The sequence below is a fragment of the Erythrolamprus reginae genome, chromosome 8 (assembly GCF_031021105.1).
Source record: "Erythrolamprus reginae isolate rEryReg1 chromosome 8, rEryReg1.hap1, whole genome shotgun sequence".
In the NCBI taxonomy this organism is placed as follows: domain Eukaryota; kingdom Metazoa; phylum Chordata; class Lepidosauria; order Squamata; family Dipsadidae; genus Erythrolamprus; species Erythrolamprus reginae.
The window spans coordinates 2,470,607-2,578,836 of record NC_091957.1 but is presented as its reverse complement, the minus strand read 5'-3'; the positions used below and the strand labels follow the sequence as shown (position 1 = coordinate 2,578,836).

Genomic DNA, 108,230 nt, shown 5'->3' with positions numbered 1-108,230 from the left:
GTCTCTCTAATCTCTATCCATCCATCTACACATCCATCCATCCATCCATCAGTTCATCCACTGTCTCTAATATCTATCTATCTGTGTACCTATGTGTCTATCTGCCTGCCTGTCTATCTAACTGTATATCTATATCTCTCTTTTTATTTCTTTCTAACCATCCACATATCATCCATCCATCCATCCATCCATTTCTCCCTCCCTCCCTCTCCCATCTAATCTGTCTGTCTGTCTGTCTACATACGGTATTTTCCATCTGTTTTATCATTTACCTTCTTACCTCTATTTCGGTCTATCTATTGTCTGTATCTACCTTATCTCTTTCTATCATTTACAATAGTAAGAATTAGTACAAACCAAAGAAAAAAAGGAAGAGAAAGGAGGAAGTCAAAGAAAAAGCTAAAAATGAAGAAAAGTAGAAAAGAAAAGGCATTAAAAAAAGATAGAAATAAGTGTTTCCCAATTTTCTCCCAAGCAATTATCAGTAGAGGGCATATTTTAACTTCTTCCTGTCTCTGGTTGAACCCGGATCCTCTCCTATAATCTATCCTGCTTAGTCAACCAAATCATAAATCACAAGTTCATTTCTTGCCCCCTCCTTTTTTTGCCCCCAAAAGTCTAAAGGGCTTTCCCAATCTTTGATAAAGGTGGATGAGCTGTCTCTGTAATCAGACCAATCCCTCTCGCAGTTTCAGTAAGTTTGGTATTGCCAAATCGTTCCATCTTTCTGAATAGATAATTTAGTGGCAGTTATCATAGATGTATATATATATAAACAGCCTTCACTGGTTGTGCTGGATTTTTTTTCTCAGAAGGCTGTTTTATAAATACAAAGCAGAATTCTTTGCAAAACAGGAAACACTCCGATTGTTTAAAGCGAGATATGTTTGGGGCGCTTGGTTAGAAAAGCTTTAAGTCGCCCCGGCCCGGTGCAAAAATTGTTGCAACCTCTTAACCTTCATGAATCCCTCCCTTATCTTTTTTAAAGATAGGAAGTGTTGAGTCAAAGGCCTTCTTCCTACATGTTGCTCAAAGACACACACGCAGGCACACACATAGAGCTGCTTCGTTGCTAGAGCAGGACGGAGTCCTGAAATATTCATAGGCGAGGCCGCCTAGCCATGCTGGAATATTTATTTTTTGAGCAACTCAGCCTCCAATCTTGCAACAAAAACCCCTCTCCACGTCCTTCGAGGCCTTGGATTGTCTTTGGGAAACAATTTGCATATGCACCGTACTTTTTTTGGCTTCTCCATCTTTCTGACCCTCTGCCAGTTTAGATTAGATTCACATAGAAACACAGAAGATTGATGGCAGAAGAAGACCTCATGGTCCATCTAGTCTACCCTTATACTATTTCCTGTATTTTATCTTATTTATTTATTTATTTGTTAGATTTGTATGCTGCCCCTCTCTGTAGACTCTTAGGATGGATCTATGTTTATCCCATTCAGTTACTGTGGATTTACCGACCACGTCTGCTGGAAGTTTGTTCCAAGCATCTACTACACTTTCAGTCAAATAATATTTTCTCACTGTTGCTTCTGATCTTTCCCCCAGCTAATCTCAGATTGTGTCCCCTTGTTCTTCTGTTCACTTTCCTATTAAAGACACTTCCCTCCTGAACCTTATCTTACCCTTTAACGTATTTAAATGTTTCAATCATGTCCCTCCCTTTCCCTTCTGTCCTCCAGACTCTACAGATGGAGTTCATGAAGTCTTTTCTGATAAGTTTTATGCTTAAGACCTTCCACCATTTTTGTAGCCCGTCTTTGGACCCGTTCAATTTGAACCATCTCTTTTTGTAGGTGAGGTCTCCAGAACTGGACATAGTATTATTCCAAATGGGGTCTCACTAGCACTCTATACAGCGGGATCACAATCTCCCTCTTCCTACTTGTTATATCTCTAGCTATGCAGCCAAGCATTCGACTTGCTTTCCCTATCGCCTGACTGCACTCACTACCTCTAAATCCTTCTCTTCTGAAGTTTTTGCTAACACAGAACTACTCTGATTGAGGATTCCTTTACCCCAAGTGCATTATTTTACATCTGGAAACATTAAACTGCACTTTCCATTGCTTTGACCATTTATCTATAAAAGCTAAATCATTTGCCATATTACAAATATGGCACATGGCATACAAATATTACAAATAGGCAAACCTAAAGATTTATAGGCAAGACAAGTACTTTATTTTCTACCTTCAGCACAACTGGAGCAACTCAACAATGATTCCAACCCTTTTAAAGAAAAAAAAAAGACTCAAATTGATGACAGCTCCATTACAGGTAGATTTGGTTTACCGAATGCCTTGTTAATGAACATACATTTCTATTATTTTACATTCACAAGAATGGAGTGCTCCCCATAGTGTTTTCAAAACCCTTTCCTCACCAAAATATTATCTATTTCTTCATCCTTGGGGTCCTAAAGGAGAAAATATGGAGACTTGGAAGATAACGGGGAGGCAGTTCGGCCTAGGGGTTAAGGCACCAGGGCAGAAACTAGGAGACGGGTGAATTCTAGTCTCGCTTTAGGCAGGAAAGCCAGCTGGATGAATTTGGGCCAATGCACCAGGAGATGGTGAGTTCTAGTCCCACTTTAGAATGGGAAACCAGCTGGGTGACTTTGGATTAATCACCAAGAGACAGGGAGTTCTAGTCGTGTGTTCAGCATGAAAGATGTCTGGGAGACTTTGGGTCAATCACCAGGAGATGGTGAGTTCTAGTCCCATTTTAGGCATGAAAAACAGCTAGGAGACTTTGGGTCAATCACCAGGTGATGGTGAGTTCTAGTCCCATCTTAAGCATAGGAGAAGGAAGGTGCCCGGAGTCGGCTAGGTCAGGCGCCTGGAGTTATTTGTAAAAAAAATTAAGGCGGATGCAAATAAATAAATAAAATAATAGTTTCTCCAAGGGTCTTGTCAGGCTGACAGAATCACAGAGGTATGTTTTAAAATCTTCCCTTCTGAAATGTTCTGGAGAAACCTAGATTCTCAGGCCTGATTTGTCCTGTCTGGAAGAATTGACATTCTGAGAAATTTATCTGCAGACTGGTGAGCTTCCTCCCATTTTAGTTTGGAGATGAATACATTTCCTGGTATACTACCCCTGAAAACGGAGGTTCGACAGATGTATCTCAATCAAAACCCCACTTTTCCTTGAACCAAATGAAATTTCGGCATCCCATGGCCGTGAACGGTATTTAAAACAATGTTTTCCCACCTGGTTTGGAAGTTTGCTTCTCTCTGGGCCTACTTGCTGACGAGACCTTGGGCTGAATTTATTTGCAAGCCACAGGATTGTGAGAGAGGAACGTGGGATAGTTCCAGAAACATCAAACTTGTGTTCCCCGAGAATTCGTTGAATTCTACCAGAATTGAAGTACCATATGAATTTTTGCTCGCTTCTGGCTTTGCCAGTGATCTCTGCTGCTAGAGTATTCTCAAGATTTTGGTTTGATTAGTACCGTACCCATTTCACAGATGAAGAACTGAGTCTGAAAATAATAATTTTCTTAACAAACAATTTCAAAAAGTTTGAAAACACACATGACAGCAGGCCTGGTGCTGTTGAACGATTGTCCGACCTGTAGTATGAATGACGGATGGTTGTATATTTGTTTATATCAGGTTTAAAATTTTGTATTCATTTTTCTAACATGTATTTTGGGGTGTTTTTAACTTTTGTGATTATTATATTGTTGTGGGCTGCCCTGAGTCCGTCAGAAAAGGGGTGGTTTATAAATTTGATAGACAGACAGACAGACAAATAATGCAGTGAAACACAGAAACATAGAATCCCAGCGGCCAGTTAGGTCCCACAGAGTGGGTCTTCTCCGGGTCCCGTCAACTAAACAATGCCGCTTGGCGGGACCCAGGGGAAGAGCCTTCTCTGTGGCGGCCCTGGCCCTCTGGAATCAACTCCCCCCAGAGATTAGAATTGCCCCCACCCTCCTTGCCTTTTGTAAGCTACTTAAAACCCACCTCTGCCATCAGGCATAGAGGAATTGAGATCCTCTTTTTCCCTAGGCCTTCACAATTTTATGCATGGTATGTCTGTATGTATGTTTGGTTTTTATATTAATGGGTTTTTTAATCGTTTTTAGTATTGGATTATTATTGTATACTGTTTTATTATTGCTGTTAGCCGCCCTGAGTCTCTGGAGAGGGGCGGCATACAAATCCAATAAATAATAATAATAATAATAATAGAAGACTGACGGCAGAAAAAGACCTCATGGTCCATCTAGTCTGCCCTTATATTATTTCCTGCATTTTATCTTAGGATGGATATATCAGTGGATATATCAGCAGTGAGGGGTTAAGATGAGGAAGATAAGGGAGTAAGAAAAATAGGAAACAGTGACAATTGTGGAATTTCACCATGTAGGATTAACTGCCTAGGAGAAACAGGAAAAACAAAATTATCAAATCTCATTTCATAGCGTGAATTGTGTAGCATAAATAGGAAAAACAAGAAATTTATAGAATTTCATCCTAGAGGATTGAGTAGGATAAATGGGGAAAAACAGTGACAATTGTGGAATTTCACCGTACGGGATTAACTGCCTAGGAGAATCAGGAAAAACAAAATTATCAAATCTCATTTCATAGCGTGAATTGTGTAGGATAAATAGGAAAAACAACAAGATTATAGAATTTCACCCAAGAGGATTGAGTGGGATGAAAAGGGGAAAACGTTGACAATTGTGGAATTTCACCATCTAGGATGAATTGAGTGGGATCGATAAGAAAACAAGGAGAATGACAGAATTTCTGGGGATGGTCCAGGGAATAAATTCTCAACCGACTTACCTAAGAGGAGGTTGAGGAGAACTTCCTGCCCAGCCAGGGTGCTGCTTTTGACCAAGCAGATAAGGGTGCCTCCGATCCAAGGGATACCATGCCCGGTGATGCCAATGAGGTTGACCATAGAGCGGGCATTGCCCCAGGACGCCGAGTTGCTGGCACAGACCCCTAAGCGCTTGGAGAAGGAGATGTCAATAGCCAGCAAGGAATTGTAGGCGATGCCTTTGAAAGTTGGGTTGAGTTGCATGCAATCTTCTTCCGGCAGCTGCTGCTGTTGAGATGGCCGTTGCTCCTTGGACCCCTCGCTCTGGGGTGGGGCAGGCCCCCCTTGGCTGTTCCCCCTCCGGGGGAGACTCCGAGATTCCTGGGCGCCTTTCAAAGGCTGGTTGAGGGAGAGGAATTCGGCCCGGTTCAAGGCATTGTTCCTATCCCGGGCCCTGGCTCGGCTGGAAACGGCTGGCATGGTGGCACGTTAGTCTCTCTAAAAGGGGTAGAGGGGGGGGAATTCAGCCCTGGAAGGGAAGCCCCCTCCCTCCCTCGCTTCTCTCTCTCTCCCACTTAAGCCCCTGGGGTAGCCTCGGCATCCCCCTCCTCAAAAGTCATGAGGTTGGGAAGCTGCCCAAAACTCTAAATATAGAGTCGTCCGCTGATAGGGGGGGGGAACCCTTCGATGGCCATAAACATTGGCTTTCCAAGCCCACCAAGCTTGGAAGAGGAGGAGAAGGAAGGAGGGAAGGAGGAGGGAGGAGTGGGGAATCATTGACAGCTAAATTAGCCACTCGGGCACCTGAGCAAAGCCTGGGCATCCAATGGGTGGAAGTCGAAGGAGGGCGGACGATCAAGCCAAAGGATTTTTTCAACTGTTTCTTCGCTGGGGTGATTACAAAGGATGCAAAGGCCCCTCGGCTCCCTTTGCAACTGCCCCACGGCCCTTGATGCCCTTTGGGGGCTCCAGGGGGCTGCGGATCCCATCCTCCCCAGCTGATGGGGGCTGGGATAATGGGTTCTGGAGTCGAGGGGGAGGGGGTTGGAGAGCAGCTGTCAGGGGGAGGCAGTGAGGGGATGCTTCTTCCCCCCCAGCTGCCAGCAAGCTGATGAAGGGCCAGAGAAGGGAAGAGAGGTTTTTGCAGCTATATTTCCTCCCCCCCTGCTTTGGTTTTTGGGTTTTTGGTTTGGAGTTATTCCCATTGCAGCTTTTAAATAAAATATGAATGGAAAAGGGGAGGGGTGTTGATGGGGGAGGGGAAATCTCATCTGCTGATTTTTCCTATCAAGCAGCAGTTTTGTCCATAAAGAAAGGGAAAGAGGGAGAAGGAAAGGAGTGGGGGAAGGAAGGAAGGAAAGAAGGAAAGAAAAAGAGAAGAGGGGAAGGGAGGGATGAAAGAAGGAAAAGAGGAAGGAAGGAACGGCAGAAAGAAGGAAGGAAGGAAGGAAAGGGGCAGGGAGGGAGGAAGGAAAAGAAGGAAGGAAGGAAAGAAGGAAGGAAAGAAGGAAAAAGAGAAGAGAGTGGGGAGAAATGAAAGAAGGAAAAGAGGAAGAAAGGAAAAGAAGGGAGGGTGGGAAAAGCGGAAAGACGGGAAGGAAGGAAGGAAGGGGGCAGGTAAAGAAGAGGGAAAGAGGGAAGGAAGGGAAAAGAGAAGTGGGGGAGAGGAATGGAAGAAGGAAAAGAGGAAGAAAGGAAAAGGAGGAAGAGAGAAGAAGGAAGGAAAAGCAGAAAGAAGGAAAGAATGGGGCAGGGAGGGAGGGAGGGAGGAAGGAAGGAAAAGAAGGAAGGAAGGAAAGAAGGAAGGAAGGAAAGAAGGAAAAAGAGAAGAGAGGGGGGAGAAATGAAAGAAGGAAAAGAGGAAGAAAGGAAAAGAAGGGAGGGTGGGAAAAGCGGAAAGACGGGAAGGAAGGAAGGAAGGAAGGAAGGGGCAGGTAAAGAAGAGGGAAAGAGGGAAGGAAGGGAAAAGAGAAGTGGGGGAGAGGAATGGAAGAAGGAAAAGAGGAAGAAAGGAAAAGGAGGAAGAGAGAAGAAGGAAGGAAAAGCAGAAAGAAGGAAAGAATGGGGCAGGGAGGGAGGAAGGAAGAAAGAAAGAAAGGAAATGACTCTGCCAAGCAGCCTTATGATTTCAAGGTGCAGATACGAACTGTTGACACATTTGGATTGTGTTCACACATCTAATTCACCAGCTCAGGTCAATGCTGAGTAACTGCACCTGCACAATTTATTCAAATCTGGCAAAAGCTTTTTCCCCCTCCTTCTGTTCTCTTTTTGAGTTTGCCCTGTGAAAACCGCTCTGCTGGATGGGTTTTGTGGTCAACCCAGGAGAAGAGCTATTTTGGTAGGCAGGTGGACCGTTGGGATGAATGCACCAAACGTTCCCCTCCCCAGATTTCATCCTGACCCTCAAGAGATCATCCGAGGGGCCAAGAGAATTCCAGGCTGATCCTCTGCACTCAAAACTGTTTGGATCTTTAAGTGTTGTGGGAGGCCATGAGTTCATAGAATGGAAGGGAAGGGAAGGGAAGAAGAGAAGAGAAGAGAAGAGAAGAGAATTTTGGAAGAGAAGAGAATATTGGAATCAATAGAATAAAATAGAATATTGGAATCAATAGAATAGAATGGAATGGAAAGGTCTCTACTTATGAACTTTTCCAGATAAGAACCGGTTGTTCAAGATTTTCCACTTACAAACCCAAGCCTCCGAAACTGTAACCAGAAAAGGCAGGGAGAAGCCTCCATGGGGCCTCTCTAGGAATCTCCTGGGAGGAAACAGGGTCAGAAAAGGCGGAGAGAATCCTCCGTGGGGCCTCTCTAGGAATCTCCTGGGAGGAAACAGGGCCTCCACCCTCCCCGTGGTTTCCCCAATCGCACGCCTTATTTGCTTTAACATTGATTCCTATGGGAAAAATTGCTTCTTCTTACAAACTTTTCTACTTAAGAACCTGGTCACGGAACGAATTAAGTTCGTAAGTAGAGGTACCACTGTATTGGATTGGAAAGAATAGAATAGAATAGAATAACAGAGTTGGACCTTGGTGGTCTTCTAGTCCAACTCCTGGCTTACTCTATTATAGCATTTTCATTGTTCTTTATTTTAGGTTTAAGATTTTCCCTGCTCCCCCCTCCCCCTCCAAGAGCACCTGCACCAAAGACAAATTCCTTGTGTGTCCAATCACACTTGGCCAATAAAGAAAGAATAAAGAATCAATCCTATCCATAAACAGGTAATTCTGCATGTTTGGAAACTCGTCAATGGCTCTGGAAGTTTTTCCCGCAATGAAGGTGTAACAGGCCTCTTCTAGCATGGCTTCCTCATTGTTGTTTCTACACAGAGCCGGCCCCATAAACCGGGTTTGTCTCGCCTGTCGCTCTTTCCAGTTCAGGTTTCCAAAGTGATGGAGACAAGCTGTCACGGCTGTGGCCTGGGTCTATTTTGATCCTGCAATACGATCTCTTGGCCCGAGTCTATTTTAGCACCTTGAACGAGTTCCTTTCAACGCCCCGAAACCAAGTTAGTCGGTAGAGTTGGAGGAATAAAGGCGGCGGGAGGGAGGAGGATTATAAGAAACCAGGTTTCAATTCCATATTTTGGATTAGAGCTGTAATCTCCAGGCTGTCGTATTACAAAAAAACCATAAAATAGAATAAAATCCTGTTGTGATTGGGAGAACAAACTATTTCAGAGATTGGCTGTAGAGGCTTAAATCATTTCCGACCCAGATCACAGAAAGATGTGACGCTCTCCTGTCCCCATAGACCGTTAGAAAAACCTGTAAAATGTTCTTCGGGAAACAGAGGGGAAAATCCAAGTATGGAATGGGGAAATCCTCTTGTGCTGTATTCTTCTTCCTGTTTTACAGTAACCTTTCTGCGGGCTTAGAGTGTATGTTGCTTAAAGTTCTATCCAGCTAAAACAGTTCTATCCAGACTGTTGTTAAAATAGATAGATGATAGATAGATAGATAGATAGGTAGATAGGTAGGTAAATAGGTAGGTAGGTAGGTAGGTAGACAGACAGAAAGACAGAAAGACAGACAGGTAAATGATAGGTAGATAATGATAAATAGACAGATAGATGATAGATAGGTAGGTAGGTAGGTAGACAGACAGGCAGACAGAAAGACAGGTAGATAGATGATAGGTAGATAGATAATGATAGATAGATAGATAGATAGATAGATAGATAGATGATAGGTAGATAGATAGATAGATAGATAGATAGATATAGATAGATATAGATAGATAGATAGATATAGAGATAGATAGATAGATAGATAGATAGATAGATAGATAGATAGATAGATAGATAGATAGATGATAGACACATGATAGATAGAAACATGGAGGATAGGTAGACAGAGAGAGAGTATAGATAAATAGTGATGATAGATATAGAACCAACGAGAGAAGCAATCCCCTCCATCTCTCCCTCCTTTCTCTCTTCCTCTTCCCCCTCTCTCCATCTCTCCCTCCTTTCTCTCTCTCTCTCTTTCTCTTCTTATCTCAACCACCACATTCCAGCCTGGCTCCTATGCTTCACACCAGTTTATCGCCAAGATCCAGAAGACCTTAAGCTACCATTCCAGGTCACTCTGAATCCTAGGTGGTGGTGGAGAGAAATAGCCTTTTAGCTCGCATTGCTTCCTGCCAACAGTCCATCAAGAGATGGAATTGGGCCAAGGTCAAGCAGGCCAACTCCTGGGGCACTAGGACCCAGCCTCAACTTGGGAGGCAAAAAGCAACTACACCAACACAAAATATAACAAGGTTTATTCTCCAAGGGTGATGGAGGGGAGGCGAAAGGGGGGATTAAAACTACAATACCCAGCATTCCTCAAACTTGAAAGGCGCTTTGAAAAGTGCTGCAGTTTGGAGATGGGGGGAGGGACGGACGGACGGGGGTGGTGGTGGTGGTGTTGGCAGCCCTTCTCTTCGGGACTCCGCGTCAGGGCACACAGCCCAGAGGGGGGCGCCGGGTTGGCGTTCAGGACGGACTGCACCTATCAAGTTGCCAAAGAGGATAGGACAACCTGCTCAATATGAGAGGCCCTGAAGTAGGAGACACACACACACACACAGACACACACACACAGAATGAATTAGATAATTGGAGAGAGAGAGGGAGGGACAGATAAATAATTGGAGAGAAAGAGAGAGAATTGGAGAGATAGAGAGAGGAGGGAGAGATAAATAATTGGAGAGAGAGAGAGAATTGGAGAGATAGAGAGAGAAGGAGGGAGAGATAAATTATTGGAGAGAGAGAGAGAATTGGAGAGTTAGAGAAGGAGGGAGAGATAAATAATTGGAGAGAGAGAATTGGAGAGATAGAGAGAGAAGGAGGGAGAGATAAATAATTGGAGAGAGAATGAATTAGAGAATTGGAGAGAGGGAGAACTGGAGAGAGAGAATGAATTAGATAATTGGAGAGGGAGGAGAGGGAGAGAGGGGGGAGGAAGAGTATGGGGGGTAGAGAGAGAGAATGAATTAGATAATTGGAGAGAGACAGAATTGGGGAGAAAGAGGGGGGAGAATTGGAGAGGGAGAATGAGTTAGAGTTGGAGGGGGAGAGATTAATGAATTAGATAATTTAGATAGATGATAGATAGATAGATGATAGATAGATAGATAGATAGATAGATAGATAGATAGATAGATAGATAGATAGATAGATAGAGACAAAAACAGAATAACAGAGTTGGAAGGGACCTTGAAGGAAGAATGGATGGATGGATGGATGATGGATATTTTTTCCCATTTCCAAAAGTTTGGTCGCCCGTGCAGCCCACGAAGACGGGAGCTCCAAACTCCTGCCCTTCACCCCCCCCCCCCCCCCACACACACCACTCGCCTCTTTGCCCGCTGCCCGCCTAGCGGAGGCGGGCAGGGAAAGCCGGCGAGGCGTTGCAAACAGGGGCGCAAAAGTGCCGGCCCGATCCCTTGTCTCCCGAAGAAAGAGAAGGCGAGGCGAAGGCCAACCGCGCGTCAGGATTGCGGCGCGCACCTGCCTAGCGCGCGGCTGGGAAGAACGGGGCGCCGCCGCCGCCGCCGCCACTACCTCCTTTGCGCGGAAGGCGGCTCCGGATCCAAGGCAGACGCGCGGGCTGCTCCTTGGGAAAAGAAGGGGCCGGTCCTTTCTCTCCCTTGGGGGGCGGGGAAGGTGGCCAAAAGGTGGGGGCAGCCCTGCAGACGACCTGCTCGTCCGGGCGCTTTCCTCCTCTCCAGCAGCCTTGAAAAACAGCGGGAGGTGGCGAGGTCGGTGCGCAAAAAAGCTTGCCAAAACGAGGCCGTTTGGAGATCCCAGGAGCTGGAGGAGGAGGAGGAGGAGGAGGCTGCTCGGGGCTGGATGAAGGGTAGCAGAGGGACGAGCCAGCCAAGCCAGGCAAACTGCCCGCCCCGCGCCGCCGAGGACCCTCTCCGCGCCCCGGCAAGAGGCGGCCGCAAGGCGAACGGGGAGCAGGAGACGCACCGGCGCGCGCGGGTCCTCGCTTCCTTGCGCCCGGCTTCCTTGCGCCGCCGCCGGGGGCTGGACAGACGCTGCAAGGCGGCAGCGGCGAGGCAGAGGCTGGAGGCAGCGAGGAAGAGGAGGCGAGGAAGAGCGCGCCGGCTGCGGCTTCCCAGCTGCGGCGTTGGCCGGCTGGGAAGGACGCGGAGACGCGCAGAGGGAGACGGAGGGCGAGGAAGAGGAGGCGCCAGCGGAGCCCTAGCACGGCTGCTGGCCCCGGGGCCGCCTCCCCCCCACCCCGGCGCCTCTTTCAGGTGGGGGCCCCTCCGCGGGGGTGGGGGGAGAACGTGGCGGGAGGCGATTGTGAGGTGCGCCGCGAGGTCACCAAAGGCGCGATTGATGCGCAAGCGGGCGGCGGCGCCGGGGACACACTAGGACGCCCAGCAGACGACGGTGGGGAGCCAGCGCAGGAGCCTCAGACCCGGGGGGTGGGTTGAAGAAAGAGAAAGAGACAGAAGGGCAGGAAAAAAAACCCACAACAACAACAAGCAAACCCAGAACCCGCCAGAGAAGGAGAGAGAAGGGGTCCCAAACGCGCGACGGCAACATCACACACACACAAAAAAAGCCCCCAACAACCCACGAGAGAAAAGTTGAAATCAAACTTTTTCCGGCTGGCCTTCCAAGCACCCCGACTTCGCTTTTGGAGGAGAACGCGTGGGAGATTAGGTGGGTAGATTTCAGTGAGCCTTTAAATGCCGTTTTTTGGGGTGGGGTGGGGGGGAATCGTCGGCTGGTGGGGTGAGGAAGCTGGATATTTTGGAATCTCTGGAAAGGTTGAAAAAAGACCGTGGTTACAATTACTGTATTCCTATCCAAAGGTGAGTAAAAGCTTGAGACCCTGACAAGATACCATCCTGGGTCAGGAGTGAGCTAAAGTCTGAATTAATGGCTCTTGAGAGGCTCTGAGAGGTCCTTTCACTTCCATTCTCTTATATGTTTTTTGCCCTGCCTACCATTTTGCGGATGTGACTAAAGAAATCTACAAACGGAAGGAAGGAAGGACAGATGTGTCTATTAACTTAAGAACTCTTTGGAGGCCTCAAGAATGTCTTGATTGGCCCCACTAAGGCAGCTTAAAACAGCCATTGTAACCTCCACTCTTAACAAATTATGACCTATCTTGAAAACTAGTATTGACAGATCTGGAGAGTTAAAACTGGACTTTGGATGGTAAGTTTTAGCAGCCTTTATTGATTGTGGCCCAAATTTCTCTCTCTCTCCCTCCCTCCCTCCCCCCCTTTCTTTCTTTCTTTCTTTCTCTCTCTCTCTCTCATCTTTCTGTCCCCTCTCTCTCTTTTGTCTACTATGTATCATTCATCATCAATCATCAATTCTATCTCTGTTTTCTCTATATATCCCCTAAAATTTAATTTATTATATCTATCTTATCCATCCACCCACCCATCCACCCACCTATTTATTTGTCTCTGTCTGTCTGTCTGTCTGTCTGTCTGTCTGTCTGTCTGTCTGTCTGTCTGTCTGTCTGTCTATCTATCTATCTATCTATCTATCTATCTATCTATCTATCTATCTATCTTATGCTTTTGCCACTCATCTCATGGTTCTGGCAAGTTTTAAGCCAGGAGTTAGGTACTGCATTCATTCATTCATTTATTTATTTATCCATTCATTCATTCATTCGCTCACTCACTCACTCATTTATTTATTTATTTATTTATTGGATTTGTATGCCACCCCTCTCCATGGACTCGATATATATACTGTATGCTGATATATATATTTCCTAATATCTCCACTTGGCGCTCATCTCTTATTTTCCATTATAGTTACAAAACAGTGAACCTCAATTATTTAATTTTCATTTAATTCATTTGCTAATATTTATTTATATTTAATAGTTATTACTCGTGGTGAGCTGCCTAGAGTCGCCACTTGGCCAGATGGGCAGCATATGAATTTCATAATAAATAAATCTACAAGGGCCAGAAATCTGTGACTATTTACTGAGCTGTTTTTGAATGCTGGTTTTTTTCCCCGTTTTAAGGGGGAAATGTTTTTCGGCAGCTGAAGAATGAGATAAATAAGAGACAATGGGTTACAATAAAAAGAGGGGGGGGAGGGAGAGATAATAGGTTAAATATACCAAAATTTACCAATTTGGGTGATGTTTTAAAAAAAATCCTTTTGACTGTTTCAAAAACAAACCCAGATAATGCTTTTTTTTTCTCGCTTTCTCGAAAGGGAAGTTATGAATGAATCTCCCCCAGGAAGCGAAAACTTGAAGTCGTCACAGAGAAGTTAGAACCCAGAGATGAAAGAGAGGTATTTATTCTTCGCCTTCATCTTGTTTTAAAAGATTAAAACCAGAAGAGAAAGAGAAAGAAAACCCCAAAGAAATATATCAAAAGAAATATAAGGCCGGTTGATTGCAACTCACCGATCAGGGAATCGAATCCAGCTGCAAACGGTCTTTACACACACACACACACCAAAAAAAACACCAACAACCACCAAGCAAAAGTGGATTATTGGACTCCCATCTTTCCCACTTTGGAGCAAAAGCCGTGGACTTGACTCCGTGGCATGGTACCCCCTAGGGGGGGAAAAGAATTTGATTTTATTCAGCCTGCCAGAAAGATTGGTTCAAGTCTTCTAATGAGAATGCGTGTTCTATCCTATGGATATCAGTTTTGAATTGACCGATGAAGAAGATTGTTGGTGCCTTCTGGCGATCGTGCTGGTACTTTGGGCCATGGGCTGTATCCAGAGCATCAGCTGCAAGGCAAAAGGCTTTCGGGAGAGCATCAACGTCCTGGAGATCAAGACCTCCATTGATCACGTCCCCACCAACATCGACGAGTCGTCCAGTGTGGTGTTGAGATACCGTACGCCGCATTTCCGCGCTTCGGCTCAGGTCCTGTTACCTCCGGTGCCCAAAAAGGAGACCTGGATTGTAGGCTGGATACAAGCCTGCAGTCACATGGAGTTTTACAACTACTACGGTGACCATGGCATGTAAGTGACTGTCTTTTTTGGGGGAGGAGAGATTGCAGTTGACAGGGTTGGTTGGACCAGGAATTTTTGGCAGGATAGAATTTTGGTTTTTATTTAAGGAGTAGTGCAGTGTTTCTCCACTTTAAGAATTCCTGAGCCAGCATGCTTTAAGAAGGGTGGACTTCAACTCCCAGAATATTCCAGCCAGCAAATTTAAGATGGGTGGACTTCGACCTCTGTAAAATTCCCCAGCCAGCATTCTTTAAGATGCATGGACTTCAACTCCCAGAATTCCCCAGCCAGCATTTATTTATTTATTTATTTATTTATTTGATTTGATTTGATTTGATTTGATTTGTATGCCGCCCCTCTCCGTAGACTCGGGGTGGTTCACAGCAATAATAAACAATATATAACAAATCTAATAATTTAAAAGAAACACTAAAAGCCCCATTATTAAAAGCAAACATACACACAAGCATACCATACATAATTGTATAGGCCCGGGGGAGATGTTTCAATTCCCCCATGCCTGATGGCAAAGGTGGGTTTTAAGGAGTTTACGAAAGGCGAGGAGGATGGGGGCAGTTCTAATCTCTGGGAGGAGCTGGTTCCAGAGGGTCGGGGGCCCCACAGAGAAGGCTCTTCCCCTGGGTCCTGCCAAACGGCATTGTTTAGTTGACGGGACCCGGGGAAGGCCAACTCTGTGGGACCTAATCGGTCGCTGGGATTCGTGCAGCAGAAGATGGTCCCGGAGATATTTTGGCCCGATGCCATGAAGGGCTTTATAGGTCATAACCAACACTTTGAATTGTGACCGGAAACTGATCGGCAACCAATGCAGACTGCGGAGTGTTGGTGTAACATGGGCATACCTAAGGAAGCCCATGACTGCTCTCGCAGCTGCATTCTGCACGATCTGAAGTTTCCGAACACTTTTCAAAGGTAGCCCCATGTAGAGAGCGTTACAGTAGTCGAACCTCGAGGTGATGAGGGCATGAGTGAGTTCCGGTCCAAATAGGGCCGCAACTGGTGCACCAGGCGAACCTGGGCAAACGCCCCCCTCGCCACAGCATGTTTAAATGCATGGACTTCAACTCCCAGAATTCCCCAGCCAGCATGTTTAAATGTATGGACTTCAACTCCCAGAATTCCCCAGCTAGCATGCTTTAAGAAGAATGGATTACAACTCCCAGAATTCTTTAGCATGCTTTACAGTCGGTGGACTTTAACTCCCAGAATTCCCTAAAGATGCATGGACTTCAATTCCCAGAATTCTCCAGGCTAAATGCTTTAAAATACATGGGCTTATCAGAATTCTCCAGCCAACACGTTAGGAATTTTTGGAGTGGAAGTTCACACAGACTAATAAAGCATGCCGGTTGGGGAATTCTAAGAGTTAAAGTTCACCCCCTCTTCAAGTTGGCCAGTTGTGCAGAAACACTGGCTTAGTGTATTGTGCAACCACACAAAATGTAGGTTTAGTGTATGGAAAAGTGTGTGTGTGTGTGTGAGAAGGAAGGGTGGCACGGAGTTTTGTGCACCATCAGCATAGTGTCGTGTTAACTTCCTCTTGGTTTAACACAAGAGACCACTGGAAGGCCGGACCAAGAAAGCAAGAATCACCCCTGCCAAGTCCGTTAAAACTCACAACTCTACAACAAAAGTCCAGATTCCCTCTTCCATTTCACCGCAAGGCTAACAGGAGTCAGGACAAAAATGATCAGAGGACAATTTGAGAATCCCAAAGTCTCCAGGCTTCAAGTTTGTAGACGCCCCCTTTGCTTCGACTTTTAAACCTTGGGCCTTCGTATCGAACGACCTGTCATCTTTATCTTTTCATAATTTTCATTAGCACAATTTATCGTGATCTTCCTTAAAATAAAAAGGGGGAAAGGTCAGGTTTTATTTAAAAAGAGAACTGAATTTGAAATCTTTTCCAATCCCCAAGCCAGGCTGTTGTGTTTTGTACAAAAAAAAATGCAGCCGCTTGATTTGACTCCCTAAATTCATTCTCACTTTTTGCAGCTTTAAGTTCCTTATTCTCCTCTGGCTGTCTCCATTTTTCTTTTAACTGAATCACCTAATATTTCTCTTTGTTAGACTGGACCTACTTAGCAATAACAATAGCACGTAGATTTATATACTGCCTTCTTTCTTTCTTTCTTTCTTTTCCTTCCTTCCTTCCTTCCTTTCTTTTTCTTTCTTCCTTCCTTCCTTCTTTCTTTCTCTTCCTTCTTTCTTTATTTCTTTTTCTTCCTTCCTTCCTTCTTTCTTTCTTTTTCTTCCTTCTTTCTTTCTTTCTTTTTTTCATTCAATTTTTTAATGCCACCCTTCTCCTTAGACACAGGACGGCTTACAACATTTATTTTTATTTATTTATTTGATTTTTATGCCGCCCTTCTCCTTAGACTCAGGGCGGCTTACAACATGTTAGCAATAGCAATTTTTAACAGAGCCAACCTATTGCCCCCACAATCTGGGTCCTCATTTTACCCACCCTGGAAGGATGGAAGGCTGAGCCAACCTTGAGCCGGTGGTGAGATTTGAACTGCTGACCTGCAGATCTAGCAGTCAACTTTAGTGGCCTGCAGTACTGCACTCTACCCACTGCGCCACCCCGGCTCATTATAAGCTTTTCAGTGCTTTACAGCCCTCTCTAAGTAGTTTGCAGAGTCAGTCTCTTGCCCCCCAACCATCCTGCGCCTCAATTGACCCACCCCGGAAGGAAGAAGGCTGCATCAACCTTGAGCCTGGTAGGATTTGAACTGCTAAACTGCAGACGGCTGGCAGTCAGCAGAAATAACCTGCAGTACCACACTCTGACCACTGCGTCACCATGGCTCATACTTAAGTTGCCACCATAGCCTCCAGCCCCTCTTCCTTGCTCTTCTCTGCACTCTTTCTAGTGTCTCGGCATCATTTTGTGTACATGGTGGGTGACCAGAATTGGATTTGGTTGAGGCTGAACCTTTTAGGCACTCAAACCCAGCTCTGGTATCAGGCAAGGTTTCTCAACCTTGGCTATTTGAAGATGAATAGAATAAAATAGAATAGAATAGAATTTTTATTGGCCAAGTGTGATTGGACACCCAAGGAATTTGTCTTGGTGCAGATGCTCTCAGCGTACATAAAATAAAATATACATTTGTCAAGAATCGTGGTACGACACTTAATGATTGTCATAGGGGTCAAATAAGCAATGAAGAAGCAATATTAATAAAAATCTTAGGATACAAGCAACAAGTTACAGTCATACAGTCAACATGGGAGGAAATGGGTGAAAGGAATGATGAGAAAAACTAGTAGAATAGAAGTGCAGATTTAGGAGAAAGTCTGACAGTGTTGAGGGAATTATTTGTTTAGTAGAGTGATGGTGTTCGGGAAAAAACTGTTCTTGTGTCTAGTTGTCTTGGTGTGCAGTGCTCTGTAGCGACGTTTTGAGGGGAGGAGTTGAAACAATTTGTGTCCAGGATGTGAGGGGTCAGTCAATATTTTCCCCGCCCTCTTTTTGACTCGTGCAGTCTACAGGTCCTCAATGGAAGGCAGGTTGGCAGCAATTGTTTTTTTCTGCAGTTCTGATTCTCCTCTGAAGTCTGGGTCGGTCCTGTTGGGTTGCAGCACCAAACCAGACAGTTATAGAAGTGCAGATGACAGACTCAATGATTCCTCTGTAGAACTGGATCAGCGTTGCTGGCTGGGGAATTCTGGGAATTGTAGTCCACACATCTTCAAACGGCCAAGGTTGAGAAACACTGCTCTAGTCCTTACGTGGCTGAATTAAATCACCCTGGGATGTAGGAAATGCCTTATCATTGCCCTCAAAGCCCTCGTGGGCACCCTTCCAGCCCTATCTAGGCTTGCAGCTCAAGTTTGTCTGGAGCTCAACCATACTTCGCTTACTAGGGCATGGCAGGAATGCTTGAACCCCTGACACCCGGCTGGCTGTTAACACAGGAAGTAAAAGAGGAAGCTTGCGCTGACTCTAGCCCAGCCCTTGGAGAAGAAAGGGAAGTTAAAAACAGCAGGCGTTAAAAAGAAACAACCATCTACAGAAGATATGGGGGTTTGGCTATTTAAACCTAGCCTTGTTGTAAAAAAAAATATGACTCTAGAAAGAAGGCAAAGAAGAGCCATCTAGATTGGTAAAGTTGGCTCGTCTATGACATGTGGACTTCAGCTCCCAGAATTCCCGAGCCAATCATGCCAGCTCAGGAATTGTGGGAGTTGAAGCCCACGTGCCGTAGAAGAACCAACTTTGCCTACCCTTGATTTAGGGTACTGGAGGTTAAAACATACAAAGAACAGTTGCAGGAACTGGGTAAATCGGACCAGAATATCTCCGGGACCACCTTCTGCCGCACGAATCCCAGCGACCAGTTAGGTCCCACAGAGTTGGCCTTCTCCGGGTCCCGTCGACTAAACAATGTCGTCTGGTGGGACCCAGGGGAAGAGCCTTCTCTGTGGCGGCCCCAACCCTCTGGAACCAGCTCCCCCCAGAGATTAGAATTGCCCCTACCCTCCTTGCCTTTCGCAGGCTCCTTAAAACCCACCTCTGTCGTCAGGCATGGGGGAATTGAAATTTTCCCTTCCTCCTAGGCTTATAGAATTTATACATGGTATGCTTGTATGTATGATTGGTTCTTTAAATTGGGTTTTTTAAAATTATTTTTAATATTAGATTTGTTTACATTGTCTTTTTATTGTTGTTAGCCGCCCCGAGTCTTCGGAGAGGGGTGGCATACAAATCAAATAATCAAATAAATGAATGAATGAATGAATGAATGAATGAATAAATAAATGTCTAGTTTAATGAAAAGAAGGACCAGGGGAGACAGGAGCCTTCCAATATTTGAGGGGCTGCCACAAAGAAGAGGGAGTCAAGCTATTCTCCAAAGCACCTGAGGGTAGAACAAGAAGCAATGGGTGAAAACTAAACAAGGAGAGAAGCAACTTAGAACTTAGGAGAAATTTCCTGACAGTTAGAACAATGAATCAGTGGAACTGCTTGCCTCCAGAAGTTGTGAATGCTCCAACACTGGAAGCTTAGAATTACAATTACTTTATTGGCCAAGTGTGATTGGACACACAAGGAATTTGTCTTGCTGCAGATGTTCTCAGTGTATATAAAAGAAAAAGATACATTTGTCAAAAATCATCAGGTACAACACTTAATGATTGTCATAGGACAATGAGGAAACAATCAATATTAATAAAAATCTTACAAACTTAATTCGTTCCATGACCAGGTTGTTAAGTAGAAAAGTTTGTAAGAAGCAATTTTTCCCATAGGAATCAATGTAAAAGCAAATAATGTGTGCGATTGGGGAAACCACAGAGAGGGTGGAGGCCCTGTTTCCTCCCAGGAGATTCCTAGAGAGGCCCCACGGAGGCTTCTCCCCACCTTTTCCGGCCCTGTTTCCTCCCAGGAGATTCCTAGAGAGGCCCCACGGAGGCTTCTCCTTGCCTTTTCTGGCCCTGTTTCCTCCCAGGAAATTCCTAGAGAGGCCCCAGGGAGGTTTCTCCCCACCTTTTCCGGTCCTATTTCCTCCCAGGAAATTCCTAGAGAGGCACCACAGAGGCTTCTCCCCGCCTTTTCCGGCCCTGTTTCCTCCCAGGAGATTCCTAGAGAGGCCCCATGGAGGCTTCTCCCTGCCTTTTCCGATACAGTTTTGGAGGCTCAGGTTTGTAAGTGGAAAATGGTTCTTGAGAAGAGGCAAAAAAATCTTGAACACCTGGTTCTTATGTAGAAAAGTTCATAAGTAGAGGCATTCGTAGGTAGAGGTACCACTGTACTGGTGGAAACACCCTGATAATCCCCCCGAAAGGGCCACGCCATTCTTCCTGGCCCCTCGGTCTCAGCCAGGGCAAAGGCAAAGGTCTCCAAAGGGTCATTCCGAATCCCAAACGTGGCTCGGTTGGTATTTGAAAGACACCCATTTCCTGAGGAACGTCAACCAGACTTCCTCAAATTTGCAGAAACAGATGATCCTGGAAGATAGCAGGCCAGCGACGGGCTTTTGTTTCCGCAGATGCAGAAGGGAACTCGACTCCCAAATGCGAGGGATTATGAAAGATGGTGGGGTGGACCCAGCTGTTTGGCTGTTGTTGTTTTTTTTGTTTTTTGTTTTGCTGCAGCCTTGAGTGAAATAAACCAGGATGCTCCTTGTTGGAGGCAGCTAACATTCGCTTGATTTTCAGGGCGACAGAACAAACCAAGTCTTATTGGAAGTTAGCAGAAGTCACATGGGGCGGATGCTAGGAGGAGAGATGGTTAGCGGTCGGCCACGCCTTTCCTGACCTCAGAGGTTGGACCGAAAGGCATCGGCTTTCCTGAACAACAGCAGATGCAGCAGAGGGGCACGGAGTAGTTACTTATTTATCTGGCATTGCTTTTATTTATTTAGCAGGTTGCTTGCGGCAGGTCAGGGAAGCTTCTGCTTTTTAAATAACACCTACACACACACTCTATCTCTATCCATCTATCTACCCACCCACCCATCCATCCTGTCTGTCTGTCTCCCCATGCATTCATTTATCCATCCATCCATCCATCTCATCTGTCTGTCTCTTTTTGTATTTATTTAGCCATCCATCCGTCCGTCCGTCCATCCATCCGTCCTTCTTCCATCCATATAGTCTCTCTCTGTCTCTCTTTGCATTCATTTATCCATCTATCCATCCTTCCATATCATCTGTCTGTCCATCTTTGCATTCATTTATCCTTCCTTCCTTCCTTCCATCCATCCATCCATATTATCTGTCTGTTTGTCTGTCTCTCAATGCATTCATTTCATCCATCCATCCATCCTTCCATATCATCTCTGTCTCTCTTTGCATTCATTTATCCATCCTTCCTTAGAAACATAGAAACATGGAAGATTGACGGCAGAAAAAGACCTCCTGGTCCATCTAATCTGCCCTTATACTATTTCCTGTGTTTTATCTTAGGATGGATCTATGTTTATCCCAGGCATGTTTCAATTCAGTTACTGTGGATTTACCAACCACGTCTGCTGGAAGTTTGTTCCAAGGATCTACTATTTCAGTAAAATAATATTTTCCTTTCCTTCCTTCCTTCCATATTATCTCTCTGTCTGTCTCTCTTTGCATTCATTTATCCATCCATCCATCCTTCCTTCCTTCCACCCACCCACCCACCCAACCAACCATCATCTCTCTCTCTCCCCATCTCAGCTATTTACAAACTTACACTGTCTATCCATTCTTTCTCTCTCTCTCTATCTTCCCATTCATCTATATAACCCTCCCTCCGTGTCATCTCTCTCTCTGTCTTTTCAACGCTCCCTGCCAGCATCCTACAAGCAGACAATGGGGAAACTGGTGGGAAGTCAAAAATTGCTTTTTTTTTTACTTCCCACCGGCTTCTCCATAATCATCCAGCCACAATCCTTCTGTTTTTCTGTTTACATAAGGAAATATGTCTAAAATAATGACTCAACAAGTCATAGGTTCTCTATTTATGTGTGTTTGTGTGTGTTATATAGTATGTATACAGTGTGTACATATGGTTTGTTTCAAACTCATCTAAAAAAAATAATTAAATCGTGGTCCATTATTCCTGTTGCATCACACCAAGTTGATTGATTATACGCCATCAAATTCTGGTTTCCATTCCTAGCGATTGCACGGATAGATTTTTTTTTTTAAACCATCCCTAACCTGTTCTTTCAAATTTCATGCCTTGGTTACACAATGCTTATTCAATAAACAGCTCAGCTGGTTGGCTGGATTGACAAGCCAGCCAAGCTGCAGTAAACCACCATTTTTGGAAACACGGGGCGGGGTTGGCTTTGCAAAGCAGATTATTTATTTATTTATTTACTTATTTATTTACTTATTTATTTATTTATTTATTTATTTATCTATTTATTTTTTATTTGTCTGTCTGTCTGTCTGTCTGTCTGTCTGTCTGTCTGTCTATTTATTGGATTTGTATGCCGCCCCCTCCGCAGACTCAGGGCGGCTAACAACAGTTGGTAAAACAACATGTAACAATCCAATTAATAAAAACAACTAAAAAACCGTTATTATAAAAAACCAAACATACACACAAACATACCATGCATAACTTGTAATAGCCTAGGGGGAAAGGATAACTTAACTCCCCCATGTGTGGCGACAAAGGTGGGTGTTAAGTAATTTGCAAAAGACAAGGAGGGTGGGGGCCGTTGTAATCTCTGGGGGGAGTTGGTTCCAGAGGGCCGGGGCCGCCGCAGAGAAGGCTCTTCCCCTGGGGCCCGCCAAACGACATTGTTTGGTCGACAGGACCCGGAGAAGGCCAACTCTATGGGACCTTATCGGCCGCTGGGATTCCTGTGGTAGAAGGCGGTTCTGGATATATTCTGGCCCAATGCCATGTAGGGCACTAGGAGCCTTCCAGTACATTATTTTCCCCATCCAAACTCAAACTTTGCTTGCAACCACGGGCATGTACGCGGTGAAGCTTTTGTAAACCATTGTCCTTTAAAATAAAATGAAAGTCTGGTGTTTAGTCATCTGGGAAGCTATTTTGAGGCTGTGATGACGAACGGAGAACCACTGCTTCGCAAGACGCATAGCTTGGCTTTCAGCCACCCCTTTGGATGGCTGTCAAAGAAGATTAGGGAGGTTGAGAAGATTAGTCTCTCAAGTCACTGCAGGCTGCGGTTGGTTTGACTGTAGTTTGCTGAATAAACCATCATTGGTGGTTTTGCTCCATCCGTTCAAGGCTTAGCTGAACCAACTAAATGCCTAGGACAGTGTCTGATATTAGAATAGAATAGAATATAGAATGATGGAATAGGATGGGATGAAAAAATAGAGTAGGGTGGAATGGAACGGAATGGAATAGAATAGAATTCTTTATTGGCCAAGGAATTTGTCTTGGCACATATGCTCTCAGTGTACATAAAAGAAAAGATATGTTCGTCAAAAATCATAAAAGTGCAACACTTAATGATAGTCATGGGGTACTAATAAACAATCCAATCACATTAGGAAGCAGTCAATATAAATTGTAAGGCTGCAAGCAACAAGTTACAATCATACAGCCAGAAGTGGGAGAAGATGGGTGATGGGAACAATGAGAATAATAATAATGATAGTACTGCAGCCTTAGTGAATAGTTTGACAGTATTGGGGCAATTATTTGTTTAGCAGAGTGATGGCATTCAGGGAAAAACTGTTCTTGCGTCCAGTTGTCTTGGTGTGCAGTGTTCTATAGGGTTGTTTTGAGGGTAGGAGTTGAAACAATTTATGTCCAGGATGTGAGGGGTCAGTAAATATTTTCACAGCCCTCTTTTTGACTCGGTCCTCAACAGGTCCTCAATGGAAGGCAGGTTGGCAGCAATTGCTTTTTCTGCAGTTCTGATAATCCTCTGAAGTCTGATGATCCTGAAGTTCTGATGATCCTCTGAACTTCTTCTTATTTATTTATTTTATTTATTTATTAATTTGTCTAATACACAAATACATAGGAAGAAAAATAGACATGCAGTAATATATATAAGGGTAAAGTGAACTTAGAGGAGAGGATATATGAAAGAAAGAAAATATATATGATAAGTGAGAGAAAGGAAAGACAATTGGACAGGGGACGAAAGGCACACCAGTGCACTTATGTATGCCTATTCTTCTTCTTCTCCTTTTTCTCCTTCTTCCTCTTCTTCCTCTTCCTTCTCCTCCTCCTCCTTCTGTTGTCTTTGTGTTGACTGTCTATTGAATCCTATGAATTCCGTCATTCCAAAACCTTCTTCAACTTGGTCCTTCTCTTTCACTTCCTGCCCAGGTCAAGTTGGGAACTTCCCGATCTCCTCGAAGGCAAGATCCAAGCCATCAGCGACTCGGATGGTGTCAACTACCCCTGGTACGGTAACACCACAGAGACCTGCACCATCGTAGGTCCCACCAAGAAGGAAGCCAAGTTCACCATCAGCATGAATGACAATTTCTACCCCAGCGTCACTTGGGCGGTCCCGGTGAGTGACAGCAACGTGCCCAAGCTGACTTGCATCCACCGGGATCAAAGCTTCACCACCTGGCTGGTGGCCACCAACACCACCACCAACGAGATGGTTATCCTGCAGACGATCAAGTGGCGGATGAAACTGGCCATTGACGTGGAGCCCAGCCAACCTCTCGGGCGGCGGGCCAAGCTAAGGGAACCTTCTGCCCAACAGCAGCCCCAAATCCTCAGCAAGAACGAGCCAATACCACCCAGTGCCCTGGTCAAACCCAACGCCAACGATGCCCAGGTCCTCATGTGGAGGCCCAAAGACGGGCGCCCCCTAGTGGTGATACCCCCAAAGCATCGGTAATCGGAAACCCCCTGTAGCAAGGGGGGGAGGCCGGAGAAACAGAGGAACGGAGAGGGGTAAAAAAAAAAAAATAGAAACACTTCGTATTTAAGAGAGAGAGAGAGAAAAAATCAGCAAAAACAGAGGTGCACTTTTAAACTCATTTATCAGAAAAAAAAGCAAAACGCAGCCATTCTGCCTTGTTCCATCAGAACGGATTTCACTGTGCTTGCCATGGTCAACTTTAAGGACTGCCTTCAAGATTTCTAGCCTGGGGGTGTGTTGTGTGTGTGAGGGGAGGAACAGGGGGGGGGGCGCGAGTTGCCTGATTCCCAACGCCCCCTGCTCTTACTTCCAGGTTTTTAAAAAATTCGCTTTTTCCTCCCTTTGGTGGTTCTCTGATGTTCTGTCTGGTGGGTTTAAGGTGGGGCGGCTTCTGGAGAAAGAAAGAAAAAAAAGTGGGTTTTATTTGGAGGAGGTGGGAGAAAAGAGGGGTGGTGGCATCAGTTGGGACAGAGGAAGGAAGGAAAGAGGAAGGAAAAAAGGAGGGGAGGGAGGACTGAGGAGGGAAGGGAGAGAAAAGATGGATGAAAGGAAGGAAGGGTAGGAGGGAGGGAGGAGAGAGGGAGGAAGGAAAGAGGAAGAAAAAAGGAAGGAAGGAGAGAAAAGGAAAGATGGATTAAAGGAAGGGTGGGAGGAAGGAAAGAGGAAGAAAAAAGGAGGGAAGGAAGGAGAAAAAAGGAAAGGAAGGGAGAGGAAAGACGGATGAAAGGAAGGAAGGGGGTAGGGAGGAGGAAGGAAAGGGAAGGAGGAAAGTAAGGAAGAAAGAAAGGAAGAAAACAAAAGAAAGAAAGAAAGAAAGAAAGAAAGAAAGAAAGAAAGAAAGAAAGAAAGAAAAAGAAAGAAAATGAGTGAATGATTGTGTCAGTTTCTGGTGCACAAATGCGGACTGTAAATTTCCGTGGACCAGGGCGTGGATGATGGGTTGAAAGTGGTACCTGTTCCATTTTTTGGTTTTCGCCCCGAAAAGCCAAGTTGTGTGGCCTTACCTCAGCTGTTTGCTTTTGAGTTGCCAAACATTTGCCTTAACATTTGCATTTGGGTCCCAGCAAGGAATTGTATTCTCTGTTTCTTTTTAATGCCTGTGGCAGAAGCTTTAGGGGGGATAGGAACGGTCTAAAAAGACCCAATTTCTCTCCCCCCCCCAAAAAAAACCCCCAGCCTTGTTTCTGTCCTGGGGTTGAACGCAGGCTGAAATGGCACCGGTTGAGTTCATCTCAAACAGCACCATTTGAACTTCTACCTGTGGCAGAAAGCCAAACTCTTTTCTACACAGTCTCTCATCCCATTGTCCACTTAGTGGCTCCTGCTGACCAAGATTTGATTCCAGTTGTTCTTTTCTATCGTTTCCTATTTATTTTTTTCACTGTTTCTCCTCTAAAAATAATCACAACGACACTTCCATTTAGAATTTTCCCCATTTTACAGCTTCATGCTAAGCACAGCTGAGATTGTAGATTTTTTTGCACAGAGCGAAAAAGCCCTATATTTTTATTGGTGGGGTGGGGGGAAGAAAAGAAAAAATAGAAAAAGGGAGGGAATCAAAGTTGAAAGCCGACGTTTATTGTTTTAAGGCGAAGAACGAAGATCCAGGATGCAGAATGAATTAAAAATAATTTACTGTTCACTATGCCCAAGTAGAAAGTAGGGTAATGGATGCAAACCAGCCGAGAACAGAGTCTGAATTAATGAATGAATTTTGGAAGTGTTAAACAAAAAGTTGGACTTCCTTCTGGGTAAATGTTACAGAAGAATGCAAAAGGCACAGAATATTTTCCTTTGCCCAAGGAAAAGAGCGTGTGTGGGGGGAAACATCATAAAAAAACCCCACCCCAGTGTGAATGCAGAAACACCGGCTTAAACGTGGTTTATTGCACGTTTGCTGACAAGGCCTTGGGATTTTGAGAAGTGTTGAAGCAGATAAATATTTCTAGCTAGATAAGAGAAGTTATCGGGGCTGTGATCGGAGCTGGAAAGATCTAAAATCAAGAATATTTGCTCCTTGAAAAGAAAGAATGATATTTCCCCCTGCCTCTCTGTTGAGGTTCACAGCCTCCAGCTGGAAGTAGGAAGGCGATCGACAGGATAGACACAGGGGAAATCGCTGACCTTTGAGAGCCGCAAATATCTAGGTTCTTGGAAAGGGCACCACAGGGAGATCTCAAGATGGGAAATGGATATTACAAGTAGTCCTCGACTTAAAACTGACTCATGACGATTGTGGTGTACCAGGGCCATGCAATTCCCTAGGGAGACTTTCTGTCAATCAAAGTCGACGAAGTCAGATCCACTTAGCCATTGTGGCGAGGAAGGTTGAAAACATTTTGGTAAAACGCAAATGTGGCCATTAAGTCAAGGACTGCCTGCATATATCTATAAATTAAGGCTCTTCGGTGAGAGTTGGATTTGCAAGAACAGAACTCGGTTTAAAGCCTGGCATCACGGACAGCCAAATTAATTTGGCAAATTGTATGCTGATTTGAGGTATGAGGGGGCATAGTTTAATTTAAAGAGTCTCGTTGCATTTTCAGCACATCCTCCAGGCACCGTCTTTATGCCTCCTGGCTATTTCAGAAATTAATTATCTAACGGTAAATAGGTTTGTGTTGCTAGAGACGCAGAGGGGTGTGAAGCTCTCTGGATGCCTGTGGAAAACACAGGGAGATATTGCAGTGAGGAAGTACAGTGATACCTTGTCTTACAAACTTAATTGGTTCTGGGACGAGGTTCTTAAGGTGAAAAATTTGTAAGACAAAACAATGTTTCCCATAGGAATCAATGGAAAAGCGATGAATGCGGGCAAGCCCAAAATTCACCCCTTTTGCCAACCAAAGTGCCCATTTTTGCACTGCTGGGATTCCCTTGAGGCTCCCCTCCATGGGAAACCCCACCTCAGGACTTCTGTGTTTTTGCAATGCTGCAGGGGAATCCCAGCAGGAGAATCCCAGCATCGCAAAAACACTGAAGTCCTCGAAACCCCACCTCTGGACCTGTGTTTTTGCGATGCTGGGATTCCTGAGGCTCCCCTCACTGGGAAACCCCACCTCCGGACATCTGTTGCAGCATCACAAAAACACGGAAGTCCGGAGGTGGGGTTTCCCAGTGAGGGGAGCCTCAGGAATCCCAGCAGCGCAAAAACGGAACGGAAGCCCAGAGGCAGGGCATCCCAGCTGCGGCGGTGGGTTTGTAAGATGAAAATAGTTTGTAAGAAGAGGCAAAAAAATCTTAAACCCCGGGTTTGTATCTCGAAAAGTTTGTATGACGAGGCGTTTGTAAGACGAGGTATCACTGTATAAAGGAGGGAAATCTTAGGAAGCTGGTTTGTGCGTCTTTTTTGCAAAGCTTGGGAAACCATGGTTAGCTTTTCTTCTGGGCTGGATCTCAGAGGCAAAAAGTATTTGGGCTAGGTGCATTCTTTTTTAAAAAAATCAAATAAAATCCAGCTGGTTCTTTGCAATGCTGTTTCTGCACATAATGTGCGCAAGAGAGGTGTCTCACACAACATCGTAGCAGTCAGAAATGACCATATTCTTGGCAAAAGACTCCAGGGGAGTTTAAAGCCAGCTGGCACGGATAATATTTAATTTGGTAATGAAACATCTGCAAGAAAACAACCAAGTGCAGAGACATTGTCTATAAACAGGAGGCAATTCCCCCAACTAGTTATTATGATGTTACCTAGTTGGGTAAGGAAACATCTGCAAGAAAACAACCAGGTTTTAGAGAGGACCAGGTTATACCAACTGGCTACAACTCTGTTTCAAAAGTCCTGTTCTTCCATTTTCTCCCTGTTTCCAATTCCAAATTTGGGAGGGATGTTGGATTATCTGTTTTTCCGGTTCTTCTTGAGGCCTCTGTTGTGAACATCTCCCGATAGGACTTATTTACTGATGTTCAGCCCCAAAACATCTCCTTTGTGATTTAAGCTCTCACAATCTCTTGTTCCGTCTTCTGAAACAATGCCAAACCAATGTCTTCTCAGTCCTTGACTGCGTAATACTTGAAGGCTGCTTCTGTGTTTCTTACAAAATTCTGTCCACTCAGATGCACTCAATACTCCTAAATTTATTCTTCCAGGCTTGGTCTATCACTGTAATGGGGAACTTACAGCAGATGTGCTGGAAGTGGCATGCAGAACTATCTCTCTAGGCACGGCAGCTGTTGCACATTGCTCTTCCGGCTTCCGGTGTGCACAGGCGCGCCAGACAGCTGGTCTTTACATGTGGAGTGCCGGAAACCAGAATAGCAGCTCCTTGGCACATGTGTGTGCCAGGAAGCTGAGCTTCCAGTTTCTGGTACATGCGTGCAAGCGAAATTTTGGGTGAAGACGCTCGCGGGAGTGAGGTTTCGGCAATGTTCACCAATTTTTTGCTTCTGTGCATGCGTGGAAGCAAAAATATTGCCGAAAATTGCCAAAATCTCACTCTCGCGTGCATCCTCACATAAGATTTCGGTTGGCTGCGCATGCACATAAGTCAAATCTCGTCCCGTGACGGCCTCGGAGGGTGCACCAGTAGTGCTGAATATGGCAGTCCTTCACTGGCTAGGACATCTGAGGTCTTCCTCATGGGAGATTCCAGCTGTCATCATCCCCAGCCGGTCAGTGTGATGGGATCTGCTGTGGAAACAATGGAGGTGTTTCTCACCATGGTTTCCTTCCTAAAAAGCGGCTGGTGGTTCTTCAGAACGCTACAGAACGCAACAATTGCCTTTCTCTGTCAGGAAGTTCAGGAAGCAGAGGCTGACCTCAATCTGGACATGGTTGGCTGGGTGTGATGGGCCTCCTGCTACCCCTTAGCGCACGCCGGCTGGGGAATTCTGGGAGTCAAAGTCCACGCGTGGTCAAGCTGACACATCTGAGGAACCCCTAGTACAGTGATGGTGAACCTATGGCATGGGTGTCACAGGTGGCATGTATTGGTATATCTGCAGACACACGAGCTGTTGCCCTAGAACAGCTTCAGCGTGCATGTCTGTGCCAGCCAGCTGATTTTTGGCTCACACAGAGGCTCTGGGAGGGCGTTTTTGGCTTCCAGAGAGCTTCCAGGGGGATGCGGGAGGGTGTTTGTACCTTCCCCCGGCTCCAGGAAAGCCTTTGGAGCCTGGAGAGGCTGAAAGACGAGCCTACTGGACTCACCAGTTGGGAAACCGTCCATTTCCAGCCTGGAGAAGTTATTTTCGTCCTCCCCGGGCATTGAATTATGGGTAGGGGCACTTGTGCACGCACAATAGTGCACACCTATGCTCTTTCGGTACCCAAGGGAAAAAAAGCTTCGCCATCACTGCCCTAGTAGATGAGGTTCAACCATGTTTGTTCTTCTGGGTAAGAGGGATCATCACTGCATCACTGTGAATAGTCTTTGATTTGGGCTTGTCGAGCAGACCCAGTTCACTCACTCACTCACTCGTACACACACACACACACACACACACACCAAAAGACAAGGGCCAAAGAATTCAGAAGGAAGGTGGAGTTTACGGGAAAAAGAAGAGCCCTTTCATCAGGAGAAAAGTAAAGACATTCAAGAACAACGGGACTGGCCCTGTCTACTTCCCCCCACCAACCTTCTGCCCTGGATTTTTGATTCAGCAATAAGAACCATTCCCCCACCCCTTTGGCAAAAATACTGTGAATTTACTCTGTGTGTATGTGTGGGTTTGTTTTTTAAAGTACCAGGAATGGGCACTGAAAAAGAAGTGTTGAAATAATAAAAGAGGTTAAGATGAAAAAAAGAAGAGAGGAATATTTCTGCTTTTAGGGAAATTTAAAAAAACAACCACGAATGTTTAAAAAGAGCAAAAAAATTAAACGGCATTTTTTTTTCCCAAAAGAGAAATGGACCGATGTGATTTTATTTGTGCAAAAAAAAAGAGGAAGGGGAGGGGGGAAATCAAATACAGTTGCTCTTGACCACAGTCCGAGCCCAAAATTTCTGTGGCTAAGGGAGATGTTTGTTAAACGAGTTTTGCCTCACTTTATGACCGGTTTTTTGGCCACGATTGTGGCAGTTAGCAGCAGGGTTGTTAAGGGAAGCTGGCTTCCCAATGGACTTTGCTTGTTGGAAGGTCACGTGATCCTAGGATGCCACAACCATCATAAATATGAGTCGATTGCCAGGGGTCTGAATTTTGATCCCATGACCCAGGAGAAACCCCAATGGTTAAGAACCTAAGACGAGCCCTGCTGAATCAGGCCAAAGCCCATCAAGTCCAGCATTCTGTGTCACACAGTGGCCCACCAATTGTCCATGGGGATCTTGAGCAGAAGGAGAAGGCAAGACCCTCCCTTTCCCTTGACCCCCAACAAGTGGTACTCAAGGGAACCCTGCCTGCCTCAACCAACATAGAGGCAGCACTTGGACACCCGTTTCAATAACCATCTATATGCTTGGCATCCATGAATCTGTTTAATCCTGCCTTGAAGCTCTCCAGGCTGACAGCTGTCACGACCTCTTCTGAAAGTGAATTCCATAAACTAACGACCCTCTGGGTTGCATGAAAAATGGTCGACAGCGATGTTATAACTTCGAAGGGTCACTAAAGGGTCACTGGCTGCATCTCACAGAGATATCGGGGAGGGAAATGATGGACGTGGAGAAGGGCTAGTCCCAAACACATTCAACTTTAGGGTTTGTGATTTCTGACAGTCTCAAAATGGGTGAACAGTGCAGTCAGGCGGTAGGGAAGCAAGTAGAATGCTTGGCTGCATAGCTAGAGGTATAACAAGCAGGAAGAGGGAGATTGTGATCCCGCTGTAGAGAGCGCTGGTGAGACCCCATTTGGAATACGGTGTCCAGTTCTGGAGACCTCACCTACAAAAAGATATTGATAAAATTGAACGGGTCCAAAGACGGGCTACAAAAATGGTGGAAGGTCCTAAGCATAAAACTGATCAGGAAAGACTTCATGAACTCCATCTATAGAGTCTGGAGGACAGAAGGAAAAGGGGGGACACGATAGAAACATTTAAATATGTGAAAGGGTTAAATAAGGTTCAGGAGAGAAGTGTTTTAATAGAAAAGTGAACACAAGAACAAAGGGCCACAATCTGAGGTTAGTTGGGGGAAGGATTAGAAGTAGAGGGCGCTGATTCCAGAGGGTCGGGGCCCCCCCACAGAGAAGGGTCTTCCCCTAGGTCCCGCCAGCCAACATTGTTTGGTCGACAGGACCCGGAGAAGGCAAAACTCTGTGGGACCTAATCGGTCGCTGGGATTCGTGCGGCAGAAGGCAGTCCCGAAGGTATTCTGGTCCGATGCCACCCTAGTCTTGGAGTGTATCCCTCTGTTGATGCAGCTTAAGATTGTGTTGGCTTTTTAGCCGCTGCAGCACATTGCTGGCTCATATTTAGTTGATTATCCACCAAGACTCCTTGATCTTTCACAGTCACTGCTGCTAAGTGAGGTTCCTCCAGTCTGTATGCATGTCATACTGCGACATACTATATGTGACCCGGTTAAAAGACTTTAAGCCAACATCTGTCTCGGTTGCACCTGTAGGAGTTCAGCTTGGAGATATTTCGCAGGGTTTAGAACCAGGATCTTCTCTGTAGCTCAAACCTGTTGGGAGGCCGAGCGAACAACGCAGAGCATTTTGAGAGTCAGCAATCTTGGCTAGAGCGCAGGTCTATTTTTGTCGCCGTGACGAATGCCCACACAAGATGTCCAGTGGCTGGGCCGCCGTCGACAACCGCCAGATAACACCGGCTCCTTTGCGACGTTTAAGAGAACAGAAGGATTGAAAAGAATAGGACAAAGGGTCAAAATAGACCGATAGTTGACAAAAAGCTTGGAATGTTTTCTTGGTGCGTTTAAAATCATCCGGTTCTCCTTCCGTCTTTCTGGGTCAGCGAGAAACACCGAAAGGACCTGGAAGTCAAGATGCAATTTGGTTTGGGCGCCAGGTACTAGCCACACCTGCAGCTTTTGTGGTTGTTTCGTTTTAAGTTGTGTCTGATTCTTTGTGAATCTTTTTTGCTGGGTTCTCGTCTTAAGAAGCACTGACTTCAATCCGTGCTTTGGGAATGAAGACCTTAAAATTTTATCTATCTATCTATCTATCTATCTATCTCATCTATCTATCTATCTCTCATCTATCTATCTTTCTCTCTCTCATCTGTCTATCTATCTTTCTCTCTCTCATCTATCTATCTATCTATCTCATCTATCTATCTCTCTCATCTCTCTCTCTCTCTCTCTCATCTATCTATCTATCTATCTATCTCTCATCTATCTATCTTTCTCTCTCTCATCTATCTATCTTTCTCTCATCTCTCTCTCTCATCTATCTCTCTCATCTCTCTCTCTCTCTCTCATCTATCTATCTTTCTCTCTCTCATCTATCTATCTATCTATCTATCTATCTATCTATCTATCTATCTATCTATCTATCTATCTATCATCTATTTACCTACCTATCTCCACCCACCCACCCACCCGTTTATTGGATTTCTATTCTGCCCCTCACCGAAGACTTGGGGCGGTTCACAACATATGAAAAACAGTAAGTTACAATAAAATCAAACCAATTAAATAAAAACTACATGGTTAACTAAAATCCTTAATTATATTAAAAGTCAATCATACCCATTCAAACAACTACCATATACAACATTCGTCGGCCAGGGGGCTAAGGTCTAATCGGCCCAAGCCTGATGACTCTTACAAAAGTCGAGGAGGGTGGAGGCAGTACAGATCTCCAGGGGGAACCGATTCCAGAGGGCCGGGGCCACCACAGAGAAGGCCCCACCAAGCAACATTGTCTAGTTGATGTGGACCTGGAGAAGGCCGAGTCTGTGGGACCTGATCAGTTGTTGGGATTCATGCGGCAGAAGGCAGTCCTGCAAGTAATCTGGTCCGATGAAACAAATGCTTGTTGTTGCTCCATCACTAAGTTGTGTCCCCATGGACCACAGCACGCCAGGTCTTCCTGTCTTCTCCTTTCTCTTGGGAGTTTGCCCAAGTCCACCTCCGTTGCATTGATGACACCTTCCAACCTCCCCTGCTGTCTCTTTCTGCCTTTCATCTTTCCCAACATCAGGGCCTTCTCCACGGAGTCCTCCTCCTTGGGTGGCCAAAGTATTTCAGCTTCAGGGCTTGACCTTCTAAAGAACAGTCAGGGTACACCTGGGCTAGTAAGCTGTGGTTTGAATAGAAACACAGAAGACTGACGGCAGAAAAAGACCTCCTGGTCCGTCTAGTCTGCCATTATACTATTTCCTGTATTTTATCTTAGGATGGATCTATGTTTATCCCAGGCATGTTTAAATTCAGGTCCAGTGGATTTACCAACCACGTCTGCTGGAAGTTTGTTCCAAGGATCTACTACTCTTTCAGTAAAATAATATTTTCTCATGTTGCTTCTGATCTTTCCCCCAACTAACCTCAGATTGTGTCCCCTTGTTCTTGGGTTCACTTTCCTATTAAAAACACTTCCCTCCTGGACCTTATTTAACCCTTTGACATATTTAAATGCTTCGATCGTGTCCCCCCTTTCCCTTCTGTCCTCCAGACTAAAAAGATTGAGTCCGTGAAGTCTTTCCTGATACGTTTTATGCTTAAGACCTTCCACCATCTTGTAGCCTGTCTTTGGACCCATTCAATTTTGTCAATATCATAATTCACTTAACAACCAGGTCAGAGGCTGTAAAATCAAACCCCACTCCCTTTAACCATCACTTTGCTTAGCGATAGAAATTGATCCCAATTGTCGAGGAGACCTGTATTTGTAATGATGTTTTATGGATTGTTTGTGGGTTGCTTGGAGTCTTGGTAGGGGACAGGTGGCCAGAGAAGGCTTGTGAATTTAAAAGAAACAAAATGCAGATTTATTCTCTTCTGCTGGACAAACGCCATTTGATCTTGCGTACCAGAGATACTAACAGGAGAGGGGGGGGGCAAGGGGTCCATAGCCGAGATTAACTGTTCGCCGATATAACTGGATCCCAGCCAGCTTAGCCGAGGAACCAGCTGCCAGACTGGAATGCTTGTTCCAATTTCTGGACCGGGAACGATTGCAGAAAGGAACGCAGGCCTCAGCCACACAGCCGCCGGTGTGGTTGTGTGTGTTAAAATACCCAGCTGTGCCTTCGCTTTCAGGTAGGAAAGGGGTGATGCTAAACCTCCGGAGAGGGGCGGCATACAAATCTAATAAATAATAATTAAAAAATAATTATTGGCGAGGAAGGAGGAAAGGTGTGAGATGGTTAGATTGGTTGCCGATCAATTTCCGGTCACAATTCAAAGTGTTGGTTATGACCTTTAAAGCCCTTCATGGCATCGGACCAGAATATCTCCGAGACCACCTTCTGCCGCACGAATCCCAGCGACCGGTTAGGTCCCACAGAGTGGGCCTTCTCCGGGTCCCGTCAAATAAACAATGTCGGTTGGCGGGCCCCAGGGAAAGAGCCTTCTCTGTGGCGGCCCCGACTCTCTGGAACCAGCTCCCCCCAGAGATTAGAACTGCCCCCACCCTCCTCGCCTTTCGCAAACTCCTTAAAACCCACCTTTGTCGTCAGGCATGGGGGAACTGAGATATCTCCCCCGAGCCTATACAATTTATGTATGGTATGTTTGTGTGTATGTCTGTTTAATAATGGGTTTTTTTAATATTTTAAATTGTAAATTATTAGATTTGTTATAAACTGTTTTTATTGTGTTGTGAGCCGCCCCGAGTCTACGGAAAGGGGCGGCATACAAATCTAATAAATAATAATAATTGAAGGAACTCTGCCCAAGACTTAATTTAATTAATATTTCAAGTATGAGTGTTGAATCATTGGTTTGATAGGTTTTTTAACCTTCTTTTAAACCAGCTTTAATAGAACTTAATGGTTGTTTTTAATGTAGTATTAATTGGATTTATATTATTGTTCTGTTTTTTTGTATATGCCAGTGTCTCCCAACCTTGGCAACTTGAAGATATCTGGACTTCAACTCCCAGAATCCCCCAGCCAGCGAATGCTTTAGAAAGTGGCTTCAGAGAGGGGCAGGAGTGGATAAATGCAAGAGATAACCAGGGTCAGGGGAAAAAAAAGTGATTAGTTTATTATTAGCTCTGATCTCAGAGGGTCCCCGAAAACCGATTAGGGGGCTTAAGATACCGAAGGTTAAGAACGACCCGAAATAGCCCACATGCAAAAGATTCTTAATAGATGCCATTAGGAAGATAAAAAGCCAGCTGCCACAGCTGTCTCCCGTAATAAAACTCAAATGAGGGGGGGGTGGGGTGGGAAAATAAAGCCAAAAAAATTCCTGCAAAAGAGCAGCCTGCAATATCGCAATGGACAGAGGGAGGAAAAATAAAAAAATCAAGATATGCCACAAAGCAGCCTTCCTTCCGGCTCAGGTCTTGATTTTCACGGGGGCCTTGCGAGGTATCCTTTCTCCGGGATGCTATTTTTAGGGAAAGGAATCCGGGGTCCTTTCATTGCCACAAAAGGAAAATTGTAAGCATCTTTGTTTTGTTTTTTTTTTAAAAAAAAAGAAAAATACTCTAGTCCTCATGATTTTGGAAAATGGGGAAAGCCGCCCTGTGAGAAGGGCAGGCTATAAATCTAATAAATAATAATGTAATACATATTTACATATAGACATATTTGCAATGCATATACAATAATATATATAAGTCCCTGTATAAAAATACTGTTTACCCCATCCCCCTTTTCTTTTTTGTATTCCCATCCTCCTTTTCTGTTTTTTAAAATAATCTAATAAAGTATATTTAAAAATAAAAATAATTTAATACATAAAAATCTGCCTTCTGGATGCTGAATCTTTCCTTTTCCCATAATTATCCTTCCTTCCTTCCATCCCCTGATAGCAATAGCACTTAGACTTATATGGCGCTTCAGTGCTTTTCCAGCCCTCTCTAAGCGGTTTATAGAGTCAGCCTCTTGCCCCCAACAATCTGGGTCCTCATTTTATCCACCTTGGAAGGAGGGAAGGCCGAGTCAACCTTGAGCCAGTGGTGAATTGCTGACAATTGGCAGAATTAAACTGCAATACTGCATTCTAGCAGGAAGGAAGGATGGATAGCAATAGCATTTAAACTTATAAACCACTTCACGGTGCTTTACAGCCCCCTCTAAGCAGTTTTACAGAATCAGCATATTTAGCTACATTAATTGGTTTTTTTAGATATGCATATTGTTTGTTTTGCTATGAACTGCCCTGAGTTGTTACCCTCCCCCCCAACCCTGCAATCATGTGAATGTTATTTCATGCCTTTTGCAACTAGGGTCATATTTACAGCCGTTTGCAAGGTTTTGCAATCGTCTGACTGCATATATATATATATATATTTTTGCAAAAAAACCAGCCATGCCCTCCAACATCTTGCCTCGGAGTAGGGCTGCACGATTTTAAAATGGTTGTTCTTTAAGATTGTTTTAAATATTGGACTTCTGAACTGGTTTTTGTATTTTATATGTCTTTGGAGAAGGAAGGGTGGCATATAAGGCCAATCAACCAACCAATCAATCAATCAATCAATCAATAAGGAAGTGTATGTTATGAGCCGTAAATAAATATATGTTTATATGTTGTGAGCCACCCTGAGTCTTTGGAGATGGAAGGGTGGCATATAAGGCCAATCAATCAATCAATCAATCAATCAGTAAGTAAGTACCGTAAGTATGTTATGAGCCGTAAATAAGTAAATATGTTTATATGTTGTGAGTCACCCTGAGTCTTTGGAGAAGGAAGGGTGGCATATAAGGCCAATCAATCAATCAATCAATCAATCAATCAATCAATAAGTAAGTAAATAATAAATAAGTAAATAAATAAATAAGTAAGCAAGCAATAAAGTAAATAAATAAGTAAATAAATAAATAAGTAAATAAGGGAATACATTTATTTATACATTTGTATTTATACGTGGAATAAATAAATGTATTCCAAGTCTTTTAAGGAGAACTGGGTCCATATCAAACCACGTTTCACTTAATAAAGGAATGAATGAATAGAATAGAGCTGGAAGGGACCTTGGTCGAATCCTGATCGATCATGGCATTCACTAAAAACCACTGCCGGGGAAAGAAAGGTAATAAAAGTAGCCGGTCCAGCTGTTCTCCAGGGGAACAGCCTGCTTTATGGCTGCCATACGTTATAATCCGTTAAGGTTGTACCTTGAGGACCTTAAATCTTGAGTAAACCAATCAGCCAAGAGAACGCAGATCTCAAAAGGATTCCCCTCCAACCCAAAGCTCCTTCAACAAGGATCCCCATTAAAAACAAAATAATACTAATAATACTAATACCACTACTAATAATATAATATAATAATAAAAATCGAGCTGCAACGACTCTGGCATAAGCCCGTGAAAGTGGTCCCAGTGGTCCTTGGCACGCTGGGCGGAGAGCCAAAGGATCTCAGCGGACATTTGAAAACCATCGGAATTGACAAAATCTCCACCTGTCAATTGCAAAAGGCCGCTTGACTGGGATCGGCAAACATAATTCACCGCTACATCACGCAGTCCTAGGTGCTTGGGAAGTTCCCGACTGGTGATGAAATATGAAATCCAGCAGTGATTTCGTTTGCTGTGTTGTACTGACAATAATAATAATAATAATAATAATAATAATAACAACAACAACAACAACAATAGTACTTGGCACGCTGGGCCAGGGCCAAAGGATCTCAGGGGACATTTGAAAACCATTGGAATTGACAAAATCTCCATCTGTCAATTGCAAAAGGCTGCTTTACTGGGATCGGCACACATAATTCGCCGCTACATCCCGCAGTCCTAGGTGCTTGGGAAGCGCCCGACTGGGGATGAAATACGAGATCCAGCATAGTGATCTCGTTTGCTGTGTTGTACTGACAATAATAATAATAATAATAATAATAATAATAATAATAATAATAATAATAATAACCAACAACCCCTCTCTGCCCTTTTGAAGTTTGCCAAGGCGGAATTCAAAGACCAGCAGACAAAATAGCTTTATTTAGCGAAGCCGAGCGACATTTCCATTAACGGGAAAAAAGAAAACAAAACAAAAAGGAAAAAAAAAAAAGAACAGGCAATCGGGGTTTTTTTCCTCTTTTTTTTGTTTCTTCTGTTTTGGTTCGGTATAAAAAGTTGGAGGAAGCGACGTTTAAAAAAAGGAAAGTCCCAGAATAGTGGAAGGCCCGTTGCGCGTTCAGCTTCTCCAGCCGCTGAATCCCGTGTTGGATCTAAAAGGTGGGAGAATTAATAATAATAATAATAATAATAACAACAACAACAACAACAACACCCATTAGAATCAGTCAATGGTATTTGTGATACGTTTTTGAATGTTCAAGTTGACTGTTTCATGTTTAATGAATAAAAAAGCTAACAACAACATCGGTGGATCAAAACCCGATGGTCCAACTCTGTTGTTTTTATTATGATAACTCCGGAGGGGGGGGAGTGTGTGATGGGGAGGATCGTCCCCCAGATCCTCAGCTTTTCCATTAATGCTCTTGCGAGGAGAGAGAGGAGATCCAACAAAGCCGGCATCGCTGATTAAAAAAAAATCAGCGGGATTAAGGGCTTTTTAATATCTTTCATCCCCAGAAGGAAGCTCTCGGGTACGGAAAAGCAGCCACTGGACAGAGAGACGGGAGGGCAGGGGATCCGGACTTACGCATTCGACGATCCGAAGCCAAATCCTACGGAGGGGAAGGAAAAAAGAAGGATGGACAAAAGGGAGAAAAAAAAAAGGATTACTGGGGAAGGGTCAAAAGAAGGCATACAACTTTGCAAAAAGACAGGATTCAAAACGCTTCCCAGATAAGAAACCCCCAATTGATTTGATTTGAGGCCACCTTTATTCTCTCTAGGAGAAACTCAAGGTGGGGAAACCTACTTAATAATCTTCCCTCCTTCTGTTTTTCTTGCACAACAACCCTGTGAGGTGGGATGGGCTGAAAGGGAAGGACCTCGTGCCTAAGGCTGGACTAGAACTTGCTGTCAGCTGGTAACTGGCCCAAAGTCACCCAGGCAACTTTCATGCCTTAAGGAGCACTAGAATTCACCGACACCCTGAACATTCATGTCTCAAATTCTTTCCTTCCTTCCTTCCTTTTCCCTTTCTTATTTTCTTTCCTTCTTTCCCTCCCTCTCCCTTTCTCAACTTTTCCTCCTTTCTTTTCCTTGCTTTCTTTTTCCCTTTCTTTCCTTCCCTCCCTCTTCCTTTCTCAACTTTTCCTCCTTTCTTTCTTTTCCTTCCTTCCTTTTTCCCTTTACTTTCTTTCCTTCCCTCCCTCTTCCTTTCTCAACTTTTCCTCCTTTCCCCCCTTTCTGTTCCTTCCTCCTTTTTTACTTTCCTTTATTCCTTCCACTCCCTCTCAACTTTTTCTCCTTTCTTTCTTTCTTCCCTCTCCTCCTTTCTCAACGTTTGCTTCCTTCTTTCTCTTTTCTTTATCTTCCTTCCTTCTTTCTTACTCTTTCCTCCCCTCCCTCTCTCCTTCTCTCTTTCTCAACTTTTCCTCCTTTCTCTTTTCTTTCTTCCCTCCACTTTCCCTCCCTCTCACTCCTTCTAAACTTTTTTCTCTTTTCCTCCCTCCTTTCTTTATTCCCTTCCCTCTCCTTCTCAACTTTTCCTCCTTTCTTTCTCTTTTCCTCCCTCCCTTTCTTTCCTCCCTTTCTCACCCCTTTTCCTCCTTTCTTTCTTGTTTCCTCCCTCCCTCTCCACTTTTCCTCCTCTTTCTCTTTTCCTCCCTCCTTCCTTCCCTCCTTTCTTTCTTCCCTCCCTCTCTCACCCAACTTTTCCTCCTTTCTTTCTTATTCCCTCCCTCCCTCCCTCCTTTCTTTCTTTCCTCCCCTCCCTCCCTCTCCTTTTCAACTTTTCCTCCTTTCTTTCTCTTTTCCTTCCTCCCTTCCCTCCCCCCATCTCCTACCTCCTCCGCTGGAGCCAAAGCCGGAGAAGCCGCTGCTCTGTGTGCCAAAACCCGTCGGCTGCTGGGAGAGGGTGCCGAAGGTCGGAGTGTTCTGACTCGCCAGTGTGCCGAAGGAGACCGTGCTGGCCGGGTTGCCGAAACTGGTTGGGGGGGGGGAGAGAGAGAGGGAGGGAGGGAGGAGTGGGGTGAGGAGGGCCTGAGAGAATGGAAGCCCCTGAGCGGCTGAACAAGCCCTTCTTGGCCGCCCAACGAAGTAGCCCAGAAGAAACCAAAGCCTTCCCTTCCCTCCCTCCCCCTCTTTACTTCTTTCCCTCCTTCCTTCCCTTCTTTCCCTTCCTTCCTTCTTCCATCCCTCTTTTTACTTCCTTGCCTCCTTTCTTCCTGCCCGCTTCTCTCACTTCCTCTCCCTCTCTTCCTTTTCTTTCGCTTCCTATCTCTTCCTTCCTTCCTTCCTATCCTGTCTCTCTCCCTTACTCCCTTTTCTTTCTTTCTCTCTCTTCCTTTCCTTTTTCTTCCTCCCTTTCTCCTTTCCTCTTTACTTCCTTCCTATTCTTCCTTTCCCCTTCCCTCTCTACTTCCTTTCCTATCTTTCCCTATCCCTCCCTTCCTTCCTTCTGTCCTCCCTATCTCTTCCCACCTGCCTCTCTCCCTTACTCTCCTCTTCCTTCCTTTCTCCTTCTTTGTTTTGCTTTCTCTCGCTCTCTCTTTCCTTTCTCTTCTCCCTCCCCCTCTACTTCCTTCCTACCTTTGTATTCTTCCTTTCCCCTCCCCTCTCTACTTCCTTCCCTCCTCCCCTTCCCACCCGAAGGACAAGGCTAGGGAGCCGGAATGACACAGGGGTGCAAGGATGGGTGGGAAAATCCTGAGGTCTAGAAACACAAGGAGGAGGAGGAGGCCTTTCGGCCGGCTTACCCGAATCCGCCCGTGTTGGCTGCCGCGGCCCCTTCACCGAACACTTTGCCTCCCGCCGAGCCCAGAGGACTTGCAAAGGCCGGGGCTGAACCGAATGCCGGCACCCCTCCGAACCCAGGGGAACCCCCAAAAGTGGGAGGGCTGCCGAACACTGGAGCAGCTCCGAAGCCACCTGAGCAAAACAGAGGCAAAAAAAGGAGAGAGAGAGAGAAAGAGAGAAGGACAGACGTCACATAGACAGACACCCATCGATTGACCCCACCACCCATCAAAGTCAATGGTAAACAAGGTTACAACTGCACTAAGTGATGGGCTGCCAAAAGTTTTACTGCCACATTGCGGCTGTGGCTTATTTTGCGGGTGTGGTTTGATGGTCATATGACCAGGTAGGAGTGGCTTGCTGGTCATGTGAGCAGGTGGGAGTGGCTTGATAATCATGTGACCAGGGCGTGGCTTCAAGGTCATGTGGCTGGGTGGGAGTAGCTTACTGACCAAGGTAAGTTTTCAAAGAGGGGCGTGGACTCTTTTTCAGTTGATTAAGTCACATTATTTGAATTAGCCACAAAAAGGACAAATTATTTATTGAGGAGCACAGTAACATTTTAAGGTTTTGTACTGAAGCCACAAGGTTCAGTATGATAACAGATTAGGCAAGTAGCTCAATTTTCTTGAATGGCTTTCAAAGTTCAGCTCTAGATCATGATTAAAATGATTAAAGAAGCGTTTATGGGTAAAAACATACTATTTAATTATTTCCTGTTTTAAAAATAATGAAGGACAATTTAATGGAAGGACAATTTAAAAAAAGCTATTAAGTATTCAATAAATAGTGCATAAACGTAATAGCCCCACTGTGTCCCGCCACCCCCACAAGGAGCCAACTTGTGCCCCCAAACCAAAAGATTTTGGATATGGAGGCAAGAAATCACCCAATCACAAACAGAATTTCCACCGGAACTCCTCCTCTTAGGAATATTCGGGAAAAATTATACTAAGAGGATCAAGTGTTTAATACATCATAGCACCACAGCAGCTAGGATTACCTCTGCTCAATTTTGCAAACTCTCTGAAACTCCCCTCCCCAGAGTGTATAATAATTTTAAATATATATATGCATGAATGCGCTGAAATGGATAGGCTAACAATCAAATTCAGCAAAAAACAAACAAACGTGTCTCTCTCTCTCTCTCTCTCTCTCTCTCTCACACACACACACATATATGTCACATGGTTTTGCTGAATTTGAAAATTAAGGGAGACTAGGATAGATCTATTTCGGCCTTATTTTGGCCTCATCAGCTAGCCATACCCTCACTGGGACTTGAACTTGTAACCTTGGCCTTGTAAGGCAGAGAATTATACACACACACATATATATGTATAAAATACAAAATATTTATATAGATATATAAATGTATATTAAAATTTATAAAATATATAAAATATAATATATATATATATAAATAATATATATATATATATATATATATATATATATATATATATATATATATATATATATATATAAAACTACTAAGCTTTCATTAGTCCTCTACTAACGTCGTCAGAGTTAAAATCCCCATTGAAGACAGTTGATTTTATATAAAAGTATATGTCAATTATATAATTATATAATAAAATTTTATATAAATTAAGCAGTCTGTGGAGAGGGGCGGCATACAAATCCAATAAATAAAATAAATAAATAAATAAATAAATTCAATATAAAAATGAAGAGGGAGTCAAGCCCAACCAGTTACACAAACAGTGTTAACTAACTAGTGAGTCTCAAGAGAAAGGCGGCATAGAAATGAAATCAATACATTAATTAGTCAAATTAATAACGGGGGTGGGGGGCCACGTACAGGGCAGGGCAGGGGTCCTGCAGTGGGCCCACCCTCCGTCCCAGAGGCTCCAACAGCAAACGTCAACACAAAACAACCCACAACGCCACCAAGGTAGAAACACCTTCAGAGCCTCGGAGCCCCAGGCACTTACTGCCGAAGGAAGGCGGCCGGCATTCAACAGGCATGATCTGAACCAGAAATCCCTTGGACATGGATTCGAGGAAGCGGGCGGGAAGGGTGGGGCGGGGGGGAGGTATGCCCGCATGCGAGGAAAGAGGCAGGGCGGCTGCAGGAGGAAGCCGCGGCGGCCTGCAGCTTGTAGCCCGAAGGAGGGAGAGAGATGGGGGAGAGAGAGAGAGAGAGAGAGAGAAAGCTCTCGCCCGCGAGCAGTTGCTAAGGTAGCAATTCTCATCGCAAGCAACACACAGCAACCGTTTCAGCCCAGGGGCTGGAGGAAGCCTCGTCCTCCTGGCCTGGGAATTGACTGAGAAAACAAGCCTTCAAGAGAAGAAGAAGAAGAAGAAGAAGTAGAAGAAGAAGAACAACAAGAACAAGAAGAAGAAAGAAAAAGAAGAACAAGAAGAACAAGAAGAACAACAACAAGAAGAAGAACAAGAAGAAAAAGTAGAAGAACAAGAACAAACAACAAGAAGAACAAGAAGAAGAAAGAAGAACAACAACAACAAGAAGAACAAGAAGAAGAAAGAAGAAAAAGAAGAAGAACAAGAAGGAGAACAAGAACAACAAGAAGAAGAAGAAAGAAGAAGAAAAAGAACAACAACAAGAAGAAGAAAGAAGAAGAAGAAGAGCAAGAAGAAGAACAAGAAGAAGAAGTAGAAGAAGAACAAGAACAACAACAAGAAGAAGAAAGAAGAAGAACAAGAAGAACAAGAAGAAGAAGTAGAAGAAGAAGAAAGAAGAAGAAAGAAGAACAAGAACAAGAAGAACAAGAAGAAGAAGAAGAAGAACAAGAACAACAACAAGAAGAAGAAGAAAGAAGAAGAACAAGAAGAACAAGAAGAAGAAGTAGAAGAAGAAGAACAAGAAGAAGAAAAAAGAAGAAAGAAGAACAAGAACAAGAAGAACAAGAAGAAGAAGTAGAAGAAGAACAAGAACAACAAGAAGAAGAAAGAAGAAGAAGTAGAAGAAGAAGAAGAACAAGAAGAAGAAGAACAAGAACAACAAGAAGAAGAAGAAGAAGAAGAAGAAAGAAGAAGAAAGAAGAAGAAAGAAGAAGAAGGAGAAGGAGAAGAAGAAAGGGACGGGGCGGAAAAATGCCACTGGCTGAAGCCCGGCCTCTTTTTGGAAAGTCTTGAGCATCAGCCGTGCCCGGGGGGAAAAATATATATATATTCTTCATTTTCCCTTTAAGGCTGCCCTGAGGATGGCCGGTGGTCCCTGGAGGCTTTAGCTCAAAGGCCGCTCATCCTCTTCTTTGAAAGGGGCAGCGGAGAAAAGCCTTGAAGGTGGGAGGAGGAGGAAGGGGGGAATTTCTTGGAGGGGCTCTAGCTTTGTGCTTCTCCAGGGCCCAGAAGAGGGAAGGGCTGTGTGGTTTTTCTGCCTTTGATCTTTCCCTCCCTTATTTCTTATCTCTCTTTTTTTCCTTCCTTTCTTGCTCCCTTTTTTTCTTTTCTGTCCTCTCTCCTTCCCTTCCTTCTCTTCACCACCTTCTTAAGAAAGACAATGAACTTATAGAGCGCTGGTGAGGCCACATTGGGAATAATACTGTGCTCAGTTCTGGAGACCTCACCTACAAAAAGACGGGCTACAAAAACAGTGGAAGGTCTTAAGCATAAAACGTATCAGGAAAGACTTCATGGACTCCACCTGTCTAGTCTGGAGGACAGGAGGAAAAGGGGGGCATGATCGAAACATTTAAATATATTAAAGGGTTAAATAAGGTCCAGGAGGGAATTGTTTTTAATAGGAAAGTGAACACAAGAACAAGGGGACACAATCTGAGGTGAGTTGGGCGAAGGAACAGAAGCAACGTGAGAAAATATTATTTGACTGAAAGAGTAGTAGATGCTTGGAACAAACTTCCAGCAGATGTGGCTGGTAAATCCACAGTCACTGAATTGAAACCTGCCTGGGATAGACATAGATCCATCCTAAGATAAAATACAGGAAATAGTACAAGGGCAGACTAGATGGACCATGAGGTCTTTTTCTGCCGTCAGTCTTCTAGGTTTCTATGTTTCGCCCTCCCACCTGTTCCTTCCTTCCTTCTCTATAGCTTTCTCGCTTCTCCTTCCTTCCTTCCTTTCCTAGCTCACTTTCTTTTTCAAAGCTCCTTCATCCTTCCTTCCCTCCCATCTTCCTTCCTTCCTCCTTTACAATTCCCTCCTCCTTCCCTCCTCTCCATCTTTCCTTTCTTCTCTCATTCCCATCTCCTTCCTTCCCCTTCCCTCCATTTCCTCTCATCTTCCTTCCTTTCCTTCATTCTCTATAGCTCGCTCCTCCTCCCCATCTCCTCCTTCTTTCCTTTCTTCCCTCATTCTCCACTCCTTCCTTCCCCTTCTCTCCCATCTTCCTTCCTTCTCTCATTTTCCTTCCTTTCCTCCCTCCTCTACAACTCCCTCTTCCTTCCCTCCTCTCCATCTCCCTCCTTCTTTCCTTTCTTTCCTCATTCACATCTCCTTCCTTCCCCTTCCCTCTCATCTTCCTCCCTTCTCTCTTTCCTCTTCCTTCCTTCCTTCCTTCTATCATCTTCCTTCTCTCTTCCATCTTCTCTCCTTTTTTCCTTACTCCCCCCTCCTCTCTCCCATAATTTTGAAGGGTCACTAAATGAATTGTTGTAAGTCGAGATCTACTTCTATCAAGAACTGCCTCCGTTTTTTAGTTATAAAATCCAAAACATCTTTTTTTTCCTATTAGGAAAAACTTTCCCGATGAAAAAATAAATCAATAAGGAATTGCCCAGAATTACATTTGTAATCACAAAAAATCTCCTCTGAATGTTTACATATTTTAAAAATTTTTTACCCAAACTGCGGACTGGTTCGAGAGCTAGCAAGGCCATTGTTCTTTCTCTTTTGACTATGGACGCTTTTAATATCTCTGGGTGAAATTTCAGTCTAGGCCCAATGTAATAAGATATCACACACACACACACACCTTAGTTGTAAACACAAAACGATCTGGGGGGGAAAAAATAAAAAAAGAAAGGGAGTAGAAAAGAGAGAAGAGAAGTGAATTTTTTTTAAAAAAAGAACACCGGATGAATTATTGAAGGGAATCTGGTGGATTCTGGACAAACGGCCATCATATTCCGCGGGTTGCGAAATTTCCTCAATGTTGTAAATTACAGGCAGCGCTCAACTTTCAATCATTCATTGAAGTCGCAAAGGCAGCAGAGACAGGGATTTATAGGACTGCTCTTCACACTTAACCATCGTCCCCTTGGTTGCGTGATCAAAATTTGGACGCTTGGCCAACCGACTGGTATTCTACGCACACTGGATGGGTGTCAACAAACTCAAACCAGACAAGACGGAGTGGCTGTGGGTCTTGCCTCCCAAGGACAATTCCATCTGTCCGTCCATTACCCTGGGGGGAGAACTATTGACCCTCTCAGAGAGGGTCCGCAACTTGGGCGTCCTCCTCGATCCACAGCTGACAATGGAACATCATCTTTCGGCTGTGGCGAGGGGGGCGTTTGCCCAGATTTTCCTGGTGCACCAGTTGTGGCCCTATTTGGACAGGGAGTCACTGCTCACAGCCACTCATGCCCTCATCACCTCGAGGATCGACTACTGTAACGCTCTCTACATGGGGCTACCTCTGAAAAGTGTTCGGAAACTCCAGATCATGCAGAACGCGGCCGCGAGAGCCATCGTGGGGCTTCCCTGATTCTCCCACGTATCTACAACACTCCGCAGTCTGCATTGGTTGCCGATCAGTTTCCGGTCACAATTCAAAGTGTTGGTTATGACCTTTAAAGCCCTACATGGCATTGGACCAGAGTACCTCCGGAACTGCCTGCTACCGCACGAATCCCAGCGGCCGATAAGGTCCCACAGAGTTGGCCTTCTCCGGGTCCCGTCGACTAAACAATGTCATTTGGCGGGCCCCAGGGGAAGAGCCTTCTCTGTGGCAGCCCCAGCCCTCTGGAATCAACTCCCCCCGGAGATTAGAACTGCTCCCACCCTCCTTGTCTTCCGTAAACTACTTAAGACCCACCTATACCGCCAGGCATGGGGGATTTGAGACATCTTTCCCCCAGGCTCATTATAATTTATGTTTGGTATGCATGTGCTGTTTGGTTTTTAATTATGATAGGGTTTTTGGATTTTTTTAATATTAGATTTGTGCCAGTATAATATTGTTTTTATCGTTGTTGTGAGCCGCCCCGAGTCTTCGGAGAGGGGTGGCATACAAATCCAATAAATTATTATTATTATTATTATTTAAGATAGTTGAAGCGACCCCCCCCCCCGGCCTTTTTGTTGTGGTTGGCTCACAGCCAGCTCCTCTGGTCACTGATTTTGACTCAGAGGAGCCGGGTCTGTCAGATCAAAGAAGACCTGTCTGGCTTAACAAAGAGTCAGACAGTGAAGGGGACAGAGAGGTTGATGTGGAAGGAGAGGGAGAGAGACCTGCAGAGCCTGTAGGATCTCCCAGTCAGGGCCTCATCTGGGTCAGATGAGGTGATGGATGATCCCATCCTCAATGTCAGGGTGCGTAGCATGCTGGGACGCCGGGAGCAGCTGTGTAGACGCAGACGGAGATGCTAAGGAACAGCTGTCAGCAATCAAGGAAGCTGCAGCGGGTTTAAAAAGGGAAGGGCTTGCGAAAGGCGGTGTGGGAAATTATCGTTCGGATTTGAGAGAAAAAGAGACGTTGACGCTTCATGGTTTGACAACTTTGGAATTCTGACACTCAAGCCAAGTGAGTAATTGGCAGAAGCAAGCCACAGAGACTTTTGTTGCCGGCTTGAGCTGTTAACCCTGACCTTTGGATCGTAAACCAACATTCCTGTGCAGTTGCTGTGGCTCTAGGCCAATTTTGTACATAAAGAGAACTTTGCCTTTTGCTTCAGTGTGTGTGTGTGTGTGTGTTTGTACACTGCTTTGTTGTGTGGCCAGCCGGCCAAGCAGAACACTTTTGCAACCTTCTGACAAGCAACGGATGTTGGATTCGCTTAACAGCTTTGCAACGACCTCAACAACGGCGGCGATTTGCTTAACAAAACCAGGCAAAACTCGCCGGAGAACTTAGCCAGGGAAATTTTTTAAGCTTGAGGAACTATCCATAAATCAGCCTCCTGATTTTACCCCCACCAAATTAGGCAGCGGCTATTTGGAAATGTGGCGCTAATCTAGTAAACAGATTATTAATAATGGAAAACAACTTAATTTGAGGTTGGAGCTTGCGGGGAATTGAGTACCTGTTTTGGTGGGGCTGGAGAATCCAAAGCCTTGGGATGCCACACTTCCTCCACCGGAGCTGAAGGTGCCCATCGGCTTCTGTTCACCAAAGGAAGCCGTGCCAAATCCAAAACTTTTGGCCCCGCTGTTTCCAAAAAGAGTCGACGTGTCTGCGACGGGGAGAAGGGAGGGAGAAATTAGCAAGCGGCTCTTCCAGGGTGTCCAAGGGGAAAGCATTTTGAAATTCCCGGATATTTCCCGGACGATTTCCATGTGACTTGCGATCTAGTTGAGGCGTGATCGTAGATTTATTTATTTAATTTTATTATTTATTATATTAATTGGACTTATATGCCGCCCCTCTCCGTGAACTTTACGACATTTTAGGAAAAAGTACAGTAAATAAAACATTCTAGGCCCATTAATAGGATAATAACTTTTAAAAATTTCTTAAAACAAAACATTTAAAATCAAAAAGTCACACGCATGCTATCACACCAAATGTATTCATTGGGCAAAGGCTGGGGTCTAAGGGCCCCAAGGCTGGCGACATAAATGTGTTTTCAAATTCTTACGGAAGGCGAATCTCTGTGGGGAGCTGATTCCAGAGGGCCGGGGCCCCCACAGAGAAGGCTCTTCCCCTAGGCCCCGCCAGCCGGCATTGTCTGGTTGACGGGACCCTGAGGAGACCAACTCTGTGGGACCTCACCAGACGCTGGGATTCGTACAGAAGGCAGTCTCGGAGATAATCTGGTCCTATGCCATGTAGGGTTTTATAGGTTATACCCAACACTTTGAATTGTGTCCGGAAACCAATGAGGACTGCAGGAGTGTTGGTGTGACATGGGCATATTTTGGAAGGCCCAAAACTGCTTGCGTGACTGCATTTTCGACGATTTGAAGTTTCCGAACACTCTTCAAAGGTAGCTCCATGCAGAGACCATTGCAGTAGTCGAACCTCGAGGTGATGAGGGTATGAGTGACCGTGAGCAAAGACTCCCTGTCCAAATAGGGCCGCAACTGGTGCACCAGGCGAACCTGGGCAAACGCCCTCCTCGCCACAGCTGAAATATGGTTTTCTAAAGTTAGCTGTGGATCGAAGAGGACGCCCAAGTTGCGGACCCTCTCTGAAGGGGTCAATACCTCCCCCCCCAGGGTAATGGACGGACAGATGGACGTGTCCTTGGGAGGCAGTACCCACAGCCACTCCGTCTTGTCTGGATTGAGCTTGAGCCTGAGATGACGTCATACCAAACGGCTAAGCCATGGAGAAATATCGGTAGCTGAGGAAGCAAGTTGTTGTGCTCATTTTTGCTTGACTCTGCGATCCGGGTTTTTTAACACAATTTTCCCCTGACTTTTAAACATTTTAATCCAGTTTGTCGTCCCCCCCCCCCCCCCGATTTATTTTGTTTTTTTCACGAATTCCCTGATATTTCCTGAACTACTGATTTCCCTGATAATTCTCTGATTTCCCTGTTTGCTGGACAGCCTGCTCTTCCTTTCTCATCAGGATAAAAAAAAACCCTACAAGGCTTCTTGACTTACGACCGTTTGTAGTTACGACGGTGGTGCTGGAGGAAAAAAAAGGGATCATCACCGTTTTTCCGCACACAATTTTAATTTTATATTAACAGGTCTTTTACTGTTGATGGTTGATGCAGAAATTGACTCTAGGGAACCAAGGCAAAAGTGCAGCGGTCCTCGACTTACGACCATGAGGCCCAAATGTGCATCGCCAAGCGAGACAGTTGCTAATTGAGCTTTGCCCCGCTCTACGACCCCTCTTCCCGCAAACTGTTAAGTGGACCAATGCCTTTGTTAACCTTAGTAATGCAATCAGGCTTCAACATCAGTGGTCGAGCAGCTGAATTTTGACCGCGTGCCGCGATAGGGTGAGAAAAAACCAGTCGTAAGTCACCGTTCCCAGTGTGGATGCAATGTTGAAGCTGTCACTAAGTGACTGGTCGTAAGTCCAGGACCTATGTGCCCTGTCGATCTGCAGCCCGCAAAGAGACTGCTATTCAACTAGAATAGGCCTTGCGGTGGCTGAGCCCTCGATTCTACTTACTTTGATTGGCTGAGGCGCCAAAACCGCCGGTAGGACAGCCGAAAGGGTTCTTGTTGGCCGCCTCGTGACTCGGTTTACCTCCCAGGCCGCTGAAAAAACCTCCCGTTCTCCCGCCGCCAGCGGATCCAAAGACAACCCCTCCGGAAGAGGCAGGCTGCGAAAGACCAAACGAAGACTGTTAGATCAGCTCTGTCCGATTCAAACAAAGCCTCAGAGTTGGAAGGGAGCTTGGAGGTCATCCAGCCCAACCCCCTGCTTAGGCAGGAAACTTTACACCGCTTCCAACAAATGGTTGTCCAATCTCTTCTTACAAGCTTCCAGTGTTGTAGCCTTATTAGAAAAGTCATAACAGAATAGCAATAGCAATAGCCTTTAGACTTATATACTGCTTCACAGTGCTTTCCAACCCTCTCTAAGCAGTTTACAGAGAGTCAGCCTATTCCCCCAACAACCTGGGTCCTCATTTTACCCACCTCGGAAGGGTGGAAGGCTGAGTCAACTTGGAGACTGGTGCAGATTGAACTGCTGGCAGTGGGAAGAGTTAGGAAAGGAAGGAAGGAAAGAAGGAAGGAAGGAAAATAGCAATTGCATTTAGACTTATATACGGCTTCACAGTGCTTTGACAGCCCTCTCAAAGCGGTTTACAGAGAGTCAGCCTCTTGCCCCCAACAATCTGGGTCCTCATTAGACCCACCTCGTAAGGATGGAAGGCTGAGTTGACCTTGAGCCTGGTGAGGATTGAACTGCTGGCAGTGGCAGAGTTAGAGAAGGAAGGAAGGAAAATAGCAACAGCATTGAGACTTATATACCGCTTCATGGTGCTGTTACAGCCCTCTCTAAGTGGTTTACAGAATCAGCGTATTGCCCCCAACAATCTGGGTCCTCATTTTACCCACATTGGAAGGACGGAAGGCTGAGTCAAGTTTGAGCCTGCTGAGATTCGATCTGCCAAACTGCGGGCAGCCGGCGATCAACAGAAGTAGCCTGCAGGACTGCACTCTAACCACTGCACCACCGAGGCTCTTCATTGGAATTGGAATAGAATTGGAAGGGGCCTTGGAGGGCTTTTAGTCCAACTCCTGCACCGCGCCAGACAAACGCTTGCCCAATTTTGGTCATCTCCAAAGAAGGAAGCGCAGGCTATTCAGACATTCGGTCAAAATGAAGTGGGAGACAGATTTATTTGCATATATGTTCGAAAGCCGACCGAGGCGACAGCGAGAATACGTGAAACTGCACTCATGGGGCTGGGAGGAAATCTCGATAAAGTTTCAAAGGTCCAAAGACGGGCTACAAGAATGGTGGAAGGTCTTAAGCATCAAACGTATCAGGAAAGACTTCATGAACTCCATCTGTAGAGTCTGGAGGACAGAAGGGAAAGGGGGGACATGATCAAAACATTTAAATATGTTCAAGGGTTAAATAAGGTCCAGGAGGGAAATGTTTTTAATAGGAAAGTGAACACAAGAACAAGGGGACACAATCTGAAGTTAATTGGGGGAAAGATCAAAAGCAACGTGAGAAAATATTATTTTACTGAAGAGTAGTAGATCCTTGGAACAAACTCCCAGCAGACGTGGTTGGTAAATCCACAGTAACTGAATTTAAACATGCCTGGGATATACATATATCCATCGTAAGATAAAATACAGGAAATAGTATAAGGGCAGACTAGATGGACCATGAGGTCTTTTTCTGCCGTCAGTCTTCTATGTTTCTATGTTTTCTAAGAGGTTCTAAAACTTGGTGGATTGTCCCACAGAGCTGGGATTTTAACTTGCGGATTCCGAACTGTTCAGATTGGCAGTGTCCCCAAAAGAGCACATTGATTTTATCTCCCTCTTTAAAAAAAAAATATTGAATGTGGGGCGTGATGCTGTCCATCTGACTTTGCCACAGGCTGTGGGAAGTCTATGTTTCCCAGAAAAGCAACCTGTCGTCTTCTTTTGAATCTGCCAGACAGCAGGCAAGAAAGGCAGGGAGGAAGTATCCCAAAGAATGGGGCTGCCACGGACAAGGCCATCACCTCCACTGCACCTCAAAAAAAATAAATAAATACGAGGGTCGCCCAGAAAGTAATGCACCATATTTTTTTCCTCAGCCTACGGTAACGGCACGGATGTGAAACTTTAGATATACATTATTTGAATTGTCAGGAGTGCGTGTGTAAATTTTGTGTTTCTTCAGACAGATAGCGTAGCTGCAGCCGTGTTTCGAAATGGCGTCTGTAAGTGACGTACATTACAAGCAGCAGTCGTCATTGAATATCTCCCTGCATAGAAAGAAACTATTGGGAACATTCACAAATGTTTGTGTGCAGTTTATGGAGAATCTGCAGTCGACAGAAGTACGGTTAGTCGTGGAAGACATTTTGAGGATGACAAAGAGGTGATTCTCACAGTGCAGAAATGGCTTCGTGACCAGAACAAGGAGTGGTACCGACAGGACATACACGCCCTTGTGTCTTGCTGGAGGAAGGCCATAGAACGGGACAGAGATTACGTGGAAAAATTAGGGAGTATAGAAGAAACATCTTTCTTTCCTGTGTGTAAGTTTCATTGTGTTAATAGGAAAGTGAACACAAGAACAAGGGGGCATAATCTGAAGTTAGTTGGGGGAAAGATCAAAAGCAACGTGAGAAAATATTATTTTACTGAAAGAGTAGTAGATCCTTGGAACAAACTTCCAGCAGACGTGGTTGGTAAATCCACAGTGACTGAATTTAAACATGCCTGGGATAAACATAGATCCATTGTAAGATGAAATACAGGAAATAGTTTAAGGGCAGACTAGATGGACCAGGAGGTCTTTTTCTGCCGTCAGTCTTCTATGTTTCTAAGACTAGACATACCCAGTTCCTGCAACCGTTCTTTATATGTTTGAACTTCCAGTCTCTCTGCATTCTTTCCAGGGTCTCCACATTGTTTCTGCATTGTGGTGAACAGAACTGGAGACAGTATCCCAAGTGTGGTCTCACCAAACAGTACAAAGGGGTGCTAACACCCCTTTATAAAGGGGTGTTAAAAAGCAGTACAAAGGCGTGTGATCTTGGTTGTATCCTTTTGCTAATGCAGTCCAGGATTGTATTGGCTTTTTCAGCTGCTGCAACACCCTGGTGGCTCATGTTTAAACAGTGGTTGATTATAATTAATCAGCACATTCATTATTGTAAATTTTCTTCTGCTCAGATTCAGTGCAATTTTTTTCGGCCACTAGGAAGGAAGGAAGGAAGGAAGGAAGGAAGGAAGGAAGGAAGGAAGGAAGGAAGGAAGGAAGGAAGGAAGGAAGCTGGTTTGGGATAAATTACCTGGCCGAAGACGCTGCCACTAGTGTTGGCTGCTTGACCAAAGGCGGTATTTGGGCTGCTGGAACCAAACGCTAGAAGAAAAAGAGAAAATAAATAAGGCCAAGAGGTTAAAACGGGTGGTGAAAAACAAAACACTGGCATTTTTACCCATACAAATAATCCCTGACTTACAACCGTTCATTTAGCGACTGTTCAAAGATGCAAACGCTGAAAACGTGAACCGCAGGGGCTCTAGATGTGAGTCTCTTGTAATAGTTAATCTAATTAATCATCTGTAAGTTTTTTAAAAAAGTAATGTATTTTTCATTGGGTAAATATTATATAATGGAATGATAAATCAGGATCCATCCAATGGTTTTAAATGTTTGGGTAAATAAAGTTTTACTAAAAAAAGGACTGTTTAGGGTAGTTAATGTCATAGGAGTTAATTGATTGAAAATACAGACAATTTAGAAGTGTTCAATATAAAGTAAGAAATATAGATATGAATTAAGAATTGATCATTGTTAATTGGCTGAATGTTAATTGGGTTTGGAATAAATCTAAAAATTTGGGATTAGTAAATATGTAAATATGTATTATTAGTTTAAGTATTTTATATTTTATAGATGAGAAAATTAATTAAAGTTATAGAAACCATAAACTATAAAAAATAGAGTTAAATTTAATAAGAATATAGTGAGTGTTATATTTCTGAATTGATCTGATTATAGTTAGACTTTTTTTTTTGTATTTTTCTATGATAAGCGGAGCAATGGTAGCTCCTTGAATGTTGAATGTTGTTTGTCTTTGTATGTCTAATGAAAAATAATAAAAAAATATTGAAAAAAAAAGAAAAGAAAACATCCAAAGATATGGAACCCATACCACATCTCGGACATCGACACCTTTGAAAACGTCCATGTGATGCCAGAATGGATTTCACCTGTTGAAGCCATTTCCCACCCGAATTTCATAAAAGAAGGAAAGATTTGGAAATACAGGGACTTATTGGATAATCAATTAAAACTAAGAACAAAACAAGAAATACAAGAATTAGGTATTGATTTGGATTGGTGGCAATATATACAGATTAGTTTCAGATATCAAATGGATATTAAAATTTATATTTTTAGAAAAGAAAATAATGTAAATTATTACTTCAAAATCAAGTGAAGTTAATTGGAAATGTATATAAATATTTAATAAATCATAGAACGATAGGCTGGATACTGAAAGACAATATGATCAGCTGGTGCAAAATTTTTGGCAAAGAGATAAATTTAGAAACACGGGAAAAGATATGGGTGTATAATTGGAAAATAACAAAATCAATTTCTTTCAAAGGAAATCAAATCAAGATGTTTTATAGATGGCACCTTCCACCATATAGGATTTCCAAAATGTTTCCTACTGCTTCACCCGTTTGTTGGAAATGTAAAAAAGAAATTGGCACATATTTCCATGCATGGTGGACATGTTCTGAAGCCAAGAAATATTGGAATAAAGTAGAGAAATGGATAAATGAAATAACAAAGGGGAAGATTAAAAAATCTCCGAATTTTTCCTACTGGGTATTTCAAATACGAAGTATAAAAAAGAAATTTATTATTTAATAATTCATGTATTAGTTGCAGCAAGAATTACGTATGCACAGAAATGGAAAGAAAAGGAAATACCAAAAGATGTAGAAGTATTTAAAACAATTATATAATGTGCAGAACTAGACATGATGACAAAACGTTTGAATAACCAAGCTGAAACAGAATTTTATAAAATATGGGATAAAGTATATAAATGGTGGAATCTTTAAAATAGTGGTAAAATTATATAAGTAAGAATTTATAATTATTTGAATTTATCAATTAGAAAGTTAATTGTATGCATAGATGGAAGAATATTTTTTAGTTATATTAAATAAGTGAATATTAATTAATTAATTAAATAACAGGATAGTTAGTAATAGACAGAACGTAATGGTTTAAAAATAATAAAAACATAGAGTATTTTTATAATGTTACTAATATTAAAGTATTATCTTTTTATATAGTATTACTAGTTTAAGTATTTTATATTTTATAGATAAGAAAATTAATTAAAGTTATAGAAATCATAAACTATAAACAATAGAGTTAAATTTAATAAGAATATAGAGTGTGAGTGTTATATTTCTGAATCGATCTGATTATAGTTAGACATTTTTTTTGTATTAGTTAGACTTCTATGATAAGCAGAGCAATGGTAGCTCCTTGAATGTTGAATGTTGTTTGTCTTTGGATGTCTAATGAAAAATAATAAAAAAATATTGAAAAAAAAAAGAAGAGAAAACATCCAAAGATATTTCACCAGAAGAGCCCTTCACTCCTCCACTTAAAACAGAAGACCCTACGAAAATAGACTAACAATCCTGGGCCTTGAAAGCTTAGAACTACGGCGCCTAAAACACGATTTAAGTATTGCCCACAAGATCATATGCTGCAACGTCCTACCGGTCAATGACTACTTCAGCTTCAACCGCAACAACACAAGAGCACGCAACAGATTCAAACTTAATATTAACTGCTCCAAACTTGACTGTAAAAAATATGACTTTAGCAATCGAGTTGTTGAAGCATGGAACTCATTACCGGACTCAATAGTGTCAACCCCTAACCTCCAACATTTCTCCCTTAGACTCTCCATGATTGACCTCTCCAGGTTCCTAAGAGGTCAGTAAGGGGCGAGCATAAGTGCACCAGTGTGCCTTCCGTCCCCTGTCCAATTGTCTTTCCTTTATCTCATATATCATATATATTTTCTTCCTTTCTTCCTTTCATATATCTTCTCCTCTATTTTTACATATTATCTTTATATATATTACTTCATGTCTATTCTCTTCCATATGTATTGTGTGTTGGACAAATGAATAAATGAAATGAAATGACTACATACATTATTTGCTTTTCCATTGATTCCTATGGGAAAAATGGCTGCTTCTTCGTAAATAGAGGTACCACTGTATTTATGACAGTTGCGTCATGCGTGGTGGCACCTTGGAGACCTTACCGGAAGCTTGGCAAAAGCTGAATCCAGCTGAAGAAGTCGGAGTGGTGGTCGTCATAGAAGCTGGACTGGCAAAAATGGTCCCACTCTGTCCAAAGCTGGAATTCTGCCCGAAAACAGGAGCGCTGCTTTGAGCGAAAAGTCCACCCGTGGTCGAAGGCTGTCCGAAGGAGAAAGAACTGGCCGTGCTAGTGCTGGACGCTGCCCCGAAGACGCTCCCGCTGCTGGATACTGGAGGGGTGGAAGAAGCCGCTTGCCCGAACGATGGGGTCGCTCCAAAGCCGGCCTGGTTGAACGTAAACCCGCTGGAGGGGTTCTGGCCATAAACGGGGGCTAGTCCGAAGGCCGACTGGCCGAAGCCCGAAGCGGCTACAGTCCCAAAAACCGAGGTGTTGAACCCGGTGGTGCCGGCCGACGAAGACGGAGAGGTGGCTGGAGGTTGTCCGAAGGGGGTAGAGACTGGGAGGGTCGCCGCGGAGACTTGGCCGAAGACGGGGGTAGCAGAAGGGCTGGTTAAACCCACGGTGGTGGGCTGGCTGAAGGCGGAGCCAGTGGAAGGAGAGGAAGAAGCAGGGAGTCCGGAGGGTTGTGCGAATCCAGTCGAGGTCGCGACAGCCTCGGTAAAGGCCGAGGGGTTGCTGGGTGGGGCCGGCACGGACACCGTGGGGGTTGGAGGGGGGGCGGTGGGTTCTGTGAGTTGTGAACCGATGGCCGGTGGAGTTGAGGAGGCTGGGGTCTGCTCTTCTGCAGGGCTCTGAGGAGGAAGCCCCTCGGTCTTGGGCTCACCGGGCACCGAGGCAGGAGTCGCGTCTTTGCTAGGCGCCACTTCCAAAGGAGCCGTAAGCTGCCCTCCTCCTTCTGCCCCTGCTAAAGGGGGCGCTTCTACTGGGCGCTGCTCAGAGGCCAGGGCGGGCGCCTGGGGGTCAACCTGTGCCGTGGGCGATGTGGCCCCCTCGGTCAGAGGTGGCTTCTCAGGAGGGGTCGTTCTGGCGTCTTCTTCTCCCTTACTCGCGAGGGTAGCGGGCGTGGACGCAGAGCTCAAGAGACCCCCGAAGGAGAGGGTTGGGGTGGATGGTGGAAGGGCCGAAGATGCGGATGACGGTGCTTGGGGGGTGCTGACCGGAGGGCCCCCAAAGGCAAACGGAGTTTTGGCACCGCCCATCGGCGCTGCGAGACTGAAGATGCCGGGAGGACCAGGATTGACCAACTGAACGTTGCCGAAGATGCTACCGGTCACCGAAACAGCCGTTGTGGTCAAGGCAGCAGGGGTGGCCTCGGCAGGCTTGCTCACCGACAGAGCGTTTCCGGCCAAAAATCCAGCTGGCTGTGGCACTACGGCTGTGGCAGTGGAAGGTCCCTTAGCCAGAGTGGCCTTGGCGCTTTCGTCGGCTTGGCCAACCCTGAGGCCGGAGAAACTGCCCAGCGTCTCTCCGGCTGCCGAAGCCTGGATGGCCATCTCGCCTTGTTTGGGGGCATTCGCAAAGGGCAGGGGAGTCTCACCCGCTTGTCCGTTGCTGCTGAGCCCAGCAGGATCCCCGGTGCTGGCTCTGCCGAAGACGGAAAGACTGGGGGGGTTGGGACCCCCAAAAGTAAAAGGGGCCTCCGGGACGGGGGCAAATTTCATTCCTCCTCCAAGGGAAAAGGCTTCAGGCTGGTTCGGCTCTTTTGCTTGGGGGGCGGAAGCTGCCAAAAGAATAAGAGAATTACTGCGTTGGAAGGGACCTTGGGAGGTCTTCTAGTCCAACCCCCTGCTCCATTAGAAGACCCTTCTCCCCTTCTCTGAGTTAGAAGAGACCCTGGAGGTCTTCTAGTCCAACCCCCTGCTCAATTAGAAGACCCTTCTCCCCTTCTCTGAGTTAGAAGAGACCCTGGAGGTCTTCTAGTCCAACCCCCTGCTCAATTAGAAGACCCTTCTCCCCTTCTCTGAGTTAGAAGAGACCCTGGAGGTCTTCTAGTCCAACCCCCTGCTCCATTAGAAGACCCTTCTCCCCTTCTCTGAGTTAGAAGAGACCCTGGAGGTCTTCTAGTCCAACCCCCTGCTCAATTAGAAGACCCTTCTCCCCTTCTCTGAGTTAGAAGAGACCCTGGAGGTCTTCTAGTCCAACCCCCTGCTCAATTAGAAGACCCTTCTCCCCTTCTCTGAGTTAGAAGAGACCCTGGAGGTCTTCTAGTCCAACCCCCTGCTCCATTAGAAGACCCTTCTCCCCTTCTCTGAGTTAGAAGAGACCCTGGAGGTCTTCTAGTCCAACCCCCTGCTCAATTAGAAGACCCTTCTCCCCTTCTCTGAGTTAGAAGAGACCTTGGGGGTCATCTAGTCCAGCCCTCTGCTCAAGCAAGAGACCCTTCTCCCCTTCTCTGAGTTAGAAGAGACCCTGGAGGTCTTCTAGTCCAACCCCCTGCTCAATTAGAAGACCCTTCTCCCCTTCTCTGAGTTAGAAGAGACCTTGGGGGTCATCTAGTCCAGCCCTCTGCTCAAGCAAGAGACCCTTCTCTCCTTCTCTGAGTTAAGAGAGACCTTGGAGGTCATCTAGTCCAACCCCCTGCTCAAGTAGGAGACCCTTCTCACCTTCTCCTTATAACAGAGTTGGAAGGGACATTGGAGGTCTTCTACTCTTGAACCCCGTGCCCAAGCAGGAGACGCTACACCCCAAAACTTACCTTCCAAAACAGAAGGGGCCGGCGTCGCAGCAGAAGAAGGCACCGCCGCAAAGTTAAACGCAGCCCTAAGTTTGAAAATAAAACAAACCAACGGATCCCATTTGTAAGAATTGCCTTATAGAAGGCGGTCCATCCGCCGCTTCTTCTATGCCAGTGGTACTCGGCCCCTTCTAATGCGGCGACCCCTCAATACAATTCCTCACGTTGTGGTGACCCTCAACCATACGTCTAGCGACAATTCTCTCAACAGAGCTTTAAACTGATTGGCAGGAAGATTAGAGGGACGCCCCCCACTGGAAACGCCTGATTGGTAGGATTGTGAAAATACGTTCCCACTTCCAAGGCGCCAGAATAGAAGCTTTGGTTCCTCAGCACCCTGGGAAATTTGTCTTGTCCCAGGGTCTTAGGCAACCCCTGTGAAACGGGCGTTCGGCCCCCAAAGTGTCCCCACCCGCAGGTTAAGAACCACTGTTCTATGCGGTCACATATGTTTTTTCTCAGGTTCTCTGGTTTTATTTATTTAGACTTCTAGGCTGCCCAATACCTTAGAAGATGATAGACAGATAGATAGACAGACCGTCAGAGTGTTTTCATGAAAACAAGACCCTGTCTTGTATTTTTTTGAACCCTGAAATAAGCGCTTGGCCTTGTTGCCCTGCACTCAAAGGCTCAATTGGGCTTATTATCAGGTGGGGGGGGGGTTCCTATTTGGGGGGAAACAGGGTAGATGGATGGATGGAAGAGATATATAGACAGACAGACAGTTTCCCTAAAATAAGACCCTTTCTTATTTTTTTTTTAAACCCTGAAATAAGCGCTTGGCCTTATTGCCCTGCACATAAAAACCCGATTGGGCTTATTATCAGAGGGTGTCTTATCTGGGGGGAAACAGGGTAGATGGATGGATGGATGGATGGATACATGGAGAGAAAGAGAGAGCAACAGAGATAGGTAGATAGAATTTATTTATTTATCTATCTATCTATCTATCTATCTATCTATCTATCTATCTATCTATCTATCTATCTATCTATTTATTTATTTATTAGATTTGTATGCCGCCCCTCTCCGAAGACTCGAGGCAGCTCACAACACAATAAAAACAGTTCCTGACAAATCTAATAATTTACAATTTAAAATTTAAAATAGTTAAAAAGCCCCATTTTTTTAAGCAGACATACCTACAAACATACCATACATAAATTGTTTAGGCCCGGGGGAGATATCTCAGTAGATATGAAATAGAGAGAATAGACAGATGATAGACAGACAGACCGACAGCTTTCCCAAAAATAAGACTCTGCCTTATATTTTTTTGAACCTTGAAATAAGTGTTAGACCTTATTGCCCTTCATTCAAAAGCCTGATTGGGCTTATTATCAGGGGATGCCTTATTTTAACGGAAACGAGGTAAATGGATGGATGGAGAGAGAACGACAGACAGATAGATGATAAATGGATGATAGACAGACAGACAGACAGACAGATAGAATAGATGTCAGATAGCGAGGATAGATAGATAGAGACAGTTTCCCTAAAATAAAACCCTTATATATTTTTTTGAACCCTGAAATAACCGCTTGGCCTTATTGCCAAGCACTCAAAAACCCAATTGGGCTTATTATCAGAGGGTGTCTTATTTGGGGGGAAATTTGTCTAACAGTGGCAATTTCTGGAGGCGCGGACGTCTCTTCACCAGCTGGCTTTTTCTCTTTTGAGAGCCAAAATGTCCTGGAAAAAGCTGAAAACTGAGTCTCTTGGGTCACTGCTTGGTGCTACATCCGCGATACGCCACCCCTTTAAAATGACCCCCCGCCACCGTTCAAAAAGAGAGGAGAGGATGGGGAGTTGGGGCAGTACTGACCCCGATGGAGCAAATGGGAAGTCTTTGCTGAACTGGGAAGCAGCGGCTGAGATGGACGTAGCTGGCGGCACAGCGACAGATGCGACAGTCTTTGCAGCTCCTGCATCATGAAAAGAAATTAATTAAGTGAGAAAGAATCACGGAAGTTAGCAGATAACCAAAGCTCAAATAAAAAAGGTCTTTCACCTCGTCCCAGAATTCCCAGCAAACCTCTGAGCTATTTCTCTTTAGTATCCCACCTCCTTCCTTCCAAGGGTCCAATTTCGACGGCTTTGCCAGGTGTGATTCTTAAGGGGGGGATTTTGGTGGCACCAAAGATGCGCATTTCTATCCAGGGTTTGTTGCAGAAAATTAAAATCCAGAAACCACAGCCTGGCACACCGAAGCAGCAGGATTCATTTAAATAAGAAACTTATTTATATACAAGGGTATTTCTTCAATGGGGATTTTAATACTCTGATGACGTTAGTAGGGGACTAACGAAAGCTAAGTAATTTTAGTAGTTTTAAATCAATTTTAAATGTTCCAGAGATCGCAATGGCTGCTGCCTCGTTTATAAATACAGCTGGTATTTGCATTTTTTAGGACAATTCTTGATACAAGAATATACAAATGAAGAGGCAACAGCCATTGCGATCTCCGGAACGTTTAAAATTTATTAAAAACTACTAAAATTAACTAAGCTTTCGTTAGTCCTATACTAACGTCATCAGAGTGTTGACATCCCCATGGAAGACAGCTGATTTTATATAATGCATTATAGAAACATAGAAGACTGATGGCAGAAAAAGACCTCATGGTCCATCTAGTCTGCCCTTATACTCTTTCCTGTATTTTATCTTACAATGGATATACGTTTATCCCAGGCATGTTTAAATTCAGTTACTGTGTGGATTTACCAACCACGTCTGCTGGAAGTTTGTTCCAAGCATCTGCTATTCTTTCAGTCAAATAATATTTTCTCCTGTTGCTTCTGATCTTTCTCCCAACTAACATCAGATTGTGCCCCATTGTTCTTGGGTTCACTTTCCTATTAAAAACACATTATTATTATTATTATTATTATTATTATTATTATTATTATTATTATTATTATCTGAACCTTATTTAACCCTTGAACATATTTAAATGTTTCGATCATGTCCCCCCTTTCCCTTCTGTCCTCCAGACTATACAGATTGAGTTCATGAAGTCTTTCCTGATACGTTTTATGCTTAAGACCTTCCACCATTCTTGTAGCCCGTCTTTGGACCCCTTCAATTTTGTCAATCTCTTTTTGTAGGTGAGGTCTCCAGAACTGGACACAGTATGATTCCAAATGGGGGTCTCACCAGCACTCTATAGAGCAGGATCACAATCTCCCTCTTCCTGCTTGTTATACCTCTAGCTATGCAGCCAAGCATCCTACTTGCTTTTCCTATCACCCGACCACACTGCTCACCTACAAAGCCCTATCTTCAATACATGTATCTCAGCAGCTGGTTGGGTCCCACAGTCAGCCTTCTCCGGGTCCTGTCGGCCAAACAATGTCGGCTGGTGGGGCCTAGGGGAAGAGCCTTCCCTGTGGCGGCCCCAGCCCTCTGGAATGAACTCCCTCCAGAGATAGGTACCACCCCCTCCCTCCTCGTCTTTCGTAAACCTCTGCCAACGGGCATGGGGCCGTGAGTGATGAGATTGTCTCCGGCCAATATTATGTACGATTGAATTGGATGAATGCGTCTGACTGTATATGGGGGTTTTAATACTTTTTAGTGATTTGTATAATTCTTTTAAAGTCATTAAGATTTCTTTACCTATTGTTGCATTTATAATGCCCTGAGTCACCTTGAGAAGGGCGGCACAGAAATGTCATTAATTAATAAATCAATATAAATAAATAAAACGGTTATTAGAGAAGAAGGCAAGTAGATTTGACCCCTGGTTCAAACCCCTCTATCCAAAATTGAGTTTGAGGGGCCTTTCCACTTTCCAACGGCTGCAGAAATGCCTGAGCACCCTCAGAAACCCAGCTCCTGCCTTCTGCGTTTTGTACGAAGGGATTACGCTTTAATCTCTCCAAATGGTGTGTAATTGAAAATGTGGGATAATGCCCCACATCTGGCCAGCCCCCCCTCCCCTGCCCGTCTTTTTAGCCTTCTGGAAGGCTATAAAGATTTGTCCTTTATCCAGGCGGTGGGGTTAAATGAGGAGAGACCCTGCGGATGGCTGTTGGGGTATTCTTAGGCGGGCGGTGAAGGTGCCAAGCTTTTTAAAATTTCGGTGCCTTTACAATTTCATGTGTGGTATGTCTGTATGTATGTTTGGTTTTTTATATTAATGGGTTTTTAAGTCATTTTTAGTATTTATTGGATTATTATTGTACATTGTTTCATTACTGTTGTTAGCCGCCCCGAGTCTCCGGAGAGGGGCGGCATACAAATCCAATCAATCAATCAATCAATCAATCAATTTTATTGCGGTTGGCAGCCAGCCAGAGGGCTGGGTTTCTAAGACGGGCAGCCAGCTGGATCTTTGAAATAAATAAGTATTGTATTGGCAGTTCTGTGTTAGCAAAACCTTCAGAAGAGAAAGATTTAGGGGTCGTGATTTCTGACAAATAGGTCAGTCAGGAGGTAGGGAAAGCAAGCAGAATGCTTGGCTGCATAGCTAGAGGTATAACAAGCCGGAAGAGGGGGATTGTGATCCCGCTGTATAGACCTCACCTACAAAAAGAGATGGATAAAAATTGAACGGGTCCAAAGATGGGCTACAAAAATGGTGGAAGGTCTTAAGCATAAAACCTATCAGGAAAGACTTCATGAACTCAATCTGTAGAGTCTGGAGGACAGAAGGGAAAGGGGGGACATGATCAAAACATTTAAGGGTTAAATGAAGTTCAGGAAGGAAGTGTTTTTAATAGGAAAGTGAACCCAAGAACCAGGGGGCACAATCTGAAGTTAGTTGGGGGAAAGATCAAAAGCAACGTGAGAAAATATTATTTCACTGAAAGAGTGGTAGATCCTTGGAACAAACTTCCAGCAGACGTGGTTGGTAAATCCACAGGAACTGAATCTAAGCATGCCTGGGATAAACATAGATCCATCCTAAGATAAAATACAGGAAATAGCATAAGGGCAGATGGACAAGGAGGTCTTTTTCTGCCGTCTATCTCTAGGTTTCTGAATGAACAGAAGTGGTTCTTGACTTACAACGATTTGTTTAGCGGCACAAACGGCAGGTGAAAAAAAAATGACCTAAAGACCGTTTTTGACACTTAATGACAGACGGAGCATCCTCCGTGGTCAAGTGGTCAAAATTTTGAAGCTTGGCAATCCGGGTCGATGTGGGGGGGCAGGTTCATGTAACAACACTTCGAAATCTGGGCTTTAATCGCTGGGATATATATTTTTTAATCTCTTGTGGTTGTTTTTTCCCCTCCACCCTCCCTGATGTTGCCGTACTTCAACAAGGTCAAAAGATGCTGTCCGGGTTGCTAAATTTAAACTGACCTGAATTCTTTTTCCCAACCGAGGTCTGGGTGATGGAGGCCACAGTGGCCGCGGCTGAGCTGGGCGGCATCTTCAGGGTGCTTGATGGGGTTGCCTAAAATATGAAGGGGCTGGTTAGAAAACAGGCAGGGCAACCAACTGTCCAGACAGCAGGAAATGAGATGTTTCCATTGAGGGAAAAATTATGGAACACAGTAAGACTAATTATATCCCAATGTTTTGAATAGACTTATTAAGTAACGTATGATATAGATAATAAATTATATACTTGCTCATTGGAATGTAAACCGAGAATGAAACATGAATAGGACTACTGTAATGTTACGAACTGCTATATAACAATGTATATATATTAGATATATTGATATAAATACTACATTAACGAAACCGCGGCTCCCATATGCCGCCCAAACAAACAATTTAGACCTTTTAGAACTATTATAGTTCAATGGGGGGGAGGGGTAGGGAGGAAGATCTAAAAGACCCAAAAGATAACGAACTATAGAGATGTACTATATTAACCACAATAGGTTATGATATGTACTGGTTTAGTAAAATAACTGAATGGAGTAATCATGGCATAACAGCAAGTATGTGTCAGGTTATCACAATGTTGTTAATCGATGTATCTTTCTCCCTTTGTACATAATCTCTTTTGTAAATCAATAAAAATTATTTTTCAAAAAAAAAACCAATGTATATATATTAGGGAATATAATGGACTTCTGTAATCTTTACTTTCAAACTCATTATATGTGTATCCTCTTTTCTCCTCCTCCCCCCTCCCTTTGATTTTGTACCCCCCTTTTCCCCCTTCCTTTTTCAATAAATTAATATATTTTTTTTTAAGGAAAAATTTATATCAATCTTATTTTAACTTGCCCTTTCACCTGTTCTTTCCTTCTCATCCTGTTTCTTTCTTTCTTTCTCCATTCCCTTTCTTTTCCTTTCAACTGCCTTTTTCTTTCTTTCCTTCCCATCCTATTTCTTTCTCTTTCTCTCTCTTCCCTTCCATTCCCTCTCCTTTCCAACCTTTTTTTCTTTCATTCCCTTTCCTTCTGCTTTCATCTGCCCTTTCTTTTCTTTCCTTCCCATCCTATTTCTTTCTCTTTCTCTCTCTTCCCTTTCCATAGAAACCTAGAAGATTGACGGCAGAAAAAGACCTCCTGGTCCATCTAGTCTGCCCTTATACTATTTCCTGTATTTTATCTTAGGGTGGATCTATGTTTATCCCAGGCATGTTTAAATTCAGTTACTGTGGATTGACCAACCACGTCTGCTGGAAGTTTGTTCCAAGCATCTACTACTCTTTCAGTCAAATAATATTTTCTCACGTTGCCTCTGATCTTTCCATCTATTTCCTTTCTTTTTCTCTCTTTCCTTTCCTCCACATCCTTTCTTTCTTTTTCTCTCTTTTGTCCCCTTTCCTTTCCATCCCACCTCCACTGGTTAGAACACTAAAACTCTGCCCACAGCCTCAAGCTCGATCTTGACTGACTCAAGGTTGACCCGTCCTTCCGAGGTGGGTTAAATGAGGACCTAGGTTGTTGGAGGCGATAGGCTGACTCTGTAAACCGCTTAGAGGGGCTAGAAGCGGTCTATAAGTCCTGTTGCTATCGGCACCATACAACCACAGCCTCCTCCACCTTCAGTGTTTCCTCCCTTTCGACCCATCCACTCTTCCTTCAAGAGAAAGACTGATATTCCAAGAGCTCAGATGTTACCTGGTTGACTTGATTTGTTGCCAAGCCTTGATGGACGCCTTGAGCAGCACTTGGAGGAACTGATGGCCTGGGAGAGGAAGTGGGAAAGGATGATTAGAACTCAGAACCCAAACTAAACAAATCTTCTGTCCCATAAGGCCAGCAACCCACCAGTGTCAGTCACCACTAATCTCTGCCTTCTTTTTAAGCACCAGCTAAACTCTGGAGCCCTTGGCGGTCTCTAAGCTTGGCTGTTTGTTTTGCAGATGTTTCATGACCCAACAAGGTAACTTCATCAGTGCTAGAAGGGGAGGAGGAGGAAGAAGAAAAGGACTGTGTAGTCCTTGGCGGTCTCTGAGATTTTTCTTTTCCGTTTATGTTACGTCCTCCGCCGCCGTTGCCATGGCTATCTATCTGTCTGTCTGTCTGTCTGTCTGTCTGTCTATCTATCTATCTTATGCACCAAGATAAATTCCTTATCACATTTGGCCAATAAAAGAAATTCTATTCTATAGTTTATACTCTTCCATTCTGTTCCACTCCATTATCTCTCTCTCTCTCTCTCTGCACCATATGCACCAAGACAAATTCCTTGTCTGTCCAATCACACTTGGCTAATAAAAGAAATTCTACTGTATTGTAATGGAGCCGGGGTGGCGCAGCAGGTAGAGTGCTGTACTGGAGGCCACTGAAGCTGACTGTAGATCTGAAGGTCAGTGGTTCAAATCTCATCACCGGCTCAGGGTTGACTCAGCCTTCCATCCTCTGAGGTGGGTCAAATGAGGACCCGGATTGTGGGGGCAATAGCCTAGCTCTGTTAAAAAGTGCTATTGCTAATATGTTGTAAAGCCGCCCTGAGTCTAAGGAGAAGGGCGGCATAAAAATCGAATAAATAAATAAATAAATAAATAAATAAAATTGTGTATTTTATTCTATTCTGTTCCATTCTATCTATTCTATTCTATAGTTTATTCTATTCTATTCTATTTATGCATCATATACACCAAGGCAAATTCCTTGTGCATCCAATATTTTTTTCCCTATTCTGTTATGCTCTTTTCTTTTCTATTCTATTTCTACTCTATTTTATCATTTCTCTATCTCTCCATCTATCTCTGCATCTTGAGAAAATTCAAGGCGGAGGTCCCCAGTTTACATTCCCACGACCACCACCCAGCGAGGTAGGCTGGGCGGAGACTAAGCAGCCGGCCCAAACTCCTGGCCAAGCAGAGACCTTGAAAATCCGATATTTACAGCAAGAACTTTTGACCGAGAATCTACAGCTAAGAGCGGTGAAGTGGCTTCAGGCCAGAATTTCAGCAGAGAAATTGAAGTGGGGGGAAAAAAAATGAAGTTTCACTGGCTCGTGATTTGCAACTCCTGCCAAGATTTCCAGGGTCAGCATAAAACAAGAGACTAATGGACTTCCCCCTGCAGTGGGAGTAGAGGGAGGAAGATTTATAGCCTACGGCTGGTAGCAGCTTAGCAGATACACCTTGTACAAACTCACACAGACCCTGGTTTAGGGAAAAAAAGGACAGGGATAATTCTGGAGGTAGCTGAGCATTTTCCTTCCAGCTCTTTTCCCCCCAACTCTGACACCGGAACCTTAGACGTATTTATTTATCTCTCTCTCTCTCTCTCTCTCTCATCTCTCTCTCTCTCTCTCTCTCTCTATCTATTGGATTTGTATGCCGCCCCTCTCCGGAGACTCGGGGCGGCTAGCAGCAACAATAAAACAGTGTACAATAGTAATCTGATGTTAAAAACAATTAAAAGCCCATTAATATAAAAACCAAACATACATACAGACATACCATGCATAGAATTGTAAAGGCCTAGGGGGAAAGAGGGTCTCAATTCCCCCATGCCTGACGGCAGAGGTGGGTTTTAAGTAGCTTACGAAAGGCAAGGAGGGTGGGGGCAATTCTAATCTCTGGGGGGAGCTGGTTCCAGAGGGCCGGGGCCGCCACAGAGAAGGCTCTTCCCCTGGGTCCCGCCAAGCGACATTGTTTAGTTGACAGGACCCAGAGAAGATCCACTCTGTGGGACCTAACTGGTTGTTAGGATTCGTGCAGCAGAAGGCGGTCCCTGAGATAATCTGGTCCGGTGCCATGAAGAGCTTTATTCCCACCCACCCCTCCTCTTCTGGTGTTTAGAAAGTCCTTGACTTGCAACCATGCACTTAGTGACTGCTCAGAGTTAGAACGGTACTGAAAAAAGTGATGAGAGTTTTCCACACTTACAACCAATGCAGCATCCCCTGCGATCGAAATTCAGGCGCATAGAATGGAATGGAATAGAATTCTTTATTGGCCAAGTGTGATTGGACGCACAAGGAATTTGTCTTGGTGTATATGCTCTCAGTGTACATAAAAGAAAATATAGATTTGCCAAGAATCATGAGGTCCAACACTTAATGATTGTCATAGGGGTCAAATAAGCAATGAAGAAACAATATTAATAAAAATCTTAGGATACAAGCAACAAGTTACAATTATACAGTCCTAAGTGGGAGGAAAAGGATGATAGGAATGATGAGAAAAAACTTGTAGAAATAGAAGTGCAGACTTAGTAAAAAGTTGGACAGTGTTGAGGGGATTATTTGTTTAGCAGAGTGATGGCATTCGGGAAAAAACTGTTGTGTCTAGTTGTCTTGGCGTGCAGGGCTCTGTAGTGACTTTTTGAGGGTAGGAGTTGAAACAATTTGTGTCCAGGATGTGAGGGGTCAGTAAATATTTTCACAGACCTCTTTTTGACTTGGCAACCGAGTCCCATTTATGACAGTCGTAAAATGGGGCAAAACTGATTTAATAACCCTTAAAAGTTAGCTATGTTGGTCAAACTAAGCCAAACATATTAAGGCTAGGTTCACCCAAGATAGCTAATGAAGACTTGTTAAATTCCTAGTAACTGTCTGCGAACAACCCTTCACTTTTTTCTCCAAACACCATCACTCTGCTAAAAAAATAATTCCCTCAACACTGTCAAACTATTTACTAAGTCTGCACTACTATTACTACTATTTTTTTCTCATCATTCCTAACAGCCATCTCCTCCCACTTATGACTGTAAGACTGTAACTTGCTGCTTGTATTCTTAAGATTTTTATTAATATTATTTCCTGATTGCTTATTTATCTCCTATGACAGCGTTTCCCAACCGGTGTGCCGCGGCACACTAGTGTGCCGCGAGACATGGCCAGGTGTGCCGCCAAGCTTCAGCTGGGTGGGGCGCTGCTGGTACTTCCGTCCTGGGGCTCCCGCTCGCAGCTGTCCCCCGCCTCCTGCTCGATGCCGCGGTTTTCGGCGCTCTCCTGCTGGGCCCCAAAGAAGGAAGGCAGGCAGAAGGAGAGCTCCATTCTTCGCACCTTTTTCCCGCCTTCTTTCTTTGGGGCCCAGCAGGAAAGCGCCGAAAACCACGGCATTGAGCAGGAGCCGGTTGACAGCTGCGAGCGGGAGCCCCAGGACGGAAGTACCGGCAGCGCCCCGCCCAGCTGGAGCTTCTCTGGCATCGACGGCAAGTGTTCGATGGGAGCGGGGGGGGGGGGGTGTTGGCCGCAGCGGCCGCAGGCAGTTGCGGGGAGATGGCGGCGGCGAGAGGGATCGCTCTCTCTCTCTCAGCTGACTGCAAGCGGGAGCCCTGACGGTGGCGGTTGGACGTGCTGCTGGACGTCGTACATGCTGGCGCTGCGTGCCTGGCATATACGGTGTCCAGCACCATGTCCAGCTGCCGCCGTCAGGGCTCCCGCTTGCAGTCAGCTGAGAGAGAGAAAGAAAGAAAGAGAGACATATAAGAGAGGCAGAGAGAGAGAGAAAGAGAGACATAGCAAGAGAGGCAGAGAAAGAGAGACAGCAAGAGAGGCAGAGAAAGAGAGATAGAGAAAGAGAAAGAGAGAGAAAGAGAGACATAGCAAGAGAGACAGAGAGAGAGAAAGAGAGAGAAAGAAAGAGATAGCAAGAGAGGCAAAGAGAAAGAAAGAGACATATAGCAAGACAGTGAAAAAGAGAGAGAGCAAGAGAGAGAGAAAAAAGCAAGAAAGAGATAGCAAGAGAGACAGAGAGAGAGAGAGCAAGGGAGAGAGCAAGACATAGAGGAAGGGAAGGAGGGAGAGACAAAGAGAGCAAAAAAGAGAGGAAGAAAGAAAGAGGGATGGAGAGAGAGAAAGAAGGGAAGGAAGGAAAAGAGAGAAAGAGGGAGAAATAGAGCGAAAGGGAGGAAGAGAGAGGGTTTTTTTGTCCAAACTTTTCTTTAGCCCCCCCCCCCCCCCCCCCTTCAGTGTTCCCCAGGATTTTGAAAATATGAATAATGTGCCGCGGCTCAAAAAAGGTTGGGAAACACTGCCCTATGACAATCATTAAGTGTTAAACCTCATAATTCTTAACAAATGTCTCTTTTCTTTTATGGACACTGAGAGCATCTGTACCAAAGACAAATTCCTTGTGTGTCCAATCACACTTGGCCAATAAAGAATCCTATTCTATTCTGTTCTATTTTATTTCTTTCCAATATTCTATTCTATTCTATTCTTATGTAGGACAAGAAGCAGCAACAGGAGAGATTCAAGCTAGAAGTAAAAAAGAAATTTCTCACAGTGAGGATGACTAATCAGTGGAACGGCTGGCCACAGGAAATTGTGGGTGCTCCATCAAAGGGGGGCTTTTCAAATAAATAATAATTGTCCAGCTTCTCTCTAAAGCAAAATGTCCAGCTCTGAGCAGAGTTTTGCTCCGCTAAGCAACACTTTGTGTTCTTGGCTTGGATAATAACTGCTCAGGAGAGATTCAAGGACAAGTTGAGTGGAAAGGCTACTTGTTTTGGCTGGATAAAACTGGATAAAACACAATTGTGGAAAAACTAGCACCCTCCCCCACCTTTTAAAAGAAACATCTTTCATTGAAGCCTGCAAAAATAATAATAATAATAATAATAATAATAATAATAATAATAATTTTTTGTTCCTTATAAACACACACCGAAACCAAAAAATTAAAATGAACAATGAATGAACTTGATCCAACATCTTTGCTTTAGGGGTTTCCATGAAACTGGACACAATTCAAAGCCCCACATGGCATTGGACTAGATTACTTATGGGACCGCTTCCTGCCACATGAATCCCAGCGACTGGTTAGGTGCCACAGAGTCGGCCTTCTCCAGGTCCCGTCAACTAGACAATGTTGCTTGGCAGGGCCTAGGGAAAGAGCCTTCTCTGCGGTGGCCCCGGCCCTCTGGAATCAGCTCCCTCCAGAGATTCGTACTGCCCCCACCCACCTCGCCTTTCGCAAGAGTCCTTAAGACTCACTTATGTCGCCAGGCCTGGGGCCATTAGATCTAGACCACCTGACTTCTAAACGTGATGTATGGGTGTGATTGAATTGGTTGATTGATTTTTTATTATACATGTATTGGGTTTTTAGCTTGTAGTTTTTAACTAATTAGATTTGTTTGTATGCATTGTTTTACATTGTATCTTATGAGTCGCCCTGAGTCTTCGGAGAAGGACAGCATACAAATCTAATTAATAATAATAATAATAATAATAATAATAATAATAATAATAATAATAATCTGTTTCAACGTAATTAAATTCTTGCTTCACTCTCCAGCCTGGAGAATCTTTCCTTTATTTGAAAAAAAAAAAAAAGAGACAGGAGGAAGGCAGAAGTTACCTACCCCATGGCTGCAGAAACTGTTGGGGGAGACCCGCTGGTTTTCAGTTCTCGGACATTTACCACCTGAGGGACATTCTTCAGCGTCGATTCGGTCAGAGTGGTGTTCACGGCTGTTGAATAAGTATAAAGAGCCAGAAAATTTAGAACAGAGAATAGAACAGGAGGAATAGAATAGAATAACAGAAATATAGACTAGACCTAGAATAACAGAGAATAGACTAGAATAAATAAGAGAATAGAATAGAAATTTGCAATGGAATAGGAATGGAATAAGGAATAGAATAACAGAATATAGACTAGACTAGAATAAGAGAGAATAAAATAGAATAAATAAGAGAATAGAATAGAAATTTGGAATGCAATAAGGAATATAATAGAATAACAGAATATAGACTAGACTAGAATAACAGAGAAGAGAATAAATAAGATAATAGAATAGAAATTTGCAATGAAATAGGAACGGAATGGAATAGAATATAGACTAGACTAGAATAACAGAGAATAGACTAGAGTAAATAAGAGAATAGAATAGAAATTTGCAATGAAATAGGAATGGAATGGAACAGAATAAGGAATAGAATAGCAATACCAACAACAACCAGCAATACCACCACCAACAACATGCATAGTGTGACTGGTTGATTAATATACTGGGGTTTTAGCTGCAGCTTTTTAACATATTAGATTTTGTGTCGTATGCTTTGTTTTACACTGTTTCCTGCTGAGCCGCCCGGGGTTTCCTGGGAGCTCACCTGGATTCTGGCTCGTCACCTGTCTTCTCAAGGCAGGCTTCCGCAGCAGCCTGGGGGGCTGGGAGAGTGACGGAAGGGATGGGGGCTCGGTGCTTCACTGTCTTGGTTGACAACATTGCGTTCTCTGCCCCAGGTAGGACGGGTTTAGGGGTAGACACTAGGAGAGAGAGAGATTGTCTGAATCAGGAACGTATAAAGGGAACCATTACAAAATGTGACACTGGCTCCAACGCGATGGGCAAAAATCTACCCCCAATTAAAACCTATTTGCTGGCAATGCAGGGGAAAAAAGTCAAGGCACCTTCTATCACCTGTGGTGGAGACAAAAAGATTTTGGAGGAAGAAGATAGAAAAAAGGGAAAGAAAAGAAGAAAAAGAGAAGGAAACTGTACATATATACAACAGTGTCAAGTCAACCTCCTTTTTGACTATCATGTCTCAAAGCCTTGTTGCATTTCTGTTCATTACTGGTATTTTTGTGGCCTTTGGTTTATAGAGGAAGAAGTTTGATTTCTGAAACGGACGTTTTATCCTGTTGTTGTTACCTAATGCATCATTTGTGTATGGTTTCAACATAATAAATAGAAGTTTCTTTCTTCTCTTTCCTCCTCTCTTCCTTAACTCTTCTTCTTTACCTTTTTTCTTTTTATTATTTTTATTAATGTGTTGTACTGCTCTCTCCTTTTCATTCAATTAAGACACCAACTACCTATTGTGATAGAGGTTTAATGCAAAAATATATTTGTATATTATTTATATCCCCATGCCTCAAATTTCTCTTGCGATTTGTATATGTAGACACATATATATTATGGTGTTGTATTTATGCCGCCAGGCTTGGGGTCCTTAGATCCCAGACTCTGGCCATTGAATGCCTAGTATATTTGGTTTATAATGATTTTTGATATACAGCTTTTATAATGTTTTAAGTAACTATTTATATTAATTGGATCCAACTGTATTTTGTACACTGTTTTATTGTTGACAAATCCAATCAATCAACCAATCAATCAATGAATCAATGCTGGCCTGGACTCACTTAAAGTGCCCATTGTGATGTGGGCTTTCCCGAGAGGCAGGGGCTGCGACAACAGGGGAGGTTGGATCGAAGGCGTCCGGACGACGGGGGCGTGACGAGGCGCTGGCACCGGTACCACCACCTCCACTTCCTCCTGATCCACCGCTTCCGTCTCCTCGTTCTCCAGTGACTGGGCGATCGAAGACGCAGAACTGACCTCATCCAGGTCTTCGGTCGTATCTCAGAGACAGGAAAGCCGATTGGAACAGAGTTGCTGCAAAAGAAACAAAAGGGTGTGTGTGTGTGTATGTTAATATGGACAGGACTGCAACTGAGCCCCCCAATTTCTCTTGCAAAGAGAAACGCTCCTTAAACGAGGAACAATCCATATGGATCTGAACTCTCCCTTCTTTGTCTCTCTTTCTTCCCTCTCTTCTTTCCTTTTCTTCTCCTCTCCCTTCCTTTCTTCCCTCTCCTTCCTTTCCTTTCTTCTCTACCTCTCTCCCTTCCTCTTTCTCCTCTCCCCTCTTCCTTTCTTCTCACCTCTCCTTCCTTTCCTCTTCCTTTCCTCTCTTCTCTCCGTTCCTTCCCTCTCTTCTCTCCTTCTCTTTCCTCTCCCCTCCCTCCTCTCCCCTCTTCCTTTCTTCTCACCTCTCCTTCCTTTCCTCTTCCTCTCCTCTCTTCCTTCCTTCCCTTTCTTCTCCCCTCCCCTCCTCTCCCCTTTTCCTTTCTTCTCACCTCTCCTTCCTTTCCTCTTCTTTCCTCTCCTCTCCGTTCCTTCCCTCTCTTCCTTCCTTCCCTTTCTTCTCCCCTCCCCTCCTCTCCCCTCTTCCTTTCTTCTCACCTCTCCTTCCTTTCTCTCCCTTCCGTTCCTTCCCTCTCTTCTCTCTTCCTTTCCCTCTCCCCTCCTCTCTCCTCTTCCTTTCTTCTCCCTCTCCCCTCCCTTCCTCTTTCTTCCCTCTTCTTCTCCCTTCCTTTCCTCTTCTCTTCCTTTCTTCTCCCTTCCTCTCCTCCTCTCTCGTCCACTCCTCTTCTTTTCCTTCTCTCCTCCTTCCTCTTCTTCTTCTCCGCACTCCTCCTCCCTTCCCAGTTCTATTTGCATTTGTGAGTGATGAATTTAATGCTAATTTTATTTTACATTACTGAAATATTTCCTTTATACCGTCTTTCCCAGGTTGTATAGAAAACCGAATCATCTTTATCATTAGATTCCATCGTCAACGTTGTCATTTCTGCGCATTCCAAAACGTTAACGATAGAATTATTTTAAGGAATGCGGATTTACTTACATGGTGCGGTCGAGCGGACAGGTGGCAGTTTTCTCTTGGACAAGAAATTCCTTAGCTGAGCCTGCTTCGCAACGGACAACTTAGCTGTAAGAACCAAGGAGAACAAAGAACGTAAGTTTTATGGCCATCCTTTTGGTTTGTAACTATAGTGCGACTTCAAATGGTCCCTAAATGAACCATTGTTGAGGGCTATGGTCCAAAGTTTATTTATTTATTTACTTTTCGAATTGGTATCTTTTGAGAAACCATTGTGTGAGCTATATGCTATGAAGAGACAGCGTGTCCAGGGAAAACTCAGACGAGGGCTCTACATCCGAGGCAGAGACAGGGCCAAGGCTGTCTGACAGTTATCAGCTGCCTTTGGAGTCAGACACCAGTGAGGCTGAGGAACAGCTGGAGCCTGTGCGTGCATGCACGGAGCTGCCAGATTAAAGGAATAGCTAAGGAACAAGGGTTGACTTGGGAGTAAGGCCACAGGTGAGACGATGAATGGCCCCTCCCAGAGGGAACTCTTCGAGACTCCTTGCCAAATTTTGGATGATATCGGCCTGGCAGCTCTCCAAGCCAGGAAAGATCTGTGATTGTCAATTGCAACTTATTAAAATCGGGAACCTAAGATTTTTTTCACCTCATATTGCATCTACCCCTGTATTACAATGAGCCGGGGTGGCACAATGGTTTGAGTGCAGCACTGCAGGCTATTTCCGCTAACTGCTAGCTGTAGTTCAGTGGTTCAAATCTCACCACTGGCTCCAGGTTGACTCAGCCTTCCATCCTTCCAAGGTGGGTCAAATGAAGACCCAGATTGTTGGGAGCAAGAGGTTGACTCTGTAAACCGCTTAGAAGCATTAAGAAGCAGCATTTAAGTCTAAATGATATTGCCCTTCCTTCCTTCCTTCCTTCCTTCCCTTCCTGGGTCAAATGAGGACCCAGGTTATTGGGAGCAAGAGGCTGATTCTGTAAACCGCTTAGAGAGGGCTGTAAAAGCAGTAGGAGGCAGTATTTAAGTCTAAATGCTAATTTACCATTTGAAAGACTTTGTTGGACGTGAATGAGAAGAACTCACAGTAACTTAATAAAAAAGGGATATTTGTCGGGGCAAGGAGTCTGCTTCATGGTTTGGGAACGCCTAGATCAGAACACAGCCTGCTGTCAGTGGTTAAAGTGTCAGGCTAGGAACCAGGAGGCTGCGAGTTCTAGTCCTGCCTTAGGCACACAGTACCGGCTGATGATTTTGAGCCAGCCGTGTCCTCTCAGCCCTAGGAAGGAGGCAATGGCACACTGCTTCTGTAGAACCTGGCCAAGTAAACGGCGGGGAATAGTTACCGATTGAGGGGGATGAAGCTTTGGTGGAAGATTCCAGCGTGGCCTTTGTTAAGACGTTGCTCAGATTCTCCAGCTCGCTCTCCAAGCTGTCACGAAAGGGGAGAGAATTTTTTTTTCTTTTAAAAAAGCATGCAAAAGGCGAGATGGGAAATTGTCACAATCTGAGTGCAGTTCAAGGACTTGGAAGATCTGAAGACGCATCCATTCATTTGTCCATCACCAGTTCCGACTCAGCGGCATTATTCCCTCCATAACCTGCTCCCATTCAACTCAGCCAGGGCAAGATAATGGAATAAAGGGGTTGGAAGGGACCTTGGAGGTCTTCTAGTCCAGCCCTTGGCTTCAGCAGAAGGACCTACAACCATATCGTACGCGTGACACATAGGAGAATAGGTTGACACCCCTGCTCTTTGGGCCAATTTAATAAAATTTATTAATTTTCAAGCCTTTTCTTTAAAATACCTCTTACAATAACACCTTAAACAATTCTACTTTGGTTATTGTTCTGATCTCCGTCTAAGGCCACTAGTAATTGTAACAAAGGAATTCTAAATGCATACTTTTGTAAAACACATCATCTTTATTTTTCCTTCCTTTGTTCCACACTGAATCATCTAAGCACGCAGCGCTAATCTCTTATCTTAAACTTCGGTATGCAAGGCAAGATCAAAATCATTAACACATTCCACAAGTCATTCTAAGATTCGTGGCTAGTCAGAGTTAGCCCAGAGTCATAAAAACTGCAATAAAAAAGCATACAAGGCGTAGCTTACATTCAGAGCTGCTTGAAAGAAACCTCCATTTTTCTAAACGCAGATTGACCACTCAACTCTCTCTTCCTCTGACACCCAGACGTGACAAATTAATTACTTAATCAATTAACCCGTTCCTCTCCTTAATATTTCTTCCCTGACACTTGGTCTCTTCGCCTCTGCAAGCGTCTGAAAGAAGGATTTACCCATCTAGCATCTGCTTCTTCTTCACTTGAATCTGAACCCGTAGAAACATTGTGCAGTTCAGTGTTTCCCAACCTTGGCCACTTGAACATATTTGGACTTCAACTCCCAGAATTCCCCCACCAGCAAATGCTGGCTGGGGAATTCTGGGAGTTGAAGTCCAAATATCTTCAAGTGGCCAAGGTTGGGAAACACTGCTCTATACCACCAATACGTACTTCAAAAAAGAATTTTTTTTAAAAAAAAAATACAATTTACATATTTATGTACTTTTTTTTTTTGCTATTACAGTGTTCCCTCGATTTTCGCGGGGGATGCGTTCCGAGACCGCCCGCGAACGTTGAATTTCCGCGAAGTAGAGGGGAAGAAAATACACTATTTTTGGCTATGAACAGTAACACAAGCCTTCCCTTAACACTTTAAACCCCTAAATTGCAATTTCCCATTCCCTTAGCAACCATTTAGATTATTACTCACCATGTTTCTTTATTAAAATTTATTTAAAAAAAATATTTATTAAAGGTGGACGAAAGTTTGGTGATGATATTTGACATCATCAGGCAGGAAAAACCGTGGTATAGGGGGGAAAACCACAAAGTATTTTTTAATTAATATTTTTGAAAACCCGTGGTATAGACTTTTCGCGAAGTTCGAACCCGCAAAAATCGAGGGAACACTGTACTTTCCTTTTTCCTACCTTCAATCCACTGATCTCATCGGTCCCAAATATTTTTGCAAGCAGCCCTCACCTTTGGATGCTGGTGTGAGAGGAGCCCGGAGGGGAGGCATTCCACGGAGCGACCTGGTTGTACAGACGGAGTTCGTACAGGCTGTCTACCAACTTCTTCAGCCTCTTCCTCTGCTGGTTGATGATCTCCCGGTTGTTGGTGAGGGCGTTGAAGAGAGTCTCTCGCTCGGGGACAGCTAAGCGCCTACGACAAGGAAACGGAGCCCCTCCCTTATGAAACCAGGTTGCAAGGCCTTGGTCTCTCCAGGCTTGAAAGGCGGCGTTTAAGGGGGGACTTGATTGAAGGGTATAAAATCATGCATGGGATAGAAAAGGTGGATAGAGAAAAACCCTTTCCTCTATCACACAATACTAGGACGAGGGGGCCCTCCCTAAAGCTCATAGGCAAGAAAGCAAGGACAAATAAAGGGAGATATTTCTTCACCCAGAGGGTCCTTGGTTTATGGAATTCCCTTCCAGAAGAGGTCGTGACAGCTGTCAGCCTGGAGAGCTTGAAGGCAGGATGAGACAGATTCAGGGTTGCTGAGCGTATCATAGGTGGTTATTGAAACAGGTGTTCAAGTGCCACCTCTATGTTTGTTGAGGCAGGCAGGGTTCCCTTGGGTCTCATTTGTTGGGGGTCCAGGGAAAGGGAGGGTCTTGCCTTCTCTTTCTGCTCAAGATCCCCATGGACAATTGAGGGGCCACTGTGGGACACAGAATGCTGGACTCAATGGGCTTTGGCCCCATTCAGCAGGGCTCTTCTTGGGTTCTTACGTTTCTTCCCTCCCTCCCTCTTTTTCCTTCCTTCCTGTTTTTCCTTCCTTTCTTCCTCTTCCAAGTGCCGCCTCTATGTTTCTTGAGGCAGGCAGGGTTCTCTTGGGTCCCATTTGTTGGGGGTCCAGGGAAAGGGAGGGTTTTGCGTTCTCTTTCTGCTCAAGATCCTCATGGACAATTGGGGGACCACTGTGGGATATAGAATGCTGGACTCGATGGGCTTTGGCCCCATTCAGCATGGCTCTTCTTAGGTTCTTACATTTCTTCCTTCCTTCCCTCCCTCCCTCCTTTTCCTTCCTTCCTCTTCCAAGTGCCACCTCTATGTTTCTTGAGGCAGGCAGGGTTCCCTTGGGTCTCATTTGTTGGGGGTCCAGGGAAAGGGAGGGGGTCTTGACTTCTCCTTCTGCTCAAGCTCCCCATGGACAATTGGGGGCGGGGTGCACTGTGGGACACAGAATGCTGGACTTGATGGGCTTTGGCCTGATTCAGCTTGGATTTTTCTTGCAAATTACAGGTAACCCTCCACTTAAGACCATAATGGAGCCTGAAATTTATGTTGCTAAGAGAGAACTTTGCTAAGTGAGTTTTACCACTTTTGTTAAGTGAATCATTGCCGTTGTTCAATTAGTAACAGTGGATGAACCTGGGACATTGCAACCATCATGAATAAGGTGCTTGCATTCTTATGACGAAAAAGCCCAGAGAGAGAACGAGGTAAGGCTGTGACGGTGAACCTGTGTCAACCTATGGCACATGTGCCACAGGTGGCCTACGGCTATCGCCCTAGTTCAGCTCCACTGCGCATGGGTGTGCCTCCTGCTGGCCACCACTGAACCAATTGTCTGGGCTCTGAGCTCTATCTATCTATCTATCTATCTATCTATCTATCTATCTATCTATCTATCTATCTATCTATCTATCTATCTATCAATCAGATTTGTATGACGCCTCTTTCCGTAGACTCGGGGCGGCTCACAACACAACAAAACAGTTCATGACAAATCTAATAATTTGCAATTTGAAATATTTAAAAACCCCATTATTTAGCAGACATACATGCAAGCATACCATACATAAATAAATTGAATCGAATAGGCCCGGGGGAGATGTCTCAGTTCCCCCATGCCTGACGACAAAGGTGGGTTTTAAGGAGTTTACGAAAGGCAAGGAGGGTAGGGGCAGTTCTAATCTCTGGGGGGAGCTGGTTCCAGAGAGTCGGGGCCGCCACAGAGAAGGCTCTTCCCCTGGGGCCCGCCAACCGACATTGTTTAGTCGACGGGACCTGGAGAAGGCCCACTCTGTGGGACCTAACTGGTCGCTGGGATTCGTGCGGCAGAAGGCGGTCCCGGAGATATTCTGGTCCGGTGCCATGAAGGGTTTTATAGGTCATAACCAACACTGTGAATTGTGACCGGAAACTGATCGGCAACCAATGCAGACTGTGGAGTGTTGGTGTGACATGGGCATACCTGGGGAAGCCCATGACTGCTCTCGCAGCTGCATTCTGCACGATCTGAAGTTTCCGATTGTCAAAGCAGGGTGCGGTTGTGGCTTAAGAAGCTTGCAAGAAACCTTGGAAGGGACGAAAGAAAATATTTCTCTCCGTTGCCCCATGCAAAGTCCACTCACTTCTGCTTCTTCTGCTGTTCCAGGTGCCGGTCCCACTCCAAATCCAGAACGTCATTCACGTCTTGGACGGCGAACTTCACGTACTGGTGCAAGCGACGGATTTCCTGCCCGGGAGGAAGATTTCGGCCTTCAGCTCAACATGTCCACACGGGAAGAGGTTCTTTCAGGGTGGACGGAGCTGCCCGAGGGGGAACACTGGGCCCTCAGCTATTCTGGGACGGAGCAAAGACCAGGGACGGCTTTGGGGGGGAGGGGCTCTCTGACATCCCCAGATCTGGAGGTATTGGAGCGGGCACTCCGTATGGATCTGAACTCTCCCCTCTTTGCCTCTATTTCTTCCCTCTCTCCTTTCCCTTCCTCTCTTCTCTCTTCCTTATCTCTCTTTTCCCTTCCTTTCTTCCCTCCCTTCCCTCTTGCTTCCCTCTTTCCCCTCCCCTCCTTTCTTCCCTCTTCCTCTTTCCTTCCTTCCCCTTCCTCTCTCTATTTCTGTCTTCTCCCTCTCCCCTCCCTTCTTCTCTTCCTTCCCTTTTTCTCTCCTTCCCTGTCTTCCTTTCTTCTCCCTCTCCCCCGTTCCTTTCTTCCCTCTCCTTCCTTCCCCTTTTCTCTCCTTCCCTGTTCCTTTCTTCCCTCTTCCTCTCCTTCCTTCCCTCTTTGTTTTCTCCCTCTTCCCCTCCCTTCTTCTCTTCCCTCTCCCCCCTTCCTCTTCTTTCCCTTTTTCTCTCCTTTCCTGTCTTCCTTTTTTCTCCCTCTCCCCTGTTCCTTTCTTCCCTCTCCTTCCTTCCCCTTTTCTCTCCTTCCCTGTCTTCTCCCCTGTTCCTTTCTTCCCTCTTCCTCTCCTTCCTTCCCTCTTTGTTTTCTCCCTCTTCCCCTCCCTTCTTCTCTTCCCTCTCCCCCATTCCTCTTCTTTCCCTTTTTCTCTCCTTTCCTGTCTTCCTTTTTTCTCCCTCTCCCGTTCCTTTCTTCCCTCTTCCTCTCCTTCCTTCCCTCTTTCTGTCTTCTCCCTCTCCCCTCCCTTCTTTCTTCCCTCTCCTTCCTTTCCTCTCCCCTCCCCTCCTTTCTCTCTTCTCTTCCTTTTCTCTTTCTCTCCCTTCCATTCTTCTCTTCCTTCCCTCTCCTCTCTTCCCTCTCCTCCATTCCTCTTCTTCTCCTATTCCCTCCTCCTTCCTCTTCTTCTTCCTCTCCGATGTGTTCCTCCTCCCTTCCCAGTTCTATCCTTGGTGAGGAGCTTCCTGAAGGCCCCCGCTCAGACATTCTGGACTAGAGGGATCCCCTCTGCTCTGCTCCTACCTGCAGCTGGCTTTCGCTCTTGGGGTCCAAAGGCTTCTTGTAAAGCAGGTGCAAGTACTCTGAGTTGTGAGCTTGCTCGTCCTTCTCCTGGGCTTCCTCCACCCCTGCAAAGCCTTCCAACAAATTGGTCTTCAGGAGGCTGATGTCGCCATGAAGAGACTGCAAGGGGCAGAGGAGAGGAAGAGACAGGAATTCGTTACAGGTGGCCATCATCTTACGACCATATAGTTAGTGACCAGGAGACGGTGAGTTCTAGTTCCGCCTTAGTCATGAAAATGGACTGAGTGACTTTTGGCCAGTCCTTCTCTCTTTCAGTCCAACCCACCTCACAGGGTGGTTGTACTGGGAAACGAAGAAGAAGTTGTGTTGTGTATGCTCACTGCCTTGAATTATTTGTACAAATAGTAAAAGCAGGATACCAACATTAAAGTAAAATACATTTTAAAAAAAATAAAGGAAAATGAAGAAAAAAATAAATAAATGCCTGAATCTAATAAATAAAATCTGCTTTTGATTTTAAAAAAATATTTTAGATTATTAATTCATTAACTAATTGCAGGATTTGGGTTTGATTGGTCTAGAGCAGTGTTTCCCAACCTTGGCAACCTGAAGATATCTGGACTTCAACTCCCAGAATTCCCCAGCCAGCAAATGCTTCTGGGAGTTGAAGTCCAGATATCTTCAGGTTGCCAAGGTTGGGAAACACTGCTCTAGAGAAAGGAAGGATTGATGGTGGTGGGGACAATGGAATGATAGCAGTATTGCAATATTCGAGAGGGGGGGGTGCCAACCTCTTCTGCAAACCCCCTGAAGACAGGAAGAGAAACTATGGATGGAAACTAATCAAGGAGAGAAGCAACTGGAATTAAGGAGAAATTTCCCAGCAGTTAGGACAATTAACCCAGTGGAACAGACGTTGCCTCCAGAAGTTGTGAATTGCTCCAACACTGCAAGTTTCCAAGGAGATGTTGGATGACCATCTGTCTGAAGTAGTGTAGGGTTTCCTGCCTAAGCAGGGGGCTGGACTAGAAGACCTCCAAGGTCCCTTCCACCGCCTCCTCCTCACCTCCGTGCTCTCTTTGATCACCAGCAGGAAAGTGTGCAGATCGCTGGCTTCCACGCGTAACTTCTTCTTCTCCTCTTCGCTGCCCACCTGAAATGAGGCCTTGGACGTCCGAGCCTTCAGCTCCTCCAACTCTTTCTGGAAATGGGCGACCTGCGGAACCGAGCCGGGCAGGCGGATATTTGAGAATAAAACAAGTTCCAGGCAATGACAATTTCGGTGGCAGGACTTTTCCTGCGGTGTCACATGTTACAAATGTGCAGTTTTTGCCTCTCTGGGCTCTGGAGCTTCTAGATTTGTATGCCGCTCCCTTTCCTCTATAGGAAAAACGGTTCCAACTATGGTAACATTCTATTTTAGCTCTGTTACGTTATTTGCATACGCCAGTTTTGAAAGAAAAATACCTCAAATGGTAAAAAACATTCTATATCTTTATATTAACAATACATTCTAATACCAGGCAGCAGCTTTGTCAATTAAATATTATTCTGATTGTATATTATAGGTTATGACCTATAAAACCCTTCATGGCACCGGACCAGATTATCTCAGGGACTGCCTTCTGCTGCTCGAATCCCAGCGACCAGTTAGGTCCCACAGAGTGGATCTTCTCCAGGTCCCGTCAACTAAACAATGTCGCTTGACGGGACCCAGGGGAAGAGCCTTCTCTGTGGCGGCCCCGGCCCTCTGGAACCAACTCCCCCCAAAGATTAGAATTGCCCCCACCCTCCTTGCTTTTCGCAAGCTACTCAAAACCCACCTCTGCCGTCAGGCATGGGGGAATTGAGATACTCTTTCCCTCTAGGCCTTTACAATTCTATGCATGGTATGTTTGTATGTGTGCTTGGTTTTTATATTAATGGGTTTTTAATCGTTTTTAATATTAGATTACTATTGTACACTGTTTTATTGTTGCTGTTAGCTGCTCCGAGTCTCCGGAGAGGGGCGGCATACAAATCCAATAAATAAATGAATGAATGAATGAATGAATGAATAAATAAATATCAACCACAGGTTTTTTCGTACCTCTTCTCTTATTCCAATGATGAAGGGATCCGTCTCTTTCCACTCGCAGGGCTGCTTCTCCACCGCGGCACCAGCAGGCGGCTGCCGAATCTGGAAGGTGCAACATGAAAAGCATCCGTTGATGTGTCAGGCCAGAAAAAACAACAACCCCAAAGAGGAACTGAACAATTGGGGTGAAGAGAGATAAGGCTTAGCACCCGACTTTCGCAACAGGGGACTTCTATTTAAGAGCCCATGCACAGATGGTAAACAACACTTTTAAAAATATATATATTTATATTCTTTATTAATTATATTCATTAAAACCAAAAGGGAAACCCACATTAATTTTACATCCTTCCACAGCCAAAAGAAAGACGACTTGAGGGTGTGTTTGGTTTGGCAGTGCCTTAAATACAGTGGTGCCTCTACTTAAGAACTTAATTCGTTCGGTGACCAGGTTCTTAAGTAGAAAAGTTTGTAAGAAGAAGCCATTTTTCCCATAGGAATCAATGTAAAAGCAAATAATGTGTGTGATTGGGGAAACCACAGGGAGGGTGGAGGCCCTGTCTCCTCCCAGGAGATTCCTAGAGAGGCCCCACGGAGGCTTCTCCCCACCTTTTCTGGCCCTGTTTCCTCCCAGGAGATTCCTAGAGAGGCCCCACGGAGGCTTCTCCCTGCCTTTTCCGGTTACAGTTTTGGAGGCTCGGCTTTGTAAGTGGAAAATGGTTCTTGAGAAGAGGCCAAAAAATCTTGAACACCCAGTTCTTATCCAGAAAAGTTCGTAAGTGTTCTTGGCACGAGCCTCTAATTAAATGCAAAAGTAGCCAAAACAGATACACACATGGGAAAAGTCAACAATACTTTCTTTATCCACAGAAAAAAACACCTCTTTTTGTAGTCAAAGGGCTCAACGTGTATATATTGTTTTTATCATTGCTGTAAGCCGCCCCGAGTCTACGGAGAGGGGCGGCATACAAATCTAATAAATAATAATAAATAATAATAATAACAACTGCTTCCTCATCAGAGTCCAGCGAAGATAAGGAGGAGGAATTGCTCCCTAATGGGCTGCCTGCCATGACCCCCTCTGAGGGTCTCATTTCACAGTCACTCCCTGCTTCCGCGATACTTCTGCCGCACGAATCCCAGCGACCGATTAGGTCCCACAGAGTTGGCCTTCTCCGGGTCCCGTCGACTAAACAATGTCGTTTGCCGGGACCCAGGAGAAGAGCCTTCTCTGTGGTGGCCCCGACCCTCTGAACCAGCTCCCCCCAGATATCAGAGTTGCCCCCACCCTCCTTGCCTTTTGCAAGCTCCTTAAAACCCACCTCTGTTGTCAGGCATGGGGGAATTGAAATTTTTCCTCCCTTCCCTCTAGGCTTATAGAATTTACACACGGTATGCTTGTATGTAGGATTGGTTTCTTAAATTGGCGTTTTAAAGATTATTTTTAATATTAGATTTGTTTACATTGTCTTCTTTATTGTGGTTAGCCGCCCCGAGTCTTCGGAGAGGGGCGGCATACAAATCTAATAAATAATAATAATAATAATAATAATAATAATAATAATAATAATAATAACTTCGCTGCCCGAAGCAGCCGGCAGTAAAACAGGCCTGTGACACTGGTAGGATTCACCCATACCCCCCCCCCCACAGTCCTTGGGGCAGGAGCTGGCCCAGAGCCAACCACAACAGGAAGTAGAGGCATTCTTAGGTAGAGGTACCACTGTACCCATAAATGTTGCCTTTCACCAGCATCAACCCTTCCCTTCCTGCATAGAAACCCGGGTTTTTAATTCTGCAATACGGAATGCGGGCTGAATTCGCGCAAAAGCGATTCTAATCCCTTCCTACCTGCGAAGGGCTGGATTTCGCAGCCCCCGGGGATATCTTGGCGGCTTTCTGAAGGCCCGGGGTTGCGGGAGCGCTCTGTGGTGGACGCACTGCTGGAGGCAAGAACAGAAAAGAGAAGGGGACACACACACTCGCACAACTGCTGCTAGTGGCCAGTTACGACGCAAGGATTAGTAAAATCAGGGTGGCCTGCTTAACAATTGCAATGACTTTCCCCCGTAATTCCGGTCTCAATCACTGTCGTAACTCGAGGATTGCTTGCACTAGTGGGTCACTTGGGAAGAACAGAGTGGGTGGGGACACAGGAAACATCCCTGCCACAGGTGGTATTCACCTATTTATTTTCCCTACTGCCATAAGATGCACCTTTTTCCTGCCTAAAAGAGGCTGATAAATTTGGTGCCTCTTATACTCTGAATGCAGCTTTTTCCCCCAGCCCTAACTAGCTGCTAATGATCTTTCCAGCTTTTACCTTGCAGGCTCTTTCATTGTTACTCTCTGCAAAGAATGTTTTCCAAGCCCTAAGTCTTTGCAGAGTTTTTTTCATTGCTCTAACTTGCTCCGAATAAGTTTCTTTCCAGCCCTAACCAGGTGCTAACAATGTTCCCAGCTCTTACCGGCTTGCAGGCTCTTTCATTGTTACTCTCTGCAAAGAATGTTTTCCAAGCTACTAAGTCTTTGCAGGGTTTTCCCCATTGCTCTACTTGCTCCAAATGTTTCTTTCCAGGTGCTAACAATGTTCCCAGCTCTTACCGGCTTGCAAGCTCTTTCATTGCTACTCTCTCCAAATAAAGTTTTTTAAAAGCCGTAACCAGGGGATAAAATAATCTGCTGGCTTAGCCAGATGAATACCTAGTAAGCAGATTCTTTTCCCTATTTTCCTACCCCAAAACTAAGGTGCGCCTTATACTCCGAAAAATATGGTAGTTCACAAATATGAGCATGCATGTGCACGCGGCTTCAAAATGTGCATAAACAGGGCGGCATGCGCTACTACCAGTTCGCCTGAACTAGTAGAAAGCAGCTGAATGCAACCTCAGGCCCCTGCCCCAACAGCTTACACTCAAACGCCCCATGACCCACAGGAAAGGAAGTAAGGGGGAAGCAAAGACTGAACCGTACTTGATGAAGTCACTGGGGTAGAAGCCTTTATGGGGGCCGGAGGTGGCGTGGCCAGGCCCAAGGGTCCCGCGGGGGTAGATTTTGCAGCCGGAGGAAAGAGGAAGGGGGCTTGGCTGGTGTTGGCAGACTCGGCAGCAGACTCGGCAGCAGCGAACCTGAAGGGGGAAAACTCAAAAATGAAATGACTTAAATGAACTCAATCTGCGTAGTCTGGAGGACAGAAGGGAAAGGGGGGACATGATCGAAACATTTAAATATGTTAAAGGGTTAAATAAGGTCCAGGAGGGAAGTGTTTTCAATAGGAAAGTGAACACAAAACAAGAGGACACAATCTGAGGTTAGTTGGGGGAAAGATCAAAAGCAACGTGAGAAAATATTATTTGACGGAAAGAGTAGTAGATCCTTGGAACAAACTTCCAGCAGATGTGGTTGGTAAATCCACAGTCACTGAATTTAAACATGCTTGGGATAAACACATCCATCCTAAGATACAATACAGGAAATAGTATAAGGGCAGACTAGATGGACCAGGAGGTCTTTTTCTGCTGTCAATCTTCTTTGTTTCTATGAAAAATAGACAAAGTGACACCACCTAGCCATCTTCAACTAGACCAGGGGGTAGAGAACATTGGCTCTTCTATGACCTGGGGACTTCAACTCCCAGAATTCCTCAGCTAGCATGGTTGGCTCAGGAATTCTGGGAGTTGAAGGCCACAAGTCATAGAAGAGCCAACGTTCCCTACGCCTGAAGTAGACGGACATCCCTGTCCCTCGGCATATTTTTTTTTTAAACAGGCCCACCACATGTGGTAGCATGCACCTGGTGATTGTTTGAAAGGGTAAGAACTGTTTGCAAAACCAAGAAAAAAGGTGGGATACACATAAATAAATGTGTATAAAGGAAAAGCGAAGATTCCGTGTGGAATCGTCAAATCCCAGTCCGCTAGTGGAGGATCTAAGATAGAGGCCACCCTTGAAGGCGAGAAGGGCATCACAACCCAAAAATGTCCTATCCTACACATTGGCAAATAGAACCTGAACACCAAACACAAGCTGAATAAACAAGACAATCCTCACTCTGTAAAAGACCTTGGAGAACTCACACCGAATGAACTAAGGGCCAAAGGCCACTGCAACAACACTGGAAAAACTTTAAAACTACAACCGTAATCAAATTAGTAGAAATTTATAACTACTCTTAAAAAAAGGAACGACACTCCAACGATAAATATGGACTTTACGTCGTAAGGAAACAATACACCAGTTTATTGCTGGTTTCATCTTCCATCTTTTTTTTCCAATCTATGCTCTTTTTCTTCCTTTCTCACTTGCCAGTTTTATTTCTTTTCTTTCTTCATCTTTTTTCTTCCCCTTTTTGCTCCTTCTCTCTCTTCCCCTCTAATTTTTCCTCTTTATTCCTTTCCCCTATGTAAGTATTTATACTATTTTAAAATTGCATATTCTAAAATCACACAAAGTTGTACCAATGTTTAAATAGTCCTTTTGTTTTCTGTATTCCCTTCCCCCATTTATTTGTAATAAAGATTATATTTAAAAAATTAAAAAAAGAAAAGAAAGTTAAGAACTACGTGGCCTTAAACACAACCTAAGCACGGCCTATAAAATCACCTGCTACGACGTCCTTCCTGTCAACGACTACTTCAGCTTCAACCACAACAACACACGAGCACACAACTGATACAAACTCAAAGTAAACCGCTCTAAACTCGACTGCAGAAAATACAACTTTAGTAACCGAGTAGTTGATGCCTGGAACTCACTACCTGACTCTGTAGTATCATCATCTAACCCCCAAAACTTTACCCTTAGACTATCCACAGTTGACCCCCAATTCCTAAGAGGTCAGTAAGGGGCATACATAGGAGCACCAGTGTGCCTCCCGTCCCCTGTCCTAACATTTTTCTCTTTTACAAGTATCATGTATATAAATATTATTACATCTTTGTATACCACCAATACGTATGTGACAAAACAAACAATTTTTTTAAAAAAGAGATCGCGTACTTTTCGTTGAGGTTGACCTTGACGGAAGACATCGCTGGAGCAAAGCTGGGATTCGTCACGGCAGGAGGAACGGGCCCGTCGACGTGGCCCTTGAAGCTCACCGACCCGAAGGCGAAAGGCGGGGCGGAAACCGGGACGAGGCCGGAGGAGGAGATGGGCGTTTGTGGTGCTATTGGGGTGGCGGGAGTAGAGAACTCGGCGGGCTTACTGGTGTTGGGCCTGGGGACTGCCGCCGAGGCCTCCGAGGGGAATGGATAAGGCAGAGAAGCATTCGGAGCTGGGCCAGGGGCTTTGGGAGCGGGGCTTGTAAAAGAGAAGGGGGTGGCCCCACTGCTTGGAACTAAAGGTGGACCCGGGGCGGGAGGGGGTGGTGGAGCCTCGCTCTTGGCAGCAGATGAAGGAGTGCCTGGAAAAAGGGAGAGATTGACCATTCAGCACAAGAACATAAGAACCTAAGAAGGGCCAGGCTGAATCAGGCCAAAGCCCATCGAGTCCAGCATTCTGTGTCCCACAGTGGCCCATCAATTGTCCATGGGGATCTTGAGTAGAAAGAGGATGCAAGACCCTCCCTTTCCCTTGACCCCCAACAAATGGTACCCAAGGGAACCCTGCCTGCCTCAACCAACACAGAGGCGGCACTTGGACATCCGTTTCAATCACCACCTATGATACACTCGGCATCCCTGAATCTGTCTCATCCTGCCTTGAAGCTCTCCAGGCTGACAGCTGTCACGGCCTCTTCTGGACGTGAATTCCATCAACCAAGGACCCTCTGGGTGAAGAAATATCTCCCTTTATTTGTCCTCACTTTCTTACCTGTGTGCTTTGGGGATGGCCCTCTTGTCCTAGTATTGTTTGATAGAGAAAATAATTTTTCTCTATTAACCTTTTCTATCCCATGTGTGATTTTATACAAGTCACCTCTTCAACGCTGTCTTTCAAAGCTGTAGAGACCAAGGCCTTGCAACCTGGTTTCATAATGGAGGGTCTCCATTTCCTTGATCATACTTGTTGCCCTTTTTTGCACCTTTCCCAGTTCCATTCTATCCTTCTTGAGATGCAGTGACCAGAACTGTACACTGGACACCAAGTGTGGTCTCACCATCGATTGGTACAGAGGCAATACAACACTTACTTATTTTCGATTCCCTTCCTAATCATGTCAAGCATGGAATTTGCTTTTTTAACTGCTGGGTTGACATCTTCATTGAGCTGTCCACTAAAACCCCAAGATCCCTTTCTTGGGTTGTCTCAGAAAGCTTGGTCCCCATCATTTGGTAGGTATAATTGGGGTTCTTTGCCCCACAAATAATACTGGGAGTCCTCGGCTTATGACTGGTTCTAAGTGAGCCAAGCGACTGTGCCCGATTTTACAACTTATTTTAGGTCGCGGTCCTTAATGAGTTATAACCGCCCTGATTTTAAATTCTGTTCTAACAAACTTGGAGCAGGTGGTACGACTGGATCAGTCAGATAAAATATTTAAAAGCTTAAATATCTGTAATACAGTTAGATTTCTCTGAATTCGAAAGAATACGAAAGAATGTAAGCAATCTTGTTACCCCTTTTATTTACTGTATTTACAAAACAATGAAAAAACTGTGGTCCAGCAACCGACTTTGGATAGTTTTTGACTTAGGCAACATGACTAAAATTAGTAAGATTAAGACTTACGTTAATAATGACATAATATAGCAATGTTATAACCTCTGCCGCCAGGCATGGGGGAATTGAGATCCTCTTTCCCCCTTGGCCTTTACAATTCTATGCATGTTATGTATGTATGTATGTTTGATTTTTTATATTAATGGGTTTTTTAATCATTTCTAGTATCAGACTACTATTGTACACTGCTTTATTGTTGCTGTTAGCCGCCCCGAGTCTCCAGAGAGGGGCGGCATACAAATCCAATAAATAAATAAAATAAATAATAAATGTAAAAATTAGTAGGCCGATATAAAAAAAGCTGTCATGATAATGTCAACGAGAAGGTTGGCTTTTGTGCAAATTGCTGAGTGTTTATGACATCATTCATAATTATGAATGATGATATTTATGTCTGTATAAGTCGTGTTTTGTCTTTGGTCTCTGTGTATTTGATGGTGTTTGTTCTCTTTAATGTAAATAACTAATAAAGATTTTTTAAAATAAATAAATAAATTCAGGTTATTTAATTTTTCTTGGAAAGCCCACGAGATCTTCTCAACGCCTCCGTTCTCTCTCTTAGGGAGACCAACGCAACTCATCAACACAAGGGAACCTCCCGGCGAGGCGTTAAAATACCTACCTGTGGGTTTTGCCGCCCTCTCGCCTTCCACAGAAAGAGCTTCGGGAGCCGCCAAGAGAGATCGGACGCCAGGGTTTTGGTTGACCATGTAAAAGGGGCACAGCACCCCGTCTGTGGATAACAGCATCAAGACCGGAGCAGGATCCAACGTTTTGTCTTCACCTGGGAAGAACCAGACCCAAATGCAACATGTTCACTCCAGGCAAAAACTCTCTTTGAAATCTGTTCAGCAGCACAGACAAGTACTGGCAGGTGGTAAAATGAGGACCCAGATTGTTGGGGGGTAATGGGCTGATTTGTAAACCACTTACGAGAGGGCTGGAAAACACTGTATTATATAACTCTCAGTCGTTTCTTCCTTCCCTCTCATCTTCCTTCCTTTTCCTTTCCCTTCTCTCTCATCTTCCTTCCTTCTCTTCGCGCTCATCTTCCTTCCTTCCTTCCTTCTTTCCTTTCTCGCTCATCTTCCTTCCTTTTCCTTTCCCTTCTCTCTCATCTTCCTTCCTTCTCTTCCCTCTCATCTTCCTTCCTTCCTTCTTTCCTTTCTCTCTCATCTTCCTTTCTTCCTTTTCCTTTCCCTCTCATCTTCCTTCCTTTCTTTCTCTATCTTCCTTTCCTTCTCTCTCATCTTCCTTCCTTCCTTCTCTTCCCTCTCTTCTTCATTCCTTCCTTTCCCTCTCATCTTCCTTCCTTTCTTTCTCTATCTTCCTTCCCTTCCCTCTCATCTTCCTTCCTTCCTTCTTTCCTTTCTCTCTCATCTTCCTTTCTTCCTTTTCCTCTCATCTTCCTTCCTTCCTTTCTCTATCTTCCTTTCCTTCTCTCTCATCTTCCTTCCTTCTCTTCCCTCTCTTCTTCCTTCCTTCCTCTCTCATCTTCCTTCCTTCTTTCCTCTCTTATCTTCCTTTCCTTCTCTCTCATCTTCCTTCCTTCTCTTCCCTCTCTTCTTCCTTCCTTCCTTCTTTCCTTTCCCTCTCATCTTCCTTCCTTCCTTCCTTTCCCTCTCATCTTCCTTCCTTCCTTCTTTCTTTCCTTTCTCTCTTATCTTCCTTCACATCCCTCTCATCTTCCTTCCTTCTTTCCTTTCCCTCTCATCTTCCTTCCCTCCCTCCCTCCATCCATGGTTGGAATGCCAGATTGCAGGCTAACTTTGCCAATTGCCAGATGTTTGTTCCTGACGGGTTCAAGGTTGACTCAGCCTTCAGTCCTTCCAATGCTGATAAAATGAGGGCCCAGATTGTTGGGGGGGCAAGAAAGAGCCTGACTCTGTCAGCTGCTTAGAGAGGGCTGCAAAAGCACTGCAGAGCAGTAGATTAAGTCTAAGTGCTCTTGCTAGTGTTTTATTGCATTATTTGTCTGCGGAGAGGGGGCAGCATACAAATCTAATAAATAATAATAATTATTATTATTTATACTCTCGTAAGCTGCCCAGAGCTTCTGAGTAAACAGCTGGACGGCATACAAATGTAATAGAATAAAACAAATAGCGTTGGTAGATTAGATGGTGTCATTATATTATGTCATTGGCCACTTTCTCAGCTCAAAGGAACCATCCTCCTACTTACTAATAATTATGGGTGTGTTGTTGCTATAATCAATGGCAACTCCGACAGGCAAGGAATCATCGCTCTTATCCGTCACGGGAAGCTCTGCGCGACTGGAGTCTTCCAACACCCACAGCTCCCAGGTGGCCTGCAATGAAAATTAATCCAGTTTTCAAAATGGGCTTTGCAACAGCCCCACAAGCCTTGGAGCACACCAACGCCTGACCCCAGGGGGCCCCTGACTCACAACATGTTCATTTAATGCCCATTCAAAGGGAAAAGGGATTTTTCACACTTGGGACTGTTGTGGTACCCCCCACAGTCATCTATCTATCTATCTATCTATCTATCTATCTATCTATCTATCTATCTTATCTATCTATCTATCTATCTATCATCTCTCTCTCATCTATTTATCTTCTATACATCTATCATCTCTCTCTCTTCCCTCTTTCTCTCATCTATCTTCTATGTCTCTCTCTCTCTCATCTCTCTCTCTCATCTATTTATCTTCTATATATCTATCATGTCTCTCTCCTCCCTCTTTCTCTCATCTCTCTCATCCTCTCTCTCTCTCATCTCTCTTCTATATATCTATCATGTCTCTCCTCTATCATCTCTCTCTCACCTATCTATCTATCTATCTATCTATCTATCTATCTATCTATCTATCTATCTATATCCATCCATCCATCCATCATCTCTCTCTCTCATCTATTTATCTTCTATATATCTATCATCTCTCTCTCCTCCCTCTTTCTCTCATCTCTCTCATCTCTATCTATGTCTCTCTCTCTCATCTCTCTCTCTTTCTCATCTCTCTCTCTCATCTATTTGTCTTCTATATATCTATCATGTCTCTCTCCTCCCTCTTTCTCTCATCTCTCTCTCTCTCTCATCTCTCTTCTATAAATCTATCATGTCTCTCTCTCCTCTCTTTCTCATCTCTCTCTATCTATCTATCATCTCTCTCTCACTGCTGTCGCAACCCTAAACGGTTCGCTTACAAATGAAATGTTGTAATTCAAGGACTACCGGTATAGTAGACCAGAGAGGCACGGATCCAATCATAGTGGAAGTCCTAGCAGGGCTGGGCTGTTTCCCCCCCCCCCCCCGGTGTTTTCCTCTCAAAATCCAAAGTGTGACACCCCCCTCCCCTTTTTCTTTCAAAGAAGATCTATTCTGCCTGAGCTTGGGAAGAGAATTACCTGATCCCCTTGTCTGGAGAGGATGCTGACTTCGGTGGAGGCGGCAGAAGCTAGTAAGGCCAGATTCCTGAGAAGGAAAAACATGGAATGTGAACCTTCTAGGAAAATCTTTGGGTAAAGAACAAACAGAGTTTCCCACCGAAGTTTCCTGCGACAAGAACAGCCTCGAGGGAGCCAGGGATCTCAGCAGCCCACAGACAGGAAACAAGCATCTGACATGGTTGAAGGGTATGAAAAGGAACTGAGGTCGATCGAATTGTGTTAATTCGGCTTGCAAGTTGCAAGGAATTGTGGTGGAGGATGAATAGAACAGAACACAATAATAAGAGAGAATGGAATAGAATAGAATATAGAGTGAATAGAACAGAGTAACAGAGAATATAATAGAACAGAATAATAGAGAATAGAGTATAATAGAATAATAACAGAGAATAGAATAGAGTAGAATAAAATAGAATAGAATATAGATGGAATAGAACAGAGTAACAGAGAATAGAATAGAATAATAGAGAATAGAGTATAATAGAATAACAGAGAATAGAATAGAGTAGAATAAAATAGAATATAGAGGGAATAGAACAGAGTAACAGAGAATAGAATAGAATAATAGAGAATAGAGTATAATAGAATAATAACAGAGAATAGAATAGAGTAGAATAAAATAGAATAGAATATAGATGGAATAGAACAGAGTAACAGAGAATAGAATAGAATAACAGAGAATAGAATAGAGTAGAATAAAATAGAATATAGAGGGAATAGAACAGAGTAACAGAGAATAGAATAGAATAATAGAGAATAGAGTATAATAGAATAATAACAGTGAATAGAATAGAGTAGAATAAAATAGAATGGAATATAGAGGGAATAGAAGTCTTTTCCTGCAAACTCTATATGACTGAATCAATCTATGGGGTTATAGGCGCTCTCTGAGCTTGGCTGCCTTCTTGCCGACATTTCATGAACCAATGAGGTGACATCATCAGGGCTAGGAGGCTTCTAAGCAGTGATGACGTACTGTAGTTCGGTCATGAAACATGGGCAAGAGGACAACCCAGCTCAGAGCTGCTGTATATAAACAGGGAGCGAGCCGCACTCCTAGTACCAATGATGTTATCTAATTAGGTAACAAAACTCCTGCAACAAAAGTTCACAGAAGGCCAAAGGCTCCACCGTTCAACCCCGAGCTACAAATGTTCTCTTCTATTGCGACTTACCATTCGTCAACAAAGTTAAGGAAATAGTGGTGCAATCTCTCGGTGCAACTACCGTAACAAGGCTCCATAAAGTTTACAAACAGCTCCGGCCTCTTCTCTTCTTTTTTCTGAACAAAGAAAAGAATACTTTAGTTTTTCATCTTTTTTTTTTTTTTCAATAAAAGCAAAGATGTAGGCCAGTGATTCTCAACCTTTCTGATGCCGCGACTCCTCATATTGTGGTGACCCCCAACCATAAGCCTAGCGCCAATTCTCCCCCACAGAGCTTTAAGCTGATTGGCCTGAAGGTCAGAGGGACACCCCCCCACTGTAAACGCCTGATTGGTCGGATAGTAAAAATATGTTCCAAGGCGCCAGAATAGAAGCTTTAGTTCCTGACACCATGGGAAATTTGTCTTTTCCAATGGTCTTAGGCGACCCCTGTGAAATGGTCTTTCGTTCGACCCCCCAAAGGGGTCCCGACCCCCAATTTGAGAACCACTGATGTAGGGACACATCCCTGGCGGAAACATACCGGCAACAGCGCCATAACCACTTCGGGGGACGTTTCTAAGCTGCCGTCGGCAGCAGCGTAAACGATGGTGAAGACGTAAGTGCCAATCCACAATACATCCAAGACTGGGAAAAAACCATAATCAATAAAAAGGATTATTTTTTAAGAGGGGCAGCATATAAGTCAAATAAATAAATAAATAAATATTTTTTTAAAAGAGCAATTTGTCTCCTTATCGTGTGAGGTGTCTCGCAACAAGTTGATTTAAGGATCCATCAAGTTCTTCTTTTTTTAAATAAAACTTTATTAATTTTCATAAAAATTGACAAACATACAAACAAACATTTAACATGAAGTAGGGGTTACAATTTCCCCTCTTGTCGTAGAAGTCAAATTTTTTTACAGAAAAAGAATACATTCTTAATGCCTTAAATCAACATATTAATTTAAAAGAAAAGAAGAAATTTTATTCAACCTTATAATAAAAAAATTCATACAAAAAAAAAGAAAGGGAAAAAAATGGATAAATCATTTTGGGATATTTATAATTCTCACATAGGTTTACCATTTAATTTTTCTTCTTATTTATCCATATATACACCTTATTCCAAACATTATAAAATTCTGATTCCTCTTGATTATTTAACCATCTTGTCATCATATCCATCTCAGCGCAATCTAATATTTTCTTAATTACCTCTTCATCTTTGGGAATATGCGCAAAATTTGAAAGGACCCATCAAATTCTACAGTGTCACTTTTGGGAAAGATGGGGTTTTTTTCAGGAAGAGTTAAAAACTAGATAACCAGGAGGAGGGCAGCTTCTAAGTTAGTGAAATTGTTTGGGCTTGTCTTGAGGAAGGGAGAAGTCGTTTCTTTGTATACCTTTTTAAAAATACACTGCTCACAAAAATAAAGGGGACACTTAAACAACACAATATAACTCCAAGTCAATCAAACTTCTGTGAACTCAAACTGTCCCCTTAGGAAGCAACATAGATTGACAATCAATGTCACCTGCTGTTGTGCATATTCAACTTTGTACAGAACAAAGTATTCAATGAGAATATTTCACTCATTCAGATCTAGGATGGGTTCTTGGAGTGGTCCCTTTATTTTTTTAAGCAGTATATATATATATTTTTCACCCTCTCTCCCTTTTTACATTTCTGCCTTTCTTTGGTCTTTTTCAATATTTTTCTTAACTTGTAGACATAGTCCTTGATTTAACAATAATTTTAGTGACCTCCGTCCTCCCAATTCAAAGTGTTGGTTATGACCTATAAAGCCCTAAATGGCATCGGACCAGGATATCTGCGAGACCGCCTTCTGCCGCATGAATCCCAGCGACCGGTTAGGTCCCACAGAATTGGTCTTCTCCGGGTCCCGTCGACTAAACAATGTCGTCTGGTGGGACCCAGGGGAACAGTCTTCTCTGTGGTGGCTCCGACCCTCTGGAACCAGCTCCCCCCAGAGATTAGGATTGCCCCCACCCTCCTTGCCTTTCGTAAACTTCTTAAAACCCACCTCTGCCGTCAGGCATGGGGGAATTGAAACATCTCCCCCTTGCCCATGTAGTTTTTGTGTATGATTCGATTGTGTGCTTGTTTTTTATATATTGGGGTTTATTTTTTTGGGACTTTTTAACCTAAAACTGTAATTTAGATAGCTAAATATTAGATTTGTTACTATGCACTGTTTTTTTACCATTGTGGAGAGGGGCGGCATATAAATCCAATAAATCTAATCTAATCTAATCTCCCATCTCCTCCCTCCCAACTCTTCTTTCCTCCCTCCCTCTTCCCATCTCTTCCCTCCTTTCATCTCCTCCCTCCCTCCCTTCTTTCCTCCCGCCCTCGCTTCCTCTTCTCAACTCTTCTTCCTTTCCATGCACTTCCCATCCCCTCCCTCCCCTCTCCCACCCTTGTTTTCTACCAAAATAATCACTAAATTCCTACCTTTGACGGGATTATCCGCCACGTAGAACGGTGGGCAAGGAATTGTTTTCTTTTCCTGCAGGGTCTGAAAAAATCGAAGAAGAAGAAAAATATTTGTACACCATTATTTTTGTCCGCTGCTGTAGCGCTTGAGTTAAATTCTAAGTCACCCACCCACAGAGCGAAGTTAATTATTCTGCAAATTAACCCGTATTCTGGATTTTTCGTAACACCTGGGTGATTTTGAAGGATCCATCAAACCTGAGATAACCACACACCCCAAAACTCCACCCAGATCCTTAAATCATCAATTGGGAACAGATGGGAAATGAATTGAAGACAGGAAATGTTGTGGTTAGCTCTGGCCCAGCTCCTGCCCCAAGGACTGTGGATGTGGGGGAGACATCCACATGCTGCAGGCCTGTTTTGCCCCCGGTGGAATCTGATGATGAAGGCTCCTCTGACCAAGAAGACATGAGTGACAGGGAGGAGGAGAGTATGGCAGACAGCTCAGAAGGAGATCAATTATCTAGCTCCTCCTTGGATTCAGAACAAGAGTTAATGATACAGCCACGCATGCGGAGAGCGATGCATAGGCAGCAACAACTGAGAGATTATTATCAAAGAAAAGGAGGCCACCTGTGGTTGGGTGGGGCTGTGGTCATTAGTGAGGCTGCTATAAAGAGCAGCCTGTGGGTTTGGCCATTGTGGAGGATTATCTGATCCTTGTGTTTCTTGCCTGCTTTACTGACTTTGAACTTTTATGTGCTGATTTTTCCCCGCTTTGAAACTAAACCAGAGCAAAGTGTGTGTCACTTTGTGAAAGAAGAAGGACTGTGAATTGCCTCCCAGCTGCAAGCTAAGTATCACAGAACTGATCAGGGACTTGTCCAAATTACCAGTTTGGTTGGAGACGAGTGCTCTTTGCTATACCAAAAGAGGGCTTGGTTTAAGTGAATTTTCATTATAAAGAACATTGTTTTGAATTTTCAAACGTGTGTGTGTGTCTGAAATTTGTACCTGTGAATTTTTGGGAGGAGTCTACCAGAGAGCCCGACAGAACAGGAAATAAGTCAAAATTAAGACTTACTGGCAGATACTGGACCACCGTGCCATTCTGCTTGCCTGCTGCCAGCTGTTTTCCTTTAGGACTCCAACACACTGGGGGGGGAAAAACAACTTTGTTAAAAAGAAGAATCCTTTAAAACTGACACATGAATGACTACACTGTTGTTGAGACGGAATCAGGGCGACTTTTGCGCCCCAGCCTTGTGCCAATCAAGGACACTTCAGCTATGGTTGGTCAGACCAGATAATGGAGCCAGCAATGTGTCAGGCTGAGACGATAGAAGCCACAGTTCAACATGGCTTAATAGCTGGAATACTGGCCTTGTAAACCAGGATCGTGAGTTGGGTCTTCACCAGTTTATTCTAGGGGTTAAGGCACCAGGCTAGAAAACAGAGGAGAGCGAGTTCTAGTCCCTCCTTAAACATGAAATCCAGCTGGGTGACTTTGGGCCAATCACCAGGAGAGGGTGAGTTCTAGTCCTCCCTTAGCAATGAAAGCCAACTGGGCGACTTTGAGACAATCACCAGGAGATGGAGAGTTCTAGTCCTGCCTTAGGCACGGAAGCCAGTTGGCTGACTTTGAGCCAATCAGTAGGAGACAGGGAGTTCTAGTCCTGCCTTAGACATGAAAGCTGGCTGAGTGATTTTGGGCAATCAGTAGGAGACAGGGAGTTCTAGTCCCGCCTTAGGGATGGAAGTCAAGTGGGTGACTTTGGGCCGGTCGCTTTCTCTCTTAGCCCACCCCACCCAACTCCACCTGATACGAGTTGTTGTAAAGAAAACAGGAGGAAGGAGGAAGACTAGGTATGTTCACCGCCTTGAGCAATTTAATAATAATAATAACAACAACAACAACAACAGAATTGAGGAGAAGCAGCTAGAGAAATTAGTGAAATACGAAGATCTGAAAATCGAGCTGCAACGACTCTGCCATAAGTCAGTGAAAGTGGCCCCAGTGGTACTTGGCACACTGGGCGCAGGGCCAAAGGATCTCAGCGGACATTTGAAAACCATCGGAATTGACAAAATCTCCACCTGTCAATTGCAAAAGGCCGCTTTACTGGGATCAGCAAACATAATTCGCTGCTACATCATGCAGTCCTAGGTGCTTGGGAAGCGCCCGACTGGTGATGAAATACGAAATCCAGCATAGTGATCTCGTTCGCTGTGTTGTACTGACATAATAATAATAATAATAATAATAATAATAATAATAATAATAATAGTGTGAGATAAATAAATACGTAAATATAAACAATAAACACATAAACAAAAAGGAGATATGACCAGGTCGGGTGAGGGGATGAAACCACGCAAACCCACCGCATGTGACGGCCGCGGAAGCGGGAAGTGTGGCGTAGACCTTTACGGTTTCCGTCACCTGCAGGACGGAGACGCTCCCGTCGGACAGACAGACCGCTAGCATCGTGGCGTTCGTGGGATTCCACTTGAGGTCGCTGACCTGTGCACCTGCCATCTTCTGATAAGTGAACGGCCGTTTTTGCTGCTTAGCCTATTTGCGAAGGGATCGAATGAGAATTTAACAAGGGTGGGTGTGTTAGCACTATGGTTGGGTTTGACAGTGTATAAAACAAACCAACAATGTATGCTTGTGTCTGTCTGTCTGTCTGTCTGTCTGTCTGTCTGGGCTCCTCTGGCTATTGCTAACACTCCGTGGCCTGCACTGGCTGCCGATCAGTTTCCGGTCACAATTCAAAGTGTTGGTAATGACCTATAAAGCCCTACATTGCATCGGACCAGAATATCTCCGGGACCATCTTCCGCCACACGAATCCCAGCAGCCAATAAGGTCCCACAGAGTTGGCCTTCTCTGGGTCCCGTCGACTAAACAATGTCGTCTGGAGGGCCCCAGGGGAAGAGCCTTCTCTGTTGCGGCCCTGACCCTCTGGAATCGACTCCCCCCAGAGATCAGAACTGCCCCCACCCTCTTTGTTTTTCGTAAATTGCTTAAGACCCACCTGTATTGCCAGGCATGGGGGAATTGAGACATCTCCCCCAGGCTTATATAGGTTTATGTATGGTGTGCTTGTGTTGTATGGTTTTTAAATGATGTGTTTTTAGATATTTTCTTTTAAATATTAAGATTTGTTACATTGCACATTGTTATTATTATTGTTGTGAGCCGCCCCGAATCTGCGGAGATGGGCGGCATACAAATGTAATAAATTATTATTATTATTAATTATGCTGTAAGCCACCCTGAGTCTAAGGAGAAGGGCGGCCTAAAAATCGAATAAATAAATAAATAAATAAATAAATAAATAAATAAATAAATAAATAAATTTATGAAAACCTATGCAGAGGAAATCAGCTCACCTGATTCACAAAAGTGCGCACGTCGAAAAAGCCAATGAAACACCCAACTTCATTTGAGGCCATGCAAACCGACAGTGTGAGGTTATCGCAGCTGAGCGCCAAGTGATGTACCCAAAACTTTGTCGGGACAAAAAGACCGTGGATATTCTCTAGTGTAAGAAACAAAACAGAAGGAAAAGTTGAGATGGAAAAAACAAACAAACCACAAATCTGTGGCACGAATCCCAGCGACCAGTTAGGTCCCACAGAGTGGGTCTTCTCTGGGTCCCGTCGACTAAACAATGCTGCTGGGTGGGACCCAGGGGAAGAGCCTTCTCTGTGGCGGCCCCGGCCCCTCTGGAACCAACTCCCCCCAGAGATTAGAATTGCCCCCACCCTCCTTGCCTTTCGTAAGCTTCTTAAAACCCACCTCTGCCGCCAGGCATAGGGGAATTGAGATTCCTTTTCCCCCTAAGCCTTTACAATTTTACGCATGGTATGTTTGTATGTATGTTTGGTTTTTATATTAAGGGGTTTTTAATTCGTTTTTAGTATTGGATTATTATTGTACACTGTTTTATGATTGCTGTTAGCCGCCCCGAGTCTTCGGAGAGGGGGCGGCATATAAATCCAATAAATGAATGAATGAATGAATGAATGAATGAATGAATGAATGAATAAATAAATAAAATAATGAATGAATGAATAAATAAAATAAATAAAATAATGAATGAATAAATAAATAAAATAAATAAATAAATAAATCTACTGCTCTTTGCTAAGTTTCCATCCATTGCTTCTTGTCCTTTCCTTCCAAGTGGCGCCTATTCCATCAAACAACCAGCCAACCAGCTACAGGTGAACAGGAGGGAGAACCCGATATCAAACTCACCTATTTTATTAGGCGACTCTCCAGCCTGGATCTGCATAAGCAGGTTTTTCGTCTGGAAGATCTGCAGTCCGGCTGCACAACCGGTGAATGTCAACCCGTATTTGTTGGATACAACCAGCAGGTTGCCACGTTCCTTGGGAAGCTCCTGGGGGGCTTCGAAGATCCGGATTTTCTTCAGGGCCCGGAATTGAAAATCCTGCCAGGAAAAGAACAACATATTAGAAGCCTTGCTAGAAAGAGAAACATTAAAAGGGGCTGCATGAGACCCCTTAGGGGGAAAAAGAAAACCCCAGATCCAAATTTTTAACTCTGTATGACTAGTATAATTTTAAAAAGGTCTAGGGGAATGATAGCATCTTTCTTTTCTTTCTTTCTCTTTCTTTCTTTCTTCCCTTCCTCTTTCTCTCTCTCTTTTATATTCCACCCCTCTCCAAGGACTCTCTCCGAGCCTTCCAATATTTGACTTTGTGGGGCTACCACAAAGAAGAGAAGGTCTCCAAACCCCCTGAATGGCAAGGCAAGAAGCAACGGATGGAAATTAATCAGGGAGAGAAGGAACCTAGGAGAAACTCCCTGACAGTGAGTACAATTAATCGGTGGAATGGCTTGCCTTCGTACGTTGTGGATGCTCCATCAATGGAAGCTTTTAAAAGATGGGACAACCATGTCCAGAATGGTGTAAGTTCTCCTGCTTGAGCAGAAGGCTGGACTAGAAGACCTCCAAGGTCCCTTCCAAGCCTATTATTCTGCAGCAGCTGAGCCGATTCAGAATAGAATCCCTACCAGCCCTTCTAGTTCTATGTTCTAACTGTTTTTTTAAAAAAGGTAACTGTCAATTTACCTGCTTTAGGTAACCAAAGTGAGTCCTCAGAGAGGGTTGGTACATAAATCCAAATCAATCAATCGATCGATAGATAGATGGACAGTGGGATCAGGAAGAGGGGCACACAGTAAACCCAACTTCTTGGTTGGGAAAACTTTTAGGTTATACAAATTGGGATAATTCTTTCGTTTTATTTTTAACGGAGGTAGGGGTGGGCCTTTCAAAGACCTCACAAGTTGACCAAACTTGGAAAGCTCCTTGGATAGCAAGAGGAACAGCATACCAATGTCCTGAATACTACATTAAAATTAAATAAAGTAAAATAACAAAAATGTATATTTATTTATTTTATTTATTTATTTAATTGGATTTGTATGCCACCCTTCTCCGAGGACTCGGGGCGGCTCACAGCATATACAAAAACAGAACAATAATACAAATCCAATTAATACTACATTAAAAACAACCATTAAATTCAATTAAAAGAAAGTAAAACCTATCAAACCAATCATTCAACACTTCATACTTAAAACATTCATTGATCTGGGGGAAGATCTAAAAGTCCCAAGCCTGGCGGCAAAGATGAGTTTTTAAGCACTTCCGGAAGGCGAGGAGGGTGAGAGCAGTGCAAATCTCTGGGGGGGAGCTGATTCCAGAGGGTTGGTGCTCCCACAGAGAAGGCTCTTCCCCTAGGTCCTGCCAGCCGACATTGTTTGGTGGACGGGACTCTAAGGAGACCAACTCTGTGGGACCTCACCGGTCGCTGGGATTTGTGCAGCAGAAGGCCTAATCTAGTCCTTTGACATGAAGGGCTTTATAGGTCATAACCAACACTTTGAATTGTGTCTGGAAACAGATTGGTAGCCAATGCAGTCCGTGGAGTGATGGTGAGATGTGGGCATTTCTTGGAAGGCCCAAGACTGCTCGTGCGGCTCCAGTTTGGACGAGTTGAAGTTTCCGAACCCTCTTCAAAGGTAGCCCCATGTAGAGACCATAGTATAGTCGCTTGTATGCAAAATATTAATGTAATTTACAGGGTATCCAGGGGGAAAGCATTCTGAAATTCCCTGATATTTTCCTGACATTTCCCTGTAACTTGCGATCTAGTTAAAGCGCGGTCGTAGATGATGTCATACCAAACAGCTAAGCCGTGGGAAAATATTGGTAGTTGAGCAAGCAAGTTATTGCCACAGTTATGTTCATTTTTGCTTGACTCTGCCAGGCAGTGCGATTGGTTTTTTTTTTTACAAGATTTTCTCCTGACTTTTAAACATTTTAATAAAGTTTGTCCCCCCCCCGATTTATTCCATTTTTTTCATGAATTCCCTGATAATTCCCTGATATTTTCCCAACCACCGATTCCCCTGATAATTCCCTGATTTCCATGTTTGCTGGACACCCTGTATATAATACACGACATAATACACTATAACACAATGCAGTATTTTTATTATTGTGTTTTTTTCCCTAGTAAGCCGCCCTGAGTGCCCTTGGAGAAGGGCGGCCTATAAATAGAAACATAGAAGACTGGCGGCAGAAAAAGACCCCATGGTCCATCTAGTCTGCCCTTATACTATTTCCTGTATTTTATCTTACAATGGATATATGTTTATCCCAGGCATGTTTAAATTCAGTTCCTGTGGATTTACCAACCACATCTGCTGGAAGTTTGTTCCAAGGATCTACTACTCTTTCAGTAAAATAATATTTTCTCACGTTGCTTCTGATCTTTCCCCCAACTGACCTCAGATTGTGCCCCCTTGTTCTTGTTCATAAATAAATCATAATAATCAGTAAATAACATAATAAATATTAACACACAACATAATACCGTAATATAAATACAACATAATAAACATAATAAACGACATAATACAGTATATATTTATAGTTATATAAATATAACATTTTTCCCTCTTGTGACAAAACAAGACAAAATATAATACACAACATGATATAGTATAATGATGACATGAAATTTTATTTATTTATTCATTCGTCCAATACACAAATACATAGGCAGAAAAAAAGACATGTGGTAATATATATAAGGGTAACAGTGAACTTAGAGGAGAGGATATATGAAAGGAAGAGAATATATATGATATGAGCTCCTTCACCTGCCTGGCCTACCTGGCGGGGTTGTTGTGCAGGAAGGAAGAGTGCAAAGGAATAATGGAAGGAGAGGAGCGTAGGGGGGAGACGCCCCCTCCCCAAGTATAAAAGGACACCCAAAAGTTATCAGGAACCCCGGGGAGGAAATTGGGAGGGCCCCCCAAAAATAGCCCCTCCCCTCCAACCCGGGCCTCCTTCGGCCTCCGAAGCCCCGGCCTCACCTTCATCTCCCGCTCGGGGATCACGTCCATGTCGTCCCCCATTTCGCCGCCACCGGCAGCCTGCGACACGCGCCACCCGCTCTCACATTCCCCGCTTTTTTTTCCCAACCGGAAACGACGGAGAAATCGGACGGAGGCGCTTCCGCTTCCGCCGACGCTCTAGGCGCGGCTCCCGGTTACGCACAGTTCTTCCCCTAACAAGGAAAGGAGAGGGAAGGCCGAGGGATGGAAAAAGCGGGAGAGGTCCCCGATGACGCCACTGCTCCTAGCCCGATTGGGAATCCCGGAAAGATGGAAGGGGGGGGGGAATGACATTCTTCCGGTACCGGCCCTTTTCCGGTTGGTCAACTCTATGACCGGTGCTAAGGAGATGGAAAACAAAACACATAGATGTAGGAATTGTAGAGTCATGCAGACTCTCCGACTTCCGGGATTATGCATCTCAGCATCATCTGAAATAAGATTTTTTTACAATGGAAGGGATCAGTTCCCAAGGGGAGGGATCTGCTCAACAAGGATCCACTAGATCAGGGTTGCTATGCATGTGTTTCTCCAGCCAGAGGCCAGAGGCTGCATAAGTATTGCCCACAAGATCATATGCTGCAACGTCCTGCCTGTCAATGACTACTTCAGCTTCAATCGCAACAACACAAGAGCACGCAACAGATTCAAACTTAATATTAACCGCTCCAAACTTGACTGTAAAAAATATGTCTTCAGCAACCGAGTTGTCAAAGCGTGGAATTCATTACCGGACTCCATAGTGTCATCCCCAAACCCCCAACATTTTCCCCTTACACTCTCCACGATTGACCTCTCCAGGTTCCTAAGAAGTCAGTAAGGGGCGTGCATAAGTGCACCAGTGTGCCTTCTGTCCCCTGTCCAATTGTCTCTCCTTATCTCATTTATGTTTTCTTCCTTTCAAATATGTTCACCTACACTTTTATATCTTTTCTTCTATTCTTATCTTTATTTATATTATTACATATCTATTCTCTTCGATGTGTATTATGTATTGGACAAAATAAATAAATAAAATAAATAAATAAAATTTGCATAACAGCCTTGGAGTCTGCTGGAATTAGTTTGAAAGTTAGTGGTGGGAAGGGAGCCATAGTGGTCACAATTTTTCATCTTCTGGTGCTTTAGAAAATAGGTTGACTTCCTCCCTCCAAAGTCTCAGCATCTTTTTAATATTGTCCTGATCAGAAATAGATGCAGTTTCTCCTTGGATGAGCAGGTCAAGGGAAGTCCTTGAATCCCAGATTCATGTACACCATAGGAGTTATGCTACTACTAGGTATGGTAGCTTGACGTCCAGTTGTTTTTTCATCTGTACCTCAAAACCTTGGTGACACACCTCAATAACCGGCTTTGAAGACATCCTAGAAGATGAATTGTCCTTATAGCCCATGTCGTTTAGTGCTTTCCGTGTTGCTAAGCCAAGATTAGATTGACCACCTCTGGTTGAATAAACCACCTTTGGCTGAATTGACCACCTTTGCTTGAATAAACCACAATTGGTTGGATTGACCTGGCACACTGAGTCCTAGAACCTTGGCATGTAGCAGGGGTGGGTAGCGAAAATGGAGCTCCACCCCAGAGATATGAAAGATATTGAAAGAAAATGCATGCCACGCCCACAGTGTGGTAGTAAAAATTCTGGTAGCCCTTCCCTGGTTTGTAGCCTCCTGGGAGTACATTAAGCCAGTGGTCTCCAACCTTGGCAACTTTAAGACTTGTGGACTTCAACTCCCAGAGTTCCTCAGCCAGGAGTTGTGAAAGAAGGGAGCTGTGAAAGAAGCAAAGCTGGCTGAGGAACTCTGGGAGTTGAAGTCCACAAGTCTTAAAGTAATGGAGACCACTGCATGAAGCTAAACCCAAACAATAGGTTCCTAAGAGGTCAGTAAGGGGTTAGTAAGGGGTGTGCATAAGTGCACTAGTGTGTCTTCCATCCCCTGTCCAATTATCTCATATATCTTTTCTTCCATTCGTATATCTTTTTCTTTATTCTTCATTGACGTATTTTATTCTTATGTCTCTTCTGTTGTAATCATAGGTTCATAGGCACTGAACATTGGAATGAAATATTACTGGAGAGTGATGTTTTAGCCTAATGGGTGCTGAATTTTTCCTTATTCTTCCTCTATGAAAGGAAGCAAAGTCCAGGCCGAGTAAGCATCCTGCAGAATCCATGACCACGTGGAAAAATAATTAACTTGATATACAACATGAAGAAAACCTATAGCTAACTTCCATATAAGGAAATATATGCCTTACTCTCATTCCTTTGCTAATCACCAATAACCACACAATCCAGGAAAAGGCAAAGAATGGAGCTTCCATTAATTATCTATAGGGAAGTCACGAGGAGGTTGCCTTATACAGCGCATGAGTGAATGGTAGTTGGGGGATGGCTTAATGTATGTGGCATTCACGGATTGGTTATTCTGTACCACATGTCAGGAAAAGTGAAATACAATAAAAGGAGCGGTCTTGATACAACCGAGGTCGTCTCATTGAGAAAATTCTCTTTGTTGCTTCATTCTGATGTGGCAATCATGGCATCCTGTGCCTCCCTAGAGGTCGGCCCACTGGGGGAGGGCTGTTTGCCTTCACTCTTCTTCTATCCTTTCCTTGGTATATATTTCTACATGTTTATTCTCTGCAATGTGTATTGTGTATTGGACGGAAAAAAATAAAATAAAATAATAGTTTTGTGAATTTCTGCAACGTGTGACTCCAGAGAGTGTCAAGTGAAGGACATCAATAATAATCACACCCATAATCACATCCCATGTGAATGGAGCCATGATCCCGAGTTTCGCACGTGGCACGAATCCTCTTGCACACAAGGTGTTTTTCAT

The 108,230-nt window shown here is 44.3% G+C and overlaps 3 protein-coding genes across 4 annotated transcripts in view; 1 reads left to right on the top strand and 2 right to left on the bottom strand.

Moving 5' to 3' along the window:
• The window catches only part of PLPP7 (phospholipid phosphatase 7 (inactive)), an 8,709-nt gene extending 3,204 nt beyond the window's left edge, over positions 1-5,505 (bottom strand). The window contains exon 1 of the mRNA XM_070758179.1: positions 4,821-5,505. Within this exon, the coding sequence (XP_070614280.1) occupies positions 4,821-5,277 (457 nt within the window). The 5' untranslated portion in view covers positions 5,278-5,505. The remainder of the gene's footprint in view (positions 1-4,820) is intronic.
• A 6,378-nt stretch (positions 5,506-11,883) lies between these two features.
• FAM78A (family with sequence similarity 78 member A) lies at positions 11,884-25,466 on the top strand. Of its 2 annotated transcripts, none has more exons than XM_070758486.1 (3): positions 11,884-11,971; positions 13,508-14,281; positions 24,051-24,942. In XM_070758486.1, exons 2-3 carry the CDS (start codon positions 13,944-13,946, stop codon positions 24,577-24,579), a joined length of 867 nt encoding a protein of 288 aa, XP_070614587.1. In that variant the 5' UTR covers positions 11,884-11,971; positions 13,508-13,943; the 3' UTR covers positions 24,580-24,942. The 2 variants fall into 2 exon arrangements, with proteins under 2 accessions (XP_070614587.1, XP_070614588.1); XM_070758487.1 differs by lacking the exon at positions 11,884-11,971 and adding an exon at positions 12,281-12,475 and having other exon boundaries at positions 24,051-25,466.
• Positions 25,467-38,543: 13,077 nt separating this feature from the next.
• On the bottom strand, positions 38,544-105,508 carry NUP214 (nucleoporin 214). The gene is given in 38 exon segments (XM_070758485.1): positions 38,544-38,802; positions 39,240-39,264; positions 40,495-40,634; positions 41,407-41,578; positions 48,643-48,792; positions 50,694-50,847; positions 54,001-54,071; positions 57,025-58,704; positions 59,680-59,744; positions 61,544-61,643; positions 65,032-65,125; positions 66,756-66,822; positions 72,411-72,519; positions 73,162-73,195; positions 73,197-73,318; positions 74,201-74,411; positions 74,413-74,453; positions 75,469-75,552; positions 76,795-76,880; positions 78,500-78,682; positions 80,884-80,987; positions 82,171-82,329; positions 83,237-83,386; positions 84,260-84,349; positions 86,099-86,190; positions 87,221-87,375; positions 89,246-89,651; positions 91,533-91,694; positions 93,095-93,221; positions 94,282-94,348; positions 95,499-95,605; positions 96,013-96,116; positions 97,950-98,013; positions 99,019-99,089; positions 100,320-100,509; positions 101,334-101,482; positions 102,205-102,400; positions 105,364-105,508. Coding segments are annotated over 38 exon segments (6,057 nt in total). The 5' UTR covers positions 105,406-105,508; the 3' UTR covers positions 38,544-38,768.
• Between the last annotated feature and the right edge of the window lie 2,722 nt (positions 105,509-108,230).

Excerpts from the sequence above, each read along its gene's own strand:
- FAM78A (XM_070758487.1), top strand. The coding sequence starts at position 13,944 with ATGGATATCAGTTTTGAATTGACCGATGAAGAAGATTGTTGGTGCCTT. Across the intron at positions 14,282-24,050 it reads TACTACGGTGACCATGGCAT|GTCAAGTTGGGAACTTCCCG; the intron begins GTAAGTGACTGT and ends CTTCCTGCCCAG.